The 144,179-nt window shown below is 33.6% G+C and overlaps 2 protein-coding genes and 1 long non-coding RNA gene across 5 annotated transcripts; 2 read left to right on the top strand and 1 right to left on the bottom strand.

Moving 5' to 3' along the window:
• Positions 1 to 29,614: 29,614 nt before the first annotated feature.
• LOC127554498 (uncharacterized) lies at positions 29,615 to 97,401 on the bottom strand. The gene is made up of 3 exons (XR_007951998.1): positions 97,355 to 97,401; positions 31,457 to 31,579; positions 29,615 to 30,098 (listed from the first exon to the last, which is right to left on the bottom strand). It is a non-coding gene; the product is annotated as an uncharacterized LOC127554498 (long non-coding RNA).
• DUSP19 (dual specificity phosphatase 19) lies at positions 50,886 to 73,369 on the top strand. The gene is made up of 4 exons (XM_051986078.1): positions 50,886 to 51,471; positions 60,592 to 60,638; positions 62,489 to 62,641; positions 69,771 to 73,369. Exons 1-4 carry the CDS (start codon positions 51,246 to 51,248, stop codon positions 69,951 to 69,953), a joined length of 609 nt encoding a protein of 202 aa, XP_051842038.1. The 5' UTR covers positions 50,886 to 51,245; the 3' UTR covers positions 69,954 to 73,369.
• NUP35 (nucleoporin 35) lies at positions 87,443 to 139,278 on the top strand. Of its 3 annotated transcripts, none has more exons than XM_051986074.1 (9): positions 87,443 to 88,143; positions 102,277 to 102,447; positions 103,681 to 103,808; positions 109,242 to 109,302; positions 124,826 to 124,967; positions 128,261 to 128,330; positions 129,500 to 129,628; positions 133,971 to 134,135; positions 134,898 to 139,278. In XM_051986074.1, the coding sequence occupies exons 1-9, from the start codon at positions 88,104 to 88,106 to the stop codon at positions 134,973 to 134,975; spliced, it is 984 nt and encodes a 327-aa protein (XP_051842034.1). In that variant the 5' UTR covers positions 87,443 to 88,103; the 3' UTR covers positions 134,976 to 139,278. The 3 variants fall into 3 exon arrangements, with proteins under 3 accessions (XP_051842034.1, XP_051842036.1, XP_051842037.1); XM_051986076.1 differs by lacking the exon at positions 87,443 to 88,143 and adding an exon at positions 97,507 to 97,583; XM_051986077.1 differs by lacking the exons at positions 87,443 to 88,143; positions 102,277 to 102,447; positions 103,681 to 103,808; positions 109,242 to 109,302 and adding an exon at positions 115,968 to 116,051.
• The last annotated feature ends 4,901 nt before the right edge of the window (positions 139,279 to 144,179 follow it).

The following is a 144,179-nucleotide window of genomic DNA, read 5'->3' as shown; positions in this document are numbered from 1 at the left end:
AAAGGAGACTTCAACTGTAAATCAGATAGGAAAGTCCCATGGTTTCAGGGTACAGTACCTTAGCTTAGATGATAATAATTGTTCTTTAATGTATATTACATTTATGAAACTCTATCCATTCCTTATGTTGAATTTTTTGACAAAGCCAAGGATTTTGATATTGAGAATTTTGTTTTCTCTGTCTTCAATGGCTGTGGCTTCACAGTAAGCAAGGACAATTGCATATGCAGAAGAAGTAGCCAAACCATATCTACTTAAGAGATACTTCTAAATAATGAATGTGGGGGGCAGGACTGGAAAAAAAAAAAAAACGAGTTATTGCTCTTTCCAAGGCCTAGGGAACAAAGAGTTTAAATAATTTTCCTAAGGTATATGTGTCTTAAGGACTTAAAACCAGATCTTTCAGATTTGCGGGTCATATTTGCATCCACTGTACCAGATCATTCTTATATAAAGTAGTACTGCCCCTTTCATATGTGTATATTTATCTTGCACCAGAGCAAGAAAAGATTTGCTTAAAGAATTCTTAGGACCTGATAGAAAGCAGCTCCTTAGATTACAAAATATTGAAGGCTTGTAATAAAAGCATGGCCCTCCAATCCAAATGACTGATTATAGAGATGACTTGGTTTCCCATTGTTTACCAGCAGCTAATTGGTGTGTGACTATTTTTATGATGTTGAAATGTATTGTTGGACTTATAAACTCTAATATGTCCTCTTCCTATATTTATAGCTTACCTTTCTTTTACTGTTATTCATAAACTCTACAATCGAGCTGCATTGACTTACTAATCTCTCTTTAACCACATTTCATCTTCTGTCACTGAGATTTCAAGGACTGCAAATTCTCCTCACTTCTACTTCTTAGTTTTCTTAGCTTCCTTCAAAGATCAGCTCAAACCCAATCTTTTTTAGGAGACTTTTCCCATTGAAATTATAATCTATTTCATATGTATCATTTTTGTACTTAGTTATTTACATTCTTTAGACTCTTTTTGTACTTATAGTTAGAATATGAACTCTTTGAATTCAAGGACTGCATACCTTTATTTGTATCCCCAATGCTTATCATCTTACATGACAGTAAATGGTTGTTGACTGACTAAATAACCAATTTTTCATTAAAGAACTGTTTGGAGACTGTGCAACTATTGTATAATAACTCCTATATCAAACAGAAATATAGACTTGGGGTTTCTTATATTTAATAGACAAGTGGATCATTACATACAAGAAAACTCTAATTTAAGTTTATAATATATGAACTGCCAACATTATGAGTTTGAGCAACACAGGCACTTCCTCAGCCATGTGTCTCACTGGCAGATTTCTACAAATTTGTATACACTTTCCTCCCACAAACACTGTGTGCATTGATGTGAGAATATGACCCAGGCTTTTGGGCAGACTTATGTTTTGATTATTTTTACTTTTGCTTTTTCATTTGGGAAATATAATTAATGTTTCAGAATTAATATATTGTAACTTATTTGTGTAAATGAGCACATTGATGGAAAGCTCGGGAACTATGTTGTAGGTGTAAACATGTATTACCCAAATATCAGCAGGGAGAAGGAGCTGTAGTTGCATAGCTATCCCTACCTAAAGGAACCAAATGTCTTTTCTGATGGGGTAAGTAAAGTAGTACTATCCCAGGAAGAGGGGAAACTGGAAAGAGTTGGGGAAATTGGTGATGATTTGGGGAAGTATCAGTACCACTCCTTTTATGTCTACTAATAAGAACTTTCCATCTTTAAGGAAGTAATATGTGAAAATCTAGTTTTTAAAACAAGTTGGGAGTAGTGAAGTTAGCAGGCATATATTAAGTATTTACAATGTGCCAGGTAATTTGCTAAGTGTTGGGAATACAAAGAAAGGCCAAAAGAGGAGTTTCTGGTGTTTGTAATTATTGTCTTTAGACAAGTATTTAACTTTAGAATTCCTTTAAGTAATGAGTTAGTCAAATCTAGTTATTTACATACAGATACTTTCCCACCCCCACCCCCCTCATTCTTCAGAAATGCATTTATAGAATGAAGCTAGGCATTTAGGTCAATACTTTTAAGAATTTGCAATTTCATTTGTGGGTGCTCTCTTTATCACAACCCTTAAATAATTTTTAACCTAGAGGTGGTCTTTGAGAGTTGCTGTGACCAACTTTGTGATGTCTCCCCAAACTTAGCTAAATTTATCCTTAACAACAGCTATCTATCTTCCTATCATATTAAAGACTTTTCAATGTGATAAGAACTACAATAGTTTGAGCTTTCCTGACAGCTTGAGCAAATCCAAGATCATCTCTATCCAAGAGTGAAATATTAGAGTAAGATTTTGGTGAAGAATACTCATATTATAATAATGAAATACCTTATAATGAAAATCTTGATAGCATTTAATGGACATTTTCATGTTATTTTAATGTTAATCCCAAACTACTCTATGTTGCCTCTCCCAAAGTGGGGGAACCAAGAGTCCCCTCTTCATTATAGACTAAGGTGTCCCTGTATGTGCATCAAAGTCAAATTTCAGTGTTTAAGATCCTCAATTAATGGGATTTCCCATTTCTAAAATCAATGTCAATCTTCAAAAAATCCACTTTTTCATGATGGAATGAGAGTGGGGAAAATGGCGAATTTGAAGTTATAGCAATGTTTAATTGCTATGGAACTGTTCCTGTCTATGAGCTACATATGTATGGTATTAGATTTTGTTTTAAAACTTTGTGGTTGCATTTTCAGCACTTCAGAGACCTTTTTTCCTTAGACATATTTCTTGTGATTGGGACATAATGTCCCAAAAGTACTAAACTGTCCAAATTACAAGGTGTGTTCTTAATCTGAAATTTAGCTTTAGCTTACAATTGTGAATTTTCTAGGACATATTTAAAAATAACTAAAAAAAAAACTATTCTAGGTTTAATTTAATGAAAAGCAGCATGGAAAAGTAGTTAGAGTGCTGATTTAGGAGTCAGGAAGATCTGAGTTTAGAAGTTATTTCAGACAATTACCCATAATGTAAACTTAGATATGTCACCTAAACTCATGGGGTCTTATTTTCCTCATCTACAAATTGAAGGGGGTTGTACTTTCAGCTCTAAATCTATCATATATTTTTTACTATTCCTCAAATTTACCAGTTTATTCCAATACCGATTTTTTTTTTTTTTAATACCAATCTCACTTAGCTTTTTTAACTTAGGGTCAGAAGCCTTTCCTAGCAGATGTACTTGATTCTTTATATTAAAAGTCAATACTTATCATTCAGAAACTCTGTACTTTCTATTATACAGTGCTCTAATCACAGGTAAGGCTGAAGAGAGAAACAGGAAATAAATCTATTCAAGACTTTTCTATTCTAAATGCAAATCTTCAATTGTAGGTTTTCTCCTATTAGAAGGAAGGAAATAGTCCTTTTAAGGTACCTATTTTGTGCTAGGCTCAGTGCTAAGCCATTTTTTACAAATATTATCTTATTTGATCCTTTTTTTTTTTTTTTTTTGGATTCCTGCACAAATTGGATTTAAGTGAAGCAGAATTGCATCAAGTTTGCTAGCCTCACTTTCTCTTCCCGAGTCATTTCTGTTCAGTGGCAAGATAGAGTCAAGACAACTGATGATGACTAGAAATGCAGTTGATAACCTTGGTGTCCCTGATTGTTTAATCAACCTATACTCACTCCATAACATCTGCTTTCATGCCATTGGAAAAAATTATTTTCATCTGCCCATTCCATTAGGGGAAGTTTTCACATTCTTGACTTAGAAACCCCTCTAACTCACTGTAGGGTTACAGACCCCTTGGTTACCCCAACCTGGTTTAGTCATCTGCCAAAACAGTTTACTAGGGTATGGCCACAGCTTCTTGGAGTCACAGGTAAGAGTTAGATGATCAGGGAAATATCAAAGGTGAAAAGCAGCCCCAGTGTACTTCACAGTCCTTACTAGTAGAACTAGAAGTACTAGTTCCACTAGACTTCCCTGAACACAACAAGCCTGAGATATGTGTTATTTTCATTCTATAGTAAAGAAAACAGACAGAGAAGCTAAAGTGGCTTAGCTATTTAAATATTCAACTGAAGTACTTTATTAAAAAATCCAGAGTCTCAAGCAGAATTTGAATTCAAGTCTTTGTGGACTCCAAGTCCAAGCTATTATCAAATGAGATAACATTTATAAAAAGCACTTAGAACATAGCCAGGCTCATAGTGATAAGGTTCAGCACAGAGCAGAGAGTTGTGGAAACCCCCTTTTGATAGGCACAGGTCCTTAGTAAGTGAATTTATGGACCTGAAAAGTTAAACTGGCAAAAGAAGTTTATTATTAAAGATCTATCACAGAAGGTTTCTAGCAGAGAAATCTCAACAGAGAGGGGAATAAGTTCTTGTTAGGGAAATAGGTGAGAAAGATAAAGAGGAAGTAATGCTGAAAATAAAATGTCTTTTCAGCAGGCAGGGAATCGTAGTTATGCCAAGAAGAGAGAGGTTCCTTGGCATGGCATGTTAGGTCCTCTGCAAGGAGTTGGGTTGAAGGAAGCTAGTTACATGGGCAGCTCTTGTGGGGGCTGGGAGCAGTTTGAATTCTGTAGAGGGCTGAAACTCTTGAGTCATTGCACTGAGGTCAATTCAAGCACTTAGGGCTAATTACTGATTGGACAATACTTTGCAGGGGTCCTCCAAATATGGCCAGCAGGCCAGATGTGGCAGCTGAGGATGTTTAACCCCCTCACCCAGGGCTATAAAGTTTCTTTATTTAAAGGCTCACAAAACAGAGTTTTTGTTTTTACTATAGTCTGGCCCTCCAACAGTCTGAGGGATAGTGAACTGGCCCCCTATTTTAAAAGTTTGAGCACCCCTGTTATGGGCATATGCTTGGAAAATGGTCCTTCCCACTATCCTGTGGTGTATACAGAAGATTGTAGGAGGGACTAGGGGGGTGGAATAAGACTAGTCAGAGTCACTTTTTGCGGTAGATGAGGAAGAAGGTGGTCTCAGAGATTCTGCTTCCATCCTGTTCAATCCTACATCTAAAGACCAAGAATAAAGACTAAGGACTTTTGCTTATCCTGACTCCGGCTGATTTTGGGGTATCCTGGGTGCTAGCGTGATCGTCACAGAGTTCAAATCAAAATAGAGAATCTTGGAATTGAATGAGTGTTCCTGGACTAATCTCCAACTTAATATAGTTGAATAGAAATCTCGATCTCCAGTTCAGGTTAAATAGGAGTGGTCCTAGACTCAACTAGTCCCACCCAGAAAATAGAATGAAACCACTTAATCTTGATTCCTTGGGACGGGTCTCCCAGGGGAGAGCTTCTTTGAGGGAATTTCCCAAGCTTTCCCCCCCAAAGTCTGAGAGAGAGTTGAAAAGTTTTGGGGCTCCCCCCATCAATAGTAGGTGCTATATAAATGTTTACTATTTTCCCTTCCCTTTCTTCTGTCCACTGTGACACCCAGCAAAAGGAAACAATTTATTAATTTTTTTCTTAAAGCAAATAAAACACTTGTTTTCCCATTGTATTTTTGAGAGTACTTACTAAGTGCGACTTTAAATTTTTAATAGTATTAACCTTCATCTTTAAAGAAGCCATATGACACCTGATTTGAAATTAAGAAGACTGGGATCAAATCCTGTCTCAGATACTTACTAGCACTGGGATTCTAGGTAAATCTTTCAACAATTTTTAAGCCTCAATTTCCTCACCTGTAAAGTAGAAACAATGATAGAACTTTCCTCATGGGATTCTTGTGCAGATCAGATAAGAAAATGCATGTAATATATTTTGCAAAACTTAAAGCACTATAAAAATGTAGGCTATATTATTATCATAGGAGTGAAAGAAATATATAGGAATTAGAGTAATCAGATAAATATTCAATTTTAATTACACAAAAAGTAGGGTTACATGGAGATCCAAACTATTAGGGATATCTATACATTTGTAGGGAAAAGATAGTGCACCAAATCAAGAAATAAATGTTTTTTTACAATAATAGCTGAAGTAGAGTTAAGTGGCAGACAGAGATTATAATATGGTGTAGTTGAAATAAAGATGAATCTAAATGTCATATGGGAGTCCTGATACTTGAAGGGGTAGATATAATAAATGGAACTGATCTGGAAAGTCCAAAAAGAAAGCAATGAAAAAATGAATTACAACTTCGATCTTGAATATTCCCAAACACATCTAGCTAGAATTCTTTTACGAGCTGTTAGCAATTTGGTTACACAGTTTACATTTTATTTGTTTTTTCTCTATACCAACTAGAGGCAAATTTGTCTTTCCCTCTAAAGTTCTTAATATAAACTCAGTTTTCTCTGTGGGAAAATTCTAACTTAATGAAGAATTTAATTTTATGATTAGTTTTAATTTTCTCAGCTCCTTTCATTCTGCTAGGAAAGCGTATCCTGGGGTTTGAGATTTGGATTTTTTTTTTTTGTAATTCAATTTTATGCTTATTTTTCTAATTATATAGTATTAATGAAATCAATACTGGCATCTACACACACACACACACACACACACACAGAGAGAGAGAGAGAGAGAGAGAAAGAGAGAGAGAGAGAGAGAAAGAGAGAGAGCGGAAATATGTAGCACTCCATAATCTAGTCACATTGGGTGCCTAAGATTTACCATAAAATCCAAATAGAAGATGATCAAGAGTAAATAAATTTCTTTGCTGCATTTTGTCTAACATATCATTCCTGGATAAAGAAAATTCTCATGCAATCCTGAACAAACTGGCAAGAAAAAAGTAGCCATATAAGAATGTACATGCAGTATTATACAACTTCTTTGAGATCTAGAAGTAACATGTATGGATTCACTGTCACTATGGCTATGCTTCAAAGGCCCATTCAAAAACATTTTCTGTCTTCTTTAAAGGGGAAGGCAATTTTTCAGATATGGAATACCAAGGCACTAAACTCTATTTTTTAATGCTTTGAGTTTGAGGAAAGATGTAAATATGTCAATTATCTCAAGAGTGATTACAGCACTGAGTACTGGTTTGAGAAAGCATTAGGGGAGAGGAAGATGGTGGTGACAGCAATTTGCCCTCATGTTAATAAAAAATAGCAGTTGTATTACCACTTAGCACACATGCTAACCCTTATAATATGCAATGATAAATATTCAGATGTTTGAAAATATTGTTTCATTTTATTATGTTTGATTTACATGGGATAATTTAGGTGAAATTGGAACTCAAAATATTTGTTTTCCATGAACACTGCCAGAAGCCTTATTTTTGTTGTTGTTTGTAATGAGATAAAAGATTTGAACTCAGTCAAAAATAAATCACTATAGATAGCAACAACTACTTGGTTTGAGTTGGTTGCTTCTTTTAGACTAATGGTTTCAAACTCAAATAGAAAGAATCCTAAAACATACAAAAGGATCCCTATGGGTCACATATTGGCTTATAAAACTATATATTAACATTCTCTATGTTTCATTATATTTTTTTATTAAATATTTTTCAATTGCATTTTAATCTAATTCAGAATAGCACTTGAAAAGTGTTGCAATGTGCATCTAGTGAGCTGTATTTTGATACTTCTGTAACTGACTGTACTTTACATACCATTTACCCATCATCCATCAAGATACAACAATCTAGTCAGTACCAGAGTATCTTGTCTTGAGCTTATCCTGCTTTTTTCCTTTTCCTCTCTTCTCTCCCCAACTTACTCTTTCTCTAAGGACAGTAATTAAATCATTACTAATCTACTAATCTATGGTTCTGCTTACAATTCTTCAGACTGCTGAGCAAAACACTCTTGAGTGCTATCCACTATATGATTCCATACCTCTAATTCTTTGAAGAAACCATTTCACTTTTGTATTCCCCAGCACCTACCATATCTGGCACAAAACAGACATTTACTAAGTGCTTGTTGACTGACTGACTGACTGATTCTAGACGAAAACAGAATTCCTTTTGTCTTCCCTTTGCTTGCCAAAAGATATTTGTTTAGAGGAAAGGGCATTGAACTAGGATTTTATAGATATATTTAGTCCCACCTCTGCCATTAACTAGATATAAGATCATATCCAAATTAATTAACCTATTTGTGCTTCGTTTTAAAAAAAAATATCTGTTTAGTAATTTTATTTTATTTATTTAACTTTTTTTGCCGAGGCAATTGGGGTTAAGTGACTTGCCTGAGATCACACAATTAGGAAGTGTTAAGTGTCTGGGTTCAGGTTTGAACTCAGGTCCTCTTGACTTCAAGGCTGGTGCTCTATTCACTGTGTTACTTAGCTGCTCATTGTAATTTCATTAAAAAAAATACACTCCCCACCAAAAAGCTTCCTTTTCTCCCAGCTGGCAAGCTGTTAATAAGGGAAATTCACTAAATCTTTTCAAAAAAGTTTTTCCCTGCCAGACTGAAACCTCATAGTCCTGTTTAACAGAGCTGCTACAAAACCATCAGGTCTCTCTGATCACAACCAGGGGCTTTCTATTCTGTCCTGGATTCATTTATGATGTAATGGATTTGCCTTATGTATTTAAGGTTCCTTCTAGCTCTCAAATTCTTTGTGTCTGTTTTTTAATTCTATTATTGTTTCTGAAATCTAGGTGATCTTATCTATTTTTGTGTGTGTGTGTATGATTTAATTTCTTCATCTTCCCCATTAGTAAAACTTATACTAAGTAGGTTTAAAGACAGACAACAAAGAAACCTCAGCAGCAGAAGCTGGAATTGCTTGGAAGTGATTCTGAAGGAATCAAATGTTTAGTCTATAATAAAGTCATCCTGGACTGGCAGGACCAAATTGACCAAGACACTACTCCCCAAAGTCCATGAGACTGGAGTTCTTTGTCTTTTAAAAAGAATACAGACATACCTTGTGCTTAGCACTTCATAGATATTGTGAAGTTTTGGGTTTTTTTCCCTTTCAAATCAAAGGTTTGTAGCAACCTCAAGTCAAGCAAATCTATTGGAGTCATTTTTCCAACAATATATTCTCATATCATGTCTATGGGTAACATTTTAGTAATCCTCCCAATGTTTCAAACTTTCTCATTAATATTTGATGTGTTTATACTGATATGATTAGTGATGTTTGATGTTACTATTATAAGATAGCAAACTTGATAAATGCTGGCTATGTTCTGGTTGTTCCACTGACAGACTGTTCCCCTATCTCTCTCCCTCTCCTGCTTTCCTATTCTCTGAGAAACAAGAACATTGAAATTAGATTATTTAATAACCCTACAATAGCTCTGACTATTCAAGTAAAAGAGTCAATCAAAGCAACAAACTTAATTGTTGTATTATTTTTAGAAATTGTCCCAGCCACCACAACCTTCAGCAACCATCCTGCTCAGTCAGCAATCAATATTTGAGTCAAGACCAAGATTATTACTTGCTGGAGGCTTAGATAATGGTTAACATTTTATTTTTTTTTTAGCAATAAAGCATTTTTAATTAAAGTATATACATATCTAAAAGTTATACTCTACTATAGTCTATTAAGTATGCAATATATCATTTTTAAACATGATATTATTGCCTACTTAATAGACTATGGTAGAGTCTAAAAGTATAACTTTTAGATGCACTGGTTAAACAAAAAAAATTGTGCCTTATTTTATTGTGATACTGGCTTTATTCCAGTGACCTGGAACCAAAATATGCAATATCTTGAGGTATGCCTGAATTCAGAAGGCAACAGCATCAAAAGAAGAACAATGACCTCCATTAAAAATATGCATTTTTACCAGATCTAAACTTATATTATAAAGCAGTGATCATCAAACCAGTTGGTACTGGCTAAGAAATAGAATAGTCAATCAATGGAATAAGTTAGATTCACAGGACAAAATAGTCAACGACTATAGTAATCTAGTGTTTGACAAACCCCAAAACCCCAGCTACTGGGATAAGAATTATTTGACAAAAACTGTTGGGAAAATTAGAAATTAGTATGGGAGAAATTAGGCACTAACCCATACCTAACACCCTATATACCAAGATAGAAATAGGTTCATGATTAAGACATAATGATATTATAAGCAAATTAGAAGAACAAAAGATAGTTTACCTCTCAGATTTGTGGAGAAAGAAGGAATTTGTGGCCAAAGAAGAACTTGAGTATTATTGCTACTACAAAAAGGGCTGCCACAAACATTTTTGTACATACAGGACCCTTTTCCTCCTTAATGATCTCTTTAGGGTACCAGCCCAGTAGAAACACTACTGAATCAAAAGGTATGCACAGTTTGATAGCCCTTTGGGCATAGTTCCAAATTGCTTTCCACAATGGTTGGATCAGTTCACAACCCCACTAACAATGTATTAGTGTCCTACTTTTCCCATATCCCTTCCAACATTATTATTGAATTATTGAATGCAAAATGGATAATTTTGATTATATCAAGTTAGAAATTTTCGATACAAACAAAACCAATGCTCTCTTGAATGTTGGAGGGGATATGGGAAAAGTGGGACACTAATACATTGTTAGTGGGGTTGTGAACTGATCCAACCATTCTGGAAAGCATACCTTTTGATTCAGTAGTGTTTCTACTGGGCTGGTATCCTAAAGAGATCATTAAGGAGGAAAAGGGTCCTGTATGTACAAAAATGTTTGTGGCAGCCCTTTTTGTAGTAGCAAGAAACTTGAATGTATGCCTATCAATTGGAGAATGGCTGAACATATTATGGTATATGAAAATTATGGAATATTATTTTTCTGTAAGAAATGATCAGCAGACACCCAGTGAAAGAACTCTGGGAATTGAGTATGAACCACTACATAGCATTTCCAATCCCTCTGTTTTTGTTCTTGCACTTTTGATTTTCTTCATAGGTTAATTGTACATTATTTCAAAATTCAATTCTTGTGCAGCAAAATAACTGTATGGATATGTGTACATATAGTATATTTAACATATACTTTAACATATTTAACATGTATTGGTTTACCTGCCATCTGGGGGAGGAAGAAGGGGGAAGGAGGAGAAAAACTGGAACAAAAGGTTTTGCAATTGTCAATGCTGAAAAATTATTCATGCATATTTCTTATAAATAAAAAGCTATTAAAAAAAAAAAGAAAGAAATGATCAGCAGGATGATTTTAGAGAGTCCTGGAGAGACTTACCTGAACTAATGCTAAATGAAATGAGCAGAACCAGGAGATCATTATATATTGCAATAGCAAGATTATATGATGATTAATTCTGATGGACCTGGCTCTTGTCAACAATGAGGTGATTCTGACTGGTTCATTGGTTTGTGGTGAAGAAAGCCATTTGTACCCAGAGAGAGGACAATGGCAACTAAATATGGATCACAATATAGTATTTTCACTTTTTTTGTTGTTGTTTGCTTGCATTCTGCTTTCTTTCTCAATTTCTTTTCCTTTTTCATCTGATTTTTTTTGTGCAGCATGCTATTTTGGGCAATATGTATAGAGGAATTGCACATATTTAACATATTTTAGATCACTAGCCGACTGTGGGAGGGGGTGGGGGGAAGTTAGGGGGAAAAAATTAGAACACAGAGTTTTGTAGGAGTGAAAGTCAAAAATTATCTATGTATATATTTTGAAAATAAAAAGCTATAATTAAAAAATATGCATTCTTCCATAAAACCAGGTGTAATGGTAACTATTTCTACTGAGCCCTAAGGTCTCCCTGGAGATTATTTTGAAGGCTAGCAAATAGCTGCAGAGGTTTAGTCATCTCTGTCAAGAGCAAATTCAAATCAATGAACATTTATTAAGTACTTTACTATGTACCAAGTACTGGAGAAGGCACTGGAGAAGGAAACAGCGAACCATTCCAGTAAATTTGCCAAGAAAACCCCAAATATAGTCAGGAAAAGTCGTATAATACTGAAATGACTGAACATGTGTTTATTGGTTGTATTTTGTCCTTTATTCTCGAAGAGGACCAAAATGACACCACGATGTTAGATTCCAGTTACAATGTATCTAATTGTGGCTAATCAGATCAATATAGGCTGGAAATGCTCTCCCACAGGAAGGGCAGATATAGTCCATGTGAACATTTGGGGTGGATTCTCTAAATCTGAACATCTTGGGTTTACTTTGAGCTACTTCAATTCTGTTTGGCTCACAGAGAACAGTACCTTCGTTGATGAGAGCCCACCATGCTGGGTTATCCTATGTCAGTGTGTCCCATGTCTCATAGCTGATTCCAAAGTTCTTCAAACAGATTTTGAGAATGTCCCTGTATCACTTCTGACCACTATCTGATCATTTATCTTGAAGGCAGGCATAAGCTTGGCATTACATTCTAAGGGGAAGACAATTCACAAAAGAAAGCTAAAAGAGTGAGGGGCAACAGCTGTGGATTTTTGGAATCAAAGCAGAGCTGCCTATAGAAAGTGAATATCTACTAGCAAGTACATCTGAACCTTCAATAAAAGAAGACTTTGAAAGGCTTTATAGCTCCACTCTCTAGACCTTCAATCAATGGGAGAAAACTTAGTGTCTCAGGGTTTCACTGAATTCACAAAGCAAGATTTCCACAATATGGTCATCATTCAATCTAGCTGGTGGAGAAACAAATGTCAAAGGTACAGCTATTTGCCTTCTTTGATGAGTAGAGCATTTCAGTCCACATGCAATTCTGAACAAAATGGCAAAACAAAAACAAACAAACAAACAAAAAAAAACAACAGTAAGCCAAATAATATGTCAAAAAAAACAAAAACAAAAACAAAAAAACAAATTCTTTGTACAGAGAGGATTTTTGTGGTTGTAAAAGGTAATATTTAACTCTTCTTGGTTCCCCTCATCTGTGCCCTTGAATGTTTTATTAAAAGAGATTTTAGTGGTGAAAAAAAAAAGTTACTTTAAACAGATGATCAAGTAATTGAGGGAGGTAGTATGGCACAATAGATTGAACACTGACACTGAAATCAGTGGACTTAAGTTCAAATCCTCCCTCTCTTGCTAACAATTTTTTTGAGTTTGAGTAAAATGATAGAGTTGGACTTGATGTCTCCAAGGTCTCTTCCAGCTCTAGTCTCTGATCCTATTCATTTTTGTGTGTGATTAATTTGCTAATTCAAGATAAATTAATTTAAATAGATAACCAAGTAATTGAGGGAAGTAATAGAAAAAGTTCTGGCTTTCTAGACAGAAGGTTTAGGCTCTGATCTTGAATCTGCCACCTTTGTGACCTCAGGTGACACAAAATGTCTCTGGACATAAATTTTCTCACCTGTAAAATCTAAGTGTCCTCTAAAAGTAAGATTGAATTCCAAAGCTATGATTTTGTGATCCTAATATGCCTTTTGTCCAAGTCAAAATGTTTAAGTAACTATTTGACATAAATCTTAAATATGGACAGAAGTAAAATTATATTGTATTTGAAGGCACCATTACTTATCATAAATATGTACATATGAGAAAAAATTAGTGGTAGTCAACAAGATAGTGAACTTGAAGTCAAAAAGATCTGGATTCAAATACTGCCTCTGCTACTAGGACCCTAGTCCTAGGAAAACAATCTCACCCCTCAATGATTCAGGGAACTCTCTGGATTTTGATCTATTAAATTCTATTCCAATTGTATCTACATTTGCTGGAGGAGTTCTTTATACTGATGAAATCACAGATCTTTCCAATACAGAAACACAAGAGTTAAATAGCATTGCTTAGAATACTCCCAATTTTCAAAGCAAAAAAAAAAAAAATACATAAGACTCTGGTGTTCTTCATTATGTATTATGTTAATTTCTAATTAGAATGCAGCCTACTAATTTATGAATTTTTTTCACATGCTAAATTTTAAATGTAAAAATAATGGAGTATATGAAACACTTTTAGACAGGATATATGTATACACATAATATATATCCTATTTGTCTATACATATATACATACTTCCTTTTGATTAATCTTAATTATAAAACAATTTGACTTATCTATTTTTAAAGTCCCTTAATGTGAAATGGTAGAGTCCAAATCAACAGAGCAATTAGTGTTCATATATTTATTTTAATAGAGAATTACAGAGAAGGTTACCTCAGTAGCTCCAATGCTCTGATGAGAATCTCAATTAGAAATCAAGGTTTCACTTTGATAGAGAAATGGGAAAAATCCTTCTGATGACTTGAAGAATCTCAAATGCTAAGAACATTTTTGTGCCAACACCCTTTGTGGAAACAAAGCCTGACTCCAAGAGATCTTTCAGGCTTTAAAGACCCATGAGATGAATCATTAGACAGGAATGAAGAGAACAGAGTCTGATTTCATTCCCTTTAAGGACTTTGAATGTAAATACAAATTGAACTTCAGTTATTTTTGACCAACTTCTCCAGTCTGGATTAATCAAACCATGTTTGGATACTAAAGTACTCAGATACTACAAAAGCTATTAATTACCTAGTTTAAAAAAAAACCCTACAGGATTTCTATAGCTGTTTCTAGAGAATTAAACATTTACTCCCTACATTTATCAAATGCAAGAAAATATATATTTTTTTTTTTTTAAAACGCATCATGCAGGATTTCAAAGCGTGTCTCATTTCCTCAGTGTGATACTATAATTTCCCCCTACAGTCAACTCAGCACAGGTCTGAATAAGTCTTGATTGCTCAGGTTTTTTATTTTCTTTCTTCTGGTTATTTTACACACACACACGCACACACACACACACACACACACACACACACATTTTGCTAGAGAGTGAGATCATTCCAGGGTGCAAAGGATTATTGTTATGCCAAACTCATGGCACAGCCTGTTTGTAAGACCTTAGCTCTAGGAAAAAGGGTATCTTCTAAAATATTTTGACAAAATAGACTTTTGTTCTCAAGGATTTTATTGTCCTGTCGGGGGATAAAATAGGGTAACACAAATAGTCGTAATATATCATATTGCATGATGAGTATATTTGAGAGAGATATGTAGTACAGTGGATAGAAAGCTGGACCTAGAGTCAGGAATATTTGAGTTCAAATCCTTCCTCAGAGACTTAAAAATGGGTGATTCTTGGCAAATCATATTAATTCTCTTGGTCTCAGTTCCCTCATCTGTAAAATAGGGATAATAAAAAAAACCTACCATTTAGGGTTGTTGTGAGGATAAAATAATATTTATAAAGCACTTTGTAAACCTAATATATTCTTGCAAGTTACTATTACTCTAGATTTACAGAACAAAGTGTTCACAGTATTTCAAAGTGGCAATTGTTCACAGTCAAGAAAATCAAAAAAGACTTCTTGGAGAAAGAGGCACTTGAATAGTTCAACAGAAGAAGATGGGGTAATGGAGAGAATGAACATTCCAAATACGGACAATAGTCTAAGCTAAACACAAGACCCTGAGAATGTAAGGTATGTGCTGGTGGGCAGAGAGTTATCTAGTTTAGCGCAAAAGGAATGAAATTAATTAAGTTTAGAAAGGTAAGTATCACTAGATTGCAGAGGCTCTTAAATGCCAGGCAAAGGAGTGGTGAAGACTTCTGAGCAGAAGAGTGACCCAACCAGTTTCTATACTCAGGAAAGAATTTAATTTGAAGAATCAAGTGAAGCAGAGAGAGAATGGAGATGGGAGCAAATTATCACAACTGAATAGGCAGTTTATTCTGAGAGACTAAACCATACTGATAGAAGTAGGAATGTTGTTTGTCCTTCTCAAATAGGACTTCTCAAAGAGGACTAATACTTATGAGTTGGATATGAATGGGTAGAGCAGAATAAAGTCCTCCAAGTCCAGTGGCAAGACAAACGTCAAAGTTACTGGCAATTACCTAAGATGTATGTATTGGAGTACCTTGAGCTTTCTAAATCAAGTTCTTTCCCTGGTCTCACTTGGTCTGAGGCGAAGTCCAATTAGTGACTAAGGGGCTAGGGAAAACTTGAGACAAAAGATCGCCTAATTTACCAAGAGAAAAACACCAATCTAGGAAAGGAAGACTACCCAAATTTCTAGCCAGAAGAGAAAACAATTACTATTTATACTTATATGGAACCATCAGACCTAAACAATAAGCCTCTGAGACTTGAGCTGGACATTCAGTGAGAACCAGAGTGCTTTGGGTGTAAAGGCCTATTCAAGTAGCTCCATTTCAAACATAATGGATATGATTTTTCAGAGTTATATTTCAAAAAATTATAAATGGAAACTACACAAGATAAAAGGTAAATTGTCCCAGCTTTAAAAAAAAAATAATAAATGAATATGTTTTTTAAAATCTAGCTTCCAACTCTTCAAATATCTTACAAAATATAAGCAAACAAAAATTATATTCCTATGGATTGAGTACTTAGGATATGGTGCTCCAAGTAGAGAGAGGGACTACATAAAGAGAGGAAAGAAAAGGCAGGACAAGGAGGAGGAAATAGAAGAGAAGGAGAAGGAAATGAAGAAGAAAAAATAGTAGTATTCCCCAACTTCTGCTCAAATCAGCAAGTAGGATTCCCCATAAGACAGACTACTCTCAGGATTCTAGAGATAACTTTCAGAGACTACTTCTCCTAGTAGTAGGAATAGAGAGTTAAAGATAGAGATGAGAAATGTTGCATAAAGGAAATCATACAACCTGGTAATTAGTTGGGTATGAGAAATAAAAGAGGAAAGAATCAAAGATAACAAGGTTATAAACATTGGTAAAGAATAACTTAAGAGAGAAATAATGGTTAGTAGGACAAGCAAGTATAAAAGAAAAGATAAAGACCTTGATAAGGACTTATCTAGTCTGACATATTGATGTCAGTAGGACATGCAGATGAGATTCTGGGTATCAGAAGACAGTTTGTGACTGGAAATATAAGTTTAGAAATCATCTATGTAGAGATGGAAGTTCAAGCCATGGGAAGGTATGTTAGCCAAAGAAAAGAGTATAGTCTAGTGGGGGGAAGGGAGGAAGAAAAATTTAGAACACAAGGTTTTGCAAGAGTGAATGTTGAAAACTATCTTTGCATGTATTTTGAAAATAAAAAGTTATTAATAAGAAACAAGTATAGAGATAAAAAGAGAGGAAACATTCATATTAAAGAATGAAGAAGAAAATGGGAGAATCTCAAGAGAGACATAAAAAAGGAATGGAGAAAGATAGTAGGAGATGCCTTTGAAGTCCAGATAGGGAAAATGTATTGAATAGGAAGGGTGGTTTGAAACTACTGAAAAAATCATATAGAGGCCAAAGAAAAAGGCTTCTGGATTTGGTGTTTAGATCACCGGCTTCCCTATGGGAAAAAAAGTATCACTAGAATAGGGGTTGGATTGGGATATGATATAGAAGCCTGATTCAAAGAACTGAAGGGAGAATAAGTATTGAAGAAGTGGAAGGATCAGAGGCAAACAACTTTACCATAAATTTTGAAGTGAAGGGGAAGAGAAAAATGGGATAGTACTTGAATGGGCAAGCAGCTATGGCTAAAAAATTATTGAAGAAAGTTGAAATTAGTAGCTAAAATGAAGACTTTGGGTTGTCTACAAGTTTCAGCTATTTGCTGTACATTTTCCTTCTCTAAGTTTTCCACAGATAATGAAGGATTGATTAAATTTTATATATAATATAAAGTCTCATGTGACAATATTGCAGTTCCCCCACATCACAGGAGCCACAGTCATGCTATCACAGAATGATTCTAGAATATGAACTCACTCAGCAAAACCTGCTTCTAAAGTAATTCTAGCCAGCTTTTTCAGCTTTCAAAACTGTTCTCCATAAAACAACATTTTTGAAAATCTGCTGCTAGTACATGCTGTTCACACTAAGAAAAAGGACATCATAAAGGGAAGCAGGATATTTGAGGTACTCACTAAAATGGAGTGAAGGGGAAGAGATCCTTAGGAAATCACACAGAATATTTTAGAAGCAGTCTGTTACAGTGCAAAAGATGCTGGACTTGTAGTTTGGTGAAATGACCTTGGATCTGAATGCTAAGACTGATCCTTGCTGTGGGACCAGGCAAGGCACTCAACCTTTCTGAGATTGTTTCCTTATTTGCAGTATAAGAATAATACTATCTGTAGTAATTTTCTCAAAAGATTGTTGTAAGGTCAATTGAACTTATGTATGTAGACCATGAAAAACTATAGAAATATCAGATGGTGCTGTTATTGATACAGCTAAGTGGTGATGTGAACTCTAGAACACAAGATCTGGAGTCAGAAAGTCCTGAATTCAAACCCAATCTTATATATTTAATAGATATGTGACTCTGGCCAAGTCACTTAAACTTTAGCAGTCTGTTATTTCATCTCTAAAATGGAAATAAAAATAGCACCTATATCCCAGGTTGTTTTGAGGATAAAATAAAATTTGTAAACCATATTGTAGATTGCTATATAGTTAGCTATAATTGTTGTTGTTATTATTTTTTGTCTAGCAGTGTAACTAAGTATGCATATCTTTGAGTATGAACATCTAGCTATATTAGCCAAAAACTTCCTCCTTTGGTTTCTTTTACTATTGAAATATGGTGGCCATTGCATTGCTGCTAAAGAACAGGTAGGGACACAGACATAGCTCATATCAACATAGCTCATTATCATTAACATAATTAACATAATTGAAAGAATATACCTCTTTCATACTGGACTGAAAATTATTTACTAGAATATATCCACACATACATCTGTATATCTACATACCTATATCTACATATATGTAGATAGAGAGAGAAGAAAAGGGAAGAGAGAAAAAAGAAAAAAAAAGAGGAAGAAAAGAAGAAGAGAAAGAGGAGGAAAATGAAAGAAAGGGAGAGACAAATAGATTGAATAGAAATTTTTACTCTGATATTACTTCTGAATACAGAAGTATCCCGAAGTGTTAAAAGGAATGTTTTGTGTTCTATTGGAGGATGGATTCTTAATCTTTTTTTTTTAAGGGTACCCCTTTGGCATGCTGATGAAACTTATGCTAAGAAAAATGTTTTTTAAATACATAAAATAGGGGCAGCAAGTTGGTATAGTGGATAGAGCACCAGTCCTGAAGTCAGGAAGACCTGAATTCAAATCTGACCTCAGATACTTAACATTTCCTGGCTATGTGACCTTGGGCAAGTCACTTAGCCCCAGTTGCCTCAGCAAAACAAAACAAAATATAAAATTAAGTATATAAAATTACAAATAAAACCAATTATCACAGTTTTTAAAAATATATTATAAAAAATAAATCAACAGAGTACAAGAATCTCTATGATCAAGAAAACCAAATATTTGTGTTATCTTTTTTCAAATTATTATATTATCTTATAATATGTTATATTATAATATATAATATTATGTATATGTTATATCATATTATCCTACAATAATAAAAAATATAACAACATGGTTTATTGCATAGGGAAGGGAAAAGAATATTTGGAAAAAATGATATGAAAATAATAGATTATCAACAGATTTTTTAAAAAATGTAACAATCTTTAAAAACCATGGTTAGATTACCAGTATTACCCAGATTTAAGATGGATCTCCAATAATCATCAAAAACAGTGACAAGATTTGTTAAGTCAGAGAAATATATCTATGTATTTACTAAATAGTTGTGTTTCATCCCCTAATTGAATGGCATCAATAATATCATTCACATATGAATAATCTGGTCTCTCTGAACCGTGGTTTTGTCTGAGAAGACTCACTGAATTCATTGTGCTGAGGTGGAGGGAGAAAAGAACCACATATTGAATATTTGCACTCCATCCAGATAATTAACTGCATTTGAAGGGCTGATATTCATAAATTTACCAGGCTTTATCTTACTTGGCCAATTCAAGTTGTTATTTCTCACAGATGCTTGTTCAGTATGTTTTGCTCTCAGGCAACTGTGTGGTGAGATAGAAATCTGATTATGTAAAAAGCTTTTGGCTTCTATCCTCCAGAAGGTATAGGCAAAACTGAATTTAGAAAGTCAGATCTTATTCAAGGTCAGAGTAAAATGTTTTGTTGACTAAATTTTATTTTCAGTATCAAATGAACATTGGCTAGCTATTTGCATTATTTGATGTAGGAAATTAAAAGAAAATCCTGGAACATACTATGATTTTTTTCCTTTTTTTGCTTTATGAGAATTGTAGGTGGATATTTTTTGTTGTCTCTATGAAGTATTGCCTTGGAAAATGCAACTAATTTTAACTGAACAGAGGAAATTAAACTTCTTACATAAATGGCTGTTTCTGATACTACTTTGCAAATTTTTTGGCTCTTGTATACAGAGTGAACAGCAAGGTTTAGTTGGTACTTCTGTCTTTTGGAGGCTTTTTCTCTGGTGGCTTTCATGAGGTGGGAGAAGGATGCACCCTTATCCCATTTATCTCCCATGGTTTCTCCACACCTTCTTAGCCTGTGCTCTTGTTCTATATCTTTCCATCAATTTTCCACAGAGAGTTCACCCAACGAGCTAGAGGCCTTTTTTTCCTTTCATTCTTTCAGTAGCTTTAGAGAACCATACTTCTCAGACTGTGTACCTGCAACCTTAATTCTTAATGTGCGATCAACCCACTTCCTGTACCAATCACAGTTATCCTTAATAATGACTTTTCAGCAGTTTTTTACTCACTCAGGGGAAGAGGATATGTGATTGGCAAGCTATGTATTTGAAAAGAAAGGGTTCTTGTTCAAAAGTGTGTCTTTAAAATTAATCTTTATCTTGCCTCAACTTATTCTACTTCTTGCTTTCACTTTGACCTATTTCATGCTTATTTTCTAGCTAGCTGAATGGCTTTGTTTCCCATCCTTTGCCCAGGGCAGTCCCTTGCCCTGAGAGATTTTATTTTCTTGTGGACTGTTGGCTTGATTCAGCTCTCTCTGATTTTTTCTCTTGGATAACTTGCTTTTTTTTGTGTGTGTCAAAGACCACTTTGGCAGTTTGGTGAAACCAAAGGACCTCTTCTTAGGATAATTTTTTTAAATGCATAAAATACATAGGATTAAAAGGAAATCAATTACATTAAAAAAAAAACCTACCTATGGACCAAAGATTTAATGATGGGTTTTTTTGTTGTTGTTGTTGTTTTTTGTTTTTTTGTTTTTTCTGAGGCAATTGGGGTTAAGTGACTTGCCCACGGTCACATAACTAGGCAGTGTTGTGTCTAAGACCACATTTAAACTCAGATCCTCCTGAATTCAGGGCTGGTGTTCTATCAAATGTGCCACCTAGCTGCCCCTGATAATGTTTTTTGCAAACCAAATTCCTTCCTCAACTTATGGAAAATGATAACAGAGCCATTCACAAGTTTTCCAGGGGAAGGTCCTACACAATTTGGTGCTACAGCAACAATAGAAGTAGATTATCAGTAGGTCTGGTTGTTCTTCAGAGAGTGGAGTTAACCTTATAGCAAGCAAATAAAAAGGCAGCATGGTGCAGCAAAGGAATATTGGATTTGGCTTGAGATTCTTGATCTGTCATGTATGACTCAGGTCAAGTCATCATACTTCTCAGGATCTTAATTTTCTGTAACATGAGAGATTGGACTAGGGGACTTATGAGATCCTTTCCAGATCTAAATATATGATTGGCTATAGTTCATTGAGAAAGACTTCAAAAGCCATAGAGAGCTATTGTTCTAGAAACACAATAAGTGTCTCAGAATCTTTCACCAATAAAACAAAGAATGTTCCAGAGTTTCTTGACCTGTGCAATTATTTTTGGACCCTTGGGAATTAGCTACATCCTGGGCCTTTGTCTGATACACATTATTACCCCAAATGTTTGTGTGGAACTTGGGAGCCATTTTATACATCTCCGTGGAAACATATAAATGAGTTATATTCTGAGATGTTCTGCAGAAGTGTCAAACTCTCATCACCCTGGCCACTAGCAATCACAAAATTCCCAAGTGTAGCAAGAACAAAATTAAAATGTAATTGGAAAAATTTTAAGAGATAATTTTTAAAAATACAACATAAGATAACTTTAAATTGTAGTTCTTTAAGTTCATATTGGCCCATAGGGATCAATTTCTATTTGAACTTGACTATCAAGCTCAAATCAAGTTTCTTTAACATCAAACTAGAGGAAACCCTGGGCAGGTATACAAAGAACTAAAAGATAGGATTTGGGGATAGTATGCCAAAATCAAACAGTCCACAAAAAAACCAAATCTCTGAGTTCTGGGCTACATATTACATTAAGAGGAAATTAAAATTTTACTATGACTTGAGTCCTAAATGTAGTAATCCAGAATCAGTACCTCTGATGATGATATGCATCCAGCTGGACTTCAAAAGACCAAACAGAAAAGGCCTCAAGGAAACCTTCCCCTACCTAATGTTGTCCTCTGACCAAATACCATTAAACATCAGTTAAGAGCATATCAGATCTCATGAACTCCCCAGACCCTTTTTTGCCTAGTTCATACCCTGCCTAGATCCCATTTGGATGTCTTCTTTTCCCTAACATTCCTACCAACCTTATTTTATCAGTTCCAGTTCAGTGGGCAAAGCATAAAACTTGGATCCTTAAACTTTGTGAAAGAGCAGAGTTAATAAGGGGAATCATTGCCAATTTTATGAGTTGTTCAATCAATCTTATGATATTACAGGGTGGTGTAATTTGTCTGGAGGAATTGAAAGGTATCTCTCCATGAGGGTGGATGTGCCCACTTAGTGGATAAAGACAACTGATGTGCTCTGAAATGCTACTAAAACCATTGACTGAGAGTAAAGTGTGAATTATTGTTAAAAAAAAAAATCACTGCTCTTTGGGCTATAAAAGTGAGTGGTAAATCCAGAACTTATTTTCATGTGTGCTTTCTTTTGAATTTTTAAAGCTAAATCAGTGTATGTCAGAATAAATATATATTCTGGAGTAGCAGGAAGGAACAAAATTTGTACCCATGTGCAGCTCTCCTTCCTAGGAACAATTGATAGCAATTTATGGTAGAAATTCATGGCAGCAGTGAATATATGTTTGCACAAATCTTGAGAGAAAAAATTTTAAGAGTGGACTTTTCTGGCTTACTAGTTGGTAACAATTATAGCACTGGTAAATTTCCAGTTGAAGCAGAGGAAAACATACACACCTATTAAGTCCACAAGCATAGTTTATAGAAACTACTCCTGAACTCTATCTTGTGTGGAGAAAGGGGAATTTTAAATTCCCGAAGGGATTTAATTATGGAACTCAGGCATCTAGCTAAAGAAGACAGATTTTCAGGGCAGCATTTTACTGATAATGCCAAAAGGATTTCATGTTTGAGCATTTAGAGATTGCAACTGTTAGAGAGAAAGGGGAATTTCAGGATTATCTTTGCTCTTTGGGTAAAGAAGATAGTCCACATAGTTCCTATGGAACGTCCTATTTTGAGAGCAAAGCAGTAAACTATTTAGATTATGTGAGTTTGATAGGAAGGAGTTTATCAATAAGTAGCCCTGAAAATATCTTTCCCTTCTAGGGTCAACCTAACCAATAGGATAATCCAATAAACTTTGATGAAATTTGTGGGAAAGGACTGGATAGAATTCTGTAATGGTTCACAATAATGATAACTCCAAGTTCACCTATTCAGAAAGAACTTGATGGACTGAATCTTTTATGTGGCTGTGGATTGTTTTTATGTGTTTCCAATTAGTTATTTGTGACTTCTGAATTTTCTTTGGGATGAAATACATATTTAATATTTTGAGAATTTATATAAGAGCTAGTGATTCCTTTTATTCATATTTCAGGAAACCTAACCATGTGATGTTCTGGTATATTAGGAGATTTTTTTAGAAAAGCAATTTAAGGGAAAGGCAGTGAGCCAAAGAGATTAATCCTCATGGGAATCAGTCTAAGGATTAAACAATGTCTATGTAAACCCAGAGTATTTGGGAATGGGTGCCTGAATTTACATGGTTCTGATCCAATCCTGTGAAGAATAGTTTCTCACTTTAATTCATTGCCTTCATCTGAAGTTGCTTAAATTTCTCTCCTCCTCCCCGTCCCCCAATATATCTAGGTATTCTAATGCCAAAATCTTTTGGATATAAAATCTCTGTGGCAATGAAATTGCCTCCAATTTCCTGAATTTACTTAAAGGCAAGAAGAAGTAGCCCCAACACTGGTTATGACCATTTTAGAGATTAGGATTTGAAGATGTATGGACAGAAAACCAGAACTGGGTGGAAAAAGCCTGAAGAGTCTGAATATTTTAGAGAGTACTTGAGTTGAGTGGGAGGAATGATTCAGGGAAAGTGAGTAGGTGTGAAGCTTGGAAAGAGTAGCTGAGTGGAAGAGAGAATTCAATGTGGCCTGAAAAAGAGAAGAGGAGACACACAGAGAGAAACATTTTTTTTAATAGCTTTTTATTAGCAAAATATATGTGTTCCAAATTTTTCTCCCTCTCTTCCCCCTATTGCCTCCCCTAGACAGCAAGCAATCCAATATGTTAAACATGTACAATTCTTCTATACATATTTTCACATTTATTTTGTTACACAGGAAAAATCATATCAAAAAGGAAAAAAAATGAGAAAGAAAACAAAAAGCAAGCAAAAAAAAAAAAAGAAAAAAGGTGAGAATATTATGTTATGATCCATATTCAATCCCCACAATCCTCTTTCTGGATGCAGATGGTTCTCTCCATCACAAGTCAATTGGAATTGGCCTGAATTACCTCACTGTTTTTTTTTTTTTTAATAACATTTTTATTTTCAAAACATATACACGGATAATTTGGCAACAGTGACCCTTGCATAATCTTGTGTTTCAGATTTTCTCCTCCCTTCCTTCACCCCACCCCATAGTAAGCAATCCAATATATGTTAAGCATGTTAAAATATATGCTAAATCCAATATGTATAAACATATTTATACAATTCTCTTGCTGCACAAGAAAAATCTGATAAAAAAAAAACCACAGTAAACGAGTAAGAAAACAAAATGCAAATGAATAACAACAAAAAGAGTGAGAATTTTATGTTGTAATCCACATTCAGTTCTCACAGTCCTCTCTCTGGGTGTAGATGGCTCTCTTCATTGCTAGATCATTGGAACTGGCATCAATTATCTCATCGTTGGAAAGAGTTACGTCCCATCAAAATTGAATCATCATACAATATTGATGTAACTGTTTACAATGATCTCCTGGTTGTACTCATTTCACTTAGCATCAGTTTATGTAACTCTCTTCAGGCCTCTCTGAAATCATACTGCTGATCATTTCTTATAGAACAATAATATTCCATGACATTCATATACCACAATTTATCCAACCATTCTCCAACTGATGGGCATCCACTCAGTTTCCAGTTTCTTGCCACTACGAAAAGAGCTGCTACAAACATTTTTGCACAAGTGGTTCCCTTTCATTCCTTTAAGATCTCTTTGAGATATAGGCCCAATAGAAAAACTGTTGGGTCAAAGGGTATGCACAGTTTAATAACTTTTTGAACATAGTTCCAAATTGCTCTCCAGAATGGCTGGATCTGTTCATAGTTCTAGCAACAATGTATTAGTATCCCACTTTTCCCACATCCCCTCCAATATTCATCCTTGTCTTTTCCTATCATCTTAACCAATCTGAGAAATATGTAGTGGCATCTCAGAGTTGTCTTAATTTACATTTCTCTGATCAATAGTGATTTAGAACACTTCATATGATTAAAAAGTTTTAATTTCTTCATCTGAAAATTGTCTATTCATATCCTTTGACCATTTATTAAATGGAGAATGGCTTGAATTCTTATAAATTTGAGTCAATTCTCTATGTATTTTAGAAATGAGGCCTTTTTTAGAATCCTTAAATATAAAAATGATGTGCCAATTTATTGCTCCCTTATCATCTTGTGTGCATTAATTTTGTTTGTACAAACACTTTTTAACTTACTATAATCAAAATTATCTATCTGGTATTCAATTATGAGTTACAGTTCTTCTTTGGACATGAATTCCTTCCTTCTCCACAAATCTGAGAGGTAAACTATCCTATCTTCTTCTAATTTGCTTATCATGTCACTCTTTATGTCTAAATCATGAATCCATTTGGACCTTATCTTGGTATGTTGTGTTAGGTGTGGGTCAAGACCTAATTTCTTCCATACTAATTTCCAATTTTCCCAGCAGTTTTTGTCAAATAGAGAGTCCTTATCCCAAAAATTGGGGTCTTTGGGTTTGGCAAACACTACATTGCTATAGTTATTGACTATTTTGTCTTATGATCCTACCCTATTCCATTGATTGAGTACTCTGTTTCTTAGCCAGTACTAAATGGTTTTGATAACATCTGCTTTATAATATAATTTTTAGGTCTGGCACAGCTAGGCCAGCTTCATTAGCTTTTTTTTCATTAATTCCCTGGAAATTCTTGACCTTTTGTTCTTTCAAATGAACTTTGTTACTATTTTTTATAGATCTGTAAAGTAATTTCTTGGGAGTTTGATTGGTATGGCACTAAATAAGTAGATTAATTTAGGTATTATTGTCATTTTTATTATATTTGCTTGGGATACCCATGTGTACTTGATATTTTCCCAACTGATTAGATCTGCCTTTATTTGCATGAAAAGTACTTTGTAGTTGTGTTCATATAATTCCTGACTTTCTCTTGGCAGATAGATTCTCAAATATTTTATTATATTGACAATTACTTTAAATGGATTTTCTCTTTGTATCTCTTGCTGCTGGACTTTGTTGGTAATGTATAAAAATGCTGATGATTTATGTGGATTTATTTTGTATCCCGCAACTTTGCGAAAGTTATGAATTGTTTCTAGTAGTTTTTTAGTTAATTCTCTAGGGTTCTCTAAGTATACCATCATATCACCTGCAAAAAGTGATAATTTGGTTTCTTCTTGACCTATTCTAATTCATTTAATCTCTTTTTCTTGTTTTATTGCCAAAACTAACATTTCTAATACAATATTGAATAGTGATGGTGATAGTGGGCAACCTTGTTTCACTCCTAATCTTATTGGGAATAGTTCTATTTTGTCCCTATTACTTATGATGCTTGCTCATCATTTTAAATAGATGACTTTTAAATACTGACTTTTAAGGAAAAGTCCATTTATTCCTATGCTCTCTAGTGTTTTTAATAGGAATGAGTATTGGATTTTATCAAATGTTTTTTCTGTGTCTATTGAGATGATCGTATGGTTTTTGTTAATTTGGTTATTGATATAGACAATTATGCTAATAGTTTTCCTAATATTGAACCAGCCCTGTATTCCTGGTATAAATCCTATTTGGTCACAGTGTATTATACTGGGGATGACTTTCTGTAATCTTGTTGCTGATATTTTATTTAAGATTTTTGCATCAATATTAATTAGAGAAATTGGTCTATAATTTTCTTTCTCTGTTTTCACCCTTCCTGATTTAGCTATCAGCAACATATCTGTGTCATAAAAGGAATTTGTTAGGATTCTTTTTTTCCTATTTTTTCAAATAGTTTATATAATATTGGAATTAATTGCTCTTTGAATATTTGGTAGAATTCACATATAAATCCATCTGGTCCTGAAGATTTTTTTCTTAGGGAATTGATTAATAGCTTGTTCTATTTATTTTTCAAAAATGGGACTATTTAAATAATTTTTTCCTCATCTGTTAACCTGGGAAATATATACTTTTGTAGATATTTCTCCATTTCATTTAGATTATCAAATTTATTGGCATATAGTTGGTCAAAATAACTCCTAATTATTGCTCTAATTTCCTCTTCATTGGTAGAAAATTCTCCCTTTTTCATTTTTGAGACTAACAATTTAGCCACACAGCTAAGAAATATTATGAGTCTGAGGCCAGATTTGAACTCAGGTCCTCTCGACTTCAGGGCTGGTGCTCTATCTACTATGCCACCTAGCAGCCCCTTCTTTCCTTTTTCTAATCAAATTAACTAAAGATTTCTCTATTTTGTTGATTTTTTCATAAAACCAACTTTTAGTTTTATATATTAATTCAAGAATTTTCTTATTTTCAATTTTATTAAAGCTGCAATGCTCTGACTCTCTGGCCCAGCTCCTTGCCCTGGACTCCCTGTGCTATGGTTTGAGCTTGGCAGACTGTCCCCTTGCGTGATTGAAACAAACTTGTTCAGAAGTTCTTCCAAGATATCTTCTTCTGGGAATGTGTTGTACGCCAAATATTTATGGGTTCTTTGACTCCAAGACTAGTTTAGAGGCTTAATCTGCTGTTGTTTTGAGAGAAGGTCAGAAGAGGTCACAGAAAGTCATGTCTGCTCTCCACTATCTTGACTTCAACCCTCTTTATCACCTCATTGTTGAAAAGAGCCACATCCATCATAGTTAGTCATCATTGCTGTCTACGATGTTCTCTTGATTCTACCTATTACACAGCATCAGTTCATGTAAGTGTCTCCAGGCCCTTCTGAAATCATCCTGCTGATGGTTTCTTAAAGAACAATAATGTTCCATAACATTTATATACCATAATTTATTCAGCCATTCCCTAACTGAAGGGCATCCATTCATTTTCAAGTTCCTTGCCATTCCAAAAAGGGCTGCTACAAACATTTTTTACACAGGTGGATCCTTTACTCTTATGATCTCTTTGGGATATAGGCCTAGCAGAGATATAACTGGATCAGACTATGCACAGTTTGATAGCCATTTGAGCATAGTTCCAAATTGCTTTCCAGAATGGTTGGATCAGTTTACAACTCCACCAACAATGTATTAATGTCCCAGTTTTCTCACATTCCCTCCGATATTTATCATTATCTTTTCCTGTCAACTTCCAATCTGAGAGATATGTAGTGGTACCTCAGAGCTGTCTTAATTTGCATTTCTCTGATCACTAGTGATTTAGAGCATTTTTTTATATGACTAGAAATGGTTTTGATTTCTTCATATGAAAATTGTTTGTTCATATCTTTTGACCATTTATCAATTGGAGAATGGCTTGTATTCTTAGAGTCAATTCTTTATATATTTTAGAAATGAGGCCTTCATCAGAACCCTAAGATTTATAATTTTCCCCAGTTTTTTACTTCTCTTCTAATCTTATCTGTAATGGTTTTGTTTGTGCAAAAACTTTTTAACTTAATATAATGAATATTCATTTTGCATTTCATAATGCACTCTAGTTCTTTGGCCATAAATTCCTTCCTACATATAAATGCCTCAACACACATGGCATAATTACTGGCAAAAAAGATCAATAATGAGAGATGTTGATTAGAATTTCTCTTGACCACTTATCTAAATCAGACATTTTCTGAACTTTTCTTGTTTTTTTTTTTTTCTTTTTTTGGAGAGTATCTGTGTGGGTGGTGATATAGGAAGGAAACCTAAAGCACATATTTATGAACTACAAGTTTGTGATGTATGTTTATATGATATAAAGGAAGACTGGGTCATCCTACTTTCCACCATAGAATAATGTTATGAAGATCAATAACTAAATAAATGAACTTTCTATAATTTATGGCTTCCATTATTGAAGTTTTCCTTTATTTGCACCATGTATTTTAATCTTCTAGTTGCCTAGTCGTGCCAGAAGATGTACATTCTGATTTACTATGCTTCTCACTGATGGCCAGTATATAAGTGAATAAAAATGCATTGATTAAGCATTTATTAGGGACAAATGTACATTCTTAAGTGTCAGGAATACAAGTAAAAAAGCAAAATAGTCTTAGCTCTCAAGGAATTTACATTCTATTAGAAAGAGACAACACTTTTGAATGTTTCATCTGCTAATCAGATGGAAAAGACCCGTGAGCCTTAGGATATGGATGGTTATGCATTTTCTTTATTTTTTCCCCACTGTTAAAACCATATCCATTTTTGTTAAACATTTGATGATGCTAAAGTCTTTTGTGAAGAGAACTTCTTTTCTGTGCCTTTAGTAGGTATGGCTACTAAAGGATCAATAAGAGAACTATTAGGTCATCATCTCCATCAAGCTTGGTTCTTTGAATAAAAGTGATGGAAGTTGTTGCAAAGCCATTGGTATGAGAACTTATTTTAGGGACCCTTGGATTCAGATTTTGAGCTTTCTTCATCATACTCTGAGGGGAGATGGTAGTCAAGGGTAGTGGTAGTCTGATTCACTTGGCATATGCATCATGTTTTTTTCTTATGGTTCCTACTTGCTTTGACTAGACTGATTTATCTATCTCCAAAGATGAGAATAGCTGATTCTTTTCTTCACAGAGATTATTCCTCTAGATTAAAATGGTTGGGAGTAGGCTTGAAACACAGATTGGGAGATCTAGAAAGTACAACAAATAATCACAGTTGGTCAGAAATTTTTATTGGTGAGGCAGCTAATGAATTGAACTCTAGAACTGGGGGCAGGAAAATCTGAGTTTAAATCTGGCCTCAAATAGCTATTTGAGCATAGCTATTTTACCCTCCGTTTGCCTCAGTTTCCTCATTTATAAAATAAAGCAATAAAGGCACCTATTTCAAACAGTTGTTGTGAGAATAAATTGAGGCAATATTTATAAAAACACTTTGCATAACTTAAAGCACTATATAAATATTAGTTCATAGTAATAGTAGTAGCAGCAATAGCAAGAGTGGCAGGAGAACTACTACCATCAGTAGCAGTAATAGTAGTGGTGGTGGTAAAGTATCATACATACAGGTGTAACATACAGATGTTAGATTAACAGCCATAGCATTAGGGGGGAAAGGTATAGAAGATCAATTCTGGTTGTTATTCTATAATTCTCATATTAATATAATTCCCTGGAAATTGAGATATGAGGTGATGATTTTTTCCCCCTTAATTCTTCAGGTCATATGGCTCATATCCTACCAGGAAAGATTATCCTTGTCATTATCCATTCTCTCTTCTATTATTCCTTATTATTGGAGGTTTACTTTAAATCCCAAATTATACTCTTATTAATGGTGGACAGGCAACAGGAACATATGATCTAGAGGAGGTTCAGAGAAGAATCAGAGAAGCATCATGAAATAGTGGAGAGCTGAATTTGGAGTCACAAAATTAATTTCAATAGTATGGGATTAAATTTTTAAAGCATGGGATTTAATGGTAGAGGAATGAGACTATTTTTTGGTCCAAGGATGAAAAGAACATGTCTCTACTATTTCATAAACAGAGAGATATGACTTCTACAAGCTAGATTTAAATTGGCATCATTTTTAGAGTTATCCTGGAAATCCTTTCTTGTTCTTTATCTTTTATTCCCATTTAAATTTGCCAGAATTTACAATCTTCATCATGTTGCTTTAGCTATCATGTGACCTAGGTTTATTTAGCAATCAGTGTCCCAGTACTTGATGCAATAAGCATTATGGCATACTGAAAGAGAAACATCTGCAGTACCTCATCATCCATAGAATATCATTCCTTTCTCTTCTGTACTTTGCATTGCCTCAGTGATAGCAGTAAAAAACTTTGGTGAACCTACTTTTCTCTTTTCTTTCCTTGGCATAAAATCAAAGAATTATTCTCACTATTATCTCTGTTATTAATTGTTTTGAGAAATATTGAATCACTTAAACAGATGCTTAGGAGACAACTTGTTTGAAATAAGCCCTTTTTGAGGTTTTATAATAATTAAACAATAAGGCCAATGTATCTTGTATTTTCTTTACCTTTTATCCATTTTGTGACTGTAAAAATGTGGTCTGCTGTAGATTATCATTTATAAAACTTCTGTTTTCTTCTTATACTTTTAGCAAAGATATCCTTGATGAACAGGTAGATTTTTCCTTTGACTATATTGCAGAGTTAAGAAAACAAGAATATGGGTCTATAATTAGTAATGTTTCCTTACCAGCCCTCTTTTTGGGTAATACTAACATATGTAATTTTCTTTTTCCAAATACTTGGTGTCTTTCCTTTTTTTCATGTAACTTCAGACTTCCTTAGTGTCCTAAAAAATTATGCCTCCTTTAGTATGGACTTCTGTGTATTACTAATCTACTCTAGTTGCTTTCTACATCTTTGTTTTCCTTGGTTCCATTTCTACTTCCTCATGTAGCATATCAGGCTACATATCAGTAAACCAGATATAGATCTGAGATGGACTCTTCTGATACAATGAACTAGATCCAGAATTGAATAGGCAGAACAGAGCTGGCTGGTTTCAAGCTGAAAAATCATGTAGTGCTTCTAATGACTCCAGACATCTTCTTGAAACAAAGGTCCATGTTGTAAGTTTGGTATTGAGCTACCAAGCATGGATGGAATACCAGACTCCAAAGAATTCAAGATTCCAGGCATGAAAAAGGCAATGAAAAGATAAGTTGTAGATCTGGATAGGCTATAGTTGGTTATCTGTGAGAAATTACATAGTAATATTATCAAAGATATGATGACTAGAAAGAGATATTAGTTGGCCAAGTGGCAAAACTGAGCAGCAAATATATATTGTTTCATGGTACCCAAAAAATGACAAGTGATGGAGAGGAAGGAAGACCTCCATAAATATGAGAGGGACTCCTTGTAGGGGATTTATAAGAAGACTTGAACAAAAGACCCAAACAGCATGAGAAGATGTGGAGGTTTGGGTTCTGTGACTGCTGTTGCTCTAGAATTGTTCGAAGCATATCCTGCATCTGAATAACACAACTGAAATTTTACACTCCTTCTTTGGCCCTGAAACTTTATAAAACAAATCCTGCATTAAGCTTTCTCTTTTAACATTTCAAACGAATATACTAATTATTAGGACTTATAATTGAAAAAGATCTTAGAGACTATCTAGTCTAACACCTTCATTTTGCAAGTGAAGAAACAAAGGTCCAAAGAAATTAAGTGACTTTCCGAAAATCATACAAGTTTGTTAGTAACAGAGGGAAATTTGAACCAAGGGTTTGTGACTATTTGTGAGTTCACATCTTAGAGTCTTAGCACACAATCATTATAAGTCTCATTCAATAACACTGCCTTCTTTAATATTAACTACATACTTTACTACAGGACTAACATTATACTTCACATTCTTTACATGTTCTTGACTGGATTTTTGGTCCAGTTTTCTTCCTGATCAGAGAACATCAGCACATTGCTCCAGACAAATTTTATGATGTAGATTTCCATTCATTCACTATTAGAAAATCATAATCTTTGTCCTAATTCTATCTTGTATCTAATCTTATCTCAAGTCTGCCTAAAAGAAATGAAGTTGAGGGGTGGAGCCAAAATGGCGGAGAGGACACACATGTCTATCTAAACTCTTTCTTACCTTCAGACTACTTCTTTTATAAAAGGCCTTGGAATCAGTACTTGACTGTCAAAACCCACAAATATTGGGAGTACAACACATTACCAACAGAAGATAATCTCAAAATTCACCAGAAAAGGTCTGTTTTTGCTCGCAGGTGGGGATAGTTAGGCTAAGTGCAGCATCAGGCAAGTTGGTAGTGAGAGCATAGAAAGTAGCTCATGCTGAGCAAACTGAAATGGGGTGGGGTGTGGTCTTAGCTAGCAGAAAATTTGCAGGGAGAACTTTACCACAGTGTGAGCTACTTTGCTCTGTCAGCAAGTCAGCAGATCAGCAGAGATGCTATAAATGCAAAGGATAAAGACTATAACTCCAAATGCTAGAGTCTCTTGGGACCTGGCCACACCTACCCAGTACTGGAAGAGACTCAGCATGATCTCAGAGCACAACTACTGATCTCAGTGCAGCCATTGCTGTCCCACTGCTGTTTCACTGCTACTTTCTGTTGTCTGTAGATGAAGCTTGGTAATACCAGACTGCCCCAAAAGCAGATTGCAGTTGTTTTTTTCTTGTTTGTTTATTTTTTGTCAAAATGAATAAAAAGTTAAAGCAGGCACTAACTATAGATAGCTTCTATACTGAAAGAGAGCAGATTTCAAACCTGGAGGAGACTAAAAACAGATTGTCTCTAGATGAAACTCCAAAGGGGGATATGATCTGGTCTCCACCATACAAGGCTCTTATAGAAGAAATTTTAAAAGCTCTTACAAGAGAGCTAGAAGAAAAATGGGGAAAAAAGAGGGAAGCTTTACAAGAGGGTCTGGATAAGTCATCCTCCTCACTAAAAGATAGAGTGGATAAAGAAATCAACTCCTTGAAAAACAGAATCAGTGAATTGGAAAAAGAAAATGCCTCTCCAAAAAATAAAATTGGTGAAATAGAAAAAAATTCCATAGAACAAAACAGCTCATTTAAAAACTCAATTGGACAATTAGAAAAAGATATAAAAAAAGTGAGTGAAGAAAATAACTCATTAAAAATCAGAATTGAACAAATGGAAATGAATGACTCGAAGAGATACCAAGAATCAGTCAAGCAAAACCAAAAAGAAAAAAAAAAAGAAAAAAAAGAAAAAAGAAAAGATAGAAAAAATGTTAAATACCTAGTTGGGAAAACAACAGACCTGGAAAATAAATCTAGGAAAGATAATCTGAGGATTATTGGACTTCCTGAAAATTATGATGAAAAAAAAAAAAAGCCTAGATTCTATTTTTTTAGGAAATCATCAAAGAGAACTGCACAGATGTCACAGAAACAGAGGATAAAATAGACATTGAAAGAATTCATCAATAACCTACTGAAAGAGATCCCAAAATCAAAACTCCAAGAAATTTTGTGGCTAAATTCCAGAACCAAGGAAAAAATAAGCAGCTAGAAAAAACCAATTCAAATACAGAGGAGCCACAACAAGGACTACTCAGGATCTAGCAACATCCATATTAAAGTATTGAAGGGCCTGGGATCTGATATTCTGAAAGGCTAAGGAACTTGGTATGCAGCCAAGAATAACCTACCCAGCCAAAATGAGCATTTTTTTTTCCCCAGGGAAGAAGATAGACATTCAATGAAATAGGTGAATTCCATCTATTTCTGGTGAAAAAACCAGAACTAAACAAAAAGTTTGACCTTCAAATATAAGACGCAAGAGAAACATAAAAAGGTGAAAAGAAATCTTGGGAACTTTACTTCTGTTATGAGTATACATAAAGAATACATGTATAATTTGGTTTTTACTGTTATAATATAAAAAAGAAGCTAGAGGGGGAAAGGAAATTGTACCAGAAAAAGGGAAAAGTGGAGATAGTACATCTCACGAAGAGGCAAAGGAATCCTATTATATCCGAGGAAAGAAAGGAGGGGTTTGAACATAGTGTGTATCTTACTTTCATCAGAATTGGCTTAAAGAGAAAAATATTAGACATATTCAATTCACAGAGAAACTTCTCCCCACCTCATTGAAAAGTGGGAGAAGTGGAAGGGGAAGGAGTAAACTAAATAGAAGGGAATACAGAAATTGTAAGGAAAAGGTTAAGAAAAGAAGAGGGATTCTAAGTTGGAGGGAGGGATCCTAAAGAGGGAAGGCTATTGTGAGGCAAGTGGTGCTCATAAATCTAATACTGAGGAGGGAGGTAAAGGGGAAAGGAAAGAGAAAAGCATAATTTGGGGATAATAAAATGGAAGGAAGTACAGAATTATTAATTTTAACCATAAATGTGAATGGGGTAAACTCTTCCATAAAGCAGAGGCAGAGAGCAGACTGGATTAAAAGCCAGAATCCTACAATATATTGTTTATAGGAAACACATTTGAAGCAGGGTGATACATACAGAGTAAAGGTAAAAGGCTGGAGCAGAATCTACTATGCTTCAGGTGAAGTAAAAAAAAAGCAGGGGTAGCCATCCTGATATCAGATCAAGCAAAAGCAAAAATTGATGTAATTAAAAAAGATAAGGAAGGGCACTATATCTTGCTAAAGGGTAACATAGATATTGAAGCAATATCAATATGAAACATTTATGCACCAAATGGTGTAGTATCTAAATTCTTAAAGGAGAAGTTAAGAGAGCTGCAAGAAGAAATAGACAGCAAAACTATAATAGTGGGAGATATCAACCTTGCACTCTCAGAACTAGATAAATCAAACCACAAAATAAAGAAGAAAGAAGTTAAAGAGGTAAATAGAATATTAGAAAAGTTAAATATGATAGATCTCTGGAGAAAACTAAATGGAGACAGAAAGGAGTACACTTTCTTCTTGGCAGTTCATGAAACCTATACAAAAATTGACCTTATATTAGGACATAAAGACCTCAAATTCAAATACAGAGAGGCAGAAATAATAAATGCATCCTTTTCAGAGTACAATGCAATAAAAATTACATTCAATAAAAAGCCGAGGAAAATAGACCAAAAAATGATTGGAAACTAAATAATCTCAAACTAAAGAATGATTGGGTGAAACAGCAAATCACAGACATAATTAATAACTTCACCCAAGAAAATGACAATAATGAGATGTCATACCAAAATGTGTGGAATTCAGCCAAAGCGGTAATAAGGGGAAATTTCATATCTCTAGAGGCCTACTTGCATAAAAGAGAGAGAAAATCAATGAATTAGGCTTGCAACTAAAAAAGCTAGAGAAAGAACAAATTCAAACTCCCCCAGTCAAACATTAAACTTGAAATTCTAAAAATAAAAGGAGAGATTAATAAAATTAAAAGTAAAAAAAAAAAACAACTATTGAATTAATAAATAAAACTAAGAGTTGATTCTATGAAAAAACCAATAAAAATAGATAACCCTTGGTAAATTTGATTAGAAAAAAGGAAAAAGGAAAGTCAAATTGTTAGTCTTAAAAATGAAAAGGGAGAACTTGCCACTAATGAAGAGGAAATTAGAGCAATAATTAGGAGTTACTTTGCCCAAATTTATGACAATAAATTCGATAACTTAAATAAAATGGATGAATACCTTCAAAAATATAGCTTGTCCAGATCAACAGAAGAAGTAAATTGGTTAAATAGTCCCATTTTAGAAAAAGAAATAGAATAAGCTATTAATCAACTCCCTAAGAAAAAATCCCCAGGACCAGATGGATTTACATATGAATTCTAAACATTTAAAGAACAATTAACTCCAATGTTATATAAACTATTTGAACAAATAGGGAATGAAGGACTCCTACTAAGTTTCTTTTATGACACAGACATGGTATTGATACCTAAACCAGGTAGGTTGAAAACAGAGAAAGAAAATTATAGATCAATCTCCCTAATGAATATTGATGCAAAAATCTTAAATAAAATATTAGCAAAAAGATTACAAAAAATCATCCCTAGGATAATACACCATGACCAAGTAGGATTTATACCAGGAATGCAGAGCTGGTTCAGTATTAGAAAAACTATTAGCAATTGACTATATCAATAACAAAATTAACAAAAACCATATATGATCATCTCAATAGATGCAGAAAAAGCATTTGATAAAATCCAGCATCCATTCCTATTAAAAACACTTGAGAGTATAGAAATAAATGGACTTTTCCTTAAAATAGTCAGGAGCATCTATTTAAAACCATTGTGAGTAAGCATCATATATAATAGGGATAAACTGAAACCATTCACTCAGGATCAGGAGTGAAATAAAGTTGCCCACTATTACCATTACTATTCAATATTGTATTAGAAATGCTAGTTTTGGCAATAAGAGTTGAAAAAGAGATTAAAGGAATTAGAGTAGGCAATGAAGAAACCAAATTATCACTCTTTGCAGATCATATGATGATATAATTAAGAAAACCCCAGAGATTCTCCTAAAAAGCTATTAGAATTAATCCACAATTTTAGCAAAGTTGTAGGATACAAAATAAACCCAAATAAATTCTCAGCATTTTTATACAACACCAACAAAATCCAGCAGCAAGAGATACAAAGAGCATATCCATTTAAAGTAACTGTTGATAGTATAAAATATTTGGGAATCTATCTGCCAAAGGAAAGTCAGGAACTATATGAGCAAAACTACAAAACACTTTCTACACAAATAAAGTTAGAGCTAAATAATTGGAAAAATATTCAGAGCCCTTAAATAGGCTGAGCGAATATAATAAAGATGACAATACTACCTAAACTAATCTATTTAGTGCTATACCAATCAGACTCCCAAGAAACTATTTTAATAACCTAGAAAAAATAACAACAAAATTCATAAGGAAGAACAAAAGGTCAAAAATTTCAAGAGAATTAATGAAAAAAAATCAAATGAAGGTGGCCTAGCTGTACCTAATCTAAAACTATATTATAAAGCAGGGGTCACCAAAACAATTTGGTATTGGCTAAGAAATAGACTAGTTGATCAGTGGAATAAGTTTGGTTCACAGGACAAAATAATCAATAACTATAGCAATCTAGTGTTTGACAAACCCAAAGATCCCAATTTTGGAGATAAGAATTCACTATTTGATAAAAACTTCTGGGAAAACTAGAAATTAGCATGGCAGAAACTGGGCATGGACCCACACTTAACATTGTACACCAAGATAAGATCAAAATGGGTTCATCATTTAGGCATAAAGAATGAGATTATAAATAAATTAGAAGAACATAGATTGGTTTATTTCTCAGACTTATGGAGGAGGAAGGAATTTGTGACTAAAGAAGAACTAGAGATCATTATTGATTACAAAATAGAAAATTCTGATTATATCAAGTTAAAAAGCTTTTGTACAAACAAAACTAATGCAGATAAGATTAGAAGGGAAGTAATAAATTGGGAAAACATTTTTACAGTTAAAGATTCTGATAAAAGCTACATTTCCAAAATAGAGAATTGACTCTAAATTTTTAAAAAATCAAGCTATTCTCCTATTGATAAATGATCAAAGGATATAAAAATACAATTTTCAGATAATGAAATTGAAACTATTTCTACTCATATGAAAGGGTGTTCCAAATCACTGATCAGAGAAATGCAAATTAAGACAACTCTGAGATACCACCACACACCTATCAGATTGGCTAAAATGATAGGAAAAGATAATGATGAATGTTGAAGGGGATGTGGGAAAACTGGGACTACTGATGTATTGTTAGTGGAGTTGTGAACAGATCCAACTATTCTGGAGAGAAATTTGGAACTATGCTCAAAAAGTTTTCAAACTGTGCATACCCTTTGATCCAGCAGTGTTACTGCTGGGCTGCTTATATAAAGAAATATTAAAGAAGGGAAAGGGACCTGTATGTGCAAAAATGTTTGTGGCAGCCCTTTTTGTAGTGGCTAGAAACTGGAAATAGAACGGATGCCCATCAACTGGAGAATGGCTGGGTAAATTGTGGTATGTGAATGTTATGGAATATTGTTCTGTAAGAAATGACCAGCAAGATGAATAATGAGAGACTTGGAGAGATTTACATGAACTGATGCTGAGTGAAACGAGCAGAACCAGGAGATCATTATACATTTTAATAGTAGTATATGAGGATCAATTCTGATGGAAGTTGATATTTTCGACAATGAGAAGATCTAATTCAGTTCCAGTTGATTAGTGATGAACAGAACCAGCTACACCAAGAGAAAGAACACTGGGAAATGAATGTGATCTGCTTGCATTTTTGCTTTACTTTCCAGGTTATTTTTACCTTTCTAAATCCGATTTTTCTTGTGCAACAAGAGAACTGTTTAAATATATACACATATATTGTATTTAAGATATACTTTAACATATTTCACATGTATGAGACTACCTGCCATTTAGGGGAGGGAGTGGAGGGAAGGAAAGGAAAAGTTGGAAGAGAAGTGATTGCAAGAGACAATGTTGAAAAATTACCTATGCATATATTCTGTCAATAAAAAAACTATAATATAAAAAAAAAGAAATGAAGTTTTAAAAAAAATTACCATCAGGCCTGAAGTCATGAAGATTCATATTCCTGAGTTCAAATCTGGCTTCAGATACTTACTAGCTCAGGGAACCTTACTTGCTTTAGGCGAGTCACTTAACCCTGTTTGCCTAAGCTTTCTCCTTTGCAAAATGATGGGGAGAAGGAAATAGCAAACCATTCCAGTATCATTGCCAATAAAATTTCAAATGAGGTCATAACATAATTGAAATTGAACAATAACAAGAAAATCTTTATAACAATATACTACCTTTTTTTTTTTTTTAAGTGGGCGTTGGGTAAAGTCTGAACCTATGATTTTTCTGATATTACATCCTAGTAAGCTAAAGAAAAGCAATTGTTCTGCAAATTTTTAGAGCATTACTAGGGAGAAAGGGGAGGGAAGGAACCATGAGGATAAATGATTTATTTGGGATGACCTAGGCAGTATGTATCAGAGTTGAGACTTATATCCAGACCATCTTGACCCAAGATGGACTTTCATTAAGGCCAATTAAATAAAAAACTCTTTGATGACTTTGAATATTTTCCCTAACAACTAATTTCTAATAACCTAAAAAAATTTAACAGTAGCTAACAAATACAACATGTTTAACTATATGATTTTAAAACTATGGAGAAAGAATAAATTTTGAAAAATTGGAAAAATGAGTTTTTAGAAAGAACATTAACTTTATGATGACAATTAAGAGTTGGATCCTAGGATATAGCTTATGTAATGTGCTATATATGATTTAATCAAAAGTAAAACAGTGTGTTGCATTCCCATTTGGGTTGATATTTACTAAGTTCTGACTAAATTTAATTTGGTATAAATATATTACAAATCATAAATACAAGTATATATCATTTATACTGCAAATGTTTTTGCCTTGTTCTTCTCATTAGCCATGTAGGACAAAACTGAAATTGGCATTTCTCTCTTAGCTAAATTAACAATTTGTTATGAAATATTTCTCCAGAACTCTAATTACATTCTCTAATTTTCATGCCTTAAGAAGTCACCAGGTTGATTCCATTCCAAATGTCAGCACTGTTTATTCTAAATTAACTTACATCAAAAGATATAGAGCAAATCCAAGAAAACTCTACAAGCCATTAGGTAGTTTTCCTTCAGGTTCTTTGATCACCTTAACAGTTCTAAAAGCATTAGTAAAAAGCACAGATTGACAGAGTCATTAAAAACATAGAAAAGTCAGATCAGAACTCTTATTTTTAATCTCCCTTTCATGCAGATGCTAAGAAAAAAAAATCATGATAAAATTAATCAAATATTTTATACAATAGGCTTCTGTTTGTATTTACTTATTTATTGCAGAGGTGATTGGGTTAAGTGACTTATCTAGAGTCACACAGCTAGGAAGTCCAATTTGAACTCAGGTCTTTTCCTGACTTCAAGCCTAGTACTCTATCCACTGAGCCACCTAGCTGCCCCTGCTTATACTTAAATTTGGAGAGCCCCACACTCAAAAGCTCAGATCAAAAATCAATAAATAATAACAAGCAAAGAAAAAAATGTCATATCTTTTATATTAGCAAACTGTGTAACCTTGGGCAAGTCACATAACTCTTCTTCAGTTTCCTTATATGTCAAAATGGGATAATGGTAACTGTAGTGCCTATTTCACTGGTGTCTTGGGAGACTTAAATGAGATGGTGGATGTAAAGTGATTTGCAAATCGTAGTGTCATATGAATGCCATGATGATGGCAAATCTCAGGATGAAATTTTAAATGTTACAAACCCATCCTACATTCTTCAGGTGCAATTATGTTTATCTAAGATGAAAGCATAGCAAAGAAGACAGTATTGAAAGGGAAATAGAACAGATTTTGTCTGAAGCTGAAGATAATTATACTGACAATTGTACCCCGCCTGGAATTAGGATTAACTCATTGCTTTGAGGCAAATCAGTTTGATTAAAAACAATTTATTAAACATATATTATATGCCAGTGAAGAGCAAAAGAAAGAATGTGGATATTTCTTGTTAATTTTCCTAACTTTCTCTGGAGACACCAGTTCCCTTTCTTGCTAATAACTGAAAGTACTGCTTAAATATCTTCAAACACCACCAGCTGCCCTTGGGTTTTGTGTCCAAGTCCACATGAAAGAAATTATAACTCATTTAATTTTGACTAGCTGAACTTTCACCGAGGAATGCAAGGGAGTACAAAGAGAAAATGAATATAAGACAATGATCTAAGCCACACCCACTATGAGGGCTATATGCATAGAATGATGATTAATTCAGATATAAATCAAATGGTTAGGGGACAAATTTAGTCCCATGAGCTCTTCATTTAAGTTGATCTTTAGCAGAAAGAATATTTTCCATGCAGTCCAAATAGAACCTGAATAGTTGTTGCTTAAGCATGATTATAAACAAATAAATATCTGAGGAAGGTTTCAAATTCGATTTTCCTCACTTTAACCTTAACTACTAGTCTACATTATCTTCTCTGAAGATGTTCTTCTCTCCAGATAACAGGCTCCATAGATATTTAGTATTTGCATAATTTCCCTTAGAGGATTTTTGTGATGAAAGCATTTTTATCATCTGTAAGACTTTATATAAAAAGGAGTTGCTTTTATGTTAAAATCTGCCTGAAACAACATCCATAAAAGTTGACAACTAGCAATATATAAGAATTGTGGAAAATCCCAGATATGATCCTAGACCTAGTGGTGAGATCAATAGCAAGCTTCAAATAGCCTAGGTTTCCTATAACTTTTGTAACTTTTATGTATTTGTACACGAAATTTTTTGTAAGCTGAAATTTTATATAAAAACGTTCAAGTTTCTCTAATCTTGTAAATGAAAAGATAAACCCAGATCTTGCAAAAATTGCCACTTCCATTAGTTGGAGGTAGTTTTTTAAAGTGTCCTGTCATCCTACCAATTGTTGAAAAGTCTCATTTGAACAGCCAACTATCATAAGAGCTTGGTTCCCCCAATAAGAAAATAAACTTGAGTTTCCCCTGCCCATTAGAATTGTACCATGCCAATAACGTATGAAAGTAGGACCAGGCTTAAGTTATTGTATCTCCCTGTGGTCTGATTTAAGCTGCTTTATGCTCTTCCAGTTTGGGTTGCTTTGAGTGTGATTCCTGTTCCTTCAACCAGTGCTACTCTGATACTGTTCCTTCTCTTGACAGAAGGTGAAATTTCCAAACTCTTGTATTATGCGCAGCTAACTAGGGCAATCCTAAGGTTGGAGCTACCAGGGAAATCTGCCTTTGTCCTTTAGAAGGCTAGATCCTGGAACTTGGAATCTAAGACCTATTCTTTCAGACTATGAATTAGAGCATGTATAAAAAGAGCTCTTTCTTCCCCCCAAAAGTGCTTAGTGGATGTAAAGTGAAAGAATGAAGGGATTATGCACATACATAGAAGTTATCCCAGGATGTAGACCCCTCTTAATTCTGCCATTTTCACTGTCTTTCAGGTGTTTCCAATAGATGTGTCTAACCCCTGCTGTTGGAAGCTGGATAAGAAAAACAATTGGGGTTTAAGTCTCACTTGGCATTGTAAGAGGAAGTTTTCTCTCCTCTGCAATGGAATGGCCTTCCTTCATTGAAAAGGTCAGAGTAGCCTCAGGTTTAGTGCTGCAAATAGACAACTTCCTTAATCCGTTTATCTTTATTACCTATTAAACCTCTCTGGTCCTCATTTTCTTCAACTGAAAAATGATTTTATTTGTATGGTTCTTTTCAAACTTTATCTTACTTGAGCCTCATGATAAGATGGGTATCAATATGAATTTTACAGATGAAAAAATTGAGGTGAAGAGAGATTAACTGATTCCTCAACTTTAGGACCAGAAGCAGGATTTGAACACACAATTTTTCTATTCAGGTAATGAGCTTTATCTACACTGCCTTGATATGACTTGAGAGATGGGTCCCCTGACTAAAATTACCTCTCAAGTACCCTGAAATTCTAAGAATTGAAGATTCATTTGGTTAAAAAGCAAATATTCATTGAATGGTTAAGGGAAGAGGTTAACAATGAATAGCAAGGACAATATATTTATATTGAGCCCGGGGCAGGAGACAATAAGAAAGAAATTGCATGGGAATCTCTAGTCAAAAATAACAAGATCTGTGTGATTTGGAATAGGTGCCTAAATCTGGAGAGGAAGAGGTAATCATAATATTCAGTTGAAACAGAATTAGGCAAAATTTGAAAAATTTTGGACTTCAGGTGAGATTTTAAAATTGTACATTTTCTATGCATTATTATAATTCAATAGATGTATTTTACCTTCACTATGTGACTTGATCTATTACAAAACAATGTCTACATGTCATATAGTAGAATATTTCTGGAGTGAAATGAAAGATCTTGGCAGACATAGCATTCTAAAAATGGAAAGCAGGATTTCCAGAATTTAAAAATCAGGGGCTAATGCCCAAGGCAAAAATATATGTGTGGGTGTGGGTGTGTGGGTGTATGTGTTTGTAGGGAGTAAAGAGTATCCCCCAAAAAACAAACTTTGCATACTACATAATTTTGTGTAGAGTCAATGTTGCATGAAGGTTTAAGAAATGCCATTATCCTCAAATTTTGGATAGCTATGTGGGGACACAGTAAAACTATCCAAATTTTTTAGCTATTTCACTACTCAGAGGCCAACAACAACACCAAAACATGGGGGGACTCAGCAAAGATTTAGCCATTCCATCTGTCATGTTTGTGTTTCTTATCTGATACTGCTTATTTTGAGGAAAAATAATTTTGCTTTGCTACGAGTTAGACATTAAAGTGTAGCTCTTAACAAACTAGTAGAGTCTAAATGGGTACATTCTTCTAGTCTTAAATATCAAGTACTTATCTATAACACCAAGAGATATTTGGAATGTTCAGCAGAAACAGAATTCAGCACAAAAGCTTGGAAAGACTTACATGAACTGATGCTAAGTGAAGTGAGCAGAATCAGAACATTGTACACTGTAACAGCAAGATTGTGTGATGATCAGCTATGACAGACTTGGCTCTTCTCAGCAATACAATATATATCTTTACATGTAATTAGAAAAAATAAAATGCAATTAAATGGGGAAAAAAAAGTAGTAATCAGACTAAGGGGTAATGACCCTGAATAGAAAGAGTCCTTTACTTCAAGGATATCAATTTCTTATTTAAGATAATTCTATCTCCAGAAAAAAACTCAATTAAACCAAACCAAACCAAATCAAACGAACACCACACCCAGCTTTAAGTTGTTAATTTATAGAAAACTGAAATCTCTAGATAATAATAGCATTTAATATTTGTGTAGTGATTTAAGGTTTCCAAAGATATTATGCATATTTCGTTTGAACTTTGGAGTCAAAATCTGAAAAGAGGTGCAATAATTAGGTCCCTTTTACAGATAAGGCAACCAAAACTCTTAGAAGTTAAATGATTTTGCCAGGGTTATCCATTTAGGTATCTGAGGTGGGATTTGAATCCAGGTTTTCTTGGATTCTTGTGCCCTATTCACTTATGTTACATTGTGACCATTCAGTGTGGTCAATTTTTAAGAGATATTTTTAAAATTTATATCATTAAATATTGTCTAATACATGCAAAAATTAATAATCATTTAAAATTTTTTTGAATTCCAAATTCTTTCTCCCTTATTTTTTTGTCATCTTCCTTATTGAGATTATTTATTTGCTTTTAATTATGGATATAAGTTTGCAAAACATGTTTTCATATTAGCCATGTTGCAAAAAAAAAAAAACCCACAAACGTGATAAAACAATAAGAATAAAGTGTTTTTTTTTTTTTTTTTTTAAGCATACTTCAATCTACATCAGAGTTCATCAGTTCTCTCTCCGGAGATAGATCTTTTTTTTTCATCATAGGTTCTTTGGAATTGTCTTGAATCATTGTCTTGATCAAAGTAGCTATGTCTTTTGTAGTTGATAACTGACAGTATTGCTGTTGCTGTGTACAATGTTCCCCTCGTTCTGCTCACTTTATTTTATATCAGTTCACATAAGTCTTACCAGGTTTTTCTGAAACAATCTTGCTCATCATTTCTCATAGCACAATAGTATTCCACCAAAATTGTCTTTGTAGTCAGTAGTTTCAAAATTCTTCTTTATCTGTAGAAAAGGAAATATTGTAGATATGTATATATGTATTAATTTTTTTCTTTTATGTTAGTGAGCATTAAAATCCCAGAATCGTATCAAAATCCTGGCATGTTATATCTGGAAGAAACCTTAAAGATCATTTGATATGACTCTCATTTTAAAGATCAAAAAACAGAGGACTAGTTTATTTAAATGGCCAAAATATGAAGAATCAGATGAGGCAGGAACATGAATAATCTTCAACATGAATAATCAACCTCCATATTACTTGGAATTAACTATATAAACCTTCAACTTTAATCACATTTTCTATTCAAACTTGGGTTTGTTTATACTTTGATTTTGCTGATCAGGCAGCAGGTCAAGATTTTTTAATTGCTCTTTTTTGGTAAAATAGAAATCTATAAAAAAAAGGGTAATTTACTATTTTGGGATCACTGCTCAGAAATGTATTTATCTTAGAAATGGTTACCATGGAAATGAACACATACCATATGAATCTACAGCTTGTGTTAGCATGTTAGTAAGAATTAACTATATGTGTGTCTATATATACACCATTTGCATACACATACATATATAGGTTATGTTATCACTCACTTTTTGTAAAATAATAATAATAATAATGTTATTTTCATGTATTACTAACCTCTGGTTGTGTACATTATCATAAAATTACTAGAAAATTCAGCTTTTTGTAATACATTAACAAAAATTATTTTTAAATGTCAAAAAATTTTTTCTGAGTCAAGTTGAAAGTCTGTTGACATAAATCATCCAATAAAAAGTTATAATAAATATTACTTTTTTCTTCTAAAAGTCCTTTGCTTTTATTGGTTGATGAAGGAGAGTCTTCCACCAATGCTGAGACAGTAGTCAACAATTTTCCAATAATCTTAAACATCTGCCTGGGGACACGAAGCAGTTAAAAGTGCCCAACAGCCCTCTTTGTACTGGCCAGAAACTGGAAACTGAGTAGATGCCCATCAATTGGAGAATGGCTGAATAAATTGTGGTATATGAATATTATGGAATATTATTGTTCGGTAAGAAATGACCAACAGGATGATTTCAGAAAGGCCTGGAGAGACTTACATGAACTGATGCTGAGTGGAATGAGCAGGACCAGGAGATCATTATATACTTCAACAACAATACTATATGATGATCAATTCTGATGGACCTGGCCATCTTCTAAATCAGATCCAATGGAGCAGGGATGAATTGAACCAGCTACCCCCAGTGAAAGAACTCTGGGAGATGACTAAGAACCATTACATAGAATTCCCAATCCCTGTATTTTTGCCCACCTGCATTTTTGATTTCCTTCACAGGCTAATTGTACACTACTTCAGAGTCCGATTCTTTTTATACAGCAAAATAACTGTTTGGACATGTATACTTATTTTGTATTTAATTTATACTTTAACATATTTAACATGTATTGATCATCCTGCCATCTAGGGGAAGGGGTGGGAAGGAGGGGAAAAATTGGAACAAAAGGTTTTGCAATTGTCAATGCTGTAAAATTACCCATGCATATAACTTGTAAATAAAAAGCTATTAAAATTTTTTTTAAAAAAGAGTGCCCAAGGTTACACAGTAAATATAAGTCAGAGGTGGGTCTTGGTTCCAGGTCATCTTGACTTGGCTATTGCTCTATGCATTATGCCACACTATGTTTCAGGAAGTGGTATAAATTTTGTATGGAAGAAATGTAAAATTAGGAAAACAGAAGGAAAATCAAAGAATAAAAACAATGACAAATTCTTAGGCCCATATTAATATCAATGTCAATAATAGATAAATTTAATTGCTTCCTTTAAAAAATCCACTAACAATATCGTTTTAAAACTCAGAAATTTCCAAGACATTGTCTCTTTCAGAAAACCACACAGACCAGCAAATTTGTTGGAAGTTCTCATTTTCCTTTTGATAAACACCAAATTTAAGAATTTGCAACACTGTACAATCAGGAAAGCTTGGGGGAACCCAACCCCTTCTTCTTGCTAGTTTATGAATAACAACTTCTTTTTGAACCTAAAATCACATCTGGTTCAATGTGACGTTTCAAATTCAGTACTATGGAAATGACCATGATTACTAGTTCCCAAATGCAATTAATGCAACAGGTTTCAAATGACTGCAAAAGAAGTGTTGTTGAATCTGTGTGTATGTATAGATTTGTGTTTGTTTAAAGCAAAAATATAATTTGTTTTTTGAAATCAGAAGACTTAGAATTTTATTTATTTTTAAAATAATGTTTTATTTTTTACCAATTGCATATAAAAACACATTTTTTAATATTCATTAAAATTTTTTTGAGTTCCATATTCTTTCCTTTCCTCTCCCATCCTTGAGACAGAAAGCAATTTGATATATATTTTACATATGCAATCATGCAGATCATATTTCCTTTTTAGTCATGTGAAAGCAAACACAGGCCAAAAGAAAACATGAAAAAAAGATAATGAAAATAAAAAATAGTATGCTTTGATGTACTTTCAGACTCTATCAGTTCTTTCTCTGGAGGTGGATAGTATTTTTCATTGTGAGTCCTTTGAATTATTTTGGATCATTGTACTGTTGAGAATAAAAAGGATAAATTTACACAGTATTTCTAATAATATATTATTCTAATGATATTACAGCCCATAAAATAGTAAAACATTACAATCGCCAAAGAATCAAAACTGCTGGAAATTGAAAAGGCAATGGAGAGAGGACAGTGGGAGAAAGTAGGCTATAGCATATTTCTAATGGCAACTACAGTACCAGAAGTGACATAAAAGATATTAATGATTTGGAAGGTGCTTGCTGAGAAATGGAGGTGGACTTCACACTGTAAGCAAAAGATGAAAGATGTACTTGCAACTTGAGTGCTTCACTGGTATCCATTTAATGTTAAAAGATCTGAAAAAAATTGTTTATATAATAAGAGGACTTAGTATGGAGAATTTATAGCAGGATGTGTGTATTACAGAATAAAAACATGGATATACCTATAATCTTGATGATACCATCTATCCAATGAAATACTGAAATAAGGTGATATAAATGTAAACCAACTAAACAAACTAAAGTATACTTTTGTTGATTTTTTTTTATCAGTACTATTTTTTTTTAAGCAATTGAAATCAATAAATAAGCATCAAGAGAAAGCTAAACATCAGCTGGAAAAATAAAACTTTCTACATGAACCTGCTATTAGTAAGGGAAATCATTATATCTTTTAAAAGCCTATGTTATTTCTAAACTGATGTATCATGGTATGTTACATTTAATTCAGTGAGCTTTTATTAATTTCCTTATAAATATAAGGCACTACACATGGCACTCAACACAAAAACAAAAGTCTTTGCTTTGAAAAGCTTATTCTCTATCACAAAGAATCTTATCCATCATTTAGTCGAATTTTCTTATTTTACAGATGAAAAAACTGAGATCTAGATTGATTAAGCAATTTATCCCAAGTCACTGGTCATTAATCACTACTATAACCAGAATGGGGTCCCAGGTATCTCTCTATCCACAACTATATACATAGAACTATTTACAGAATGTCACATGGCCTTTTAGTGTCATATTCCCCTCCCCCCATATTAAATTGTAAAGACATTAGAAATTGATCAGTTCCATTCGACTGCTCCATTACTTTCATTCTCTTCATTATAATAAACTTTCATAAATCTCATGCATTTTTCCTATTTTCAGCATAATAGAATTCTGATCATCTATGAAAGGTCATTGAGAGGCTACATAATCAGTATCCTATCATATTTCAGTCCTTTCCAAGAGTTGTGCTTCCATAAGAGTGAGTAACATACTCCCTCTATCAATACAGTTCTTTCGATCCTTCTGGGTATTAGCAGTTAATTTGGTGTTGAACATTTTTGGAATTAGCTAGATTGGTCCTTAGATGATTGACCTATAATTAGCATCAGATTCTGAATAAAAGCCTCTCCAATTTGACAGAATCTATCAGAGTTTTTGTTGTAGCCTTTTAATATCCGGTGTTTTCTCCATGCTCCAATAAAGCATTAGAGTAGATGAAGGTATCTTATATGCCAATATATTCTTCCCAAGATATTCATAAATTCAGAAAAGTTTGTTACATCCTGTTTTGGAATATCCTGAAATTTGTGCTACTCTAGGGTTTATAATTTATCAGTTTAAGATTTCTAGAAATATTTTGGTCTTTGATCATTTTTTTAGTTTTTTTCCCCCCTGAATATGTTGCTCTTTTCTTTCCAAACCCATTATTTTGAAGAATTCAACCATTCATGTGTGTGAATGTGTGTGTGTGTGTGTGTGTGTGTGTGTGTTGGGGGAGGATAACAAATACACTCTCATCTTTTCTGTGCTACAGATCATACAGTGTTATCAATTGATTATAGAACATTTCAGGTAGATGTTCAATATTAAAGATGAACATGTAGAAAACTGAACTTTTATCTCTAAATCAGATATTCAGATACATTTCTGTCAGTGGTACCACTGTTCACTCAGTTTCTGGGGCTAGAAATATATACGTTATATTTGATGATTTTCTCTCTTTCTGTATATGTTATCTTTCACTAGACCCTTTTTATTTCTTACTTTGAAGTGTCCTTTATTTATTCCTTTTTCTTCTCCATTACTTCAATCCTAGTGCAGGCATTAATTATCTCATCTGACAATTATGGCATAGCTTCCTAACTGGCTTCTCTAATATTTTCAGCTCATTGAAGGGCATTTCCACTTGGATTACTAGGTGAAAAGAATTACTTCTTTCTTTGGAGATTTGAATAAAGGACCAAAAAATGAGGAATGACTTGACTGGGAAGAGAAAAGATAATTTTTGTCAGTTCAGTTCCAGGAAAAAAAAAAAAAAAACAATATCTGAAACTCACATAATACTTTAAGGTTTGTGAAGTAGTTTGCATAGTATTTTATATTTTCAACAATGAAATATGGGTCAAGTTTGTATATTATTAAGTGAATAATATTTATATAAGCTTTTCACATTTGCAAAATGCTTGTCTCACTTGATCATCATAAAAATCTTGCAAGATATGTACCATAGATGTTATCATCTCTGTTTTATAAATGAAGCTCAGAGAAATTGTACCTTGCCTATAATGACTAGAGAAAGAGGTGGGTCTTCCTGACAAAATAATATTTGTAGATTATTGCCTGGAATCATGTATAGATACAGGAACCTTCTTTATATCCTTCATGGCCACTGATAAAAAGTCTAGAATAAATAGAAAATCACTTGAGCTTTAAAAGGGAGGAAAAAAAAAACACATATGGACGGGTGTATTGCAATATATATTTTTTCGAACCAGGTCTAATTTTTACATCTGTTTTGCTAATGTTAGTAAGCGTGGATAAAACGAGCATAGAATCAGTGAATTAATTAGACTTTTGAGGTTACGAGGAGAGATGAGAACTCTCTTACAGGAAGCAGAAACAGTATCCAATCAGACACTGCTTTTGATTGACCAATCGAAAGCTGTGTTACATCCTGGCACTAGAAAAATGAGGCTGCTAGGTGCTGTCAGCCGGCCCAGTTAATGCTGCTGGAAAACAGAGGAGAGGGAGAAACTAGTGTTGTGCTTGTTACCTGTGGGATAAAAGAAGAAAAGATTTGCTTTTGTTACCAGCGACTCTTCATGTAATGCACTCCCTTAACCAGGAAATTAGGGCATTCTCTCGGACTAATCTCAGGAAACAATGCACCAGGGTGACAACATTAACTGGGAAAAAAATTATAGAAACCTGGAAGGATGCTCGAATTCACGTTGTGGAAGAAGTTGAGCCTGGCAGTGGGGGTAGCTGTGGTTATGTGCAGGACCTAAGCCTGGACCTGCATGTTGGTGTTATTAAGCCATGGTTACTACTGGGTGAGTATTATGTATTGGTTCCTGAGTCAATCACTGTTTTGCTTATTCATAAAAGAAAAATTCTTAATTCAGTTGGAATAAGTTACATAATTGGAAAGTTGAAATATTTGCATTTTGACTTTGGAATTCATTGTAAATGAACAGACTTTTCTGGCAAAAATAAGTCTTCACACTTTGTGTACACTGTATTTCGTCAGAAGCACATGCCTCAATATACATAGTATTGAGTAGCTGTAATGTAAATAAGTTATCATCCCATCATCCTAATTTCTCAGGATGGCTATAAATTGATAATGGGGAAAATGTGTCAGCTTATTTATTGGTAAGCAGAGGATTAGACAAACCCCAAGTTAATTGGAGGACCTCAAATTGAGTAGGGATCACTAGAAGTAGTTTGTCTTTTTTGAAAGTTCATCAGACTGAACAGAAATTTGGGTTTAGGAGAAATTGTTGTTATGGGAGACTCATATAAGAGAGATCCTAACAATAAGTGGGACAATGGAAAAAGCAATGAATTTAGAGTCAGAAGAATTGTGTTTCAATGCTGCTTTTGCTACTTACTCTCTGGGTAACTCTGGGCAAATCACTCTGGGCCTCAGTTTACTCTACTGTAAAATAGAGATTGGATTCAGTTACCTCTAAGGTCACTCCCAGCTCTAAATCTATTATCCTCTAAGGTCATAATATTTCACTTCTTACAAAGGAATAACAGGATTATATATTGCTTTCACCCAAATTGAACCATAAATAATCAAAAGAACTGGCTAATCTAATGCCTAATCAGTACCTGATCTCTTATGCCTTTATGATTGAGAGAGATGTAGGTTCTTTACGTATTACATTATGTTCAATGATAATATTTATGAAAGGTGGAAAGTATTTATGTACATAGAAGGGAGGGAGTTTTAAAAGAAATTTATCATGTTACATTTATGTGACTTCCCTTTCTGTCTATCTGATGCCAAGGGTATATAATTTTGACTACCTGTAGTCACAATGTCTATTTCTTAAGGATTCAAGAAATGGGTTCTGTCATGTAGTAGTCTACTTGCCCCTCTTAATTGTATTCTATGATAGGTTATTGTAATGGGCCAGATCTTTGGAGAAATATACTTGAGGCAAGGATTCTTACAACAAGGTGTTAACTCAGTAGAATTGATAAGATAATGGTTTTCTAGTTTAGCATGGTAACTAAAAGTTATCTAGTTCAGTATGATTGATTTAATCTTACAACAAATAATGGTTCCGTAGTAATATAATGATTGGTTTATACTCAGTATGATGAATGGATTTAATTGTAATAGAGTATTTAAGAGGTCAAAATCAGACCTAGAGGACAGACTCAGAGATAGACAGAAAAGACAGGATTAGAGGCTGGAACTCAGACTCCAAGACTTAACCAGCCTCATAGTGGCTCTCCTGCCTTCATTTCTCCACTAAGATCAAGGACTTGGGGCTGGTTCCAAGATCCTCCAGAGAGCTAGTCGGGACACTATATTTTAATCCACCCCAGTGTGGGAGCTCTAGAAAGCAACAGTACGTTTTGTCACCCCAACTTGGGGGCCCTAGAAAGCAGGACATTGCTTTTGGATGTGCAGACTGCTGACTGGCTGATTGGCTGAGGCTGCTTAACTGGGAGACTGAAAGAAACAATAAAGACTTTGGATTTTATCCCTTCGAGAAGAATGATGTCTAGGAATGAGTTGGCAAGTACGAGTCCTGTGAAGCCTCTGATTGTAAAGAGGAAAATGAAGCCTAAGGCTCATAGTATTGCTGGAGATCATTTAATATTCCCTCCGTGTAGTATAACTAGTCAGCTAAATACTTGATTGTTCTCATGGTGATTATTCTCCAGAAAGCTAACCAGAATATTACAGGTCATCCCTTGTCTTTGTTTTCACTGAACTATAATATAAAAGGTAATTAGGAAAATTCATACTGCTAATTTTTTTTTTAAATAATTGCCTATATGACTAAATTGACCTATGGTCACTCTTCTAAGTTATTAACAGCATACACTTTTTGTTTTATATTTTCAATGAAATAACTCATAGCAGTCAACAATACTGAAAATAAATGATTTGCCCACAGCTATTGAGAATAATAATATTGAGGATAAGAATTTGGAAGCCCTGTTTTGCTCTAGAATTAACTTATTTGTGACTTTTGGTGAATTTTTTTCCCTTTTTTGGACCTCAATATCTTTGTGTGCAAAATGGAATTAATAGTACCTACTTACTCTATCGGCTATTTCAGAGTTAAGAGCAAAAGGCAGCAATGTTCTATACAACTTTAAGGTGGTATTTTTAGTTGGATGTTACTATCTCTTGGGTATTTTGCCAAACAAAGCCCTTTTTTAAAATTAATTTTTTTCTGATGAGGCACTCAGGGTTAAGTGAGTTGCCCAGGGTCACATACTTAGTGTCAAGCGACTGAGGCAGAATTTGAATTTAGGGTTTTCCTAATTGCAGCACTGGTGTTCTATCTACTGTGCCACATAACTGCCCTGCCTTTTTTAATTTTGGGGGGAAAAAGTTGATATCTCTTGAACCATAATAAAATAATTTTTACTTTGTGAAGAATTGGCTGAAAATCTGGCAATCTTCTTATTTCCCATGGACTAATTTGGGAAATTCATTAGATTCCCTTGTCATGACTGGAAAAGTATATAACTTTTTAGTTCACTTTTTCCAAACCAAGCTGATTCCAAGTTCACTTTTTCCAAAACAGCTGTTTGATTACTTGTTTGGTGAAAATAATACAAGAAGTTTGTGGAATGTTGCAATACTATTGGAGGACCTACATTAATAAAATCTTTGTAGAATTATTTTTCAAAATGCAAGAAGGCACAAAGTCTTAAGCTAATAAATGATCCTTTTCTACTAAGCTACAATCAGAAAACAAATTAATTTTTGCATTATTTCTTATTTTTTGGATTTGTTCTAGACATATATCAAAGTAATTTTGTTCAGCTGAAAGATATGCTAGGGCAGTGAGACAAGACCTTTTATGTTCTTTTTCATCTCCTCAAAGGGGTTGCCTTCTTCAGTTTCTGTTTTCATTCTTCTTTGAACTTAGTACTTGGACAAGTCATTTAAACTTAATGAATGAACTTCATAACATGATAATATTGGATTAGCTGGCTTCTGAAATTCCTTCCAGTTCCAAATCTATGATTTTATGTTACTGATCTATGAACTACTTTCTGTCATCCCTTCATGATGAGGCACATCATGTATTTTGGATTATTCTTTTTATTCCAGAAACCCTGCCTTATGAATACTGTACAATCATCTTCCTGATAACGTCTTTCTCTGTTTTAGTGGCATGGGATTATTTTTCATTTTATCTCCCCAACTTCAACCTTCTCTTGCCCTCCCTTCCAGAATTACATATTGGTTAACAACTTTGGGTTTTGGTTGCTTTGTTTCAATGAAGAGTAGGAGAGTTGAAGAGCCATAAAAAGATAATTTATCCTTTTTTCCCTCAAGTTATTTATATAAACATGATTAAATATCTATTTGATGCCTAAATATGCTGCTGGATTAAATACTTTTTTTCTTTCAAAAGTACATCTCCATTTGACAGCATAAATTCCTTTTTAGTTTTCTTTTATGTCTTTATTTGGTTTTGTTATTATCATTTGTGATAACCACCCTGTAGATCCAACTAGTAATATTTTTAGTTGAGAACTACTTTTCAATTCATCTTTCCCACATGATAGTTCTTAGAACCCTACATAATATCCGTTCTGAGCTCATTCCTTCAATTTAAACTCTTACTGGCAGATTGGGTAAAAGAACAACTAGTGCATCCACTTCTAGATGTAACTCTGTGAACTATTACTACTAACCTATAGCTTCAGAGTTGTCACTGGCATTCTTCCCTTAAAAAATCAGGCAGTAGACTGAATTAACTTTCAGGGAAAAGTCAAATGGTATAGCAAGAATGGGAGCCATAAACAATTCCCCAAACCTCCATTATCTTCTCCCACAGATGTGCACAGGATATGGGAGAATAATGAGTACAGACTTAAAGTACAGTGGTAATAAGGCACGCTTGTAAGGAATACATGTGACTAAACTATAAGTTTAGTGATGTCTCAACATTTCTCCAGAGAATCATCATGAAGTTTACTGCAAGGCAGGACATCAGTGTTAGTAATGGATTGATCCCTCTATTAGGTTGGACTTGCTTCCCATAAGTATAACATCTCTTCTGGACTGGTTGAGTTAAACAGGTTGCTCAAACTTTGGGCTGGCTCCTTACAAAGTGCATCATCTATGTTGTACAGAGTTCTCTATTATACTCACTGGGCTTGTTCCCTAATGGCTTCAAGAATGGAATGGTTCATTTGTACCCCAAAGAATCTTTCCCTGACATCTCATTGCCTTGATTTTGCTTCTTACAACTTTCATCTTTTTTCTTGTACCTATAATGATTTATGTTGAAATTCAGAATATGTAATATTTGTTTCTTTAAAAGTCAGATATAACCTCTATCAGTAATAACTTGTACTTTGAGATATGGAATGTCACTGGTATGATCACTTCTAGTTGTTCACAACTTTTCATCCCTTAAAACTTCTTTTTTTGTCTTTTAAGAGCTTCTGGAAATTATGGCTCAAGAACAGTTGCTGCACTTGTGGAGCTCACTACATGACTAAATCATCTGCTTTTCTGGTCTTACATACTTTTTATTTTTATCTTTAATGTCATATTTCCCGTATGAATTATCATATTATTAAAATTTTATATCTGATTTTTGCCCCAGATATAAAATTAGATAGTATACATAATTTCTATATAATTTAGAAATGCATGGTGTCATGCTCTCTAAAAATGTATTTTTTAGCTTTTTATTTTCAAATACATGCATAAATAATTTCCATCATTCACCCTTGCAAAACCTTGTGTTCCAAATTTTTTTCTCCCGACCTTCTCACCACCCTCTCCCTTAGATAGCAAGTAATCCAATATATGTTAAACATGTGTAATTATTCTGTACATATTTCCACAATTATGCTGCATAAGAAAAATCAGATCAAAAAGAAAAACTGAAAAAGAGAACAAAGCAAGCAAACAACAACAAAATAGGTGGAAATACTATGTTGTAATTCACACTTAGTCCTCACAGTCCTCTGTATGCTTGGAAATGACTCTCTTCATCACAAATCCATTGGAACTGGCCTGAATTACCTCACTGTTGAAAAGAGCCATGTCCATCAAAATTGATTATTGCATAATCTTGTTCTTGCTGTATACAATGTTCTTGTGGTTTTACTCATTTCACTTAGCCTCAGTTCATGTAAGTTTCTCTAGGCCTTTCTGAAATTATTCTGCTGATCATTTCTTATAGACTAATAATATTCCATAACATTCAAATCCCATAATTTATTCAGCCATTCTTCAAATGATGAGCATCCATTCATTTCCTTGCCACTTTTATAAAAAGGTAAAAAACATTTTTACACATGTGGGTCCTTTTCCCTTTTTCATGATCTCTTTGGGATACAAGTCCAGTAGAGACACGGCTGGATCACAGTTTGATAGGCCTTTGGGCATTAGTTCATATTGCTCTTCTGAATGGTTGAATCAATTCATAACTCCACCAGTAGTTAGTGTCTCAGTTTTCCCATATCCCCGCCAACATTCATCATTATCTTTTCCTGTCATCTTAACCAATATGAGAGGTCTATAGTGGTACCTCAGAGTTTTGCATTTATTTGCATTTATTTCTCTGATTAGATTTAGATGCTCTAAATTATCTAAAAATGTGTTTTTGAAAGTACATTTGGTTAATGTGAAAATATCCCCTGTAGATACAAATATCGGCCAAATGAAATATTTGAGATTTTAAAAGGAGTTGAAATTATTTCTGGTCAGATATATCAATATTAACTTCATTAATTTTAATTTGTTCTTGGAAGCCAAAGCTATCCTCAAATTTTTTAATGAATTATTTTGGTGATAATAATTCTATTAAGTGGGTAAGCATTGTAATGCCTGTCAAATCATTGTAGCTATTTACTTCCTTATTGAATAACTAGTTGGAATTTAGTATTTTGTAATGATTTGGGTTGTTTTTTCTCATTCAAAGGAAATTTTCCATCCAGAATGCAACAGTGCTAAAAAAAAAAAAAGGCTCCTTAAGCTAGAATAGAAACTAGGATCTATTTCTAGGGATTCTGGGAAGAATAAACTGGAACTCAGTACTGTAGTTTTACATTCAAGTTAATGGTTTAAAAACAATTAAATTAGCTGTTGTTTTTGTGTATTGACTTGAATTGCTCCCACATGCTATTATTATGTACTTATCCACCTTTCATGATTGTAAAAGGCAGAATATCAGTACTAAAGTTCATCTATTTCTTGGGCATAGAAAAATCAAAATCAAAATATGTCTCAGAGGCCACTTTCAAAATAGAGAACCAAGCCTAAAAATATTTCTTGCCTTTCTTTTAGCATATATTTGCAGAAGTTAAGTTTTTATTTGTAATTTTGTCAAAGTGATATTTCTGTATTTTTCTTTATACAGAAATAGAACATTTCCAATGTAGTGGCTAAGGAATGGGAAGGTTAAATATTTTTAAACCAGTAATACATTTTGATAGTATCCTATAAAATTGCCAAGTTTCGTTTAGTTTCTTTAAAGCAGTTTTTCAAAGAGCTCTTTTGTACAAGAGATTGAGGAACATCCCAGCCAGGAAGTTGGAGGAAAAGCCAGCAAACTGCTCACATATTGTTATCAGGGCCACATTTACCAACTTCTTGTGGCTTTAGGAAAGACATTCTTTGTATATTCTTTTTTTGTGCCCATATGCGAAGAACTTGGATTTTGCCAGCACTCAGTTATAGCTGCTTCCTATCTTTTCAAAAAGAAATAAGAAGTTGGTGCTATCAGTAGATAGAGACCTGAAACACACTTGTTCTTCCCTTGAAACCAAAGATAAGATATATGGATTGAATCAGTGTTTGCGTGTAAAATCAGATAAGAATGAAAATACTATTGCTATAAAAGGAGAGGCTCCAAAAATAAAACTTATATTTTTCTCTTGCCATTTGTTGTTGTAGTAAATCCTGATTATCTGAGGTTGGCTAGTCTAACTGGCTAAGTAATTGGAGCCAATTTGTTAAGTTCCTGAGATAACACCTTATAGTATGCATATATGGGTATAGAGTCTCTCTGTGTCTCAGCTTCAGGACAACAGTCCAAAATCTCTCAGAGGCTCTTTGGGATTAGATAAAATCTTGTATTTGGACTAGGTTAGAAAAGAACTTTTCAGGATACAAGATGCAGTCCTGGAATTAACCCAGATTGTTGTGACTATTATGCCAATATTTGTTCACTATGTCTCATGCTACAACTAATTTATTCATTCAACAACTATCTGGCTGTTGAGTATCTAATGTGCAAGACTCTGGACTAAGAGGGAATACAAAAATGAATAAAACTCAATCCTCTCCACAAAATTTATAATCTATTAGTAGAATTGCAACATGGACATATATAATCATAATTACATACTATAAGTATTTAAACATTATTAAAAAGAGTTGATAAATGCCAACTCTTTTCTGAAGGTGAGGAAAACCTCGATTGAAGAAAGTAGCATCAAATCTTAGCTTTGAAGGATTGGTAGATTTCAATAGTAGAAATCTGAGCTGAAGAAATATTTTAGAGGAGCAAATATGCAAAAGGAAAGAAAATAGTGTGTGGGGAGAACAGTTTGGAAGAAGTGTTCTAAACAAATATAAAGAAAGTAGTGAAAAGATAAGATTGGAAAAATGGAATTAAGCCATATTTCAGGAGACCAAAAGTGAATGAATGATTTCTTCATGGGAATGAATGGGAAAAATGGGAATGGGAAAAAAACATTTCTTAATCTCTTACTATATACCAACCTAGATCAGGTACTCTCTTGGTAGATATGGGCTTACAGGATTTTAAAAAAAATCTTGTTTGTCCAAAGTATTGCTTGCTTAATCACTGAGATATATCCACATTCACCCCACTTTTTTACATCCTTGCCTATAGTTTTATCATCTTTAAAAATTAAGTGAAGACTTAATAGAATTATAGCAAGGATTATTTAGTTATATTTTTAATTCCTCAAAACACAGAAAATGTAAACTAATTACTTTTTTTTAATAGCTTTTTATTTACAAGATATATGTATGGGTAATTTTTCAGCATTGACAATTGCAAAACCTTTTGTTCCAACTTTTCCCCTCCTTCCCCCCTCCCCCCCTCCCCCCCCCCGCCATGGCAGGTTGACCAATACATGTTAAATATGTTAAAGTATAAGTTAAATACAATATATGTATACATGTCCAAACAGTTAATTTGCTATATAAAAAGAATCGGACTTTGAAATAGTATACAATTAGCCTATGAAGGAAATAAAAAATGCAGATGGACAAAAATAGAGGGATTGGGAATTCTATGTAGTGGTTCATAGTCATCTCCCAGAGTTGTTTCCCTGGGTGTAACTGGTTCAGTTCATTACTGCTCTATTGGAACTGATTGGGTTCGTCTCATTGTTGAAGATGGCCATGTCTATCAATATTGATCATCATATAGTATTATTGTTGAAGTATATAATGATCTCCTGGTCCTGCTCATTTCATTCAGCATCAGTTCATGTAAGTCTCTCCAGTCCTTTCTGAAATCATCCTGCTGGTCATTTTTTACAGAACAATAATATTCCATAATATTCATATACCACAGTTTATCCAGCTATTCTCCAATTGATGGGTATCCACTCAGTTTCTAGTTTCTGGCCACTACAAAGAGGGCTGCCACAAACATTCTTGCACATACAGCTCTCTTTCTCTTCTTTAAAATTTCTTTGGTATATAAGCCCAGTAGTAATACTGCTGGATCAAAGAGTATGCACAGTTTGATAATTTTTTGGGCATGAACTAATTACTTTTGTAGACTACCTGATATGAATGCTTACTAGTTATTGAATTTAGACAAATCACATAATCACTCTGCATCTCAATTTCCTTATTTGTAAAATGGAATAACCAGGTTTCTACTGCATACCTGATGGTGTTATGAGGAGAAGATTCATAAATATACACAATATAAATATATATCTTTATTTTTTTGTAGGATCACAAGATGTTGCTCATGATTTGGACACATTGAAAAAACACAAGGTAAAAAATGCCTAAAATTTAGTATTTCCATTAGTGTTTCACATCTATTGAAAGAAAAAGTACATTGTTCAGCATTTGGTAAAATTCTAGAATTTTATCAGTAATCTTTTCCAATGATTTAAATGTGGCTAAAATTTGCCTGCTTAATTTAAATATATTGGGTTATTTGGTTGTTATAATTTACAATTTTTGTTAGAACTTATATCATCTATTAAGAAGGAACAACTATTAACAAATTCATGAGCCTGGCTATTTTTAGCCTTTTAAACTGAACTCAAAATATTTATTTGAATAAATTTAATCTTATGACTTGTTGGAAAAGAGATTTGTTTGAATCCTTATACATATTGCCTCTATCAGGCAATATATATTTTTATATATACATGTTTATATGAATGATAGAATGATCCAAAGATTTAAGAAAATATATGATTTTCACTATAGAATGATAAGACTATGAATTAGCATATTTTAGTCGTAAATTTAAACTTAAATAAAATATTTAATTTTAGTCTACTGCTACAGACTGAATAAAAGATCTTGATAACTTCTATGTTCAATTTCATCAATGAACCAAAGGAAGTAAGGTTAGGGTCTGAAGAACTGGATAGGAAGCTTCCAAGGAAATTGAAAGATGACATAGAAAATGAATTAGGGCCTTCCTAGCTGTGTGACCCTGGGCAAGTCACTTAACCCCAATTGCCTCAGCAAAAAAAAAAAAAAAAAAAAAAAAAAAAAAGGAAAGAAAGAAAAGAAAATGGATTAGGGGGATTTTCCTACATGTCACATTTCAAAGCCAGTGGCCCTGTATATGAAATAATAACTTATATTTGTATAATGCTGGATAGTTTTTCAAAATGTTTTCTATTATATTTTCCTATATGATCTTTCTATTACCTGTGTAAGGTAAATTGGGCTATTGGTAGTGTCCTCATTTTCTAGATGAGGAAATTGACAAATAAATAAGTTGAGTGATTGTCATATAAAAAAAATGCCCTGAATCATTATTGATTAGAGAAATGCAAATTTAGACAACTCTTAGGTACCATTACATACCTCTCAGATTGGCTAAGATGCCAGGAAAAGATGATAAATGTTGGAGGGCATGTGAGAAAACTGGGACACTAATACATTGTTGGTGGAATTATGAATTGATCCAATCATTCTGGAGAATAATTTGGAACTATGCCCAAGGAGCTATCAAACTGCACATGCTCTTTCATCCAGCAGTGCCTCTACTAGGCTTGTGATGGAAAGAGCCATCTTCATGTAGAAAGAGGACTGTGGGGACTGAATATGGATCACAATGTAGTATTTTCATCTTTTTGGTTGTTTGCTTGTTTTTTTGTTGTTTTATTTCCTTTTTTATCGGCTTTTTCTTATGCAGTATGATAAATGTGGAAATATGTGTAGAAGAATTGCACATGTTTAACATATATTGGATTACTTGCTGTCTAGGAAAGGGGATGTGGAAAAGAGAGAAAAAATTTGGAACACAAAATTTTGCAAGAGGGAATGTTGAAAACTAGCTTAGAATATATTTTGATAATAAAAAGTTATTATTTTTAAAAATATTCCTGGGAGGCGAGGGTAGATTTAAAGTACTAAATACTTGATAAATGGGCAATAATTGAAAGTTTAGAAAGAGTTCTTTCTTTTCTAAGTATATGATTAAATTTGGATATAAGAACTGTAAGATAAAGACAGACATTTTCCCTAAATATTCCTAATGTACTTATTTTTAATGTGTCTAATATCTCATTATAGAAATGCAGAAATTCATTACATATTCTTATCCTGTGTTATTAAAGTCCACAAGTTCTAAAATGTATTTTTGTGTTTCCTTTTAGGTTACTCATATCCTCAATGTTGCTTATGGAGTTGAAAATGCTTTTCTTAATGACTTTACATACAAAAACATTTCTATCCTGGATCTACCTGATACCAATATCATATCTTATTTTCCAGAATGCTTTGAATTTATTGAAGAAGCCAAATTGAAGGTAAGGGCAATAGGTAGTGCAGTGTTAGACCTGGAGTCAGGAAAATGTAACTTCAGATCCTGCCTTAGATGTTTTCCAGGTGTCTTACTTTGTAAAATAGGGAAAACAATAGCACCAACCACCCAGGACTTCTATGAGGATTAAATAAGACAGTATTTGTAAAGTGCTTGCAAATTTTGAAGCATTATATGTTAGTGCATAGTTTTGGTATAGAGTTCATCAAAGAAAAGTCAGAACTATAATAGCACCTGTCTTAAATGAATCACTTATAAAATTTATCTCAGCATATTATATTCATCTTCATTTTTTTCTTATGCTTCCCCACAGAATATTCCACAACAGAATATTTTTTTATATGTAACCTGATCCTCCTCTACTTCCTGTACAACAGGGCCTAATGATATTCTTCTGAAAACTTTAGGAGGTAAAAGACTCCATATGTTAAATTCTTCAATTGAAATATGTAGATATAATTTTTCTTTGAAAGTTTATGACAACTGGACTATAGAATAACAGAATCAAGCTAACTCTGTTACAGAATCTGATTTGGGCCTGAGAGTGTATTTGTCAGCATGACATTAAGACTATTTTACCACTTCCAGAAAGAAAAGAGAATCTTTGCTTTTTAACATAACATTTCAGGACACTGGGAACTAAATGTTTCATTTAATACATTTGTGATCTAGTTTGCTGTAATGTGTTTTAAAGGATTTGTACTGAAGAGCATGTGAACTAAAGTTGCATTTTGACACTAAGGATATTAATATAAATGCTTAAATCTTCTGCTCCCTTACTGGATACTAAAACTGTATTGGATCCAATTCAAGATTCTGATAGTCAGGGAACGAGGTAGGTTATTGTCCATAATAACAGTCTCTAATATGGCATCATTTTTCTAAGTATGCTTCTCTCACTAAATCCATATTAGATAAGTAAAAAAAAAAAATGAAAATGGTAGATATACCTACCCTAATAAGGTATTTAGTCAACTTAAATATGAAGGGTTGAAGAATAAAAGATGAAAATAAATCAGAGGTAATAATCATCTAACCTTCAGTCACTAATTTGGTGTTTTTTAAAATGATATTTTGTTTTCCCCATTACATATTAAAACAATTTTTTAATATAAAAAAGTTTTGAGTTACAAATTCTATTCTTCCCTCCACTCCCTCTTGCTTGAGATGGGTAAGCAATCCCATATAGTTTATACATGGGCAATCATGTAAAAAATTTCCATATTAATCATTCTGTACAAGAAGACTAGAAAAAAAATGAAAGAAAGAAGGTGAAAAATAGCATTCTTCATTCTTTATTCAGACAATGTTAGTTCTTTAGAAGCAAATAGTATGTTTTCTCATGAGTCCTTTGGAATTGTTTTGGATAATTGGATTGCTGAGATTAGCTAAATTATTCACAATTCTTCATATTTAGTGTATACAACATTCTGTTGGCTCTGTTCACTTCACATCAATTCATGTAAGTCTTTTCAAGTTTTTCCTGAAGGTATTTTTTGAAGTACTGAAGTCATTCTTGCTTGTCATTTCTTATAGCACAGTAGTATTCCATATAGCAGAGTGTTCTATCCATATACCAGATCTTGTTTAGCCATTGCTTAATTGATGGGTATCTTCTTGATGTCTAAATCTTAGGCACCTCAAAAAGAGTGTTGTAAATATTTTTGTATTAATAGGTCCCTTCCCCTGCCTTTTTTTATGTCTTTGGTATATAAACTTAGCAGTGATATGGCTGGATCAAAGAGTATGCCCCATTTATAGCCTTTTGGATACAGTTCCAAATTGCTTTCCAGAAAGGTCAGAATAATTCACAACTTCACCAACAGCGTATTAGTGTCCCAGTTTTCCCACATCCCCTCCAATTTTTATCATTTTTATTTTTTGTCATATTTAGCCAATCTGATAAGTATGAGATGGCACTTAAGAATTGGTTTAATTTTTATTTCTCTAGTTAATAGTAATTTAGAGCATTTTTATGATTATAAATTGCTTTGATTTCTTTGTCTGAAAACTGTCTACTCATATTCTTTGACCATTTATCCATGGGGAATAACTTAGATTTTTATAAATTTGACTTAGTTTTCTATGTATTTGAGAAATGAGACTTTTATCAGAAATATTTTGGTGTTCTTTAAGAAACTAAAAGCTTTTCCTTTTCTTTGTATGCAAAGAAAAAAAAAAGAATTGATTAAACAAATTGCATTTACCCTTTCTATGTATTTTATTATTGCTTAAGGACATAAGATCAAGAATTTTTAAAGTATAGTTTAGAGAAGTATCAAAGGATGTTATAGAAAATGTGTTAGATTTACCATCCTACTTTCAAAACTCCCCAGATTGATAGGTTAAATACCTATCCCTCCCTTGGCATTTAATGTTTAAACCTCTGACTCAGATATGGCAAAAAGTGAATCCTACCATCTGGGATTTTTCATAGCAATGCCTGTTTCCATCAATATAAATTATAAGAATTGACTATACTTGAAAAACATACCATCAGCATATTCATTTTCAGTGCCTCAAAACAAAAAGCAGTATGGGAAAATATTATATTCAATTACAGTTAATTATATTCAATATTACAAGTCTCCAATGTATATTTAAGAATTCTAGTCCATCAATCGTGGACATTTATTAAAGAACTACTGTTTGCTAGTTGCTAGGGATCAAAGATGGAGATGAAACAATCTCTGCCCTCAAGGGCTTTACCTTCTATAGGGGAAAACAACATGAACATAAGGTAGTTATTAAGTAGGAGGGAGAAGGAAGGGCTAAACCCTAGAAAAATCAAGGGAAAACTTCTTGTAGAGGATATTATTTGAGTTGAGGTTTGGGGTAAATAAGTAAGCACTTAATGAAACACTAAACTTTTGTACAATCCTTTACTAAGTTTTTTGGGAATTGAAATAATATACAGTTTGTCCCTTTGCTCAAGGAACTTATCATCTGATTGACTTCTGGATTTGTTACAGCCTTTTAAAAGACAATAGATTGAAGAATGAGAATAATAATACCATATATTCACTCTATAATAGTCTGGATTATAGAATAGAAAATTTTCTTCTAGTAATTCATATTGTGCTTTGAGATTATTGGAAGTCAATACTATATAATTGATTATCATTATTCTGTAGTCTAAAGTCTCTGTCTCTTTGTGTCTCTCTCTCTCTCTCTCTCTGGTGTAATGGGCTGAGGTTTGAGTTGATGCACTGAGGTCCCAAGCACATGAGGCTAAATAGTAATTGGACCATATTCTATTAATATATAAGCTTGGAGAAAGAATGGCCCCGCCCACTCTTTGTGCAAGTCCTGATGTGTTGTATAGGAAATGACGATTCTGGTGGGAGGAGGCAGGGGAGTGAAAAAGGAAGGGGAGGAGAGCTCAGGCGCCACTTTCTCTGCTAGCTGGCTTCCTGTCGCAGCTGCCCATATTGCTATCACAATCCTTCTTGCCCATATTGCTATCGCAATCTTTTTTCACCTCTTCACTTCAATAAAGACTGAAGATTTTTCCCTTAACCTGAGTTCCTGACTCCGGCTGATTTTAAATACGCGGTCATTACACTCTGACAAGGCAGTTGAGCAATTTACTTTTCCAGGGTCACACAGCTAATGCGTGTTAAGTGTCTGGTGACATTTGAACTCAAGTCTTCCTTACTCCAGGGCTAGTGCTTTCTTTATATACTGTATTCCCTTTCTGCCCCAGAGCCAATATTTCTCAATGAAAATACTTCCAAGATTGGTAAGCTTTCTTTATAGAGAAAAATGAAAAAGTAAGATGCAAGTAAACTCTGCATAAAAGTAAACTGTTAAAATAGGTACAGCATGCATTTAGATAGAGAACTGGTCTTAAAGTCCTGAAGATCTGGGCTCAAATCTTAGATGTGACACATTTAAATAGTTTTTTTTTTTTTCCCTTGGGCAAATACTTAATCTTTTGGAGCCTAATTGGAAGTTGTGGGATAATTGCTAATTTGCATTGCTCCAGGGATTTTTTGTTTCCCAGAATTCCCTACACCATTAAAACCTAGGTTGGAGCAAAAAGTATTTAAAAATTCTTTAGTTGCAGGTTTGTTTCTAATTTTTTTCTTATTTGGGTTCAAAAGAAATAGTATACATAATTCCATATTATACTTCTCATAATTTGCTGATAGTTAAAATTTCTCATTAATGCCATGTGATGCCAGAGAAACTGAGGCAAGACAGAGATTGGTTTTTAATCTTCTAATGTGGAGAGTTTTAGATTAACCTGCTAGTGGGATTCATGTCCAAAAATCATTCAGGCCACAAGGAACTAAGGCAGGGAATTTATAAAGGGTTTTTAGCTAATTAGCATTGCAAGCAGGATACAGAAGCCAAGAAGAAGATAATTAGTCTAACATTTTACAGCTGTTGTCTTTACTTCAGAAGAGGAGTTAATGTGGTATTTACAGCTTTTTTTTTTTTTTTTTTTTTTTAATGGCTCAGGCCCTGTCAGATTAAAGAGGAGGATCATTCTTGGATAGGTAGACTTTTAATAAGGGCATAGGTAGGAAAGGAGATAACATAATTCTATTCCAGGATAGTTTTGGACAAGGATGGAGTCAGAGCAGCCTGCATCTGGATATTGTTTTTCTTTTCTATCCTTTTCTATCTATCACAATGGTATGTGAAGTAGTCAGAGCTTCAAGTTTTTCCTGACTCAATTCTCCCAGTCCTAATGGCAAGGAAGGAGGGGGTGGCCATAATAATTGTATTCAGGGAATAACAATTCTGGACATAATAGTCTATCCCAATATATCCCATAATATAGACTATTCCAACAAGTGATGTTAATTTCAGAGCAGAAAAGATAGTGACAGTAATATTGTCTATTCTGTCACTACAAAGTATCACATTTCATTTAGAGCATTACTTTTTAAAAAGCACAAGGCTGGCCAACCTGTATCAAGTCTGTTCCATCAGATCTACCACTTTCATTATTGAAAGCATAAGCCCCCATCAACATGTTTTATACTGTGTTTCTTTTCACTTGTAAAGTATCCTTTGCAAGTTACCTGAAACTGTTTTCATTATTGACCTCATTTCAGTATCCAGTTACGGTTTCCATTTCATATTATTGCAAGCTCTTAATTTTGCTATTCCACTTGGTCCATAAACTTAATTCATTTTCAGGTACTTTCTTGATTATATAAATACTTCTTAGTTTATAAAGAGGATTGCAATAACATTGAATTCAAATCTGTACCAAACAGAAAATAAAATTAATAGATTAAAAATAAAAAAGAAAGGTGGAGATGGGAGATACACATACAACTTTAAAACAGTTTTCCCTAATGTTAAAAAGTGCATAATGCAACTCTTTTAGTTCTTTTTGCTAGAACCCACCATTTTATCAATACTAGCAATATAAGAAAAATAAAGGGAGAAATTTTGTTTTAAATAGATTTTTCCATATTAATATTTAAATATATTTCTATTTCATAGAACTCCTCACTTCATAATCTTTAGGAAGAACCACACAGTGAAAGAGAAACAGAATAATGTAGGAACAAAGGAATCCTAGATTAATTGTATGTCTACAATATTCAGTTTTATTTTGACTCTAAGACTTTTTATTCTCCCATCTTCAACATAGTGATTCTGTCTAACCATTACAAAGATAGGGCTCGTGCTCTCACCTTTTTACTGCTTTTCTGTTTTCCCTTTTCTTTTTTCACTGAGTTCTAATCTTGTTTTTAATTCTTTCCAATCTAGACTTTAAACTAGGGGGGGAAACTCACTACTTTTTTTTTGTCTTTTCTTTATTTCCTTCTCTTCCATTTGAACTTGTACATAGAATTCATGAAATACAGCAAAATTTTTTAATTATCCTTTGTGCTCTATCTCCCAGTTCTAATAAAAAGTGATTGATTGGATATATATTTTTTGAAGAATAGTTTTAATAAAAAAGTTAAAAAGGTTGAGCTGTACTGTAATGCCAGAGAAACTGAAGCAAGATAGAGATTAGAGAGTTTTAATATTTTATTGGAGAGTTTAGATTAATTGGCTGGATTGAACTCATGTCTTAAAGAATCCAGCATCGAATATAAAATTTCAGGGATTTTTATAGGGCTCTAGTGAGAAGGGGAATAAAAGCAGAAGGTGGAAAGCACTGGTAAGTAGGAATTTTCAGGGGACCATAAATTTGGTTCTAACAGGTTGGGGGTAAGGACCATAAATTCTGATAAGTTGGGAATGAAGAAGGTAGTCAAGCTAGAGACAGGAAATGTGGAATAAGAGAGATAGAGGGTGACAGCTAGGTATATGAGATGAGCCATCTAATCTTATTATGCTAATGGTCAGGGCTCTCAGCCCTAATTTATATCAATCCTAATGGTCAGGAAAAGGTGGGGGAAGAGGGGAAGACAGCATATTAACTCAGGGAAACAGATATTATAATTCAGGGAAACTAATGCAGGGAAGCTGAGCTAACTCAGGGAAACTGAGGTATGGAAAATGAGAGATTAAAATTCAGAGAAACTGAAGCAGAACAATTCAAGGAAACTGGCATAACAGCACAAGCTTTTTACTTTAAATTACTGAGGGTTTGTTTGCTTGCTTCTTGGTCACAATTTTAATGTTACTTAATAGTACTCAAGAGTACAATGTATAGTAGTCAGGAATGTAGCCGAAAGTGAATACAATGTAGTGGGGAAAAAAATCTCTTCCTTAGCTGCTAGATCAGTACAGTGAATCTTCTCCAAGTAGTTTTTTCCCCTGGGACTCTTTGGTGTACTTAGTTTGCTTCAAGGTTCATCTTTTGTTTAGTGAACTTTTGTAGTCTTTCTTATAAATGTACTTATATTCCTGACATATTCTTTTTGCTATTTAAAAGTTTAATAGACATTATTATCAGATTTACTGGTATCACTAAAGTACTCCCTCCCCTCCCTCTTCACAATAGAATACAATTGCTTCCAAAGTGATTTGGGCTACATTTATATGAATGTTTCCTAGGCATTACTTATGGTAGATTACACTGTAATAATCCAATAAGAAATTTTATATATACTGTGTTTTATAATTCTAAATGGTATGTGCAATGAGCTTGATAATGTTTCTCAAATGAATATGGATTTTTTTTTTTCTTGAAGGATGGAGTTGTTCTTGTTCATTGCAATGCTGGAGTCTCCAGGTCTGCTGCAATTATAATTGGTTTCCTGATGAGTACTGAAAAAATCACATTTACCAGTGCCTTTTCTTTGGTGAAAAATGCAAGACCTGCTATATACCCAAATCCTGGATTCATGGAACAACTTCAAGCATATCATCAGTAAAAAAATAAAAAAAAATGGGAATAAATAATCGGGCATAATAAAATTCAGGAAACAGATGAAGCCAACAGTTTGTGAAATGGCATTTTAACAGATGATGTGAAACTATAACTTCTGGATTGATCTTTTAAAACAAAGTTTTTAGGATAGAATGGCAGAAGCCAAATCCTTTCTTTTTGCTACTCTCAAAGTAGAAACTGAGGTGGCCTAATTATCTTGAGCTTTAGCCTACAAGAATTTTTTTAAAATAATACTGCTTATTCTTCAGCATTTAAATGTGTGATGGAATGCTGCCTTTTTTTTTTTTTTTTTTTGAATTGCATATGCCAGATAACATTGATATTACTGATCCTGTTAACTTCTTTGGAGGAAAATTGTAAAAATAAATTTGAAATGTGTCTTTGAACATTGGAAGAAAAATAACTCAATTGTTGAATACTTTTGATTGTTTTCTTTTTATTCTAGCAACTGTTCTAATAGACAGATATGCTGAAATACTGCTTGACATACACATATTTAGAAAAAGAGTTATCATCTAAGAGAGATTTATTTATCTGAATTTCTTTTCCTGTAAAAATAAATAGCTCAAATTCCCTAAGGACATATTTACAACCAAAAAGATTTATTCAGAAGATATACAATCTCAATATACACAGTACTTGAATATCCTTACATTAGAATTCATTGCCTTTGAGTTGTTTAGTGTGGGCTTTTGGGGGGTGGTCCTTTATCTGTTTGATAGCTTTTGCCCCCAGTTCCCTTTATTCCCCTTCTTTACCCCTTATACACAAGTACTCATCATATATTCTGATTGATATATTTTACTACTAATAGGCATCTCATCTCTTTCTGGGTTCCTTTTGTACTTTTACTGAGTCATATTTTACAAAGTTTCTGGAAGAATCATATTTCTGAAAAATATTCCTTAGGAAAAGCCTATTTGTCATGACTAGCCCTAAAATTCACACAGATAATAAAATAAAAATGACTATAATCAATTTCATCTGATATTGTTTGCTTCACTGCATACAATTCTTTTTAAAAAAAGGAAATGTAAAACAATAATTTGGACCTAGTTTTTCATTGAGCCTGGATATATTTTTAACCTCACCTCTGACTACAGGCTTTCAAAAATTTATTTTATTTCCTTTGCTTTTGTTTCTCTATTTGGGAAAGAATGATTTCTTATTATTATAAAGCCACCTAGAAATTTCCTTTTTTAGCTTTTTAAAACTTAAAAAAAATCCCCAAAAGGCATTATTTCTATTAATGTTATTGATAATGATATAAAATATACATCTGTAATCTTGTTTGTGAAATTTATATTAAAAGTTTTTCATTAGTATTTTATAATTGAGAAAATTAGTATAAGCTACAGGGGAAATTTTTTTGATTCTCTTATACACATAGCACATTAAGCAAGTGTTCCATGTGACTAAGTTAAAAAGTGTACATTGAGCACATCTTTGCAGTTGAGAAGGTGTGCTCTGATGCTGCTCTGATGAGTAAAGGCTTAAAAAGTGGTAATAGAAATATGCTGGAAAAGTTGCCTTCAGAGCTGAAACCTTTCTTATATCACATACTACTCTTAAGAAGCAGTGTAAAATTAACCAACCAAAGTGAATAGTTTGAAAAGGACCAATGAAAATGTCCTATTGAATGTCAACTTCTCTGTGGTGTTCTTTCTAGTCATTTTTGCCAGCGATTCATAGATGTAATAAGTGATCTTTTTTCATACTATTGACTACATTGATATGATCATGTTTTCTTTTTTTCACAGTGCTATCAAATTTAAGTTTATTAAGAATTGGAACATTATATATCACAAAACATATAATCTGGCATGGAATTTGCATCTGAAGTTTTTGTTTTTGTCATTCTAGTTTTGTGACACATAACACGAACTTATCACTTCTTTCTAGTAAATATCTTGTCTTGGCCACCAGACCTGTTTTAGTTACAAACTGTAGTTTGATCCTTCTTGGAATTGAACATAAGAGATTAAATCTTTTAAAAAAAACAAAAAAACTATTTGTTGGTGAGACACTGATAGATCAGATATATTTTTATGTATGACTTCATGCAAAGAAATTAATCTATAGATCTAATCTTGGTGGCATAAACCTATTTTGAAAATAAATTCTATTATGATCCCACTATCTAACATTATGAATCAAAAATATATATAGATAACAAATGTCATAGTTTTGGGAAAGAAAAAAAAATCTCATAATATGTAAGTCCATCTGTGCAGTTGTGATTTTGGCTATGTCCCTGAAAATATAACTTAGATTCCCCCCACATCATATTTAATTATTTATATCTAGACTAAGAAAAGATAAAGTGCACATTTGCTCAAAATTATAAATAGGAAAGAAATAAAATATGGGGTTCTTATTTGAAGAGGTAGGCTAAAAATTGTCTTAGATAATAAAATTTTCCCTTTTAACTTTCAAATTACTTTTAAATTTTATTTAGGTAAGTATTGTATTTTCATAATACTTAAAATTTATCCAATGGTATGGATAATTTTTAGAATTTATATGAACATATAAATCTTACTCCCTTCCCTTTCCCTATATATTACTAGATTTGAGGAAGAATGTTGATCATGATGATTTAATCACTCTGACAACAACACTGAGAGGAAATATACACACACACACACACACATAATGTTTTAAATCCTTATTGATATATCCCTTTTTTTTTCTTTCCCCATTAGGATGTATAAGTAATAAGTATAGCATTTGGAAAGTATTCTTCAGGAATTGGGCAACCTACTTTCTTTTTGACTGAATCATTTCAAGGGAAAAAAACTAAAACTTGGCAAGACAAACATAATGAGTCAGGCATTTCAAATGTGTGAGGAACTCAAAAGGTTCCCAATATTGAAAGGAAGATTTTTGAGTATGACACAATGAATTTCTCAACTATGTACCATCTGGAAGATATACTTAGAACAAGTTACCAAGACTAATGAGTTACAAACAGAAGAACAGGTATATGACTGAGCCTAAATGTTTAATGCCAGTCATTACTGGTAGAAAAAAAACCCGAAATAAAAAACCAAATTTTTAAAAGAGCTCAATGATTGTTTTAGCTACTCTTTATCCATTCTTTGTAAATTTAAGTCAATTTAAATGGAAGATTTTAGAATTCTTGTTTATAAAGGTAACTTTCTGAGGTTATTATTGCACTATTATTTTACTATTCGTGTAAGTGCAGACACAGTGAGAAACCTCAATTTGTGTTTGTTTTTTGAATGATTAAAGTTTGCCTCATTTGATTTAGAAAGTCAAAGACATTTATTTTGTATGCATTTTTGTAATTTATTCTTTACCAAAGTACTTTTTTAGGTGTGAAATTATTTGATTTTAAAACAATAAATTTTATGTTGTTTTTTTTTCCTGTGTCAATCTTTTGGGTTCTTTGTGAGTTTTTGTTTAAAAATAATTAAAATGCTCTTGTACTCAAGTTAGGAAAGAAAATCTGTTGATCACATAACTGAATGGTTTTAATTAACAACTGCCTTTGAGGCTTTAGATAGTCATTATAACTTAAGTCATTTCAAAAAGTTTTGTGTTTCTATTAGTGACAAGCAGTAGGGGAACATAACTGAATGGAAACAAAACTGAATTTTTCTTAGCACCAAAACAACAATACAAAACTCAGTATTAGAATTACACTGTTTCTTCAAATATGGTAACCTCAAGAGTACAGCATTCAAAGAGAATACCTTATTTGTATTAGTTAATCTTCTAAAATGAGATCTATTTGAAAGAAAAATAGATAGTTTTTGTTTTCATAGTTTTGTGACCTTATTCTTGAGAGTACTCTTTTTTAGCAGTGTAGACTAAAAACTATCCATTCTTTTTTATCTTGTGTATTTCTTATCCATATCCTTCCTTAATTTCTCTATGAAGAATTCACCTTGTTTAAATAAGGCTTTGACTCCAAAAAACAAAAAAAACAAAAAAACAAAAACCGGAAATGAACAAAACTAAAAGACATTACCATTTCTTAGAAAAGTTGAACAATTACAAAACTATACAAGCAAGACATCAAAAGAGCCCAGAAAAGTACTCAAAAATGAATTTGTAAAAAGTCTGATAGGAAACTAAGCTAGCCAAGATTATTTTGAGAAAAATTATTTATTAAACTCAAAGGGGAGAATGGACAATATTCTTGTTATCTAAATCTCATTCATGGCAATAGTCAAGTCATTGTATATAGTTTCTACACATCAGTATGCAAAGAAGTCACAACTGAAACTTAGTAAGTTGAACCTGAGAAGAGTTGTATTTAATCAAACCACAAATAAATCTGTTCTGGAAAAAATATAATTTCAAAAAGGAACTCAGAGAACAATTTCTAAGATAGAAAAAAAAAAGAAGGAAAGTATTAAAAAAGAAAATATCACAAATGCTATTTTGAGCCTGAAAAATGACAGCTGAGAAATCATTATTAACCTATATACCTATTTACATACTGGTATAGATTATAGAGTCATTTTACAGATGAAAAAACTGAGGTCAAGGTCACAGGGGTAGTAAATGCCAGGGTTGTGATTCAAATTAATATCTTCTGATTCCAAATCTAGCACCCTTTCCACTATACCATGTTGCCTATACTTAAAGACAATAGAAAATTTTCAGGAATAGTCATTCCTTTTCATTGTCATGGAGCAAACAGCCTCTCTTTATTTTAATAGAGAATCTTTACAAGAAGCTATGGCCAAAAAGAACTTTATCCCTCAATCAAGTGTTTGGTAAATATCTCTCAACTTAACATACATTTCACAGTCCATCACTATATCTATATTAGAAACCTTTCCAGATTAGTAGAACCTGACAGAATTTATCCTTTGCTGAGAAAGCTTCAAGAGTCAGGAGTTATTACCAAGACATGATATAGCCTTAAAAATATAGCCTTAAAATAAGCATATCTTTTTTTACATCTTCATGATTTCTTTATGTAAATGGCTCATGCATGCACTGAATATATCTTTGATTAAAAAACCAAAAAAGGCAAAGATAATAAGTTTTCAAGGCTTTTTATGTAACAGACTGCCATTTTGCTTTCATGCTTCTGAGAGGCATAGAAAGGGTAAAAAGTTCATGGTACTATTTGTTGCTATTTTAAAAGCATATCATTCAGTAAAATAAAATTCTGTCTTGAAACTTCTTAAATAATGTGTTTATCATGTATGCTAAAATAATAAGAATCTATGACAGATCCACCTGTGCAGTAAATTTTTTTCAATGATTCACCAAATTTTAGCAAAAAACCAAAAAGGGAAATACATATTTGCCCAAGGTGGTTGCCACTATAACGGAAGATATTTTGCAATTTAAATAGAAGATGGATTCCTCATTGATGATAAAAATTTATAAATGTTTTATTCCTATATGGCAATATACAAATGCATTAAATCTTAAATGCTAGCTTCTTTGGGGAAATCCATCATCATTTTTTGTTTTAAGTGAAATTAAAAGAGATTGTTTTAATCATCCACAATAATGTGATTGAAAAAATATATAATATTTGGATTCTGATATGCACCTGGAGGGATAGACTATTGAATTAGTACTTCAACATGTGGACAGGTGATTGACATTTATAAATAGGGTCCAGAAGACACTGGGCTGGATTACATTTAGGAAATTCATAATATTTTAGTGTTCCTATGCTGTTCAGTTATGCAAAATCCTATTCAACACTATCATGTTAATACTTTAATTCTAAATCATAGAACTCCGCAATTTCAGAAGAATCAAAATTTCAGGTGATCCAAATGGCAAAGAAAGACACATGGTACAGGTAAAGAAGCTTCAAAATATTGCCAATAACATGTCTTTGAAATGGCATAATATGTTATCATGGAAAACTGCCTAATAGCTTAGATCCTAAGGGGAAAATAGTAATTAAAATATACAATCATCTCAGGAGATTCCAAAATGAAAACTTCCAGAAACATAGCCAAATTCTAGAGTTCCTGTGTCAAGGAGAAACTATTTCAAGTGGCCAGAAAGAAACAATTCAGATATTGTGGAGCCACAGTCAGGATAGCACATGATTTAGCAGCTTTTACAATGAAGGATTGAAGGCTTGAAATGTGATTGTCTGAAGACCCAAAGAGTTAGGATTACAACCCAAAATTGAGAGAATTGAGGGCATTAAGCCAGCAAGTAGATAATTAAGGGAAATGAGTAAACAATACTGATTGGAAGAATACTAGTAGAAAAAGACAGACACAGATTAAATGATCAACTATTGTTTCTTCCCTGTTAAGATATAGTCAGTGTCAATTTTTAAAATGTTGTTAAATACTGACTATATCTAGGGGTTTCTGATTATTCACTTGAAGAAAATATCCATCATTTTAAGTGAGGCTTTTTAAGTTGTTGATAAATCTTCAACTTACTGTGGTGTTCTCTTTTTTTTTTTTTTTTTTTTTTATAATATATGATGGGTCTCTATGGGAGCAGGTTTCTTGGGGAGGTTTTCTAGAGGCAGCCTTAGTTTCCGTTCCAATTCTTGTCTCTTTCCTTGGGCCCGGGCAGCTTTCTTAGAGGCCTGCCTCTCTGCTTGATTCCAAGAGCTCTTGCAGCTTGTTCTTTGCCTCTGCTTTCTTCAGCCTCCAGCCAGCACAAAGGTGGAAGATGGAATGAATCTGACTCCGCCTCTGAGAGTGGGCTTGTGGGCTTGTGTATCTCCCAGAGCGCTCTCTGGCCCTGAGAGCTTCTTGCTTATATGCTGTTCACTGAGTACACACCAATCATTATATCACTGAGAAACCATTATTTGTTGTATGATTAAATCAATGCTAACTAGATTTAAATATTGTCTCCTCAATTTCACTTAGTATCTTGTTTCAAGGTCTGGCCCATAACATCTCCTCATAGGATCAGATCAATCATACTGGACCATGCCAAATTAGCTAATTATTGTCTCTATCAATTCTAATGAGTTAACACTTTATAAGGATTCCAACAACTTATTTCTTGATCTTGAAATATTTTTCTTTTTTCCCTTTGCAATAGCATTTACTAAGTACCCATTGTGTATCAGGTCCTGTGCTTTTGCTCTCAATAAAGTAATTGAACAATAAGTTACAGATATACTTAGTTTGGAAAGCTTGTTAAGTCCTTCATAGAGTTTTTCTACTTCCTTATTCTCTGTAACAAATGTTAGAGTATAAAATGTAATCATTGGGAAAATGTCCTAGGATTTGTAGTGCGAGGATCTGGATTCAAAATCAAGGTGGCAGAGCCATCATACTTGGTGTCATTAAACTTCACTGTCCTCATTTGTAAAATGGATCCAATAGATCTCTCAGGGTCCCTTACAGTTATAAATCTAGCATTCAATAATCCCCTTATTTTCATGTTGATTTGTGTCCCATTTACTAATAGCACTGCTGAGTGAGATGCCCAATGAAATACCATTTCTTGTTGCCTTTGGGTACATGATGAAACCAATTTTTTTTTATCTGACTATCTGAGAACTTGTGAAGCACCTTCCATTTAACTGATGCATCTTTGTCTTTTTTCTTTTACTTACAGTGACACTGTCCATAGTGATGTGATTTCTTTAAATAGGATTAACTTATAGGTTATTGGACAAAGATTTTATTTTAAGAAAATAATAGCTTAATATCTGTAGATAGTAGGGGCAGTGAGGTGGCACAGTGGATAGAGCACCAGCTCTGAAGTCAGAAAGACCTGAGTTCAAATTTGGCCTCAGATACTTAAGACTTCCTAGATTCTTGTTCAATTATTTGTTAAAAAAAGATCCCGGAGAATCATTAATTTGATTATAATAATCCACATAGAGATTTAGCTCTTTCTTTTTTTTAATTTTTATTTAATGATTACTTTATAATGACAACATTATTCCTTGCACTCGTTTCTTTTCCGATTTTTTTTTCCCCCTCCCTCCCTCCACCCCCTCCACCCCCTCCCTAGATGGCAAGCAGTCCTTTATATGTTGGATATGTTGCAGTATATCCTAGATACAATATATGTTTGCAGAACCGAACAGTTCTCTTGTTGCATAGGGAGAATTGGATTCAGAAGGTATAAATAACCCGGGAAGAAAAACTGAAATGCAGATAGTTCACATTTGTTTCCCAGTGTTCGTTCTTTGGGTGTAGCTGCTTATGTCCTTCATTTATCAATTGAAACTTAGGTCTCTTTGTCAAAGAAATCCACTTCCATCAAAATATGTCCTCATACAATATCGTTGTCGAAGTGTATAATGATCTCCTGGTTCTGCTCATTTCACTTAGCATCAGTTCATGTAAGTCTCGCCAGTCCTCTCTGTGTTCATCCTACTGGTCATTTCTTACAGAACAATAATATTCCATAACATTCATATACCACAATTTATCCAGCCATTCTCCAATTGATGGGCATCCATTCATTTTCCAGTTTCTAGCCACTACAAATAGGGCTGCTACAAACATTTTGGCACATACAGGTCCCTTTCCCTTCTTTAGTATTTCTTTGGAATATAAGCCCAATAGAAACACTGCTGGATCAAAGGGTATGCACAATTTGATAATTTTTTGGGCATAATTCCAGATTGCTCTCCAGAATGGTTGGATTTGTTCACAACTCCACCAACAATGCATTAGTGTCCCAGTTTTCCCGCATCCCCTCCAACATTCATCATTATTTTTTCCTGTCATCTTAGCCAATCTGACAGGTGTGTAGTGGTATCTCAGAGTTGTCTTAATTTGCATTTCTCTGATCAATAATGATTTGGAACACTCTTTCATATGAGTGGTAATAGTTTCAATTTCATCCTCTGAAAATTGTCTGTTCATATCCTTTGACCATTTATCAATTGGAGAATGGCTTGATTTCTTATAAATTTGAGTCAGTTCTCTATATATTTTAGAAATGAGGCTTTTATCAGAACCTTTAACTGTGAAGATGTTTTCCCAGTTTGTTGCTTCCCTTCTAATTTTGTTTGCATTAGTTTTGTTTGTACAAAGGCTTTTTAATTTGATGTAATCAAAATTTTCTATTTTGTGATCAGTAATGGTCTCTAGTTCATCTTTGGTCACAAATTTCTTTCTCCTCAAGTCTGAGAGATAAACTATTCTATGTTCCTCTAATTTATTTATAATCTCGTTCTTTATGCCTAGGTCATGGACCCATTTTGATCTTATCTTGGTATATGGTTTTAGGTGTGGGTCCATGCCTAATTTCTGCCATACTAATTTCCAATTATCCCAGCAGTTTTTATCAAATAATGAATTCTTTTCCCAGAAGTTAGGGGCTTTGGGTTTGTCAAACACTAGATTGCTATAGTTGACTATTTCTGTCTTGTGAACCTAACCTTTTCCACTGATCCACTAATCTATTTCTTAGCCAATACCAAATGGTTTTGGTGACTGCTGCTTTATAATATAATTTTAGATCAGGTACAGCTAGGCCACCTTCATTTGATTTTTTTTTCATTAATTCCCTTGAGATTCTCGACTTTTTATTGTTCCATATGAATTTTGTTGTTATTTTTTCTAGATCATTAAAATATTTTCTTGGAAGTCTGATTGGTATAGCACTAAATAAATAGATTAGTTTAGGGAGTATTGTAATCTTTATTATTTTGCTCGGCCGATCCAAGAGCACTTAATATTTTTCCAATTATTTAAGTCTGACTTTATTTGTGTGGAGACTTTTTTATAATTTTGCTCATATAATTCCTGACTTTCCTTTGGTAGATAGATTCCCAAATATTTTATGGTATCAACAGTTATTCTGAATGGAATTTCTCTTTGTATCTCTTGCTGTTGAGTTTTGTTGGAGATGTATAAAAATGCTGAGGATTTATGGGGATTTATTTTGTAGCCAGCTACTTTGCTAAAATTATGAATTATTTCTAATAGCTTTTTAGTAGAATCTCTGGGGTTCTCTAGGTATACCATCATATCATCTGCAAAGAGTGATAGTTTGGTTTCTTCATTGCCTATTCTAATTCCTTTAATATCTTTCTCGACTCTTATTGCCGAGGCTAGTGTTTCTAATATGATATTAAATAATAATGGTGATAGAGGGCAACCTTGCTTCACTCCAGATCTTACTGGGAAAGGTTCCAGTTTTTCTCCATTGCATATGATACTTACTGATGGTTTTAAATATATGCTCCTGACTATTTTAAGGAAAAGTCCATTTATTCCTATGCTCTCAAGTGTTTTTATTAGGAATGGATGTTGGATTTTATCAAATGCTTTTTCTGCAGAGATTTAGCTCTTTCAAAGAAAAAATAACAAAAACTGGTGCTGTGGCTTTAGCAAGAATCATTTATAAAAAGTTTTGAGGTAGTTAATATAAGTATACATGATAATCAAAAATCTGATGATGCACAGAAGCTGGTGGGAAGTAGCTGGAACACAAACTCACATTTGAAGGAGTTGAGAAATGCTAAGTTATAACAACATCCAGCCAAATAGGAATGGATTTCATGAGTGAAAACCATTAATCTTACCAAATGATGGTAGAAGTAAACCAAGCTGAAGGGAGAAGTCAAATAGATTGCTCTAACTACAAAAAATTATATGGTAGGGAAAAATTGTAAAATCTGTTCCTGAGCATTTTTTGACAACCAATTAATAATAATTTATTATTATTTTTATGTGTGATGGAAATGGACCAAACCTATGGTACTTTTGAGCAAAGACTACTGCTAAAGTAATAGAACAGATAAAATACAATCTCTTTTAGCAGATGGAGTCAGCATTTAGGTAGCAGAACAATTATATTGGAGCAATAAATGATAATGTTATAGAGTCAGTCCTGTTTCTGGGGCACTGAGTGACTGGCTTATTTAAACCTTTTACTATCTTTATATCTTGATCCTTCCCCGTTACTATTTCTAGAACTAAGGTGGCTATGGGTATACCTCTTCCTTATTCTGACAATTTTGGTCAGTTCATGATCTATATCTATTTACTCCAATACCTGAATGATGTAACTCCTCCCTTTTTGGAGTCTGCCTGGAAATTTCTGCTTTATTTTCATCTTTCCGGCTTCTATCTTCTTGATTTGATTATGCAAATTATCTTGGGCTGTTTCTTTATGAGTTTTCAAAAAACAAAAGGGAAGGGATAGAGCCAGCAAGTGCTCTCTTTGCCTTTTCTAGGGAAGTAGGAACAGCTGCAAGGGCAAAGATTGGTGATGGTTTAAGTCTAAACATTTTTTCCAAATTTTGAAGTGTTGGTGCCCAAATAGACTCAAGAATTATAAATGTCTTTATTAGATTATAAAAACTATATCCTCAAAATTCTTCTTGAATATATTTTGCTCAAAAATTATTTTCAAGGAACTATTGGGGTGTCTTTGAGCTCAGAGTGCTGCTCTCAAGAGTCTAGAGCTTCTATTGGCTCGAGTTCATGCTGATAATGTCAAAACAAGATGAAGGCTGGAGATGCCCACCACTTTTATAAAGTATTGATGCTTAGGAGAAGATTGTGTTAGTTACTTAGTAATTTCACTACATAGAAGTTACTATTTCTGATAACATGCTTCTTGATTTCTATGTAATAGAATATAAGGTACTTGAGGGCAGAGATTGTTTTGATAAGTTTTTATATTTCCCAGTACCGAGCACCGTCTTGCCATATAGGAAATATATAGATCTTAAGTTCTTTAGATTTTAGAAGGTTTTTGTAGATCTTCCTAGTTTTGATTTAATTCCCATATTCCTACTTCTGCATTACCTCTTGGTCTGCCATGTTCCTGAGAAACTCCAGCTGATAGTCTGTCATCTATGACAAGCTTGTCATTTATGCTCTTTTTTGGATTTTGTTTTGGACTTTGTCCCTTTTTTTTAAGTTAAGGTTATTTTTGTTTCCCCTCAGGTCCTTTGGCCAACTTAATAACCAATATATGTTAATCAAAAGATATAGGGGATATGACAAGATGATGGGTAGTTCCTTGGGAAAGCAACAAGCATTTCTGAAGCTATTACTCTGAGCTAGGTACATAGTAGATGCTCAGTAAAGATGTGATTATAATTGAATTGCACATGTATAGATTATTCTTTGATTATTGCCTATATTATGATTGTTGTCATTTTTGATTCTCCAACATTAAAAAAAAAACCTGCCAAATGTAGAGCTGATTTGATATTCTTCCTGAAATACCTACAACTATGACACACCGGAGAATTGCTAGATACTGCATTTAAAAGGAGGGTGCTCAGGGCAGACATCTCAATTTTTGACCCCTACTCTATACTTCTCTGAATTTTTATCATGTTTCCCCACTTAGCACAGTCCATTGCATATAGTAGTAGCTTAATTTTTACTGTCTGAAATTGGGTTTATCATCTGTCAGGGGATTTTTGTATGTGTCTTCTCTAGATTTTTCCTGCTACTCTACTCTTACTTACTCTGTAAAGTATTATTTATCTACTAGATCCTTCCCACACCTATAAAACCCATGTCTCTCCTTTCCTTAAAAAATCCTCACCAGATTCTACCATGCTTCCTAGCTATTGTCATATAATAAATGACTCAGTTAAACTTTAAAAAGCCATCTATACTTCTTTTACCTCTCAAACTCTGCTTAAACTTTGCAGTCTGGTTTCCACTTTTATCATTAAACTGAAACTGCATTCTCCAAAATTACTAATGATCTTTTCTCAGTTATCATCCTTTTAACCTCTCTGCAATATTTGACAATGTTAATCACTTCATCCTTGATAATCTCTCTTCTGTATCACTGTCTTGGTTCTTCTAAGAGTCTATCTGTTCATTCTCAATCTTTTTTTTTAAATTGAATAATCAATCTATGTCATGCCTACTAACAAAAGGTATCCTTCAAAAGTCTTCCTTGTACCATCTTTTAGTTTCTCTCTAGATTCATTAATCATATCAGCACCATTGGGTTCAATTATCATCTTGATATATATAATTCCCAGATCTATGTATGTATCCATAGGAATTCCAGTCTTGTATCACCGACTATCTATGGGACAATTTAAACTAAATATTTTGTAGGAATGTCAAATTCAACATGTCAAAAATAGAATTGATCATTCCCCCTAAGCCCTATCTTTCTATAGAATTTTACTATTTTTGCTGACATTACCAGCCTTCTGCTCTCTTGAATAGAAGATCCTTGAGGTTAGAGACAGGTTTGCTCTTTCTTTGCATTTTTAATGTTTAGCACAATGACCATCACTTTTGCTTATTGATTCTGATGGAATCATGGAAACTTAGAATTTAATAACAATGCTTTTTGTAATGTCCTGGCTAGCTCTCTGGAAGATCTCAGGACTAGCCTTGATCTTAGTGGAGAAGTGCAGGAGGCAGAAAAGCCACCAAGAGAATGATCAAAGATGGAATGTCTCTATTTCCAATCCTCTCAGCCTTTGAATACCTCAGTATGATTACATCATTACGGCACAATAAGTATGTGTGAATTAGAGAACCGTTACATCACCATACTAAAAACTAAGTATATGTGAACTAGAGAATCATCATCTCATTAATCACACTGAGTTAACACCCTGCTGTAAGTATCTCTGCTTCAAGTATACTTTTCTCAGGGTTTCCCAATATCTTCCGTCCTCTACAATTATTAGCTCATGCCTAAAAAGAATCTGATCTAAACAATAAAGAAGAAATTATCCAGTTTTTCTTTTTTGTTATTCATATTAAGCTTTTCACATAATTTAAGTTAGCCTGGTCACATTTAGGAAAATATAATTTAACTCATTTCAAGTTGGAGTTATCATTAAATTTAGTTCAGAGGGATAAGATCAGATGGTAGCCACTTTGCAAGACAAATGCTGAAATCCAAATTGAATATTTGAAGTGTCATGTATTTGTTAGTGGGAAAAATTAGATGAAGAAATCAATGTCCTGAGGAAATAAACCATTCAAGAGTTGCTTATATTGGTCCAAATGTTAGTCACCCCAAGTATAAGTCACATTCTAAAATTATTTGTTTGGTTTTTTTGCTGAGGCAATTGGGGTTAAGTGACTTGCCTAGGGTCATGCAGTTAGGAAGTGTTAAATACCTGAGGTCAAATCTGAACTCAGGTCTTCCTGACTTCAGGGCCAGTGTTCTATCCAGTGTGCTGCCTAGCTGCCCCCAAATTATCTCTTTGTAAAGTAAACACACACACACACACACACACACACACACACACACACACATACACACACGAATCTTGAAAAATAACATTTTAACTACTATATTTTAAAGAAGAAAACACGGCAGTTATTAGCTGTGTATTAATACAAAGTATTTCATCAAAATCTTATTTTGAAGACTCACTATTTTGATGTTCCTGGGTATTTGAAGACCATACTGATGAGTCACAAACTGTCATGGATATTATCATAACAGACATGATTTGAACTCATGCCTTTTAACTCCTTATGTCTATCCTCTAAAGATCATTCTAACTAATGTTCAGAGAAACTCCTCTGTCACAGAATTTTTCCAAACAAAGCAACTCATAAGAACTATTTACTAAGTAGTGTAGAGGTTGTAATCTGTGTCAGTAAAGGGTACCCAAATTAATTGAAATCATAGATTTTAGTATTATGGTTAATAATAATAGTACATTGTGGTAAACACAAATTTATGAATTTTAAGAGGTGACAAAACATCAGCAAATGGTAAGGAACTGTTCTTCTTAAATTACTTATCCTTATTGCAAGACAGTAAGATGATTAGTTACCCTGACATTTGTGGTTGAAATTTGACTTATTATATATGTTTTCTAGCAATTTGAAAAGAAAATTGTATTTCAAAACGATGCCTCAAAAATTGGGGGATAATTATGGCATTATTTTATTTCCAAAAGGTAAATGTAAATGTTCATTTGAATAAAAGAAAAATAAATTGAGGTGAATCAACTAAGCTGCTCTTTCCTTTGATATCTTGTTGCCCTCCAGCACTTTACAATGTGTTCATTAATTGTAGAAAATCCCAGCAATTTCCACTGTGTTGTAGTTGCACTGGGAAGAAAGCATTCTTGAAAATTTCAAATAGAATGCTATGTTAGGAAAAGTGTGTTATATTCTTAGAATAATGTGTTCTATGTTATAGGCCACTTAGTTGGGAGTGTAAGGTTTGTGTAGCAGAGAAAGAGATCAAGTTTGGATAGAGGAAATTTATAAGAAATCAAACCATTCTCCAATTGATAAATGGTCAAAGGATATGAACAGACAGTTCTCAGATGAAGAAATTGAAACTATTTATAGACATATGAAAATATGCTCCAAATCATTATTAATCAGAGAAATGCAAATTAAGACAACTCTGAGATACTACTATACACCTGTCAGATTAGCTAGAGTGACAGGGAAAGATAATGTGAAATATTGGAGGGGATGTGGGAAAACAGGGACACTGATACATTGTTGGTGGAATTGTGAATACATCCAGCCATTCTAGAGAGCAATGTGGAACTATGCTCAAAAAATTATCAAACTGTGCATACCCTTTGATCCAGCAGTGTTTCTACTGGGCTTATACCCCAAAGAGATTTTTTTTTTAAAATTTTATTTTATTTAATAATAACTTTGTATTGACAGAATCCATGCCAGGGTAATCTTTTACAACATTATCCCTTGCACTCGCTTATGTTTCGTCCTTTCCCCTCCCTCCCTCTACCCCCCCCCCCCCAAGATGGCAAGCAGTCCTATATATGTTAAATATGTTGTAGTATATCCTAGATACAATACATATTTGCAGAACCGAAGAGTTCTCCTGTAGCACAGGGAGAATTGGATTCAGAAGGTAAAAATAACTTGGGAAGAAAATCTAAAATGCAAATAGTTCACATTCGTTTCCCAGTGTTCCTTCTTTGGGTGTAGCTGTTTCTGTCCATCATTTATCCATTGAAACTCAGTTAGGTCTATTTGTCAGAGAAATCCACTTCCATCAGAATACATCCTCATACAATATCGTTGTCGAAGTGTATAATGATCTCCTGGTTCTGTTCATCTCACTTAGCATCAGTCCATGTAGGTCTCTCCAAGCTTCTCTGTATTCATCCTGCTGGTCATTCCTTACAGAGCAATAATATTCCATAACATTCATATACCACAACCCAAAGAGATTTTAAAGAAGGGAAAGGGACCTGTGTGTGCCAAAATGTTTGTGGCAGCCCTGTTTGTAGTGGCTAGAAGCTGGAAAATGAATGGATGCCCATCAATTGGAGAATGGTTGAATAAATTGTGGTATATGAATGTTATGGAATATTATTGTTCTGTAAGAAATGACCAACAGGATGAATAGAGAGAGGACTGGTGAGACTTACATGAACTGATGCTGAGTGAAATGAGCAGAACCAGGAGATCATTATATAGCTCAACCATGATACTATTTGAGGATGTATTCTGATAGAAGTGGATCTCTTTGTTAAAGAGAGCTAATTCAGTTCCAATTGATCAAGGATGGACAGAAGCAGCTACACCCAAAGAAAGAACACTGGGAAATGAATATAAACTGCTTGCATTTTTGTTTTTCTTCCCGGGTTATTTATACCTTCTGAATCCAATTCTCCCTGTGCAACAAGAAAACTGTTCGGTTCTGCACACATATATTGTATCTAGGATATACTGTAACCTATTCAACATGTAAAGGACTGCTTGCCATCTGGGGGAGGGTGTGGAGGGAGGGAGGAGAAAAATCGGAACATTAGTGAGTGCAAGGGATAATGCTGTAAAAAATTACCCTGGCATGGATTCTGTCAATAAAAAGTTATTTAGAGAATAAAAAAAAAGGAAAAAAAAAAGTTTGGATAGAGGAGCCAGACTAAGGATGGCCCTGAATATTAGGCTAAGGATTTTAGACCTTATCTTATTGCCAATAGAAAGTCACTGAAGGTTTCTTAGCAGGGCAGGTAATGTGTATGAGGAGATATTTTCGGTAAATAAATCTGGAAATGGCATACAGAACAAATTAGAAGCTAAGGAGAGGACCAGGAAACTTAAGGGGAGGAACAAGGGTTAGGTTAATTCAATAATCTTTTAGGCATGAAGTGATCAGGAAAGTAGAATGAGTACTTTGATTTGGAATCAGAAAATCTGAATTTGAATTCTAGTCCAGCCACATACTAATTGTGATCTTGAACAATTCACTTCAACTTTCTAGGTCTTAGCACCTTAATTTGTAAAATAAATCTATGATCCTAGGAAAACCGAAGGACTATGATAGATGGGCCCTCACAGTTTTCAGGAACATCAAAGGTCATCTAGTTCAATTCCTGGTTTTACATATGAGGAAACTGAGATCTAGAAGGGTGAAGGTTACAAAGGGAAAGAACCAGAATAAGGTCATTGGCCTCCGTGATGGTCCTTGCAGCAGACACTCCATCTTTGAACTCTATAAGTACAGCTCCCATACACAGAATATTCTGCCTCTTGGTCTTCATGTTCGGATATCCTTCAAATCTCAGCCGAAACACCACCATTTGCAAGCAGCCTTCCCTCTTAATTCATCTGTTTCTTTGGAACTGATCCAAAATTTACCTCGGATGTGTTTCTATACAAGTCTCCTCCATTAGACTTCAAGGTCTTTTTTGGGAAGGGGGGAGGGCGGGGCGGGGAAGAAGGCTGCCTTTTGAATTTATTTGTATCCCCGGCAATAGGCCTATAGTCTAAGGACATAGGAAGTCCTTAATGAACGCTAGTCAGTATGCATTGACTTTTGAGACCAAAAAAAAAAAAAAAAAAAAAAAAAGCAAAATTCATTTTAAATTATATTGGAAGCAGGGAGTAGGAGGGGAGGAGAGGGAAATAAAAATATGCTTTTAAGAAAATGACAATTTAAAAAACAAACAGAAAGGTGATCATGGACTTTATACATCCGGGTAACGCCACGTGCAGATAAAAGACTGTTAGTCCCGCGCGACATTTATCAAAGGTCTCAACCACCGCTGCTACGAACCTTCAGCGTTTGGCCCATTCAAATGCTAGAGTACCGGCTTCAGGGGGGAGGCTCCTTGCCTCTAAAGGACTCATTAGACCATCGGCCCCGCCTCGGTACTTTCTCCAGCCCCTCCGGATTCGGAAGTGACGCAGTCCCGTCAAACCACGCGCCCCTTCCCGCGGGGAGTGTTTCCGCCATTTTTGAAAATCAGGAAAAGCCGGTGTAGGTGCCTGTCGCTGCCGTCATGGCCACCTTCGCCGTGGAGCCTCAGCAGCCTCCAACAGGTGAGTGGAAGATGGAGCGTGCGTGTCAGCCTGACGATCCCACTTACTAGTGGGACAGGAGAAAGATTCGGGTTCCCCCTTAGTCGCTGGCGCCGAGAGTACATCCCTCTACGAGGTGGACACTGATCTTAGTCGCGGCGACCCCTCGCTCTCCCCGCCGCTGCCCCACCGCTGTGGGTCCCCAGTAAATACCGGGGATAGGCCCTGCTTCAGCCCAGCTGCTCTCTCACTGTTTGGCGCGGTCCCCATTCTCCCTGAAAAAGTGTGAGCGAGGCTTCGGATCTCACTAATCCCCGCCCTGAAAAACGCAGGCCAGGAGACAATTGGCTACAACTGAGCATGGGTGGAGTCTTGGAATTTATAGTAAAGCGGTCCTGCAGGGGTCCCACAGGTGGTGTCTGTTTGTGTCCTACCGAGATTACGTTGAAAGACTGCCGGTTTTAAGAGAGACATGGCTTCCTGTAATATGGTTTAAGCTCTCTTTATGTCATTCAGTCAGCAAGCATTTATTAACCGCTTACAGTGTCATACTTTGTGCTCAGCGCTGGGAATATAAAGGCAAAAATGAGATTCTTGCCTTAAAGGAGCTCACGTTCCAATAGAAAGATGCTACGCAGCCAGTAACTATGTGTATACGATGTAATGTCGCCGAACATTTATTAATCACCTATTCTGTACTACGTACAGAGCTAAGCCTAGGAATGAGATCGGGGAAGTGTTCTCAAGGCACTCATAGACTTAATGAGAGCGAGCATATAAATAATGTGCAAACACTTCATATGGAATATAATTTAAATGATCAACTAAGGGGAGGCATTAGAGTTAAAGGAGATCAGGAAAGCTTTCCTATGAGGAACATGGGCTTTTACCTGGAACTTGAAGGAAGCCAGGTAAGTGTAGGAGTTAAGATTGAGGAGGGATTTCGTTCCAGGCATGGGATACAGCCAAGTGAAAATGCCTCGAGTCAGAGATGGAATGTCTTAGACAAGGAACAGCAAGGAGGCCAATGTCACTGGATTCTAGACTATGTAGGGAGAATGGTGAGTAATAATGCAAGAAGACTAGAAAGGTTGGGAGTCAGATCATGTATTGCAATTAACATCCAACAGAGGATTTTATATTTTATCTTGGAGGTGAGCCATTGAAGTTTATTTAGTTAGGGAACAATGTGGTCAAGAGCTATGCTTTTAGGAAGATTATTTTGGCAGCTGAATGGAGGATGACCTGGAGTAGAGAGAAACTTGTGTAGAAAAGCTTACCAACAGATTCTTGTAGTCTTAAATCATGAGGTGATAAGGGGTTATAACAGAATGGTGGCAGTGTCAGAAAGTAGATTTAAGGATGATACCTTGTAACCATGGGGGAATTGGGTGGATATAAGAAGTTGGAAGAGAAGGTTAATGGAAAAAGATTTCAGTTTTGGATATGTTGAGTTTGAGATGTCCATAACACAACATAATTGGGGATGCTAGAGAGAGGAATAGGGATACATAAGTTGGTATCATCTGTACCCAGAGGACATCCAAGGAGGATATGAATTGGATGAAGATCCAGCAAAAGAAACTGTGAAAAGCAAACAGGAGGAGAAAGGAGTAGGATACAGTAGTGTCACAAAAATCTTAGAGAAGAGAGTATTAAATTGATTTGTAATGTCAAATATGTAGTTACAACAAGAAGGATGAAGAGTTAAAGAAGGCTGTTAGATTTGGCAATTGCATATCTAGATACACACACACACACACACACACACACACACAGACACACACACAATCCCCCTTAACCCCCATATACACAAACATTTCTTTTCTATCCCTGTTAACTCATTGCTTTAATTCTGCTCCTTAACTTGCCTTCCTATTAACTTAATCCCCCTTCCCTCTCAATGGATCCCTTCCTTTGTCGTCTTCTCCACCTTTGGCTTCTCTCTCAATTCTTTATAGATTTTGGAGACTGCTGTAACCTTTGTGATATATAATGTAGTATTGCCTGTTTAGCCCATTTCCTGATATAAGTTTTTAGAACTATGAGCTCTCCTTCCCCTTTTAATGCCATTGTGTCTATTTTTCCTCTCCTCTCCATTTGTATAACATAATTACTATTTTTATCTTAACTCTGCCCTATTCTTGCTTTTGAGCTATCCAGTTACTGTAGTCAATCTTAAACATGTGGTATACATTTCTATGTAAAAAACATAAACAATTTGTCCATAAAATTTGTTCCTTGAAATTGATCTTGGATATTGGCTCTTATATGTTAAATTTTCTGTTGCATTCAGGTTTGGTTGAAAGAAAGTCTTGCAAATCTGCAAGTTTGTTGAATGTCCATTTTTTTCATATAATATTATAATTTTGCTGGATATGACAATTTTGGCTGCAGCTCTAATTATTTTGAATTCCGATATATATGATTCCAAGACCTGTAGTTTTTCATTATGGCTGTTGCTAAATCTTGTACAATTCTAATTGCAGCTCCAGCATATTTGAGTTATTTTTTCTGTGTTTTTTGCAAATTTTTTTCTTTGATCTGGAAGTTTCCATATCTGGCAATAATGTTCCTATGTGTTTTCCACAAAGAATCTCTTTGAAGAAGTGATCAGTAGATTTTTTTTTTTTTCTATTTCTACTTTTTCCACATGTTCTATCATTCCAGGACAATTTTCTTGGATTATTTCTTGCATTATTGTGTCAAAGTTATATTTTTGGTTACACTTTCAGGTAGTTCAATTTTTATATTTTCTGTTCTTCAGATCTGTTCTTTTTCTTACGTTTTTCATTCTGTTCTGTTTTTTCATTCTTTGTATTATGTTTTGTTATTTCTCGGTTTATTATAACTTCACTGACTTTCTCTGCCCAGTTCAATTTTTTTTCCCCAAAGAGTTGTTTTTGTGTTTTAAACTGTATCTCCTTTTCTAATTGGTCAACTTTTTAAAAAAATAATCTTGTTTTTCTTGGATGCTTTTTATTTATTTAAACTTTTAAAAGTTTTTCCTAAATATCTCATTTGATTAAAAAAATTTTTTTTTTAGTTCTATAAATTCTCTCTGGTTTGGGAGCTATGTAACATTACTCTGTGGAGTAGAAGCAGCTTTTTTACTTTCAGTGTTCTGTGAAGATGAATCCAGTTCTTCCTTCTTCCTACATTGTTTCTATGGTTGGATTCTTCTTCTTTGCTGCTGTTGCTATTTCTTTCTTCCTTCTTCCTTCTTCTTTAATGAGAAGTATTAGTGTAAGCATCTCTACTCACAGGGTGAGGGGATAGTGCCTCTAGCTTCATTTCAGCTCTCCACTCTGACCTGAAACCCCAAACCAAGAACTTTTCCCTCCTTCAAGTGTCAGCAGCCAGCAGTGTCCCTACCCTACTGCTTCTGCTCTCACTGGGTGTGCTGGTTCCTTCTTGCCCAGGGCTTTTGTCTTTGTAGCACAGCTGGGCCAAGTGTTCCTAATCAGTTCAGGTTCACTCAGTTTTGGGGACTAGACTACCCCACTACACATTCCATACTTAATCTGAGAGGTGAAAGTTTCTGTGGTTCCTGTGACGATCCAGACATACCCAACTAACCCTATAGGTCTCTACTTGATGTTTCTGCAGAGCTAGTCTGGAGGTGTTCACACTCACACTTACTTACTTCTCAGCCTGGGATCTTCATATTTTCTTGCATTCTACCAGGAAGAACCCTGTTCTACCCCAAGTCTTCTTGATTTTTCAGTCTTTGTTTATCCTGAGGTGCAAACCTGTTTTATTTGTGGGGGAAATCTGGAGAGCTTGAAATTTATAGATCTAATTTCTCAGAATCCTCTCTTCTATCCATGCTGCTGCTGCTTCTTCTTTTTTTAATTATAGCTTTTAATTTACAAGATATATGCATAGGTAATTTTTCAGCATTGACAGTTGCAAATTCTTTTGTTTCAACTTTTTCCCTCCTTCCCCCAGATGGCAGGTTGACCACTACATGTTAAATATGTTAAAGTATAAGTTAAATACAATATATGTATACATGTCCAAACAGTTAATTTGCTATATAAAAAGAATCGGACTTTGAAATAGTGTACAATTAGCCTATGAAGGAAATAAAAAAATGCAGGTGGGAATTCTGTGTAGTGGTTCATAGTCATCTCCCAGAGTTCTTTCCCTGGGTGTAGCTGGTTCAGTTCATTACTGCTCTACTGGAACTGATTTGGTTCATCTTCATTGTTGGAAGAGGACCACATCCATCAGAATTGATCACCTCATAGTATTGTTGTTGAAGTATATAATGATCTTCTGCTCCTGCTCATTTCACTCAGCATCAGTTCATGTAAGTCTCTCCAGGCCTTTTTGAAATCATCCTGCTGGTCAGTTTTTACAGAACAATAATATTCCATAATATTCATATACCATAATTTATTCAGCCATTCTCCAATTGATGGGCATCTACTCTGTTTTCAGTTTCTGGCCACTACAAAGAGGGCTGTCACAAACATTCTTGCACATACAGGTCCCTTTCCCTTCTTTAAAATCTTTTTGGGGTATAAGCCCAGTAGTAACACTGCTGGATCAAAGGGTATGCACAATTTGATAACTTTTTGAGCATAGTTCCAAATTGCTCTACAGAATGGCTGAATGTGTTCACAATTCCACCAACAATGTATCAGTGTCCCTGTTTTCCCACATCCCCTCCAACATTCTGCATTATCTTTTCCTGTCATTCTAGCCAATCTGACAGGTGTGTAGTGGTATCTCAGAGTTGTCTTAATTTGCATTTCTTTGATTTAATAATGATTTGGAGCATATTTTCATATGGCTAGAAATAGTTTTAATTTCTTCATCTGAGAATTGTCTGTTCATATCCTTTGACCATTTATCAATTGGAGAATGGCTTGATTTCTTATAAATTAAGAGTTAGTTCTCTATATATTTTGGAAATGAGGCCTTTACCAGAACCTTTGACTGTAAAAATGTTTTCCCAGTTTATTGTTTCCCTTCTAATCTTGTCTGCATTAGTTTTGTTTGTACAAAAACTTTTCAATTTAATATAATCAAAATTTTCTATTTTTTAGTCAATAGTGATCTCTAGTTCTTCTTTGGTCATAAATTCCTTCCTCTTCCACAGGTCTGTGAGGTAAACTATCCTATGCTCTTCTAATTTATTTATAATCTCATTCTTTATGTCTAGGTGATGAACTCATTTTTGACCTTATCTTGGTGTACAGTGTTAAGTGTGGGTCCATGCCTAGTTTCTGCCATACTAATTTCCAGTTTTCCCAGCAATTTTTGTCAAATAATGCATTCTTATCCCAAAAACTGGGGTCTTTGGGTGTGTCAAACATTAGATTATTAAAGTTATTGGCTGTTTTGTCCTTTGAACCTAACCTATTCCATTGATCAACTAATCTATTTCTTAGCCAATACCAAATAGTTTTAGTAACCACTGCTTTATAATATAATTTTAGATCTGGTACAGCTGGGCCACCTTCATTTGATTCTTTTTTCATTAATTCCCTTGAAATTCTTGACCTTTTGTTTTTCCATATGAACTTTGTTGTTATTTTTTTAGGTTATCAAAATAGTTTTTTGGGAGTCTGGTATAGCACTAAATAAATAGATTAGTTTAGGCAGTATTGTCATTTTTATTATATTTGCTCACCCAATCCAAGAGCATTTAATATTTTTCCAGTTGGTTAGATCAGACTTAATTTGTGTGGAAAGTGTTTTGTAGTTTTGCTCATAAGGTTTCTGATTTTCCCTAGGCAGATAGATTCCTAAATATTTTATACAATCAGTAGTTACTTTAAATGGAATTTCTCTTTGTAACTCTAACTGTTGGGTTTTGTTAGTGATATATAAGAATGCTGATGACTTATGTGGGTTTATTTTGTATCTTGTAACTTTGCTAAAGGGGTGGATTGTTTCTAATAACTTTTTAGTAGAGTCTCTGGGGTTTTCTAAGTATACCATCATATCATCAGCAAAGAGTGATAATTTGGTTTCCTCATTGCCTATTCTTATTCCTTTAATCTCTTTCTCAACTCTTATTGCCAAAGCTAGCATTTCTAATACAATATTAAATAGTAATGGTGATAGCGGGCAACCTTGTTTCACTCTTGATCTTATTGGGAATGGTTGCAGTTTGTCCCCATTACATATGATGCTTACTGTTGGTTTTAAATAGATGCTACTGATTATTTTAAGGAAAAGTCCATTTATTCCTATACTTTCAAGTGTTTTTTAATAGGAATGGATGTTGGATTTTATCAAATGCTTTTTCTGCATCTATTGAGATGATCATATGGTTTTTGTTAATTTGGTTATTAATATGGCCAATTATACTGATAGTTTTCCTAATATTGAGCCAGCCCTGCATTCCTGTTGTTAATCCTACTTGATCGTGGTGTATTATCCTGGGGATGATTTTCTGTAGTCTTTTTGCTAATATCTTATTTAAGATTTTAGCATCAATATTCATTAGGGAGATTGGTTTATAATTTTCTAATATTTGCCTCTTTAATTTCTTTCTTATTTGTTTTGTGATTTGATTTATCTAAATCTGAGAGTGCAAGATTGAGATCTCCCGCTATTATAGTTTTCCTGTCTATTTCTTCTCGCAATTCTCTTAACTTCTCCTTTAGGAAGTTAGATGCTATACCACTTGGTGCATATATGTTTAAGACTGATATTGCTTCATTGTCTATAGTACCCTTTAGCAAGATATAGTTTCCTTCCTTATCTCTTTTAATTAGATCAATTTTTGATTTTGCTTGATCTGAGATAAGGATAGCTACCCCTGCTTTTTTGACTTCACCTGAAGTATAATAAATTCTGCTCCAGCTATTTTACCTTTACTCTGTATGTATCTCTCTGTTTTAAATGTGTTTCCTGTAAACAAGAGATTATAGGGTTCTGATTTTTGATCCAGTCTGCTATCTGCCTCTTCTTTATGGGAGAATTCATCCCATTCACATTTACGGTTAAAATTACTAGTTCTTTATCTCCTGCCATCCTAATATCCCCAGATTATGCTTTTCTTTTTCTTGCCCTCCTTTCCCCCTTCCCTAGTATTAAACTTATTGGTCCCACTTGCGTCATGCAGCTCGCCCTCTTTAGTATCCCTCCCTCTTCCCTTTGAACCCCTTCCCCTTTCTTGTACCCTTCCCTTATTACTCTTTTTCCTTTTCCCTTTTTCTCTCCTTTTTAATGAGGTGAGAGAAGATTCTCTGTAAAACATATGTCAATTATTTCCTCTTTGAGCCAACTCTGATGAGAGTAGGATTCACACAATGTTCCTCCCCCTCTCTAAGTTCCCTCAGATATAAGTTTCCTTTCCCTCATTGTCACATGTAGTTTCCCTCTTTTTATCTCCCCTTTTCCCTTTTTCTGACACTATCCCCTTTCCATTTCTACTTCCCTTTTTTATGTTATATCAGTAAAATCAAATTATACATGTGGCTTTTATGTATATCCCCAACAGAAATATAGTTCTCAAGAGTTCCTTTTGCCTTTTTCTACTTTTCTTGAGTCCTATTGTTGGAGATCACATTTTTTGTTTAAGTCTGTTTTTTTCCTTAGAAACAAATGGAATTCCTCTGTTTCATTAAATGATCATCTTCTTCCATGGAAAAAAATGCTCAGCTTAGCCTGGTAGTTTATTCTTGGCTGACCTTTTGTTTTTCTATATGAACTTTGTTGTTATTTTTTCTAGGTCATTACAATAGTTTTTTGGGAGTCTGATTGGTATAGTGCTAAATAAATAGATTAGTTTAAATAGTATTGTCATCTTTATTATATTTACTCGCCCTATCCAAGAGCATTTAATATTTTTTCAATTGAAGATCTGACTTTATTTGTGTGGAAAGTGTTTTGTAGTTTTGCTGATATAGTTTCTGATTTTCTCTTGGCAAATAAGATTCCTAAATATTTTATATTGTCAGTAGTTACTTTAAATGGAATTTCTCTTTGTAACTCTAACTGTTGGATTTTGTTAGTCATATATAAGAATGCTGATGACTTATATGGGTTTATTTTGTATCCTGCAACTTTGCTAAAGGTATGGATTATTTCTAATAGCTTTTTAGTAGAATCTCTAGGGTTCTGAAGTATACCATCATATCATCAGCAAAGAGTGATAATTTGGTTTACTCATTACCTACTCTAATTTCTTTAATTTCTTTCTATCCATGCTTCTTGAACCAACATTTATAGCTTCCCTCAAAGAATCATAATTTTTTATTTAATTAAATTTCAAGATGCAAAATGTGCCGTGGCTAAATTAGCTTGAGAATATTCATCTAGGTCAGAGATTCTTTTACTTTTGTGTGTATATATGTGTATGTGTGTAATAATGTCCCTTTGGCAGCTGACAAAAGCCAATGCTGTTCTTCTCTGAATGCTATTTTTAAATGCATTAAAATAAACCACATTGAATTACAAAGGAAACCATTTATCAAAATATTAAAAATAAAATCCAAACAAGTAGTTCACAGATCTCAGGTTAAGAACCATTATTTAGATAAATCTTCTGTTATCTATTTTATGAATGAATAGATGGGTTACTTGTCTGAGATAAAACAACTAGTGTCAGACGCTGTTAGTAACTATTGACTTCCAATCCTGCCTTCTTTCCATTCTACCCCTAAAGCTATTAGTTACTGATCACAGAAATTTACTCAAGTTTATATTCTGCAATTATTTGATAGTCTGATACTTTTTCTAATAGTTGGGGAATTAAAATAAATCTTAAAGAACAATTAAGGGAGAGATTTTTAAATGTCTTTGAACAAGTGGAAAAAATCTCTCACTTTTAAGAAAATTCTTGACTCAGTTAATGTTTCTGTATTTCCTCAATAATTTTGGTAAAAGTTTGAGTGAAAATTATTTGCCAGTTACTCCGGAGAGTAACAATAACATAATCCCGATATTACTATTAGATCAGTATCTTCTTTGGCTGGTTTGCTTCCTGACAGCTGTATACTTCTATTTTAAGTATTTGAATAATGTCTAATGGGAGGTAAAATGTAATGTCTCTAATGCTTGCTTTAGAGTTGTCAGACTCAAATCAGATAATGGATGTTAAGCGCTCTATCATATTAAAAAAGCTATATATTTCAGTTATTATAAAAAAGAAAGGAAGGAGAAAATAAAAATTCAGTACTTGGGTTATCAGTAATACTCAATTGCATCTGTTATTTCATCAACTTAGATTTTCTTTCTAATGGTACAATTCATAATCCATACATACTTGTCCATTTACTGCTGCTCTTGTTGATGTCTTCCCATAAATTCTCCACAGAGAGTCCACCCAATAAGGTGGACACCTTCCTTTAATTCTCTTGACATCACAAAGATGCCAATGGAACATGGTTCTTTTGACTACTAAGCTTGTGTACTTTTCACTACATCATGCTGCCTTCCAATTAAGTTAAACGAGCATTTTACAGCGACTGCGATGTGGCACTTTTGTGTGACTGGTGAATATCTTTGTTAAGCTTATATTCTGTTTTATGCTTCATTTAAAAATCAGTAATTAGATCATCAAGCAAAGTTATCTTGGGAGAATATTTTGGAGAACTGCTAATGTAACCATTTTGTACTATCAAATCAAATTTATTTTTATAGTCAATAAACAGCACTGTTGGGATCTTGTATTGTTTGAGTCTTGGTCAAGTGTATGAAATTGAAGATTTTGTCTGCTGTGAAATATTTACAAAAAGTAGTCTAATCCCTCCTAATATTATCAAGGATGTTGTAGAGATTCTTAGATAAATTATTATTAAAATTTTAAAGAAATGGATAAAATAGGTGTTTAGCTAATTTTTGATCTTTCAATCATTTTTTGTTTTTTTGGTAATGATAAGGTCTGGGGATTGTTTGTTTTTTTGTCATCCTCAAATCTCATCCTCAAAATTACCAGCAGTAGCACAGACCTCCTTGTTTATACTTTTTACAATCCAGCCACTTTTTGTTTCTTTGTTTTCTTTAATGCCATTTCTACTTCCTTAGTAAGCATATCTTGGACTGAGAGTCTATATGTGTTCCTTGACTATACTTGGTGGACTCTTATGTGCCAGGTACAAGACTAAGTGTTGTGCTACAAAGAAAGTCAAAAGACGGTCATTTCCCTCTTCTCAAGGGGCTCTCAATGCAATGGGGGAAGACACCATGCCAAAAAAAAAAAATCACAATTAAGCCACTATATGATAAATGGGAAATATCATGAGAGGGAAGGCATTAGAATTAAGAGATACTGGAAAAGGCTTCCTGTAGATTATGAGATTTCATCTGGGACTTAGAAGAAGCCAGGGAAGTAAGGCAGTAGACATAAAGCATTCTTGGCATGGGGGAAAACTAGAAAAAAATGTCCTGAGTTGAAAAATGAAGTATCTTAATTAGGGATGGTAAAAATAATTTATTAGTTTTTTTTAATATACTTTTTTTTTCCTGCCAAAAAGCTTAATCCTTAAATACCCTTGGGATGACTTTGCTTAGTTGTGGTTTTAGTTAAGTTTTCTTTAAATTGATTTTCCTTTCATTGTTTCCTGATGTTTTATGAGTATGAGGAGTGATGGTAGGAGCTTGAGGATAAGAGATAGAACAAGGGGGAAAGAGGTTTGAAAGTGATACTAAACTTGTTAGCTCTGGAGTCATTATTGGGAAAGAGGGGAAAGAGAAATCCAAGCATTTATAAGAACCTGAGGCTTAGAGACTGAAATGATAAGAATGAAGACTAGGCTCTGGGGAGAGGGAAGATGAGAAGGGGAAGTGAAACACAGGGAGAGATATAATTGGAGGGAGTACATGATTTTTTTGATCAAGGAAGTTAAACATTTATGAGTAATGGTAAAGCTCCATGTGTGTAGCTGAGGTAGAATAGAAGAGTTTGGGGCTTTGAGGACATTGAAAAACTGGGAGATTAGGGGTTTGAGGGAACCTTAGAATTCCTCTTAAAATTTAATATACATGGAGGAGTTGAGATGGAGAGAAAAATAGTGAACTATTGAATGCTGTTAAGTAAGTTACAGTTTATAGATTGTATCAAAATTGTAATTTTTAAATATCTTTTGCCCTCCCCCCCTCTTTTTTTTTTATGTGCTCAAGAGAACATCAGGGAGAATTCAAAATATATAATAAATTTCCAGTTCAAGAAAGGATATATAACAGTAAAACAAATTATATTCTAGAATGTCCATCTTTTCTTTGTATCCTTGTAGGTTTTTCTTTTGTTTTCTGCTGTGCATTTTTTAAACTAGGTGTGCTGGTTCTTTTTTACCCAGGGCTTTGTCTCTGCAGCACACCTGGGCCAGTTATTTCTAATCATTCGAGGTTCACTCAGTTTTGGGGACTCAGACTCCTCTTACCGCCCTACTCCACACTCAATCTGGAAGATGAAAGTTTCTGTGGTTCCTGTTGAGGCTTCTGCCAAACCTAGCTAGTCCCAGGGTTCTCCTCTTGTTGTTTTTGCAAAGCTAGCCTGGAGGTGTTTGTACTTCACTCTGGTTAATCCCTGTCCTGGGATCTTTAAATCTTTTTGGGTTGTGTTCAGAGGACCCTGGTCTTCCCCAAGTCTTGATTTTTTTTTTTTTTTTTACTAGTTTTTGATCACTCTGAGGTACAAATTTGTTGTTTCTGAGGGAATTCTGGAGAACTTTAAATTTACTGATCTACTGGACATCTTTTCAGAATGCTTCCTTTTACCCCCTTTTCTATAATTGCCACTGTGATTATAATCTTCTGGACATCTTCCCAGAATGTTTCCCTTTCTCCCCTTTTCTATATTTGCCACTATGATTATAGAAGGAGAGGGACATTAACAGAACCAAGGGCCATTTTTTCTTTTTTCTTTCATGAATGAATGTGTGCTTGGCTAAAAAAATTGATCACTAATTGATCACCAGTTGTCTAGCCTTCTAGTGATGAGCTCTTTATCCTTAGATATAGATATGTACTTGGCATACATGTGAAGTTTTTCAATGTGGTAGAAACTATTCGAACATTGGGCTTTAGTGACATAGCTCTTATAGGTGAACTTTATTTAGCCTCATCTTCTTGGTAATCAGGCCTCCATCTCATTTTTTAATGCATTAATCCCTTTTTATTTTCTCTACTTTCATTAAATGTCACAAATTTTTTTCTAATCCTTTAATTTTAAAAATTAAAAAAATTAAAAATTTAAAGAAAAACTTTATATTCAAATTCTCTCCCTCCCTCCAACTCCTTCCTTAGCCATTGAGAAGGCAAATAATAAGATAACATAAGCTCCTTGTGGATGCCCATCAGTTGGAGAACGGTTGAATAAATTATGGTATATAATATTATGGAATATTATTGTTCGGTAAGAAATGACCAACAGGATAATTTCAGAAAGATCTTACATGAACTGATACTGAGAGAAATGAGCAGGACCAGGAGATCATTATATATTTCAACAACAATACTATATGATGATCAATTCTGATGGACCTGGCCATCTTCAGCAATGAGATGAACTAAATCAAATCCAGTGGAGCAGGAATGAATTGAACCAGCTACACCCAGGGAAAGAACTCTGGGAGATGACTAAGAACCATTACATAGAATTCCCAGTCCCTTTATTTTTGTCCACCTGCATTTTTGATTTCCTTCACAGGCTAATTGTACACTACTTCAGAGTCTGATTCTTTTTGTACAGCAAAATAACTGTTTGGACATGTATACTTATTTTGTATTTAATTTGTACTTTAACATATTTAACATGTAGTGGTCAACCTGCCATCTGGGGGAAGGGATGAAGGGAAGGAAGGGAAAAATTGTAACAAAAGGTTTGGCAATTGTCAATGCTATAAAATTACCCATGCATATAACTTCTAAATAAAAAGCTATAATTAAAAATAAATAAATAAATAAAAAATCAAATAATTTTTAAAAAGGGGGAAAAAAAATGTAAGCTCCTTGAAGACAGGAACTATCTTGCTTATACAGTGTCCTCAGAGTTTAGCACAGTACTTCACACCTATATATGCTCTATATATCTATCTACATAATTGCTTTTGAGAACTTATTATATAGACGTGCCTGCACTAGTATTATCTCCATGCCATTATGAGGCATTAAAGGAAGAAATTTAGGACACAAAGAATACAGTTTTAATACAAATTTGTCCTAATTCTTGAAAGTCACATCTCTTTATATATGTGCGAATGAGTATATAGTTTGTGTGTATATGATAATGTCATATGTATACTGTGGCACTTTTTAAACTAAACATATGTATTAATTTACATTATTCTTAATGTTTTGGGAATTGAAAAATCCCTAACCTTATTTTCATTGATGCAAAAATTAGTTCTCTTTTCAGATACCCCTCGGTGTTCTTAGTATTACTGATTTGTTTCTTTAATTAGATAAATCTGCATAAAGTACAATATTTTGGTCAGTAGTGAGTTGTCCCTTAACTCTTTATGTAACATTATTCATTCAGCAAACATTTAAGTACCGATAGTGAATGAGGCAGTAAAAGGAAGGAAGGAATATCTTTTATTGAGATAGAATGTTACAAAATTGATTTAATTATTTTAAAACTTTAAAAATTTTCTATAATTTTGCCAAAATCATACTGTTTTATTCTGTTTTAAGGAAGAAAATGATTCCAGTTGAACATGAACACCATTAAAATATTGGCAAACAATTGACACTTGTTTTTAGTATGTTTTGTGTTTATCTTGCCAGGTGAAATATTGATGAAAACACAATCACTATGCACATATAAAGAAATATTTTATGTATATGGGGGAAATGGTAGGTAGAACAAATACAAGATTTGCTAGGGGTTTGTATATAAATATTATTATATCATTCCTATTAAGATTGTTGTGATATGTGGAATGCTGACCCTTACAGCAGAAACAAAATAATTTTTATATCCTAGTTCTATTTGATAGTTACTTAAATACAATTTTTTATTTAGTAAGGGAATGTTGTTTTCTTAGATTCAGGATATATCAAAGACTTTGAAGTTATCAGCAGTTCAGTTGCACCTGTTTATATTATAAACAAAGCTTAAATTTTTCATATAATTTTAAAAATGAACATTTATTCCAAAATTTGGTTAAATTCTCAAAAATTCTTTGCTCATTTGTGGGAATGACTGGATATATTTTGTTAATTTTGTTTTTATGTAACATTTAGGAGCTGAACCAATGATGCTGGGTTCACCTACTTCTCCAAAGCCAGGAGTGAATGCACAATTCTTACCTGGCTTTTTAATGGGAGATTTGCCAGCTCCAGTGACTCCACAACCTCGATCTTTCAGTGGCCCTTGTGTGGGGGTTATGGAAATGAGATCTCCTTTAGTTGCAGGTTGGTAATTTAACATAATTTTAAGAATAATTATAATGTGATTGTCACAATTTAAAAAAAATCATATTTATAAGGAGCATTTTAATAATATTAAAGACATCTAATCTAATCCCTAATTCAGCTAATGATGTTGTAAAGCCCAGGTGTAGTACTCTCCTTAAATTTACATAGCTTGTACAGAGCAAAGCTGATTCTGTTTTACTAGGATCTGGCCTCTAAACCTATGTTTTCCCCATAGTATCTTGCTGGGAAAAGACTGGAGAACTGTGGATGGGGAGTGCTGAGTAACTTCTCTTAAAAAGTATTTAACAAGTATTTGAGAGATTAGGGTGATTTGCCCAGGGCTAATATGGATGTATTAGAGGTAGGATATTAATCCTGATCTGCCTGGTTCTGAGGCTTTTATGCTACACTGCATTGTGTCACTCTGGTTCTTTACAAACCAGATTGTAGTTAGAGTTTTCCTTTCTCCATTCTAAAAATTTATTACTTTTTTTAAAAGATTATTTTAAATTCTAAGTCCCGAGACTTACTAACTGTGCAGATAAAACTGAATGCTGAATTATTACAAACAACACTACTGTAATGGAACAAACCACTCGTTAAAAATGTACATAAATAACATCAATGCCAATGTCAACATGAAAGTCAATTTAAATATCTTGGTTTAATATCTGAGAATGGAAATATCAAACAAAAATTAGTATAATTTGAACATCTCCTCATGGGCATTCCAGTTCTAACCAGACTTAATTTCACGTATTGGATATTGGTGAAATAAGCTATTCTACAAACTTATGGTAATGACATTTATGAAGAGTTCACAGCTTTAGGTATAGCACTTTCTATTTAAATGTAGCATGATGTTAAGCAAATCCTTTAAAGAAAATAACTTCTATGTTTTTGTGGAATGATATTTGCAAAAGAATTGCCTTGTGAGTTAATAAATATTCTTTATAGGCCTGGTGCAGTTTTAATTTGCATAGATGTACATTTGTACTTTCTCTTTTGTGTGGTATTTAAATAGTATCCACAGAATTTGGACTAAGTATTAGATTTTAGGGTATATGTAGGTCAATGTTGAGTAAAGATTCTGTTAAAAAGTCCTAATTAAATTACAGTAACATGACAACCCACACATTATTGAAATCTCAATGGGGAAAGTTGTGTTGTGAAGGGATATGTGTACTTAACAATTCTTGTCTTACCATTCCTTGCTTAAATTTATTGTAGGTGGATCTCCCCCTCAACCAGTTGTACCATCTCATAAAGATAAAAGTGGTGCTCCACCAGTTAGAAGTATCTATGATGAAATTTCCAGCCCAGGGCTTGGATCAACACCTTTAACTTCAAGAAGACAGGTGGGGGTAGTTACATTAGATGATTAATGCTATTAAGGATTGAGTGTAATGGTTCTGAAACATGAATATGTTAGCTAAAAAATTCTTAATAAAATTAAGAGTTATTTGAAAGGCATATTTTTATATGAGTATTATAAAACTTTTAAAATGTCTTTTTTGCATTTTGCTTAAGTGAAACAGTGCTAGATCTATTAAGTATTCAACAAATACAAATGAATTTTCTTTATCTAATGATAATCTACATGAAAATGCTACTTGAATTGTTACTAATTTGACATCATATTTCCTTGCCTACTGTATGGAAAACATTGTGTTCAGGTTCATGTCAGAAGAATACACATAGACCCTTCTTTGAAAATGCTTCTATCTGCTCCCATGGATTTAATTATCATTTCTATTCAGAAAATTCTCAGATCTATTTGTTTAGCTCTAAACTTTCACCTAACCTCTAGTCTTATATCTTTATCTGCCTCAGGAATTATTTAGAATTTGATGTCCCTATAGGAATCTTAAATGCAACATGCTCAAAATTGAATTATCTTTAACATTATCTTTCCCTACAAAGCTTTTTTCCTAACTTCCTTATTACTGATGAAGGCCTGGTCACTCTGACTTAGATGTCTTCCTCATCTGATCGCTCGTCAAGTCCTATTGATTCTATTTTCACAATGTTGTTCATATTTACTCCCTTTTTTTTCCTGATGTCAGCCATAAATTCCACACTTGTGGTATTGAAAGTCAGCTAGTTGGGCTCCCTACCTCAAGTGTCTCCCCACTCTTCTGAAAAGCGATCTTCCCTAAAGCACAGATCTGACCGTTTTATTGCCCTTTTCATTCAATTCCAATGACTTTTATACTATTAAATATATGATCTTCTGTTTGGTTTTTAAAGTCCTTTATAATCTGTCTCCTTCCTATTTTTCTGTACTTCCTTCCACTCATTGTTCTCCACTGTAATGACCTTCTTATTTCTTTTTTTTTTTAATTTTTATTTAATGATTACTTTATAATGACAACATTATCCCTTGCACTCGTTTCCTTTCCGATTTTTTTCCCCTCCCTCCCTCCACCCCCTCCCCTAGATGGCAAGCAGTCCTTTATATGTTGGATATGTTGCAGTATATCCTAGATACAATATATGTTTGCAGAACCGAACAGTTCTCTTGTTGCATAGGGAGAATTGGATTCAGAAGGTATAAATAACCCGGGAAGAAAAACAAAAATGCAGATAGTTCACATTCGTTTCCCAGTGTTCTTTCTTTGGGTGTAGTTGCTTTTGTCCGTCATTTATCAATTGAAACTCAGTTAGGTCTCTTTGTCAAAGAAATCCACTTCCATCAAAATATGTCCTCATATAATATCGTTGTCGAAGTGTATAATGATCTGGTTCTGCTCATTTCACTTAGCATCAGTGACCTTCTTATTCCTTAAACAGGACAGGACATTCTATTTTCCTAATTGACTCTATTCTATTTTCCTAATTGACTCTATTTCATATCTCTTATGCTTTCCTCATCTCTCTTAGCTTCCCTGAAGTTTTACTTTTGCAAAAAACAAAAACAAACCTTTCTGGTCCTCCTTAATTCTAGTACCTTTTCTCTGAGATTATCTCTAATTTTTCCTATATTAATTTTGTTTGTCCATAGTTTCCATGCTAAGTCTTTCTAATAGGTTGTGAGCTCCTTGAAGTCAGGGACTAGTTTTCTTTGTATTCTCAAAGATTAACACAATGCCTGCCATATACAGAGTAAGCCACTAATAACTATTTATTGACTTGACTTCACTCTCCTTAGGGGAGATGATAACTGTATACATCATTGGATCATATATCTAAAATTGGAAGGGAATAGTAAGGCCATTAAGTCCAACACCTTCATTTTGAAGATAAGAATACTGAAGTCCAAGGAAGGAAAATGACAATTCTAAGGTTGCACAAGAAGAAGCATGAAAGGTTGGATTTGAACCTGGATCCTTTGAATACAGAATCAGTGCTCTTGTCATTGTGTCGTGGTGCCTTGTAGAGGGCTGAATCTATTGGGTTGATGCACTGAGTTCGGGACTGCTGAGCATTTGAGACTAACTACTGATTGGACAATACTCTGTGGGCATATGCTTGGAAAATGGTCCTTTACACTATCGGTGCTGGCTCAATGGTTGGTATATAGAGGATTGTAAGAGGGACTAAGGGGTGAAATAAGACTAGCCAGGGACACACACTTGGCGATATACGAAGGAGAAGGCGTTTGCAGAGAATCTGCTTCCATCCTGTTCAATCCCAAGTCTAAGACCAAGAATAAAGATGGACTGTTGCTTATCCTGACTCCGGCTGATTCTGGGGTGTCCTGGGTGTAGTGCAGTCGTTACAGTGCCTCAAAAAGTATAATTCAGAAGTATAAAATATTTGGAGACTTCCACCATAGCATTGTGTAAAGAATGCTGGACTTTGACTCATCAGAGATTTCCTTTGTGTGACATTGGACAAGTCATTTCACCTCTATGAACCTTAATTTTCTTATCTTTAAGGTAGTGATAATAATACAGTATCCAATATATAGGATTATTTGGGCAGCATTTTATAAATTTTAAATGGCCTATAGGGTATGTTAGTTTTTTCAATTAATATTCATTTTCTCTCCCTTGTTTCCCCATCCCCTATTGTCCATGTTCAAAAATCTCGCCTTGTTCTTCAATCTTTAGTTTAATCACCTCTCTGTCAGGAAATGAATATAAACATCATCATCATTTCCCTGGAATTGTAGTGTTTTTTTTTTTTTTAATTGATCAGAGTTCTTAGTGATTAGAGATTGTCTGGTATATAATAAATGCTTAATAAATGTTCATTGATTAATTAAATCTTTTATAGTTGTTTATCTTTCAAAAGCTGTATATCAATTGTTTTTTTCTAATTATTTCATACAACACCAGTTCCTTCAAGTCTTTCTAGGTTTCTATGAAATGATTCCTTCGATAATTTCTTATATAACAGTAGCATCTCATTATATTCATCTACCATAATTTGTTCAGCCATTCCCCACTTTATCGATACCTTGTTAGTTTCAAGTTCTTTGTGACAACAAAAAGAGCTACTATGAATATTTTTGTATATACAAGTCCTTTTGTCTTTTCTTGATCTCTGGAGTATAGGTCTAGTAGCTAGGCAAAAAGATTTTGTGCAACTTAGGAATATTTTATAATGTTTAGTTTAGTGAGTTAGTTTTAAATTGATTTCCAGAATGTCTGGGCCAATTTACAGCTCCATTAATAATGAATTAGTCTGCATATCCTGCATTTTTTCCAACAATTGTAATTTTTCTTTTTTCATAATCATTGTCAGTCTACTGGATGTGAAAGGGTACTTTGGAATTAATTTATTTCTCTAATTATTAGTGACATGGGAGCATCTTGTCATTTAGTTGTTAACTAATATTTCTTCCTTTGAATATTACCTATTCTTAATCATTGACTAGTTAGCTATTGGGGAATGATTCTTATAGGACTAGGTAATCTCTGAGATCTCGTCAAATTTTTAGATTCTGTGCTTCTTTCATTGGATGTACTTCAATTATGTTCCAGTTGTGTCTGATGCCTAAAGGATGACTCAAAAGATATTCAAATACAGAAATGAACAGTATAATTTCTTGGGAGCATCCTATAAACAATTCAGATTGGATCTTTTTGATAGGCTCTTAGTTGAGCCTGTCTCTTATTTTATTCTGACTTGGAAAACATTTGTTTCATTTTTACATAAACAAATTAAATATCTCTACAAGAGAACATAAGGTACTTGTATGTCTTTTCCCAGAACTACTAGCCTAATTTACTAAGTTGAGCTGCATTCGTGGGGATTGTTGTCTGCCAAATTTTGATTTGTGAATTACAGATTGACTTTGCAGACTTTTTTCTGGGCTTAGTTTCTTTACTCGGCAAAAGTTAGTTTCAGTATTATCAGTTATCATATCTTTATATTAACTAAGGGTTCCAGTACTTAAGCCTTTAGTCATCTAGGTGGAAACTGGCTCTTTCAAGGAAAGAAAATATCTTCAGAAAAGTTTTACTACTACCTTCTTGTTTCTGTTTCTATTAAGTAGTAGATGGAGTGCTGATGTTTGATATTAGTTTGCAAAATTATTTTGTATTCAGTTCTCTGTGTATTTGTTTCCATCCAATACAACATTAGTGTTTTGAGGGTAGGGACTTTCACTTTTGTCTTGTTGAATGAATGATTAAATGAAAGAAAGGGAGAAACTAGGGGAAAAAAAAGAATGATTATTATTCTTCCAGAATATTATCCATCTGGGACCAATTAATTATTTAGATTTGCCACTGAGTCTTTTTTAACAAATTTGTTATTTTGTAAGCACTTCACTAATCAGTCTACTAAGGAAATTATTTTCATAAAGATTTTTTAAAGGTATAAAAGTAAGCATATGGACTAGTTATTAACTGACATCTTAATTGTCATTTTTGACAGTGTGTCTTTAATTTTTTTTCATTCTTTCCACCCTTTGACAGAACTTAAGTATTTTCAAATTTGTTAATGTTCAGCATTGGTTTCCTTGATATGTACTTGTCAGTTCTCATACCAGTTTCACTTAAAGAACTTAGGTGCTGAGAATCAAATGTGTTGTTTTTCCCATTGTCATCATTTATGAGAGTAGTTATAGAAATGCTGATAAATTTGTTGGATTTCTGTTTTATTTGTTTTCCTCTTGGCAGTTTGGTATCTAAATGTCCTTAGGAGTATGGAGCCCAGATGGGACATGCTTTCTGGGGTAATTTTTATTTTTAATTTTTTGTGATTTTAAGAGGTGATGATGCTTATAACCTTCTACAATCTTCTTCTAAAGTGTTTTACTAATGAATTTGTATTCTAAGCCCATATTACCTATCTTTTTTTGCCATCCTTTTGCTTATCAAGATAAAGTGTTTGCTGGCTAAAACAGTTTCTGGGCCCTTTTGGCCTCATTACGTTAATTAAACATTTATAAGACATAATGATAATTAAGCTTGATATTTTCCATTTCTATTTTTCAGAATCTGCTTATTATTTGAAAAGGTCAGGTTAAAACTACTGTAATTGCTTACAGTGTTTTCTTATTTAATTTAATGCTAATGTTTGATCTTTGCTAAAATTAGCTCATGGTTAGATAGACCAATGATTGAAATTGGTAACCAGGCTTTTCCTCTCAGCATAGTCAATTTATAATTTTTATAATGTTCAGTGCTTGTCATTTACTGTGCCTCATGATTCTTTCCTGGAGGAAGATATTCATGATATACTAGATGTGAATATTCTGATTTATCTTTTTATAGGCTTGTAATATAAATACTACCTTTTTGAAGTAAAATATTCAGAACTTGTTTTAGATTATTAAAAAAAAAACAAAACAAAAAAACTCATCCCTTAACTTACCTACTTCTCTTTTAATACAGCCCAACATTTCAGTAATGCAGAGCCCTTTGGTTGGAGTTATGCCAGCTTCTCCAGGAACAGGTAAATATCATCCTTACCATAAAAGATTGATTTTATGCCTTGATTTAAAGAATATTGATGTTATCACATTTTTTTCTTTTACTTTGCAAACTTTGTTCACGTTTTACAAATAAGTGTTCCTTTTTAGCTTAGTACAAAAGGATGTGGACCTTTTTAGGTAATTTCCTTTTGTCCCATGTTTGTATATATGATGAAACCAGTATTTATTTGACACAATATTTTATTTATTTTTTTGGAATTGAAATTCATTTTTACTTGTATAAGCAAAGGTAAACAGCAACTTTTGTTTACTTAGTGTTAATCCATATCCATATATATATATATATATATATATATATACACACACACACACACACACACACACACACACACACACACACATACTTTTTGGGGGGAGAGGGATGACTTTTGAACTAAATGGAGAAATATTGACATAATAGAAAGAACATTGCATTAAGAGTTAGGAGTCCTGAATTCTTATCCTCACTCTTAGTACTAACCAGCATTGTTATTTTGGGCAAAACATTTTATCCTCTCTGAGCCTCAGGTTTTTCATCTATAACATGAAGAGATGATTTCCAATTTTCTTTCTAGCTCTAAAATTTCATAAATCCATGAAATTTCGTGATTTAGCAAGATAATGATATCTTCTTTGGTTGTGTTGAAATCTGTATGAAAAAAATAGTTCATGGAGATTGATGATCTTACAACTGATCTTCAGATTTTTGAGGTAGACTAATGGGGACTGTATAAGAATTTGGAAGAAGTTTCTGGTTTAACTAAAGGTCTTAAGCCCAAAGGAACTAAGCACTAAAGAATTCAGGGAATGTTAAGAGAATGGAGAATAGGGTAGTATGTTGGAAGATACTTAGTTTTGGATTTGGGGGATTTTTGATAGAAATTCTTTTACTACCAATATGGTCTTGGTCATACTTTGCTGTGCCTTAGCTTCCTTAGCTATAAAATTATGGGGTTGGACTTGATTATAGTTTTAAATCCTATTAGTCTGGGAGGTACTGGGGTGAGGATTGGGCATCCTCTACCTGGTAAGTATATATACACTTCTAAGGATTATAGAGTGTAGGTGGTTGATGTCAGTTATTGGACCTGTATATATGGGTGACTAGATAGAGTAGGACTGGACAAGATATTTAGCAGAATTTGAAGCTGTTACTGGGAGGTTTGGATTGGACTTAGCGTAAGATCATCTTATTATCTGGGATAGAATAAAGATGAAATGTATCACTCTACATTGAGCTGGTAAATTCAGTAGAGAACCAGAATTGTTGGTAAGATCTCTATGATCATTTGACTTTGTAAAGGGTTTGAAGTTTGAAACAGGCTCAGCAGCTTATTAGGAGGTAGTTCAGATATTACTCTATAAATATATTAGATTTAAAAGCAACTCAGTCCTCTATTTCCAATTAAATGTGAAAATAATTTTCTTTTCTTTTAATGGAATTCAAGGCAAGTGTGGAAGTTCAAAATCAAAAGTCATTAAAAGTAAACTAATGCTGAGAGATTCTTTCCAGCACAATAGCTTGTGTAGGATCTCTTAGCTACCAGCTATCTCTGAAAATATAAGAATTGTAATAAAATATACAAAGCTAAATCACTTCTTAGAGCCACTGCTGCTTCAGTTATGAACTTAATCACAAGACTTGCCTTCAAAAATTGTGAGAAAGCCATAAAGGCATAGGTGAAGAACAATAGTTTGAAAAGAGGAAACTTTTTATACATTTTGGCTTAGGAAGTGGGGGAATGCATTGAACTGAGAGAAGTTTGGAGGGGCTAAGTAACTAGAATCTTAAGGAGTGGATGAATTGATAATAGATTTAGAAGAACCAGATTTCCTACCTCCTCTAAATTAGTACAAATGAAAAATCCTCCATGTAATTTATTAAGTTTGGTTAGAAGGTGTGGAATGTAGAACTTTGGACATCACTTTAAGGTTTTTTTACACTATTTTAAGGATTCCATTTTGACATAGTAGTGGTTATATATTATAATTGAAATTGAAAATTTTTGTTAATCTTATTTCAGCTATAGTAGAATTTGTTATTATTGCTGAGGAATGTTTTCTGGATAAGCAAGCCTTTGGAATAATCTAGAAATTAGTTAACCCTTAGGTATAGGTAGCTGGAGGCTTTACTGAGGGATAAAAAGTGGTTATTTACCTTCTAACCTGTAGAACTTTTTTGTCCTTTCTGAGGCACTTTTCTTAGATGCTAGTTTGTTTACTGTTAATTTCGACTATTCCTGTTGTAATAACTGCTGCTTCTAAGCTACAGTATTGCTTCAGTAGGCCATTTGTATTCTCAACACTGTTGGGTTCTTTTCCTGGTAATCTGATTTTAAATTTATTGGTGCTTTAAAAAAAAGTAGACTTCTCAACCCAACAGAATTCTCCCTATTTAAAAATACAACTGAGCAAAACAAAATTCAGATGAACACATTAATGATAACATAAGCTTCATTCTCTGTAGTCTCATATCTCTCATCTCCTCGAGAGATATTTCATCATCCGTCTACTGAAGTCAAGATTATATCTGAAAATAATCTAGAGGTTTTAATGAACTACAAGCTTAATCTAATTTAACAGTATGATGGAGCAATTAAAAAAAAAAGATGTATGATTTTCTTGGCCCCCTTTAATAGCACCGTAGCTTCTAGAAAAAAATCTGATAGTGTCTATATACTGTGTCCTAGTCAGACCACATCTAGAGTATTATCAGTTTTGGGCACCATAAAGAATAATGTTCATAAACTGGGATGGTGAAGGACTTTTAAGTCCCTGCTATTTGAGGATTGATTGAAGGGATTTGAATATTTTTTGGGGGGGAAAAGAGCCTGAAAAGACATGATAGCTGTCTACATGTATTTGAAGGTCAGTTATGCAGAAAGGGGGAATAGATTAATTTTGTTTTGCTCCAGAAGGAAGAAGCAGAACAATGGGTGGAAGACGCAGAGAGAAAAATTTAGGCTTTTTTTAAGGAGACAATTCCCAACAGTTAGAACTGGCCCAAAATGCCATGAATTGTCTTTAAACAGAAGTTGACTGGTCACTTTTGAGCAATGTTATAGTGTGTAATTTTTTCATGAATGACTTGGATTACTTTTGTTGTTTCTGAATCTCCTTTGTCTATTTCATTGATCTATCCCTCTATTTTTTAACCAATACCAGATGGTTTATTGACTGTCTGCAAATACTTTCCTCTCCTTCTTCTCTCTCATTCTTTTCGTTATTTCCCTTGATATTCTAGATCATTTGTTTTTTTAAATGAATTTTGTTATTTTATAAAACTTTGGAAAGTATCCCCATGGTAATACCAACCTTTTCTTCAGTTGTTTTAAGTTATTCTTTATCTCTTTAAGGAGTGCTAAATAATTTAATTCATACAAGTCTTTAGTGTGCTTTGGGAGATTAGTCACAAAATATGCATAGAAAGGGCTTTTTCTTTCTATTATTTGCAGAAGCAATTGTCTTGTTTCTTTGCTGATTCCCTAGTTAACCATTATAAAATTAGCAAACAAGGATAGTTTAGTCTTCTCTTTATCTGTCTTTATTCTTTTGTTTTATGGCTCTTGCTAGCATTTCCAAAACTGTATCACATAATAATAGGGAGAGTGATCATCTTTGAATGATATCTCTGGACTGATTTTATAATGTTTGGGGAAAAAACTTTAAAATGAAGTTATGATCTATTATGCAATAGAAAGATCATTGTGTTTGAATCTGATCTGAGCTTGATTTTTGGCTCTGACACTTTGTTCCTGCCTGACCTTTGACAAATTATTTTATCTTATTGAGTCATGGTTTTGTTTTTTGTGGGTTTTTTTCCCCCCACTTTTAGATGGGGATAATTTATACTGCTACTCTCTTATTTCCTAAGGCTTTTGTGAGGAAGGCTTTTTGAAAACTTCAGATTGGTATAGAAGTATGCTATTAATAATAAGAAAACTGATGCTAACCAATTGTAAAGAGGTTCTGTGACAGTTATTCACCTTCAGTCTGGCAGTTTCCATCTCATTTACTTGGAACTTGGAACATATGCCTATATGAAATATTACAAGTGGTGCTTACATTACTAGTCTAGACTACAAATGACTTTTTAACCATAGTACAAGAATAATAATAGGATGTTAAGCTTAGAGCTGAAAGGGATCTCAGAGATAATTTAGTCTTTAATTCCTTCATGAGGAAACTGAACTTCAAACTGTCAAATGACATTCCAAGTTCACACAGACAGTAAATGGTAGAGAATCCAGTTCCTCTGATTCTATCTACATCCTGTGCTTTTTCCACAGTTTCATTACAAATTCAGTGTGCTTTGTGGTTTGGGAACTAAACCAGGAACTACCATTGTTTCTAGGGCAAAATGGTAAGTGAATGTTGCTGTGCTGGGAATGCACTGTCAACTCTTCTGACGCCAATTTTGATGGAGGTTACTTAACTTTTGGGAAGAAAGTAATATAGGGGTTGGGGAAATTCTTTACTTTTTAGGAAGCTATATGGAACCAGTTCTGGTTGTACTCATTATAAAAAAAAAAACTTTTATTAGGTAGTAATTATATTTGCTTACTTATAAAAGATATATTTTGTAGGTTTCTGTTGTATTTAACTTAAGATCTAGAAGTTAGCCAATTTCTTAGTGTAATGCCAGAGAAACTGAGGCAGGAGAGAGATTAGAGAGTTTTTAATATTTTATTAATGGGAGAGTAAGATTGACTGGACAGGACTTTCATCTCAAATTATCCAGTCAGACAGAGATAAGTATACTGGGACCAAGGAATCCATGTTGGTCCCAGGGCTGGAGGAGACTGTCATCCCAAAGAATCCAGCATCCAGTATCCAGCCGCCATCTGCCATCCTCCAGCAATGAATGGAGGAACCCCAACTTCTTAAATACCTTTTCTCTAAACAAAGGAAAGGTGAGAAGCGTGGGAAAACTGTCAGGATGGAAGAGGCCATAAACTCAAAAAAACCCAGAGACAGGATGTCTGAATACACAGAGATAAAGATGCCAGTGAAATATCTTGGAATATTTTAGAGGGATATTGTAAATTCTTGAGGACAGAAAAGAGTCAGGAGATCTACTCTCTTGTTTATCTTGCTTGGGCTAACAATTTATAATCTTAGAGTAATTGGTCCTCAGTAATGGACCAGAGGCGGGGTTTTACAACTTAGGGGATTGACACAGAACAGTTAAAGAAACTGAGACAAGGGAAACTAGTGCAGGGAAACTGAGTCAGGACAATTAAAGAGAACTGTGGCATAACATTAGGACAACTTAATTTATTTTGATCACTTTAATTTTCCTTGATCTGTTATTATAGAAAGGGTATTGACTTCTGTTTATGTAGTTTCAAAAATTGATTAATTATTCTAGCCAGATTTTTAATTATATTAGCCAGCTTTTTAACTTTTCTCTGGATATTTTCTCAGATTGCTTCATGCCTGGAAGGCTTTTCCCTCCTCATCTTACCTTTAAATCTTAGTTTACCTAAAATCACATCTTCTATAGGAAGCCTTTCTCAATTTCTCAAGGTTATTGTGCTTTCTCTTTAATGACTTCTTATTCATCTTATACTAACTTGTTTGTATCTATTTTCTTATTGTCTTGTTTAGTAGACTGTGAGCTTGAGGGCAGGGACTATCTTTCCCCTTTTTGTACCTCCAGTGTATAGCATAATTCCTGGCACATAATAGGGGCTTATTAAATGTTTTTTGACTACCTGCTTGACTTTGAGGTCAGTAGTCTTAATTTTGAAATAATTTTATCTGCTGTTTCAAATGAATTTTTAAAAATAGGTCATTTTAATGAATTGATCTTTTGCCTTCTACTTTAGTTTGATCTTGTGAAGGATGTTTGTTATGATTTATCAAGAGTGACATATTACTGTCCAATTTAATGTGGTTTCTAAATAGGTATGCTTAATTTTTAGCCTTATAAAACATAGCATATGTGTACCAGAAAGTCTAATTGAAAGGATGTAGAATCAGTGAAGCAATTAAACATTTTTTAAAAAAGGCAATTATGTTAAAGTTATGTAAATGGTTTTAGATTATGTATAAGTAATTATAGTTTTCAGAATAATTGACAGGGCAGTAATGAAATTGCTTGTTCATTTGAACTTTGATTTTGATTTATTCTAAAAAGTCGTAATGGCCCTTTAACTTTGGGCCTTCTTGTGAGCATAGCTAAATATTGATTTTTTTAGTACTAATATAGCAGTTTCATATTTTGATTGACTTTAGAATTTAGAGTAAAATACCTTCCTTGTTTTCTATAAATAAAGGTGTGATTCTTGTAGAAACTTTTGTTCATATATATTTTTTCATTCTCTAAATTTTTTTCATATTCAGTATCATCATAATGTTGTTTTAAATGAATATAGCTAAATGAAAGACCTGTGATTTCAGATCAGAAAATCATAGAAATTGAGTTTGAAGAGACTTTAGCTGCCATCTTGTTCCAACCTTTGCTGGAAAAAAAAAAAAATCTTCATTATAGTTTACCCAATAAATTGTCATCTAAACTTTGTTTGAAGATTTATCTATTTGGGTAGCTCGAAGTTTTTTATTTTTTTCCCAATAGTAAGCTTAAATTCTTACCTTTGCAATTCCTAACCTATCTTGTTCCTACTTTTGTTGTCTTAGGCCCAGCAAAACAAGACTTATTCATGCTTTTACATGACAACTTTTCAAACACTTGAAGGCCATTATCATTCCTTAAATCTTCTTCAAGGTGAATACTCAATGGGCATTTATCCTGTAACAACTTTTTGCCAAGTACTGGGCTGGGTTCAATATATAAATATAAAGAATGAAACAGTGCCTGTTCTCAAGGAATTATAGGGGATTTAAATTCATGTATAAATATAAAAAGAATAAATGTAAAGTTAAATTCAAGGTAGGTAGAGAGGAAAAGCACTAGCAGCTTTGGGGATTTGTAATGGCTTCATATAGAAAATGGTTCTTGAAATGCATTTGAAGGAAAAGAATTCTGTGAGGCAGTGGTGAAGAAATGTGGTATATTCTTGGCATTGGAGAAAACTGATTTAAAGACATAAAGTTGGGAAGTGGTGTTAAAGATGAGAAATAGAGTATTTTATATAAGGAACAGGAAAAAGCAAGATGAGAAGATATTGGTGTGGGTGGGCACTATAAAGGAAATAATGTACAGTGGTGTTGAAAAGGTTGGGGCTAGGGTTTTAAAAACTAAACAGATTTGTATTTCATTCTAAAGTTATAGAAAACCACTAGAATTTATTGGGTAGAGGAGTGACATAATTAGATGTGTATTGAGGAAAATTACTTTTAACTAATTGTAAGTTGGGGTAGAGTGAGTAGAGACTTGAAGAAGGAAGCCATTGTAATAATGGTGATGACAACTTGAATTAAGTTGGTAGCTGTCTGAGTAGAGAGAATGGATTAGATACAAGAAGAATTGTGGAGGTAGAAATGCCAAAATTGGCAGTTGACTGGATATATGGGGTGAGAGAGACTGAGAAGTTGATTATAATACTATGGATTTAAACTTGGGAGATTGGAAGAATAGTTGTGCCTTTGCTAAAAATTGGAAAGTTTGGAAGAGAGGGTGGTTTGTTGAGAGAAGATCATGTGTTTATTCCTAAGTGTGTTGAATTTAATATGTCTTCTGGACATCCAACAGGGAGATAGACTGAGGCTGATGTAGTTCTGGGAGTTATCTGCAAAGAGATGATTAAACCCATTTGGTTCCATTCATCTGAAGGAGATAGGATAGTGATAGGAATAATTTGGAATTGGGGTTTTACAAAGCTTGAGGGTTGATAGGACAAGGGATTCAAAAACAGAATAGTAAAGAGTTAATTAACTTTATTAAGAAGTTGAAGTTGTGAGAGGGAAGGAGAATCTGGCCAGATCAAGGTGTGTTAGCCTGGTGAAGTATTATTTAGAGACATTGTCATTAATGGTGAGAGTGAAGAATATGTTTGCAGAAGAGTTAAAGCACAGGGTACGATAGAATGTTAGGAGGATGTGATTGGTTAAAAAAATTTCAGAGTTTCTTAATTGTAGAAGTATAGTTCTTTTCAGTCTGAGCAAGCTCAGAGGTTATGATTATATTGTTGTGTAGGTGAGATGCAGCAGAAGTATAGACAGTTCTCACTGTACATGAGCAGTTCCACAGACCTTTAAAATGTTTTTTATCTAATGCAAATTTGCTATGGAGGGAAGGACATTGGGGGATTGAGAACAGAGATGTGAAGCAGGAAGAGGCACACACAGGGTTTGGGGCCAGCCATGTTAAGGCTTGACTAGAACCTGGAGGAACTTTATGTAGGAATTGGACATGGATAGAGACAGGAGAGGCTGAGCAACATGTGGATTAAGAGAATACAGACACATGGGGATAGACATACAAATGGGTGAATTGGGGAAAGGTCTCTTTTCTTGGTAAGATCTTGGAGATTTCCAGCCAAGTCCCTCATCTACAGGTAATAATCTCTGAGCAACTGTTCTTCCGGGAGGCTACAGAACACCAAACCAAGGAGCAAGAATGAAAGGAGAGAGCACAGTAATATGCAATAAGATTATTTTGGAATGTTGTTTTCTTTAAAAATTGTTATAAAACAAAGTTAAATTTGCATAATGTGAATTTATGTAAAAAGAAAATTGTTTGTATTGTCATTAGTCTTCATGAAACTTATGTGAAAACTAGGTTTATTTCAAGAGAAAAGAACATGCATGTAGAACCCAAAGAGTTCACAATTCATACAGAAGGTTTATAGCTTTATGACAGTGCAACAAAGAAGAGAAATCTACCTAAAGGGGCATGACATAGGAACGGGAAAGGTGCAGTAATGGTAGGAAAAGTACAAAATCTCTTCTAAAAGAGAGGAACAAAACAATGGTAAAACAAATTCGTTTCCTTGGGGAACTATTAGACCATGAACATATGGTGGTCTGCTTGCACAAAAAATTTCTCAGCCTAGTGCAGATGGACTGGCTTCTGTCTTGACTCCCAAGTACACACAGGGAGTAGTAACAGTTTGGGATGCAAACAAGAAGTTGTCAGCTGACCTAGGGAGAGACTTCATCCTTGACACATTTAGGGCTTCTTGCATACTTTGGGTCCAGCGTTTCTAGAAAATATGGCAACTAAAAAAGATAAGTTCAGAGGACCTCTTAATCCTCCTTAATAATATATAGTAATTGAAAAAAGTGGGAGCTTAGAAAATTAGATTAGAGAACATTGAAATCTCCTAATATGAATATAGAAGTTTGGGGTTGAAACATAGCCAGAGAAGGGAAAGATATATGTCTTGGGAGATTAGTAGATACTATTCACCATTATGTACATGTGTGATAAATCTGGATGTGTAATATACTTCAAAGAATAACAGGTTGCTCTCAGTGATCAATGGTAGTAAAATGAGACTGTCCGTTTGGAGCAGAGTATGAGAACTTTATTATTAAGACACTGTGTCTTGGGGTAGGAGAGAAAGTTTAACCTGTGTAGAAAAGGAAGATTTGGAGTGTATTGTCATTAGGAAAGAAGCAGGTTTCAGTAAGAGGTAGAAGTATAAGGAGAGGAAGAGGACTAAAACAAAGGAAATTTATTGATTATGGAGCAGTAGTTTCAGAGATCACAGTGCTAAAGGCTAGGCACAAATGAGTAGGACATAAAGGGAAGAGGATTGAGGTGGATGTGGAGGAAAGAGCAGGCAGCAGGGGTTGAAAAGGTATTTGCTCTTCCATAATTTGAGATTCAGTATGACAGAAGTAAGAGAGTATAGGAGTTTAGTCTTGATGCCTGCTGTAGAGACCCTGGTGTTTTGGGTTTAAGAAGTAATTGATTGTATGTACCCTTAAAACTGGAGTAGCACCAGGGAACTATAAATAACCATTCTTTGAGTCTTTCCATTCATCCAGTTTCACATCTCACTTCTGTAAAAAAAGAGTTTGAGATAGTTTATCGCCAACTTTGCTAACACCAATGTAAATGATATCTATAACATTCCCCTGATTTGCCATTTAAATATTATTTAAATTTAAAAAAAGAATTAACGTTGTTACTGTTGCTATTGAAATTTTTTTCCCAATAATCTTACTTTTCAACAACTCCCATTTCCATTTTCTGACCACCAAACAGAACTATACTTTGCAATAAAATAATATAGTTAAATAAAACAAAATCAGCACATTGGTCCTGTTTCACAATGTATATACATCATTTTATATCCAATAGATGTCCTTAATGAAGCCATGCTATCTTTTATGATCCTTGCTTCTTTTGCTAAAGGCTTACTAGTCCATCTCTTTAATAGTATTTTATTTTATTTTTCCAAATAATATGCAAAGATAGTTATCAACATTCACCTTTGCAAAACTTGTGTTCCAAATTTTTCTCCTTGTCTTCTCCCTACTCTCCCCTCCCCAAGACAGTGAACAATTTGATACAGGTTAAACATGTACAGTTCTTAACATATTTCCATATTTGTCATGCTGCATGCACACACACACACATACATACATACATACACACACACACAAAATCAAATCAAAAGGGAAAAAAATGAGAAATTAAGCAAACAACAAAATGGTGAAAACACTATGCTCTGATTCACATTCAGTCTCCCTCTAGATGTGGATGGCATTTTTCATCACAAATCTATTGGAATTTCCTTAAATCACCTGATTATTGAGAAGAGCCAAGTCTATGAAGTAGTTGATCATTGCATAAACTTGTTACTATGTACAATGTACTTTTGGCTCTGCTCACTCCACTTAGCATCAGTTCATGTAAGTCTTTCCAGTTCTTTGTCACTACAAAAAGTAGTCCATCTCTTTCATAATCCGTTTTGGAATTTTGTGAGGAAGAAAAGTCAATTTTACTGGTCTGTAGTTTGCAGGTGGTTATTTGATGGGTGTGGAAACTCCTTTCCTCTCTGATTTTTAATTTTTCTTAACTTTTAAGTGACTTGCTTATGGTCATGTTGCTAATGAAGGATTAGAATTTGAACTCAATTATTCCTGACTTCAGGTCCATTGTTCCATGCTGTCTCTTCTTTAAATTAAGAATTGTTGTTAATGATATTCAGTATTCAGTGAACTTTCATATTATTTGACTTGAATAACACTATCCAAAAATATTTTTTTCCAAACTTATTTTGGAACAACTTATTTTATGATTATTGAAATCATTTGTGCAATGCAGGTGGAAACCATTTTGATATATTTGTAACATTAGCACTCAGCTTTCTTTTGTATTCTGGTATACTTAGACATTAATCAATTTGTGTAAAAAGATTTGGACCAGTTACAGGAAAAGTATCTTACTTTCAAAGAAAATCATTTATTCAACAAACATTTTTAAATTTCATATTCTAAGCTAGGTACTGGGGGACAGAGAGATACAAAAGATTGGCACTTAAAAGTAAATTGAGGTGGGTAATGCATAATAGCTAGCATTTATATAATGTTTTTAAAGTTTACAAAGTACTTTGCCAATGTTAGTTCATTTGATCCAGCCTTAGCACAATGCTTGCATATATAATAAATAGGTGCTTAATAAATGTTGATTGGTTGATTCTTAAACAACCTAGGTACTATTATCATTCTTGTTTTGTAGTTTTTTAAAACTGAGACAAATAGAGGTTTGCTTACTTGTCCAGGATCACATTAAATGTCTGAGGGTGGATTTGCTTACGCATAGATATAATAAAAATTAGTGTATAAAAGGAGAAATAGAGTATTATGAGATCTGTATGAGAGATCTCTTCCAGCAAAGGTTATCTGGGAATGCTTTAATGAAAGATAACCTTAAGAGACAAGATGTCAGTTTTAGTGGAGGCCATTTTTCTATTTATGGGATTGGGTGATCCTGGTTAATGAGGCATTGTAGTAATGGAACAGTTGCATTAACATTTTGGCATTAACTTAGATGAACATTTGGTTTTGTTAGGCACTGTTTTAAGAAGAGTTAGAATAGCTTCACATTCCAGTTAAATTTTTTGTTAGAGCTGCTTGCTGGTTTTTTATAATGACTTTTAGGATCATAGATTTAGAGCTGGCACGTCCCTTATAGGTATTTTAGTCCAATTAATTTATTTTACAGATGAGGAAACTGAGGCCCAGATAAGTTTGTCCAATGTCACACAGGTAATAAATGACAGACCTGGTTTTATGACATCAGATCTAACTTTTCTTTGTAACATATTTTGCTTGAGGATTCAAAATAGACCTTTCTGGATCTAAGTTTTAATCATAGATTGTCTTAAGTTTCTCAGTGAATTGAAGCTGTTTTTTGGGGGACTTAGAGGTTTCCACAGAAAAAGCATAAGAAGAATTGGTCACTTGGCATATTTTAAGACACACACAAGGGAAGACCTGTAGCTTTATTTTGAGGTTACTTGTATCTGAAGAAAAGGGACAAAGACATTCTGATGACAAAACACTGTATGTTATAAAACCATTTATATTACTACTGACGTATTCTAAAAGAGGGGAAAAACAAAAAACAAACAGACTATACACACACACACACACACACACACACACACACACACAGATAGCTTTTTTTTTTTTTTTTTTTGGTGGCACAAACAATTGGAAATTGAGGGGATGCTCATCAATTTGGAGAATTGTGGTTATGTGATTATGGTGGAATTATGACCAGGATGCTCTCAGAAAAATCTGCAGATTTACATGAGCTGATTCAAATAAAATAGACTGTGTACAAAGTAACAACAGTATTATAAAATGATCAGCTGTGTATAACTTAACTCCTCCCAGCAAAATAACAATCCAAGAAACCTCTGAAAGATTTATGATGAAAACTGCTATATCTATTCAGAGAAAGAACTGATAGTATCTGGATACACATTTGCTCACACTTTTTTAGACTTATTTTTCTTGAAAGAGTTTTGTTTTGTTTTGTTTTGTTTTTTAGTCTATTGTCTTTCACAACATGACTAATATGAAAATGTTTTACTTGATTACACATGTATAACCTGTATTGAATTGCTTGCCTTCTTGATGGGGGAAGGGAGAGGTGGAAAGGGAGAGAATTTGGGACTCAAAAATTTTATCAGCAAATATTAAAAATATATTTTTATATGTAACTGGGAAAAAACTAAAGTATGAAATTAAAAAATTCATTCAATGTTAAGAAAGGTAATATTTGGGACATAAGTAGAGGAGGAAGTGGAACAGTGATTCTTTTAAGAGATGGTTTTGAAACCTAGGTTTTTGCCAGTGATAGTTTGGTATGAATAATTTTGAGTTTTCTCCCATTTAATGTCCTCTCAGTTATATATGGTCGGGATTCAAAGTTTTTATGTAGAAGGCCCAAGATCAATTGGGATAGGTAGAGTTCCTAACTCTTTTGATAGTCTGGATTTGATAAGGTGATATGGAACATAGGAAATTCTAGGTGTAGGAGATTAGAAGAGGGAAGGGAGGATACAGGCAGGAGGAAGACATTTATTTAAAGATAGCTTGTTGTGAAAAATGCTAGGCTCATGCATAAAATCACAAGTTGTTTTTTTTCCCCAAAATCTGTTATCTCTTTTTTCTTTTAAATTTTAAGAGTACCTCAAACTCTAGACACTGAGAAACTGATTAATTTATTTTTTCTTAAATTTGCTGTATTTCCTGACTTTATTAATTTTGTTAGTAGTACTAATAGTCTTTTAGTTACCTTGTGTTTTCAGCATTGGAATCATCTGTTGTAATTTTTTCCTCTTTATTGTTTCCCATAGTTAGTTGCCAAGTTCTTTTCATGCTCACATTTGTCCCCCTTTACCTGTGCCATGGTACCCTTCCTATTCTGATACTGATGGCTTCTCTTCTGAGCTGTTGCTGTTGTCTTCTAACAAAACTTTCCATGTCCTTTCTCCTTCCATGAGACTGTGCTTTGTATCACAAACAGAAGCAACACTTTGTAACGTACAGGTCTTGATCACAGAATCTCAAGTTGGAAAGAATTTGAAAGGCCATCTAGTCCAACCTCTACCTGCCTAAGAAACTATCTACAACATACCTGACAAAAAAGGGTATGTTTGCTTTTATACCTCAAGTCTGTGGGTTAAGGGAAAGGAATTATATACCGCCCAAAGCAGGACATTTCACATTTGAAGATTTTTAATTGTTAGGAAGTTTCCCCTTAAATCTCTTTAAAATTTTTCACCTCTTGCTTCAGTTTCTTTCCTGTTTTGGTCAAGCAGAACATGTTCTAATCCAGTTGCCCTATGTGAGCCATCAAATCAATATTTATCATCACCTTTACCTCTCTTGAAGAGAATTAGTGATCAAATTATATATTGAATCTAATACCTATTTCTTAGCCTGACATCCAAAACCAAATTCTTATTATTCTTATCCAAAACCAAAACTTATTCCAACAAGCCTTTCTGTTTTTATTTCTTACTACCCCTTTCCCTCTCTCATTTTCTCTTTTAGTCAAATTGAAATTTTCATAATTTTTGTGAAAATCCATTCACAATCTTTTCCTTGAGTGAATTTTGCCTAGTGACCTTCCACTGAATCCTCAAGACCAAATTCAAATGTTATCTCAATCATGGAATCTTCCCTGGTGCTCAAGAAGCAAGTGTGTAGTATTTGGAGTCTGAGGGCCTGCATTCAAATTCTTGTTCTGCTACTTAGTACTTGTATGACTTTGGGCAAGTCACTTAAGCCTTCTGGGCCTGTTTCCTCTTCTATTAAATAAGAAAGTTAGAACTAGATGCCTTTTGAAGTCTTCTGTCTCTGAATTCTTTGATTCCACCAAGAAATCATCTCTACTTCATTGTATATTTCTTATGTATTTTTACTTTGTATTCTTATGTGCTTGTTATTTTTATTTGTATGTTTTATCCTTTCTGTGTTATAACCTTGTTTGGAGTATCTCTCTTGGCAAAAAGTAAACTCAATAAATAAATGCTTGTTGAATAATGTGAATAGCACTGCATCAGAATAATGGTTTGTTTTAAATGTAATTGCAACATTTGGGAGCCTGGTGAACCTTTAACTTTTTAAGGAAAGAAAAACAAAAGGATAAGATAATAGTAGGATTAATTCATTATCCTGTCCATTGTTTTTCCCTCCTCTTAGGACTTGTAGAGAGTAGAGCTGTGATCCTGAACTAGAATAGGTAAAATGATGGCTGATAAGCTTTAGGTTCCTTAGACAAGTTATCACTGCTGCCTAGGTATAGTTATGCTCTAGAGTACTTCTGACTTTTTAATAAAAGTTTTGATGATAGTAAGAATGAAGATGATTAGGAACGATTTCATGAAGAATGTAATTCATATTTAGCAAAAATGAAAATACAGTGAAGTAACATTGACAATTATTTTTACCATTTGTTCCCCAAAAGTTTCAAAATTTTACCATTAGTTCACAAATATCTGTTATTTTTGATCAAAGTTTTGTTGTATAAATACATTTTTAATTTTTATCTATTGTTTTTTAAAAAAAAATTAGATTTTCAATAAAATGAATTGATTGCATTTGGCATTTATCTTTTAATAATAGGTTCAAGCATGTTCAGTCCAGCAAATATTGGTCAGCCACGAAAAACAAATTTGTCTCCTGCTCAGTTGGATCCCTTTTATACTCAGGGAGATTCCCTAACTTCAGAAGATCACCTTGATGATACTTGGGTAACTGTATTTGGGTAAGTGATTTTCATCATTTGGCTTTCTGTCTTAAGCTTTTTTATTCTTGGGCAAAGAACTAACTACTTCTTCCTTATTTTGTTGTCTTAAAAACATTCAACAACTAATGTAATTTATAAACAAAGTATGTAAAAGTTTGCATACTGTAGGGTGGGAAAATAGGTGTCTTCCCAGTCATTTATCTTAACTTTGAATTATAATTATGTGGCTATTGTTTGTTTTCTTATCCTGTCTTACTGTCCATTATTGAGTCTTAATTCCAACCAGCCATTTTCCCACTTTCCAGTAACTTCTTCTTTCTATTTCATACATAATTTTGAGGCAACAAAAATGGCCTAAAGTTAGGACAATTACGTAAATACATATTATGTTACACCTAGCTTGCACATTTATTTAACTGTTTTGCGTCAGTAACTATGAAGTTGTTTGACAGATAGGAAATTAGTTGTTTTTTGAAAACAGTTGCCAGACCATTACTAAAGTTTCCTTGCATGAGTTTTGGAAGTGGATAGACATACATAAAATCAGAATCATTTAATTCTCTCTCTCTCTCTCTCTCTCTCTCTCTCTCTTTTTCCTAGAAAGACCAAGGATTTTCCTCATTTAATTTTATATTTGTAATAATTGACACTAGATTCTTCATATTCAATTTTTATATTCTTTTAATCATGAAATATATACAGTGATACTTAATTTCAACTTCTGAACAAAATTATTTTTTTCAATCACAAAAATGTCAGTAATGTAGTTATGTCACTATGAATTGGATAGATTGCTTGAAGCACTTCTTGGAAACTTTTTTTCAATCTTTACTCCCCCCATTTATTTATTTATTTGATTCACATTATATTATAAAAATAGCTTATTTATTCTGGAATAAAGTGTTCCACATAATAAATTTTTTTTAGCTAACTAAACACTTCTAAGTTCCAAACAAAAAATTTATGTTAACAATTTTTATGGAATTATTTCTTAGTTATAAGTATTTTTCTAGTTCAGTAAATTATACTTTATTTGGCTTTTTTTGAGTAACTTGGATAACACTGCATAAAGTTATTCTTACTGCTTCTTGAGATGGATGGTTAGTTGATCCTAGAACACTGTGATCTTTTATTTCATTTTTGATTTTAATAGCTTTTTTTTCTTTTTTCTTTTTTTCCCCATAATTATAACTTTTTATTGACAGAACCCATGCCTGGGTAATTTTTTACAACATTATCCCTTGTACTCACTTCTGTTCCGACTTTTCCCCTCCCTCCCTCCGCCCCTTCCCCTAGATGGCAAGCAGTCTTATACATGTTAAATATGTCACAGTATATCCTAGATACAATATATGTGTGCAGAACTGAACAGTTCTCTTGTTGCATAGAAAGAATTGGATTCAGAAGGTGAAAATAACCCAGGAAGAAAAACAAAAATGCAAACAGTTTACATTCATTTCCCAGTGTTCTTACTTTGAATGTAGCTGCTTCTGTCCATCATTGATCAATTGAAATTGAGTTAGATCTCTTTGTCGAAGAAATCCACTTCCATCAGAATACATCCTCATACAGTATTGTTGTTGAGATATATAATGATCTTCTGGTTCTGCTCATTTCACTTAGCATCAGTTCATGTAAGTCTCTTCCAGCCTCTCTGTATTCATCCTGTTGGTCATTCCTTACAGAATAATAATATTCCATAACATTCATATGCCACAGTTTACTCAACCATTCTCCAATTGATGGGCATCCATTCATTTTCCAGTTTCTAGCCACTACAAACAGGGTTGCCACAAACATTTTGGCACATACAGGTCCCTTTCCCTTCTTTAGTATCTCTTTGGGATAGAAGCCCAGTAGTAGCACTGCTGGGTCAAAGGGTATGCACAGTTTGATAACTTTTTGCACAGAGTTCCAAATTGTTCTCCAGAATGGCTGGATGTATTCACAATTCCACCAACAATGTATCAGTGTCCCTGTTTTCCCACATCCCCTCTAACATTCCGCATTATCTTTCCCTGTCATTCTAGCCAATCTGACAGGTGTGTAGTAGTATCTCAGAGTTGTGTTAATTTGCATTTCTGTGATTAATAATGATTTGGAGCATCTTTTCATATGGCTAGAAATAGTTTCAATTTCTTCGTCTGAGAATTGTCTATTCATATCCTTTGACCATTTATCAATTGGAGAATAGCTTGCTTTCTTATAAATTAGAGTCAATTCTCTATATATTTTGGAAATGAGGCCTTTATCATGATTTTAGTAATTTTTTTATATCCCCTCCATCACTGCCAAATTGTTACTTCTTTCTCCTGCCATGATAAAATGGAAAGATCATTGTTAAACCTGAACCCAATGGACCTAAATGTGAATCCTACCTCTGCTACTTCATAACTGTGCAACCTTAGGCAAATCATTTAATGTTTTTATGACTCAACTTCCTTATTTGTAAAATGAAGGTGTTGAACTCGGATAATTATAAATTTCTTCCAGCTTTTAGTCATGTATTTATTATTATCCTATAATTAGTGATTTTAATCTTCTGTGAGCTGGGCCTAATAATGATCAAATATGTTAGAGTTGTGTCTAAAATAAAAATAAATAGGCTAAGAACGAGGGCCTGAGGGACTCTCTACTATGAATAAAATACATATATTTTAATCGATGGACTTCGTCATATTTTTGCTAGTGGGAGAACTTTTGTATTAACTTTATGCTCTTTGACTATTCACTTATTCTATAATTGAGATAATTTACAATCATTTATGTAATTAAGTGAGCCATGACTTTACCAGAGTATGCTGTGAAAATCTTAGATTGAATCTTTCTGATTCAATTGTACTATAATTTGTGTAACATTTTTTTAAGGAGTTGGCAAATCTGAGCACCATAATTAAATATCACTGTAAAGTGCTCATTGTAACATGAACGAATTTGGAATCGTTTAAAATAGAGGTTGTATAAAAGACTGGAATGTTTGATAGAGAAAGAAATATAGAATTGATGGCCGCTGAAGAGGCTGTATTTTAAGGTAAGAGGTATTCTTCGTAAGATCTTTCTTAACTGTTGCTGTCCCTTGTTACTAAATTGTTTTGAGTTGAAAAGTAAACTTACTTAGATGTTTTTTAGCAATGAGAGTTCTTTATTTTTCAGTTGATTTTCACACAAAAATTAGTGAGCTTCTTGAGAGTATAGACTTTTACTTTTGTCTTTGCAACATAAAGTGTGTGTCCAGTGCCTAGATCATAGTAATACTGACTTCATAAGTACTTACTGATTTATAGCATTTGCATTGTTAAATTGTGTTTTAGGTTTCCTCAAGCATCTGCTTCCTATATACTCCTACAGTTTGCACAGTATGGAAACATATTAAAGCATGTGGTAAGTTTTACTGAAAAAAAGATTTCAAAAGAGGGAAATATTTTAAAAGATGAGCAGAGTAAAAATGAAGTGTGGAGAAATCAGATTGGTTGCATTTTAACTCATATTTCCCCCATTTCTTTGTCCAGATTTTTGAAGATTTTATTTTTGGCATAATATATTCCTTAAATTCCAAAAGGTTTAACAGAAAGCAAAGCATAGTGAAGCTAAATTTGAATCCTGATATCTTCATTATTTGCAGTGCTCTGGGCATGTTATTTAAACTTTGTGGGTCTCAGATACTCAGTCTATAAAATGGGGATGATAATACTTGCTATGTGTACTTCTCAAAGTTGTTATTAAGGAAACACTTTCTGTAAATCTTAATGCACTAAGGAAACCTGAGGCATTATTATTGAGAGACAGTGTGACACAGTGGATTAGAGTGTGTAACTCTGGGCAAGCCATTTACTCTTTTAGTGCCCCATGCAGAGCAATTGCAGATCTTCACTGATTGAAGGAGTATCCTTGTCAGAAATTCCCTCTATAACTAGAATCACAACAGTCATCATTGATGATGGTTGCTGGTTTATTGACAGATGGATGGGTATTCATAGGACAATTAGGCATGTGTTTGGCCTATTCTGTACTTCCTCATAGGAACCCTTAAATGTGTGAAGCTAACTGAGCCTACTTTTTCTGTTGTTTCACAGGATTTATAGATAATGACCCAACCTACCAAGATTTTGGAAATAGTTCTTCTAAGTATAAATTAGATTTAAATATTACTTAAAATGATATTTTTCTAATACTTTCTTCAAAGAGAATGCTACTTATAAATAGAATTTAGGAAAAGGCATCTATTTGCACATTATTTTTTTGATATTTTTTTTTTAGGTTAGCAGTATAATTATAATTCTTTTAAAAATATTTGTTATTTGTGGAATAATATAATGGAAACTTCACTGAACAAAGTGAGGATGCTGTGTGATTGTGGGCAAACCACTTAAATTCTTTGTCTCCTTTTACTATTTGTAAAATAGAGATGATACTTACAATTGCCTATCACATAGTTTTGAGAGAAATGTATTTTATAAATTATAAAGCACTATAAAACATAGTGATTTTGATTTGTTATTGGTGCTTTATTTGACTCCATCTCATGTTTTCTGTTTCTGAAATCTGTATAGATGTCTAACACAGGGAATTGGATGCATATTCGTTATCAGTCCAAACTTCAGGCCCGGAAAGCCTTAAGTAAAGATGGAAGGATTTTTGGAGAGTCCATCATGATTGGAGTAAAGCCTTGTATAGATAAAGTAAGTTATCGAAAGCAGGTATATAACCAAGACCACTAAATTGAGAGATTCTTTTGATTTTTGTGACTGCTTTTGCCCTTAAGAACCTTTATCTTTTGACAGGTCATTTATGTCCTTGTTGTGTCTCTTTCACTCTAAAATGCCTTACAGTGATGTTGAATTGAGATAACATAATAATATTAGCATTTGGGAAATAAGGTATTTCCTAATAAATACCTTTAAAAAATTTATTTAAATGAAACTAATCTCTTAACTTTTTAAAAAATTTGAACAACTTTTGAGAGAGATATTTCTTTTAACAAGAATTCATTTAGCATTTTATTTTCCCCTAGTTACATGTAAAACAATTTTTAATGTTAGTTTTTAAAACTTTGAGTTCCAGATTCTCTCCCTCCTTCCCCTCATTGAGAACATATGAAATCATGCAAATAAAAATCATGTTGTGAAACAAAACATAGTATACTCTCTCCCCCAAAAAAACCCTCAAGAAAAATAAAAAAAAAAAAGTATACTTCAGTCTGTATTTAATTAAACAGTTTTTTTCTCTAGGTATGGATAGCATTTTTCATCATACATCCTTCAAAATTGTCTTGGATCATTATATTGCTGTGAATAATTGTGTTGTTCACAGCTGATTATTTTACAACATTGCTATTACTTTGTATACGGTATATTTTATTTTGCATTTGATCTAATAGAACTCCTTCCAAGTTTCTCTGAGAGCATCTTGCTTATCATTTCTTACAGCACAGTAGTATTCCATCATAATCAGATTCCACAATTTGTTCATCCGTTCTTCAGTTGATGGGCATCTCCTCAGTTTCCAACATTTGTTATTTTCCTTTCTTGACCTATTAACCAGACTAATAAATATGAAATAAAATTGTTTTTGCATTTCTCCAAACAATAGTGAGTTAAAGTATTATTTTTTCATATGGCTACAAATAGCTTTGATTACTTTATCTGAAAACTGTTCTTATGTATTGATCATTTGTCAATTGGGGAATGGCTCTTTTTGTTTTTTTTTAAATAAATTTGACTCAGTTCCCTGTATTTGAGGAAAGAGAAGTTTATCAGAGAAACTAGCTTCAAAATTCTTTTCACAATTACTATTGCTAATGTTATTTCCTCTGTTTATTCTATTCTTTCTCTCTCTTCATCCCATCCTTCCTTGAAAATATGTTGCTTCTGATTACCCCTCTCTCAACATGTGCCCTCCCTTTTATTACCCTCCTCCCCGTTCTTGTTTCCTCTTCCCCTTCTACTGTCCTGCAGAGTGAGATAAACATATATATCCACATTGAGTGTGTATGTTATTCCCTTTTTGAGCCAATTCTGATGAGTGTAAGGTTCACTCAGTCCCCTTCCCTTCCACCTCTTTTTATCCATTTAAAAAACTTTTTCTTCTTTTATGGCAGGTAATTTTTCTTATTCTACTTGTCTCTTTTCTTTTCCCTCAGTACATTCCTCTCTCCTTAATTTTATTTTTTTTTTAGATAATTGTCCTGTCACATTCAGTTCACAGCTATGTCCTCTATGTATATTCCTTCTGACTGCCCTAATAAATGAAAAAGTTCTTATGAATTATAAGTATTATCTTCCCATATAGGAATGTAAACTGATTAGCTTTATTAAGTCCCTTATGATTTCTTTTTCCTGATTACCTCTTCACACTCTTGAATCTTGTATTTGAAAATAAAATTTTCTGTTCAATTCTGGTCTTTTCATCAATAATGCTTGAAAGTTCTCTATTCATTAAATGTTAATTTCTTCCCCTGGAAGATTATATTCAGTTTTCCTGGGAGTGATTCTTGATTATAATCCTAGCTCTTCCTAGTTTTTCCTCTACTTCTTTTGAGTTCTTCCATGACTTGAGACCAATTCTTATTTTTCTTAAGAGATTTTGGTTGTAGGAGCTTTGGCTTTTTTATCTTCTTCTGGGTATATGCTTTTTATCTTCCTTGTCATTATATTAACTTTCAGTGGTCAGAATCTTTTTCTGTTGTTTATTTTCCCAGCCTATTTGACTTTTTAAACTCTTTGTTAAAGTCTCAGTTTTCAAGATGGAGGATACAATGTCTCAAACTTCAGAGATTTTGTACAGCTGTTTTCATAGATCCTTTTAGAGATCTCTAAGTTTTCAGTTCATCCAAAAGTAGAGTTATTTTTATTACTCTTCTGTCCTATGCTCTGGTCTGTGAGTGCCTACAAGCACACTTTTTCTGCCCTGGAACTCTATGGAGGGTGTCCACTGTGACTGTAAATTCTGGTATATTAGTGTTCTTCCTTGCCCTGGGACTGTGACCCAGGACTGTATCCTGGATCTAAGTAAGGGAAAAGAATAGAATTTTGCCTCAGTGGTAGCAAAGAAACCCCTATAATCTTCTGATCAGCTGTTTGAACCCCTTAACATCTATGAATTGAGAAGCAACCTCTGCTGATTCAAAGAGTCTCAAGGCCTGCTCCTGGTTTTCTGGAGTCATAGTTGTGCTGGCACAGCCTGTATAACTGTGCTCCACTCTCACCTTAGAGCAGTGAACCTTTCATCTTTGGCCTCCGTGTACTGAGGGGTCTGGAAATCATTGCTACTACTAATTCAGAGGCCCCAGGGACTTCTGGTTTGTTGGGATTGGAGTTATGCTGGTGCGACCTGCATTGAAATGCACTCCACTCTCACCCTGATGCAACAGAGCTTTCCTGATGACCTAATTTGTCTTCAGTTGAAAAATTGTTTCACACCATCTTTTTGATGGTGTGATGATTTTGATACTCTAGAATTTGTTTAGAATCATTATTTAAAGGTATTTGGAGATGCTTGGGGGAGAGCTTGGCCTAGTTCCTGCCTTTTCCCCATCATCTTAGCTCTCCCTGAAAATATTTCTAAATGTATTCTATATTTGCCTAAAGCGGAGCACACTGAACTTAATTTAACGTTTTCTTAATAATATATTAAATCAGGAACATGAATTATTGTACTTTGCCATAATGTAATAATGGGCTGAGGCTTGAGTTGATGCACTGAGGTCCCAAGCACGTGAGGCTAAATAATAATTGGACTATACTCTATTAAAATATATGCTTGGAGAAAGAATGGCCCCTGCCCACTCTTTGTGCAAATCCTGATGTGTTGTATAGGAAATGATGATTTTGGTGGATGGAGGCAGGGGAGTGGAGAGGGAAGCGGAAAGAGAGACTGCTGGCTGACATCTTGTCACAACTGCTTGCATTGCTATTGAGATCCCCCTTTCACCTGCAGTCCCTCTTCACCTGTGCTGGCTGGCTTCCTGTTGCAGCTGCCCATATTGCTATTGCAATCCCCCTTCACATCAAAAAGAATAAAGATTGAAGATTTTTTCCCTTAACCTGAATTCCTGACTCCAGCTGATTTTAAATATGTGGTCATCACATGTAATTATGCTTTTAGTAAGAGTAGTTAGGACAATTTCTACATTAAATGTCTCCATATCTTCATTTCTTTAACTTGTTGCTGTTGTCACTTCATCTTAAGCTACTTATGATATGTATTAGAAAATCTCACAGGTACATGGAAAAAACTTTTTGTATGTAGTCCACATCTTTCCTAATGATTTAAATTTTTAGATTTTTTTTTTTAACAGTTTACCTTTTGGCAGTTTCTGTTACTTATTTTTGTTTTGTGATTATATTACAGGTTTATTGAAATTGTTTGAAATCTCATTTTAGTTGAAGACAGGTCGTTACTGTATCTTGACTAGTAAATGCCATTTTGTTAGATTGAACTCATATAATAATTCATAAAGCTAAGAAGAAACTTTAGAGATCATAAAGTCTAATCAGATAATTTTATATCTGTAAGATTTTTATTGGACTAGCATAGCTTCTCAAGTCCCTCTAATTGTTTATCATGCCAAAGAAAGGGAACCTCTTTATTTATGCTGTTGTAGAAATGGAAACCTAAAAAGAGTCGTCGTTTTTACTGTGGCTGGTTGGCTGACTAATTGATGGCAGATGGAACATAAGGCCTCCTGTTTGTCAGTCTTTTTACTATATATAGTCTTAGCTTACTTCAGTGCAAAGTTGTTTAAAATTTCAAATTTGAACCAGATAAGGTGTTTTAGGTAACTTGATTTCATTTAAAAATTTCATTAAAAATTAAAAAATTTCACATTGTCTTTTTGTTTTTGTTAAAGAAGAGGCAAAATAGAAAAAGAATTGGATAGGGGAATTAGGTTTAACCCCAGTTTTGTTACTTACTGCCCATATGATTTTAACTGAATGAAGAATTTAGACTAGATTACTCCTTGAAATCATTTTGGCTTTATAATCTAAGCCAAGTTTTGCTTTTTTTCTCTCTCATCTTCAGAGTGTAATGGAAAGCTGTGATAGAAGCACCATATCTTCTCCAGGATCAGCCTTCACACCACCAATCAAAACCTTAGGCACACCTGTACAGCCTTCAAGTACTCCTAGAATTTCTACCATGAGACCTCTTGCTACAGCTTATAAAGCTTCAACTAGTGACTATCAGGTATTTTGTGAATTAGATTAAAAGATTTTTTCATATATATATATACACAATTTTTCTTAGTTTATGTTCACAAAAGATAAAAATTTGAAATCATTGAAGTGAAACATTTTTGAAAGCTAGCTATATATTTTTCTATATTTTTTTAAAAATGTGATAAAATTCATGCATGTTTCATGCCTTTCTCCTTTCTGTTGAAATAATTTAACCAACTCGCTGTTCTTGAATATTATTTTTTGAGAAGGAGATTTGGATTAACAAAAAAGACCCTCTTTAATCTATATAATTTTTTTCCTTCCTTTGGAAATTGTGTTATTTTAATTTGTTGAGCCCAATTTCTGTTACCGTAGTGGATAAAAGACCACTAGCAATGATAATAAAGTGGTAGTAATTGTTGGCTTGTCCTTTAACCTTTTAAAAAATCTGATGATTTTAAAATCGGTTTTTTTTTTTCATTCTGAATATATTTCATCATTTCATTATACTAATTTTTACTTGTGGAGTACCATTGGAACTTTGTTTACCAAAAAAGCTTTGTTTTTTAGTCCTTTTATTATATGATGACCCAGATATCAAATTCTGTAAAAGATAGGAGATAATATTCATTTGTCTCTGTATTCCCTGTGATAACTTGCTTAAATAATACATTTTTGAATGGACAAACAAATTACTTAACATTTTTGGTTTAATTATTTACTTTGCAATTGTTTTGAAGAAATTACTTACTAAATTGTGGGTTTTTCTCATTTTCTGTGTGTCTTCTAGGTTGTTTCTGACAGACAAACTCCAAGAAAAGATGAAAGTCTTGTATCTAAAGCAATGGAATATATGTTTGGTTGGTAGTATTATAGAAAAGAATCCCTTGAAGATAATTACACTAAAACCTGATTGGAGCTAGGAATATTCTGCCAGTTTCCTTTTGGTTAGTTGTATAACCACTTTTGGCAGGATTTGGACTCTAAACCATCATCTTCATTTTTAATACCTTTTCTTTTTCTTTAGGAGTACGGCAATTTATAGCTTGCACTTTAAATGATGGATGTGACATGCTTTTAAGAAACTTCAAACATTTGTAAATAGAAAGGTTACAATGCTTGAATGTAATAGGTGCATGCTTGGTCACAAAAAAGGCATTGTTTACTGTAAATTATATAAGTTTGTGGTGATGTTTTTAAATGGTTTTCTCTGAAAGCAGTAGGCTTCTAGAACTGCCAGGACACATGGATTATAAATGAACAGTTTGAATTATGGTCTCTTAATTTGGATACTATTTAATACTTTTATCATTGCCTGCATATGCCCTGTCATGAATCATCATTTAGTGTGTTTCAGACAAGAAGCAGCCCTTTTTTAACCTTGTATTCCTGTTTCCTAATAATAAACTTTACGAATTATGTAGGTTGAATCTTTTTCTGTATGTGTTAATTGTACATAAGTAGTATTAAGTAATCATAGCCTTAGAAGAGAACTAGTCCACCTTTGGCTCTTCATTTTGTAGATGGGGAAACTGGGGCCCCAAAAGTTTGTGATTTGCTTTGGATCACCCAAGTTAAATAAATAGCTGAACTAGATTTTGATAAAATCTGATTTTCCTTTTTGCTGTGCTATTTCTTCTAATACTTTTCTTTAAGGAACCTTCCTTGATACCTTTTATTTTATTTTTTTACAGGTACAATTGTTAAAGAAAAGTATTAATGACAACATAGTATAATGGGAAAAGCCCTAGATTTCTTTCAAAAGATCCAGGTTTTAACCAAGAGAATATGTGTGGATTCAACATATTTATCCATAATTAGAATTTCCTTTATTAAACATTTATCCATTGTCTTTAATCAGAAGCTGTATCTAGGAATAAGATTTTTTGGTAATTTGTTAATATACCAATGGACTATTTTAACTGATTGAAATTATTGCTTGTATTGTGTCTTGTGTGAACTTTTGCTTTTGCTTCAGCATAAAGGAAAGAAAGAAAAAGAGAACAAAACTTAGATAACTCACCAAAATGGGGTTGTCTAAAATCCTTCTCACCTGTTTTTTTATTATAATTACCAGGAGAATCTATAAGAGTAGAGAGAGAAATAATGTGATTTTATATCTAGCTTACTGGTTTGAATATATATCTTTCTGAGTCTCAAGCCAGCACCCTTCTACAGTGCTGTGACATTATAAGAAAAGTTAATCCTGTTAAGTGTTGTTTATTGGATTCTGACTGTAGCTTCAGTGTTCACATACAACTACTGTCTCAGTTATGTAGATCACTGAAGATAAATACAGAGAACAATTTAGTATCAAGAATTTCCCAGTGTTAGTTCCCTGACCAGTTGATTGATTACAGATTGTCAAGAACTATCTAGGTCTTTGACAAGTACAGGTAAACTGTGAAAAGATAAAATCATTGAAAGGAGATTGTTATAGAAAATATTTAAGAGATGTGAATTAATTTATTGTTCTTTTACATTATTTAAATACTAATTTGATCTATTGTTTGATGATATTACATTAGTTCATGTGAATACATACCATAACAACGTGTTCTATAGTTCTAAACAATCAGGAATCGGTTGGGGAAACTGGGCAGCTCCTACTGAATTACTCCTTGCATGATGAAAATCAAAATCACAAAATGAAATTGATTTTTTTTTCAAGATATGTTGTTTAATTTATCTGATAGTAATAGTTATCAGATTTAGTTAATCCTAAATTGTAAAGGAGCAAGTATAAAAATTAATAAACTAGAAGAAAGGATATAATAAAAATTTGACATGCCAGTAAACAATGCCAATGCCAATATGGACAAGTTATTATTGCTGAAATGAGAAAAAAGATGGAAGAGAGGAGAGTGACAGCAGTGATGTTATTTTTATTCAAAAGTGTAATCAGTTAATTATTTGCTACAGCAAGAACCTAAAATCCAAGTTGGCCAGAAAACATGGCAGTTTAGGGCAATATCAGATTAAAATTTTAAACTTCTTTGTAATATTTTATGAATAATAGCAGCTCAATATGATAATGTTCCACAAAATAATGGAAAGCATAGAGGGAGGAACAAGCATTGAAGCCTCTATTTGAGCCCCATTTAATCAATTCCAAATTCTACTTAGAGTAAAAATGGAAGGAGGGCAACAGACATGTAAAATGAGGAAAAAAAAAAAGTTAGAGTATTCTTTTGAGAATGGGATTAAAAAGTACTTCTCTTTCTCTTTCTGTGAATTTATTGATAAATTTAATAGAATAAGTTTTAATCTTTCTTAACTGATACAGGGTAACAGTTTCCAAAGTGCACAAGATAATCAGTATGGGAAGAAAATATATCTTTAAAAATTTTTTTCCCAGAAAAATAAGATGTTAAATTTTAATAGTTATTACTAATTTGCACTACTATCTTCATATGTTAAGAGAAGTAGGAAGGAAAGGAAGAAGTTGAAGTTATACAACATAAAAACAAGGATAGTGCCATCTTTAGTCATTTGCTTATTTTAGTGTATGACATTAAGTGTACATGAGTAATAAGTATAAGTGAATTTCCTGATTACATTATCTGATTTTTAACTAACTCTCACAAAATATATGCATGGCTTAAAGATAAGCCTGAAAAGAAATTACAGATTGAAGTTAATAAAGCAAGAACTGACACTTATTTACACTTTTAATATTAGCTTTTTATTAACAATGTCATGAGGCAAAAGTGATGATCTAATCAGAATTGATAAGATCAGACCAACATTGGAAATGATCACAATTTGAAATATGGATTTAAACTCATTATTAATTATAACTCACCCTAAGTATAGTTTGTTTCTTGAAATGTTGGCTAATGATGTTAATCGTCAGGATTTAGTGAGATTAAAAACTAAGCCCTTTTTGCCAAAATGGTGTAAAGGTGCTACCTCTAAAAACTCTACAAATTAAATACTTATCTGCTTAAAAATGTTCCAAATGGAGTTATCAGTGTATTTGAAACCATTTGTTACTGTTAGTTTGCAAGTACAATTTATTGACATCCTGGGAGATTGGAGTTTAGGATTGAAAAAGACCATTGTTTCAAGTAAACACATTCAGTGATAATCTTCTTCCATTTTGATGTATAAATCTTTGTGAAATATTAAATTGTGATAGTCATTAAAACTAGAAAGTGAAATAAACAACTTATAACCAGGGCTTTCAATTAATGTGTCACAAAAGATTAAATCATGGTTTTCAAGAATAGTGAAGTATTTTCAATAGCTTTCCTCACTAAAAGATCTTTAATTGAAATACTTCAATACATATTTCAAAAAGATTCAGTAAAGTTAAAATGAACAATATTTGATTTTTATTTTATTAATGACAAAATCTTAAATACTAATTTTCATTAGGGCAAAAAAGGTTTTTGTTCTATCCATAAGTCAATTGACAAAAAGTTTTAAAACACTCAACTATCATCTTTTAAAATGTCAACTTTAAATAGTAAAATTCATCTATACAAGATTTAAAATATACTTGAAAATGATGCAATAAAGATGAACAGTATTTGAATTTTTTCATTTTATTAATAGTATAAAACCTTAGATATTAATAATTTTCATTAGAGCAAAAGGTTTTTTACTATTCATATTTGAAAAATTTTAAACATTTTAATTTCTCTTTGTGTAAATGTTGGTTAAGTACAGTAGTGCAGTGGAGATACATGCTCAAAAATTCCTTACTGATAAACTTGCATGCTCAAAAGATATTTCGTATAAAATATCTGAAATATATTTTTTGGATCAATCACATTAACCTTAAATTTGTATAACCTTGAACTTTTCAAGAGTTTTTTAAAATGAGTTCTTTGTAGTTTTTACAATGTTTTAAGTAATTTTATTCTGACATTCTCTGAGGGTAAGTAGTGCAAATATTACTGCCATTTTGTAAATTAAAAAATTAATGCTCAAAAAAATACCAGCTTGTAGTATAAAGTATGTCGGGTAGATGGTAATTTTAAAAGATACCCAATGGAAGTAGAAACCTGAGGATGAGGTTTCTCCTGCCATTAGGGAATTTTCCTTACCCAAGAGATAGTAAGTGATTGTGACCTAGAGATTAGATTCACTTAAGTTATTTAAATTAGAGCTGTTATAAACTAGTTAGCTGTGTTTGTGTTGCAAAATAAAAATATTTAACTTTATTGGGCTATGTGTGGAGTTACTTGAATCTTCAGGTCCTTTAACAATATACATAGTATGCTTTTAAAAAGTTGATTGTTGAGACAATGTATATAGAGCACCAGCCCTGGAATCAGGAGGAACTGAATTCATAATGTTGTCTCAGAAACTTACTAGCTATGTGACCTTGGTACAGTCACAAGGCTGTCCCCTTGTACCTATCCCCTGGGGGGGAAAAAAAAAAAAAAGTTGATTTATAAAGAAGGCAATAGAAGGAATCAGAGAGAATTAAGGAACAACTTAATTTGTGATTCTATCCATAGTGATATGATATAGACAAGGAAAGATAAATTTTTGTTCCTTTGGAGTCAGTAGTAGTCAAGACTTTAACCTAAGTAGAACAAAGTTAAATCTGTTCCTTTACTATAAAGAGGTACATTTTTAGTCACTGATCCAAATTTCTACATGCTAATATTAGGAGGAGCCATTACAGAAATGAATGTCTATACTCTATAGAGTATTGAATATTGGTGGTTGAAGGAATCCTGAAAGAATGGTAGAGGTAGTGACACAGTTTTATTAGACCAAGAATTCATGAGACAAAGTACTGAAACGTACCTTTGGAGACTAACATTTTCTAAATCATTTGATTAAATAACACAAATATTTAATTTCTAATTATCTACTGATTGCTTAAAAATTTCTGTACATTATAATAATTGTCTTTGCTATAGTTTCAAATAGAATGTTAATTTATTAAAAACTTTTTTGCATTACTACAATATGATTCTTACTTCAAACTGTGGATTCATCTCCATCTTGTGGTGGTTTTTCAGAATTGTCTAGTTTGAAAAGTTGGGACAATCTGCTTATTTTTCTAAAGCTAGAAAAACTTGAAGAAAATGATTTTTTTTTTTTTTTTGTGGTTCTCAAACATACTCAACATTTATGCACAATTCATTTATTCTATGACCTTTTTTTTTTTAACAGTAAAAAGGAGCTTTCACTTTTATAAATTTTGAAATTGATACTAGCTATTAAGCAGTTCCCCTAACCTAAGTAAGACAATAAAGGGAATCAATGAGAACCAGTTAGAATTTAATTTTGGGTCCTAGATGAGGAAAATTATTATTAATAACCAGTGGTTTGTAGAGATTCATACTTCCCTCTAAAGTTCTCATTTCTTTTTTTTTTAAATTTTAAATATTATTTTTCTTTTTATAATACTTGGAAAGATAGTTTTCAACATTCATCCTTTCAAAACCTTGTGTTGAAATTTTTCTCCCTCTCCCTCCTTTCTTCTCCCCAGACAGCAAATAATCCGATATAGGTTAAACATGTGCAGTTCTTCTAAACATTTCCTCATTTATCGTGCTACACAAGAAAAATAAGAACAAAAAGGGGAGAAAATGAGAAGGGGGCCAAAAAAAAAGTAACAACAAAAAAGTTGAAAATACTATATTGTGATACACATTCAGTTCCCATAGTACTCTTTCTGCATGCAGATGGCTGCCTCCATCACCAGTATTTTGGAATTGTCCTGAATCATATATCACTGTTGAAGAAGCCACATCCATTACAATTGATCATCATAGAAATCTTGTTTCTGTTCTCTTGGTTCTATCACTTCACTTATCAGTTCATATAAGATTCTAGGCCTTTGTGAAATCACCCTTGCTGATCATTTCTTATAGATAAAAATTCTCATTTCACAAGTTCAACCTTTAAAGGACAGGACTGATGGTAGCAGATAAGATTACAATCTTCTGAATCTTATTGTTCCCTACCCAACCTTACAAGGAATTTAATTTAAGGTGAAATTCTTGGCCTATCATCTGCGTAGGTTTAGTTGGGGGGATAGAGAATCTTTGTCTAGATTTCCCAGAAGGGGTAATTTAGAAGTAAGTGACATAATGTCATTTTGTGTGTGTGTGTGTGTGTGTGTGTGTATGTGTGTTTGTGTGTGTATGTGTATGTGTGTGTATATATATATATATATATATATATATATATATATATATATATATATTTCTCATATTCTCAATACTTGTTAACCAATCAGGCTAAGAGCTCCTTCAGAGTAGGGACTTCCTCATTATTTAGTGCAGTGCCTAGTACACAGTGGTTGGCACTTTGTAATACTTGTTGACTAATTGCTTTAATTTTTAACATTTATGAAATCTAATGTAAAAGTTAATAAAAACAAATTGGTAAAATTTGCAAATTATTTGCTCTGGTTTTACTTTGATAAATCCTGTGTTTGCTCACTAAACATGGTTTCAGACATAAAAACTTAGTTTCCACTCCTCCCTTATCTTAAGAATTGCAATTTTACAAATTGGAAGGTTAATTCTTTTGGTTGGAGGAGGAAGATTTCCAAAACCTCATAAAAACACCTGTTATTGCTTCTCTCCATTTCATAAGAGTATTTGTTCCCTTTATAACATTTCTTAATCCCCACTCCTAGTGTTCTCCCTCTTCAAATTAGTTTGTTCTTGTTTATACTCTATCTTGACACTTTTTTCCCTAGTAGAGTGTAAAGTTCTTTAGAGTGAAAACTTTTTAGTCTTTGTAGCTTTAGTTCTTAGTATGAGTTGGGCATGTGATAGTTCTTAAATGCTGTTTTGATTTTTGAGTTAATGCTTAATAGCACCTGATAATTAGGACCCCAAAGATCATTTAGTTAACTCTAGTACCTCAACTAAAGTCCTTTCTTACTAAGATTCTTTCCATCATTGGAACCTGTTGGGATTTTTAAAATTCCTAATCAATGGATATAGCTGTTCTAGCTCCATGACATTTCACGTTTCATCAATATGCTTTCATTAAGTAATAACAACAACAAAAAAACAAATAACATTGTATGCACAGGACAGTGCTGGGGAGAGTGAAATATAAAATTAAAATAAAATGCTATCCCTGCCTTTGAACTCTGCAATCCCTTCCCTCGGGCCCACGGTCTTGATTGGTAAATGCATTATATGGCCCAAATATCTAATGGGCCACAGCCATGCTTCAAATTATGCCCTGGCCATCAAGTCCCTTTCCTAATCCTTCCTTGTATGTCTGAACTATATTCAAAATAGTACTATGTTTGGTCCTGAAAAAGGTAAGTTAACCAGCTCCTGTGTGGCCTCCATTCATTCCCATGACTTCTCAAATCTAAATGCCTATGTTACCTTCTTTTATTCAAATGTATATCTTTTTTTTTTTTTTAATAACTTTTTATTGATAGAACGCATGCCAGGGTAATTTTTTACAGCATTATCCCTTGCATTCATTTCTGTTCCGATTTTTCCCCTCCCTCCCTCCACCCCTTCCCCCAGATGGCAAGCAGTCCTTTACATGTTGAATGGGTTGCAGTATATCCTAGATACAATATATGTGTGCAGAACCGAACAGTTTTCTTGTTGCACAGGGAGAATTGAATTCAGAAGGTATAAATAACCCGGGAAGAAAAACAAAAATACAAGCAGTTTATATTCATTTCCCAGTGTTCTTTCTCTGGGTGTAGCTGCTTCTGTCCATCTTTGATCAATTAAGGCTCTCTTTATCGAAGAGATCCACTTCCATCAGAATACATCCTCAAACAGTATCGTTGAGATATATAATGATCTCCTGGTTCTGCTCATTTCACTCAGCATCAGTTCATATAAGTCTCTCCAGTCCTCTCTGTATTCATCCTGCTGGTCATTCGTTACAGAACAATAATATTCCATAACATTCATATATCACAATTTACTCAACCATTCTCCAATTGATGGACATCCTTTCATTTTCCAGCTTCTAGCCACTACAAACAGGGCTGCCACAAACATCAAATGTATATCTTGAGAGAGGGCAAAAACTTTCTTGCCTGTGTAAATTGTAGATTTTTAGTAGTAATAATAGCAAATATTAAGTAGCCCTATGTGTTAGGCATTGTGCTAAATTATTCCTGTTTCACACATGAGACTGAGACAATTAAAAGTTGTGACTTTGGCAGCTCATTGTCAAGAGGCCTGATTTGAGCTTAGGTCTTCCTGAGTCTTGGTTTGGTGTAAACTCTGTTGCACAACTTAGATGCCTATTAAGGAATAAGACATCTATAGGGACAACCAAATATGTTTTTTACTTGAGAGTGGGAGTTTAATAGTAACACAATATTAAAGAAATCTTCATGAAAGAAGTAATTGATTTGGAAGTGCTGAATTCAATAAGTGAAAAAGAAAAGGAAGAATGTTCTTATGCCAGGAAAGGAACAGTACATGGAAAAGAAGAGGTAGAATCTTCAACAAATATTTGTTTCATGCAGCAGAAAGTATATAGGTATCTAAGTGACAGTGTGTTATTTGACTTTTTAGGCAGATACCCGAGTTCAAATCCTTCCTATGATTATATATGAATCTGGGCAAGTCTGTCTATATATGTGCATATTTTAATAATAGATACATACATATATAACTCCCTCCACACAGACAACAGATTTAAAGGGATTTGCAAATCTGAAAGTGTTACATAAATCCTAGTCATGAAAGAGAATAAGAGAGAACCCTTATGGGATCAGGAAAAGCAGGTAGAGCAATTTCAGTTTTACTATATAGAAAAATGGAAGCCACAGGAAAAAAATTAAACTGGCGTATGATGAGCAGATTTGTATATAAAAAAGATTATTCTGGCAGTGTTATGAAACATTGCATAGGGCAGGAGACAGGTTTTTAAGAATGCTCTTACATAGCAAGGAACTGAAAATTGAATAGATGTACATCAGTTGGAGAATGCCTGAGTAAGTTATGGTATATAAATATAATGCAATATTATTCTATTAAGAAGTGAGTGAGCTGATTTCAGAAAAGTTTGGAAAGACATGAACTGATGCTGAGTGAAATGAGCAGAACCAGAAGAACATTATATACAGTAATAAGGTTATGTGATGATCAGCTAT

Source organism: Antechinus flavipes, chromosome 3 (assembly GCF_016432865.1).
Source record: "Antechinus flavipes isolate AdamAnt ecotype Samford, QLD, Australia chromosome 3, AdamAnt_v2, whole genome shotgun sequence".
Classification (NCBI taxonomy): domain Eukaryota; kingdom Metazoa; phylum Chordata; class Mammalia; order Dasyuromorphia; family Dasyuridae; genus Antechinus; species Antechinus flavipes.
Note: the sequence above shows the minus strand (reverse complement) of the source record. Positions and strands in the feature narration are given on the sequence as shown.

Bases quoted from the DNA above. Each gene is read 5' to 3' on its own strand.
- DUSP19 (XM_051986078.1), top strand. From the start codon at position 51,246: ATGCACTCCCTTAACCAGGAAATTAGGGCATTCTCTCGGACTAATCTC. The intron at 60,639-62,488 runs GTAAAAAATGCC...GTTTCCTTTTAG, and splicing joins ACACATTGAAAAAACACAAG to GTTACTCATATCCTCAATGT. The intron at 62,642-69,770 runs GTAAGGGCAATA...TTTTTCTTGAAG, and splicing joins TTGAAGAAGCCAAATTGAAG to GATGGAGTTGTTCTTGTTCA.
- NUP35 (XM_051986074.1), top strand. From the start codon at position 88,104: ATGGCCACCTTCGCCGTGGAGCCTCAGCAGCCTCCAACAG. The intron at 109,303-124,825 runs GTAAATATCATC...TTTTAATAATAG, and splicing joins GCCAGCTTCTCCAGGAACAG to GTTCAAGCATGTTCAGTCCA. The intron at 129,629-133,970 runs GTAAGTTATCGA...TCTCATCTTCAG, and splicing joins TAAAGCCTTGTATAGATAAA to AGTGTAATGGAAAGCTGTGA.